Genomic DNA, 144,179 nt, shown 5'->3' with positions numbered 1-144,179 from the left:
TTTCATCTCACATACTAAAAAGGCATAGAAAATGCAAAGCAGTTGCACATGTCTTAAAGAGCAAGTTAAATGATTACCACAGGCTGAGATCTTTTAATATCTGTTGAGCTGAGTGTCAAAGACTACACACATTTATGCATTTAACACAGCTTTAAATAGTATGCATAAATGCATGTTGCTGAACTGTGACGGGAAAATCAGGCAAGTATTTTTACTTATAAAAATATCCTACTTCTGTTTTGTTGTTCCATTGTGAAACAATGCCATATTCAGAATCCCAGGATGCAGACCATGAACACCTTCCTATTGCATCTGTCCCTGTGGATCAGCCTCTCCAAGTGGAACTCAGGTTTTTTTCTGGCTTCAGAGCTGCATTTTGACGATGTGGCTTTCTTATTTTCTTATGCCATCAAAACCTGTGAAAAGGGAATGAATCATGTTTCGATTTCTGCAAGAAGCTGGAGATTATTTCCTGTTATATTATGAGAAATGCTCATTTTCATATATAATGCAGTTCTCTGAATCTATAGACAAAAAAACAGGCTACAGAAACCAGTATAATTTTAAATCAACTGACAAAAAAAAAAAAAAAAAAGAAAAAAAGAAACTTCTCTTATTAAGCTAATCTCATAAAATAATAGCTTGTTATGAGAAGTTGACATTAGTAGCAGAGCTGTGTGTGTCTAGAATGAGTATTTACCTGAAATACTCTTCAGTAAAAGGAAAGAACAATTAAAATATGTTAATAGCTGTTTCTAGAACAGCTCTTCTATGTCATCTTTATACTGCCATCTTCTTTCACAGATTCACTGCAAATCTTGAAGGAAAGAAGCCAGATAATCAAGAAACAGGTTAGAATTTTGAAGAAAGATATTTTTTTGCTAATGACTTGAAAATCCATACAATTGAGATGGAAAACCCGGGTCAGGTCCAGTGCGGCCTTTCAGACACTGTCAAACTACATTGCTGAGTCAGTCCTATGTTGAACTGCAAGTCAAGGGGGATCTTCTTACAGTGACACTGACACTGACATTCTCATTACTCTGTCAGAAAAGGAGACATCAGCTTATGACAGCATAGCTATTGCATCATTCCAGGTGTCCCTAACTTGACTGGAGCAAGACAGGATACTTCTAGAGCTACACTTATAAAGGTGATGCTTTTGTGTAGGTTTTTGCACAGCAGGATCCTCTTCAAATCTTAGACATCAAAGACACCACTATTCTGATGATGATTGTGTATATGTTGCTTTTTGCCCTGAAAAAGCTTGCTAGATTGTCACTAAAAGGCAGAGGAGTAACAAATGGAAAAAAAGATAAAGAAATTTCCACCTTTATTTGTTTTAATACCCCTCCTACAGACAGTTCTCTGTAGGCTTCCCAGTCGTAGTTCTGCTAACAAGCACATAGATAAAGGTGATGTATAATTAGTGTCACTGGCATTTTAGTTAAATTTTAGCTGAAAATAGTCATACCAAAAAAGGATTTAGCTGAAAACTAAATCATACCTATTTTTTCATTGTTCACAGTACTGCAGAATTTGAATTGAACTTTGAAAATCAAAGCTGTTACAAAAAACTTTAGACTTTTTTTTAAAAAACATTGATTTACAGGTACACGCAGATGAAAATTCTTTATAATCAGTTTGCCACATTTTGAAATCCTGTTCTCTATCAAAATTAGAGTAAAAGATGACATACTTTTTAAAAAATTTACGCACTGGGTCCTTAAAAATGTTTTGTAGTTTGTACAAAACAGCTTCATATTCTCAAGTTCGTGTGATGTTCACAAAGTTCTTGAAGTTCATTTTATATTGTTCAGTCGTGTCCCTTAAATAAAAATCGTTAATGAAGTGTTAGGCAAGTGTACATCCAAATGACGATTCTGCTACAGAGCTATTTTAGAAACTTTTCATTATTAAAGCACCATTGATAAAAAGTAACTGTCCTGCAATATCTCAAATCTGTTGATGTCTGTTATAAATTTCCCCTTTTTGCACTGGAACGAAAGATGCAGCGTTGCACTTAAGGAACTGAATTCCGTAGCAGGGCAACATGATTTGCCAATTCACTTGATCTATAAAACTTAATCTACACACATGGATCGTATTACAGGCATTTCAAAGGTGGATGATAAAATGTAGTCTAGTGAATAAGGAACATGGATTCAGCCATATTCAGATGAACCTTTTCTAAACATGTACCAAATCTCAATAACTGTACTAAATGGTCTCAGCTAGATAGAAAATGACACATATTTAGACAATACCAACTCTGCTGAAGTTTAGTTTCACAGAAAGTTTTAGTCTTACAGAAAGATCTCTGCTTTAGTGGGAAAAAAAAAAAAAAAAAAAAGATTGTGAAATGGAATGAAACATTAGCATTTAGACACAGCCAAAGCAGCAGCCTGGGATTACAATCCAATTTAAGTTAATGGCAGCTTCATACAAAATACACTGGCAAATAAAGTCTCACTTGTAGTTACTCACTAGTATGATGAAAGATCAGTGAAATTCACGTTATAATAAGATTTTCTGGAAAAAAAAAAGAAAAGATATTCTCAATGAGAAGAACAGCTAAGGAAAACAAAAAAAACAGGACAATTGCAGTGACGAAAGTCAATAGCAACTCAGAATTAAAATTAAGAAATATAAAAATATGAACTATTGCTTTACGACCAGCACTGAAATGATTTAAGGAAGGAACATATTAAGAAAACTTCAGCTTCTGGTAAACTATCCTGGATCACCTGCAGAGCATTTACAATACACAAAAGCTGTGAACCTGCTGAACTAAGGTCAGTTATTTGTTAAGAGGGGGACTGTTTTGAGAATTGTGAGGCAGATGAATTGATTTGGGATCATAATATCTTGATCTTTATTTCCCACCCATCTTGCCCTTCACAATGAAGCTGTTACCTTTTCACAAAGAATGCAGAGAGCTTTAGAATGGCAATGAACATCAAGCTGACGTATCTCTCAGTAGCTGAGTTTCCAAATGTGGACAGGCAACTTATATGCACACGCACTAATCAAGTCTCCCTCTTTCCGCAGGAGGCTGCTTAGTGAAATAAATGGTAGTAGGATTCATGCAGTGTTACTTAGGGAATAGGGAACAGATGGAGAAGATTGAATTCCCAGGGCCTGTGGCTGCTAGGGGATTTCCCCACGCCACTTAGGTCTTTGAAATAAGACAAGAAAGTTTTCTAAACCACAGAAGACAAAATTTTACTCCCTAGTAACTTTTCCATTTATTTAAAAGACTCTTCCAGCAGAGAAAATACTTCTCTGCAGCAGATATAATAACTGCCCCAGATCTATGGAGTGATCCCATGGGGTACACTGCGGTTGTCCTGCCAGTTCCCTTGTTAGCTAAACCACAAAATGATGGGATACTAGCCATGAGAGAGCATATTGTTGTGCTGTTTGGCACTTACGTGTGGAGAATATTAACTGGTATCTTTATTGATTAATTGCATCTTTTAATGACAGGAGGGAAAGGGTTAGGATATGGATTCCTGCTGAATGGGACAGGTTAGTGAAACACGGGACTTATAAATCACCCAGTCTGCAGGGGCTTCAGCAGCTGAGTGACTGTACAGAGATGTAGCACAGCCAAAGCTAATTGCACTGTTGTTAGTCATGTAAACAGCAACAGATAGAGGATGCTTCTTTAGAGAAAACAAATGTACTTTGTCTATGGTAAATGCAGTCATTATAGATAGATGTTGACCACTGGATTGAAGTATCTCATTTGATGAACCCTAGAAGGACATGGTAAAATAACTTAGAGGTTATCAGCGTGAAGAACACAGAGAAGAGTGGCTGTCATGAAGGTGAGGGGGTGATGCCTATGGAAACAGCAGTCCATTCTGACTAGCTTTCTACCATGCAGGGTTATTGTGTGTTTCACTGTGAATGGCTGCAAATCCAAACAATGAGGGTTTTACCAGGGGAGAGCTAGCAGAAGCCAACAGGTATTTTATGTTTAGAATCATGCACCTTACTTTCCTTCTCTCCTCTGTCTTTTAATTTCCAGTGGATCACTAGGAGAACAAGCAAAGATAATGTTCAACTTATGATTTAAGTCACAGCAGAAGAAAAGGTGACTAAAGTAGTGTAGGGGGCATTTTGACTTAGAGAGTAGTTAGATTCTCTTTTGTTGACTCAGCTTAAAAGAGTCAGAAATGTTTGTATTTATTTTAGGAAAACATCAAAGCATCCTCCCAGTTCTGACCATAACTTCTGGGTATGACAGTGATTACTGCAATAACAGTTCTTTTTTGATCCAGCTGAGCCAATAACGCTAAATTTACTTCTTGAAGTAGCACTTCAGTTTCCATGAACTTCCTGCTTTATGCAGGCCAGGCATAGAGTAGAATGCAATTTCATCTCTGAATCTGAAATCTGCAGTTTAAATTATAAGATTTAGTTTTTCTCAGGTTTCAAGTCCAAGAACAGATCTGAAAGGCTGTGGGATTTAATTGCATTATAAATATCGCTGCAGGAGAAGAAGTGTGTCCAATATTAAAATTGAATCTCTACTCTGCCTCTTCACCAGCACCATCTCACTCTGTCTGCTTCAGTCTTTCGGATAATGGCCTGCTTTGCTGGAGATGGGTGGATACTAACTGTGTCAAACCAAAGGTATGAGAGTCAGAGCCCCTTCCTGAGGAAGTAAATCCAGGCAGTCCCTTCAGTATCAGCCAGCAAAATCTCACTGTGCACTCTGAGATTTTCTCAGATCCAGACAGGACTGTCGCCAAGCAGAAAACAGGGCTTCATCACTTTCCTGGCATGTTCCTTGGCTAGCACATGTGGTGGTTTACAATAAAACCAGTGCAAATCCCAGTTTGTGGTATATCATTCTCCTGTTGCAGATGGGAATAGAGGCATATTCCAGGGATTCCGAGGTCCTGCACACATGCTCTTCATCCTGTGCTGTGACTGCCTCTCTCCCTCCCAGGACTAAGTAGCAGAGGTCAGGGAATGAAAGGTGGTTCACTTTGAGTAAATACAGGCAAACATAGACAGGCAAACATTTTGTGAAAGGAGACATACAGCATTTAACCTCATGGTTTTCTCCATTCAGAGAGAATATTTATAGTATTTTTCCTCCTCCAGCACAGCCTGGCATGCAGCATCTGCAGGGGCTGCCCAGTAGGATGAGAGAGGAGGAGTGCAGGAATTAAGAAGATGACAAGAGGTGGGAGCCATTCAGTTTTTATTACACGCTAGCTTGTTGCAGAGGAAAATTAAGGTGCACCAGAAGGCAGCCCAGGAAAACAGAGGAGTATCAGTTATCTCTTCTTTGTGCATATAAGGAGGGAGAGACAAGACAAACTATGCTATTCTTAGGTCCAGTTTCTTCCTTGTGTAATTCCTGGAGCAATGCAGTTATGTGCTTGCCTAATAGTTCAGCCTAGATCCAGCTAAGCAGTCATTAGCTTTCTTGGGAAATTCTCTATCAGTAAGATACAAAAAGTGGGTAAAATTATTCAGACATTAGTACCAAGAAACGGAGAGATGCATAGAGAGAGGTAAAAGATATTTACACACACACATACTTATATACACGCAGGGGTATGCATGCACACATACATAAAGCTTCATAAAAATTCATAGATGTTGTGTCAGTTTCTGTAGGGGGTAGAATAGGGGAAAAAAAAAAGGTGAGGAATGTATGAATTTAATAAACGCAGACATAATTGCCATGAGTAAACGTTAATGCATAGGAATGAACTTTTTTTACTTTATACATATTAATAGGGTCTCTCTTTCAGAAAGAATGACATCAGACATTGATAAATTTGACAGAAGTGAAAGGAAAAAATGGTTGTACTATTAGGAACACTCCTGCGGTGGTGTTGAACGGTGCCTTTGATACATCAGCCTTCAGTCTCCAAGCACATTCGTATTAACTCACGTGTACACCCAGAATTCAAATGAGCTGCCTCTTTAGATGCTGACTTTTAGCAGCAGTCCCACCAGACATGCTGGAATCAAACTCACTGTTTCAGAGTGTGGTATAGTATAATTTTCTCAGTACAGTTTGTGCCAACTGACTCTCTCAGAAGATTAGAGAAAGAGGCAGTGTGTAGCAGATCATTAAAGAGCCACACAAGGCTGAAGCTTGAAAAAAATGTTCAATGAACAACCTGCTCCAAGTGCAGATATTCTCGTACACTATGAGATTGGTGCAAGGCTGTATATTTAATATTGCTGGAAACAGGATAGCAAATTGCCTGAAATGAATTGACTTAAAGGGAAACAAGAGCTAATCATTGATGTCTGAATACCTCAGTGATGTTTGAAAGCTGGAGCATCACCACAACACAGATGCTCTTTATAACCCTTCAAGAAACCACTGTGAAAACAATGCTGCACACCTGCAATGTGTGTGTATTCGGAAACATCATGCCACTGTTGAAATTATCCATTATGAATCTTCCAATACAACCAGCACACCCAGAAGCATCACATGATTTTGGATTCACAGCAAGTCTGGAACTAAATAAAAGGATGAAGTCATGCATCTTATCCTTATCAGCCTCTCACTTTTGAAAAGTAGACATGGGGAAGCAGGGCTTTTAAGATGCAAGTTAATGCTACTGACTTTCTGAGCAGATTCAAACAAAGTAAACAAAAAGCCACGAGAGAGAATGATCTGGAAAGCAAAAAAGAAGGAAGCAATGGAAAATGAATGCATTCAGAGAAGAAATGGAGATGGATAAATATGTGTGAGTTAACAAGCATGAATAAAGGAAATGAAGAAAATAAAAAAAATGATAGAATTAAAGGTGATAAGAAATTGTTAAATAATTTGGGGCCATGGAGGAATATGTGCTGGATACTTAAGTCCATTAGAAAAAATCTTTTGAGATCTCATTTTATAGAGAACTGAGACATTCAATAAGATTTCTACAATAATGTCTTCTTTCAACTGACAATACTAAAAGTAAAATTCTTTAACAAATTAAATCAAATTTTCAATAATCTTCTTCCACTCCTTTTGTTCACCACCTTGCAATCACTCTCACTGTAGTCACACGGCAACAGAAATGGATATCCACCTTCCCTTGCATCACAGAAAGAAAATGTAATGTTTTTCTAATTAGCTTTTTATTTGGTTTCCTACCAAAAGTTAAAAATATTTGTGAATGATTTTCTTTTTAGAAATGTCAAAATTTCCTTTTAGTAAGCAAGCATAGGTAACCATCCATATTTTTATTTATTTTTTTTCAGATGCCAATCACAAAACTGCTGGCAATTTAATTTTCATGTGTAAGAAACATTAGGTCTTATGTGCAAAAGCAAGCATTTCAGTACACTAAAGACAAACAATTTTTACCAAATTTACTGTGTATTTTAATCTCTCAATGCCTACTATCACAGCAGGCCTTGTAGTTAAAGACAATTAAAAGATAACACTCTTGTTAACTGTGGATGTATTGCATCTATCCTCAGACTACCTAGAATAACTAAAACAAGCTGGCAGAAGGTTTGAGCAGACTATTTGCTCCTGCTAGCTGAAAGAAGCAACACAACCTTATCTTAACATAAGCAAAATAAAGAAAGGGTTCTCCTGTTTCAGAGCAGAGGCCACAAATAATAGAGTAGCCACTGTACTGATCACTCTTTTCTTCTTCATAATCACATAGCCCAATTTTCCTCCTCACACAGTTTGAAGCATCCCATTCTCAAGATGGGATCTGAGTTCTCTCTTATCCCATGTTTTCAGCGTCATTCATGTCAGTGTTTTAAACAAGCAGCTCTGTTTAAAAAGCAAATTGCTTCTGACTGATGACAGAGACACTCAGGCACTTCACTGTTGGATATACTCAAAAATCACATATAAACAAAAGAATAATACTATTGCAAGACTGCTGCTTCTACAAAGCAATGTTCTTGCTGTTAAGGACGGAGGTGTTACGTCGAACTGGCAGTAACCACTTATTCTGAGATGGTAAAAATCTGCAAATACAAATGTGCCCGAGCATTTTAATTATTCATGAATGTTTATTTTCTTCTTCCCATAGACACTCATTCTTTGTATGTTTTCAGTGGCAAAGAGCCAAGAAATTAATTTTATCTTAAATAATTCATTGCTAATCAGCTCTAATCTATTTGGGAAAGCACCTATAGCTCAAACAGAAATGTTCATACTGGTTTGGGTTCACTGTCAGTAATCACCCATCTCCGAATGTAAACTAGAGTCTTGCTACTAAGATAAGCTCCTCCATGGGACTCACCTGAGGGTTCCCTCCCTGCAATTGCATGGTTTTGCACAAATAACCAGCACATGCATGTACATTTTGAGATCTGGACATTTCAAAGAGTGGAAAATGAACTTTGGTGCTACTTGAGCTATACTCACTATTCGTATCTGCCAGAACAGCAATTACTTACAACTTCAAAGCTCATAGTGGGCCTGTTTTGGGCCTGCTGTGACCTACTTAACTGAAAATAAATTGTGAAATCTTTATAAGAGAGGCACACACTATGCCAAGTTTGCTTCCAATTTATGGTGCTTGAATTTCCATTGGGCAGATATTCCTCATCCCAAAGTTTTATACAAGCAATGATTGGAAGAAGATTCATATACTATAAAGATTATTTCTCTGGAAAATCATAGAATCATAGCGTACCCCAAGTTGGAAAGGACCCACAAGGATAATTGTGTCCAACTTGCAGCTTCATACAAGCACCACTCAAAATTGAAACTCCATGTATGAGAGCAATGTCCAGGTGCCCCTTGAACTCCATCAATTTGGGGCTGTAGCCTGCCCTGGGCAGCCTGTTCCATGCCCACTGCCTCTGGTGAAGAACCATTTCCAAACTCTCAGCTGCTCCTCCCCTGACAGAGCTCCATGTGGTTCCCTCAGGTCCTGTTGCAGTCACCAGAGAGCAGAGCTCAATGCTGCCCTTCCACTTCCATTGTGAAGAGATGCAGGTTGCCATGGGCCACCCCCCTCAGTTCCTCTGCTCTGAGCTGAGCAAACCAAAAGACCTCAGCTGCTCATCATGTCTTGCACACCACCTTCTTAGTCCATACTGCAGGAATAGAGTGCAGGCAAACAGTTCTAAACTTGGTGAAAATGAACAATGCATGCTTTCCAGACCCTAGGAAGGTCATTTGAGAATGAATATTGATTTTACTTCATGCAGAATAAGGTTTACGTTATTGCTGCAAAATTCCTCCTCTACAATTTTCCTGTAGGCTTTCAGCCATATGTTTCTGTGTAATACAGCAAATTAAATTCCTTTGCAAGGCTGTGCTCAGCTCTCTCCTGAGCAGACGCATTTCGGCAAGCAGATCCAAGGCACGTGCGGGCTGCAGGCACTCTTTTGTCCTGTTCCTTATCCGAGGGCTTCATTTGGAGTCTTCTGGAGGTTGCTGAGGCATGTCTTAGCTCAGCATGACAGACCAGTAGGGCGGTTATTCAAATGAGCTTTTATTCCAGTCTCGTCTGGAATGGCCAAGTGTCAGTATTTTCCCCCTTTTATACTTTAGCCGTTAAAAATAAGACAGCATGACCCTCAAGAAACCTGTCTGTAAAAGAAAGGTCTACATTAAAGCCAAGTAGGAAAAACTATTTTCCTGACAAACAGTTATTATTTGGAAATGCATCTCTCTCTCAGGGAACCAGCTTTGTGCCAGAAAACAATCCCATACAAACAGCAGCATTAGGAGCATTTTAAGGTTGAAATTTAAGCACTAAAAAGACAGAGTGCACCTCAGGAAAAGCTAGATTAGCTACCTTATCTCTGCCTGCAAGCATACATGCAATATTACAGCCCTTAATTAAACAGACCTGTTTTGTCTCTGACAGAATATATCAGATGGTCTTCTAGATTTTGCGTGTTTAGCATATATTAACAATTTGTCTCTTCTCTCTACGTCCATCATTTAATTAGCATAAAAGCCTGCTAGCCCTCTGTTCATTTGCTCTTCTTTATAGTATCCTCTTATCTCAAAGGTACTTATTTTAATAATTTCATCAGTACAGATGCACGATGCATTCTGCAAGACATTTTTCCCTTTAGAGACAGATGTACTCCTTAGTAACAATTCATTATTTATTACCTCACAAGCTGTTGTATTTTTTTTTCAGACAAATAAACTCACACTTCCATTACCAGTATCTTTTAATGATACTGTTTCAGATTGCTGTATCATTGGAGTGTAATAAAAATTTCTTCACACTCTTCTATTATTTTCAGAGATCTGAAGGCTCTGTTCTTCATTTTCCAAGCAGCTGCCCTCAAAACACATCTCAGGAAAATCTGTGTACCATTTATCCAATAAGACATTTTAAAATAAAAAGAAAAATATTTCTCTTACATCAAAATGTCTCTCTAATGAGCAAAACATCCTGCAGAGGTTTTCACTAGTTAGCTGAGAGCATGTCCTAGAACACAGCAAGAGAGAGAAACCTGGATGCCAAATGATAAAGGGGGTAGGGAATTTTCAGAAAGGATTTTAGAGCACAGCACAAATAAGTGTCATATGCAGACTTTCAAAGTCGTTGTACTGGGCAAACTTGAAATCTCTTTCAAGACAATAATCTTAAGACTGAGAAGAAATGGTATTTGAAGAAAGTGTTAGAGGAATAATCTAGTGTCTAGTGCCTGGGCTCCCTGGGCTGTGCATCACCTATCCCACTATCTTAAATGTGGATCTTCAAAGATTTCTAGGGGGGAAAAAAAAAAAGAAAAAGGGAAAAAAAGAAAAAAAAAAAAAAAAGAAAAAAAATGGGACTGAAAAGTAGAGGATATGTAGAGTGACTTTTCTCTGGAAGTTAGAGGTAGGGAAACCCAGGACTTAATGTAGCAAAGAACTTAAGTCTTTGAGGAGTTCCTGAAATCTGACCGTATTATACCAAGGCCTGTATCTTGTGAATTTTTCAATGACAAATCTTTCCAGTCCCATCCACCTTTGTTATTGGAGAGTATGTGCGAAGATAAGCCAAATGGAAGTGGGGTGTGATAATGATAAAAATGAAATCAAATAATGGCAAAGCAAAGTGTAACATTTCAGGTGTGAAGCAAGAATCAAAATATACCTGTATTCCTCTCTTTGCTACCATAACACAACCTATGAAATTCCACAAATTACAGCATGTCCCATAGTAAAAAATAAAAGTCTAAACATTGTAAAGGATCACTTAGAATACTGCTGAATCTCAACTTTCCATTTTCTCTCTTTTTTTTCAAATATATTTCTATTTTTTTGTTTTTGTTGTTGAGTGAGGACATGATTTCAGTGATATTTTGAGAAGAATAAAATGCAGATTAAAAAATTAAGTTCTTTAAACACCTATTTGAGTTTGTATGCTTTATTTAATTAGGAATACTGAGTACTAAGCTCTCATTATACCAGAATTCATACTGAGAGAGAAGAGTTATCCTGAGGGAACCACAGGAGAAGGGGTTATTCATGCTTATTAAAATATTAAAAATAGTAAAATATTAATTTTCTATAATTAATTATCTATTTTTTTCTACAAGAGGGACTAATGATTGACCCTATGGAACTAGAAACTGAGAATATATTATTATGCAACTGATTTTATTTTCTTGTTACTACTATCTTATCCTCTATACCTTCTTCTCTAATTACTTATCCAGCATTGTATTTCAAAGAAGTGACTTGTCATTCTTTCTTATCCTTTCACAAAAGAATGAAGAGATTTAAGAGGAAAAATTGAGATACTGTGTTTCTTACTTATCGATATCAAAAATTCATCCTAATAAGGATTACTCCTACTCTGATTCCACAGCTCTTCCTGATTCCATGAAACTATACTCAAGTTGCTTATATTTCTAAATTCGATCTCCATTAGTACTAAAATCCTTCTGAAGTTTCTAGAAAGATTTACATTTTTTATTGTCAGATAAATCCTTTATTATCTTTTTCTGAAAGTTAATTCTTCTTTTAAAAGCAATAAATACTTACTTTCAACAAACAAAGCAAAAGCAATGAAATGAAAAGAAAGGTGCCCCATGAAAAGAGAAATCTGAAGACTGAATTCACTGCTAAATTTGTTGTATGTATAAAAATTTTCAGAGTCAATATCAAATAGAAACAGGTAGCAAATTACAAATTTCACATGCAGATTTAAGTTAGAAAAGATAATATATCTAGTATTAAATCTCTTCTGTATACCCATACTGGATGGATAAGTAGCAGAAGAGATGTGACATTGCTGTGGCTGCTTAAGACAGAATAGGAAGAAGTAATTGGACAGCAAGATGGAACCAGAGAATAGACTCTCCAATAATGTTGGCAATAATGGTGGAAATGGTAACTGAAACTTGGAATGTTTTGGATTTTGTTTTCCAGGAGCTGTAAAGTGCTGAAAGTTTATTTGCTTATTTGTTTGCTGGTTTTATTTTTAATAGTAAATCCTTTGGAGTTTTACATCTCACATTATGTTGCTCAAGAGATCAGATATTGTTCAAGAACATCATATCTGATAGTACTTCTCATTACACCTGCTTCTGAAGAAGGGTGTGTGGGTTGGGGCTGCATAGAGAAAGACATTAGTAAGATAAGAGGGGTAGGAAGAAGGAATAAGAGATTTTTCTCCTATGTAATGTGCAAACATACTATAAGGAAAGAGTGGAAATGGAATTTCAAGAGATCTAAAGAAATGTAACTTTTTAAATAATTGGTTTGTGTCAAACACAAATTTCACTGTTTTTAAATGTAGCTAAACTCCTATATCATCCAGATTACATACTGCAAAATAGTGCTGGTTTCATTCCTGATCCTCCCAAGCAGTGTACTCTAACTTTAAAGATGAAGTTTCATCTTTATTCTATTTGGATGTCTCTCTTTTTATCGCTGCTGTATCTTGTGAACTCCATCTCCATGCCATCTGTCAGCGAGATAGGCCTGGGAAATACAGAACCACTGGTACTTACGACGTTTGAAATTCCTGGATATATCACTAGAGAACATGCTATGGGGAACAACTTTGCAGTGACAAGGAAATAAAATCAATTTTATAATAGGTCTCCTCAAATTCTAATTTCCATAGGTCAGTCCTCAGTCTTTCCCTTAGAAAACCTCACCCCAGAGGGAAGTAAAGGGAAAAATTGGCCAAGGTCCCCCTTGGAGAACATTTGACTTCTTCCTCTGAGGTAAGGAAATTTGCTCCCTATGCTCCACAGAGCGTCGGTGAGGGGATTAGTCTCCAACTCCATTAAATTTTTCCCAGAGCCACAGGGGACTGTGCAATCTCTAACTCTTCTCTAAATGATAGTTTGCTCAAAAGGCCTCCTGCTACACTTGAAATATAGGACAGGTGTTACAACATTAGCTACAGACCCATGCAGAGAACCCAGAGACAAAACCGAGGGATAGTGCCACAGAGACCACAAATTTTCTTACTTCATAACCAGTACAGAAAGATTTTCTCTCAGATCAAGATAGTATGAAAATATATATATTTCTAACAGTAAGCATTAAAATTTCAGAGGAGTGCTGAAACCATCCTGTATTTCAAGATGGAAAACATACACTGAAAAAATTTGTGCTGCACACAATGAAACACAAAAGTAATATGTATCTTTTTCTCATATAACATCTCACCAAGCTACTGTGTCTTTAGGAATGTTATCTACAAAAAAAAAAGTCTTTATCCTGTCAGAAGGCTTGACTGCCACAGGAGCTTGCTGCATGTGATATCTTCTTGATATTTCTCTTTCAGAGTAAGCCCTTTTTCCTTATTTCACCCTACTAAAGTGTGTGTATTTGTACAGCTCAAATTAAGGGGTGGTAGCTGCTGTTGCTGTATTTATTGATATATGGAGCAGATCACTCAACACAGTGACAACCTGAAAACTCAATTCTTCCAGAGACTGTTTTTCAGATCTGATATTTACAATTTCTCCTCATTTACCACTTCGCAAAATTCAAGGTAATTGGATGTGCTCATCTGTCCTTATATGTGTGCAGCTATCTGGAATTCCATAGTGGCTATCAGAAATTCAAGCACAAACATTTCATTGTACTGGGTTTTGTGTTGAAGTTCCCAGTATGAATCTTTTCCTTCGTATCTGCAAGGAAGGAAATGTTCCATATCAGTATCATTCATCAAAATAGTTATTTCACGCAGGTAAAATGGTGGGCCTGAATCTTATTACCATGGTAGCTCCTTTAAGCCTCTGTGGTGAAATAAAAGGGCATCAAACCATGTATGAATAATTGCCATGTTCTTTGAGATCTGTCTGTTCTGCTCTTGCAAATGAAGCATCAGCAGAAATGATTATCAGGTCAGATACCTCTAAGGGTCAAATCCTAAGCAGATGTGGATTGGTATCACCCTACAAGAAAAAGAAAAATCATCACATATGCCACTTTCTGATCTGGCTTTAGGAAGCATTTATCTTACCATGCTCACCTGAATTTATGAAGAATTTGCACATAAAAACTAAAAGGAATTCTGGAGTCAGGTATAAGTTCCAATTTTACATGAACAGTTAGATAAAATAAAATGATAGCAATAAAATCTAGGGCCAAGGAATCTCCTAAGTAGTTTGTCTTAAAGAAAACATGAAAATATATACCACTGGAAAAGGATGATATCTTGAGATAATATCAAAGCTATCACATTCTGTTGCCAGTAAAAAAAAATAATAATTCTATTTACAGTTAGAAAGATAAACTGGACAAAAGAAAAATGGATGGTAATCCACAATCTAAAATTTAATAGTTTGCATTCTCCAGTTAAATAAAATGAGCAACAGTACAATCTGTGAGGAAAGCTTTCCTATTGTGACTATTATATAAACATCTATCGGTATTCGTTATGATTATAAAATCACATTTCAGGTGCTCAAATCTCTCAGCTCTGGAAGAGATCTTCCAGGAGTTGAGACACCCCTCTATGGTACAAAACTGCAGCACAGCTTCTTGCAGTTTCCTGAGATACTGCACCTGCAATATATTCATTCTAATTGCTCCAGATTCACGCATTCAGATGACGAAAGAAGCTGAATGGCAGTTTGCCTTTTCGTGCAAAGGAAATATAATTGTTTTATAATATACTGTAAGTTTTAAACCTGCAAGTTAAGTATTCATTTAATTATTTAGAGAGAGGTTGCAATTCTATTTTCCTCTTGTAATAGATGTAGTCTGTCACTGAGCCATACTGAGAGAAGCATGAGGGAAGATCTCTGACTTGGGAATTCTTCATTTCTTCACATCTCTCCCTTTCTCTTATTACAAATGCAGTATTGTATATAAAGTCTCCCCTCATCCGCTTACCACACAGATATTTTTAGAAATGGATTATTTGAGCCAGATATGCTGCAGAGTAAATGCAGAAAGAGGATGGAAAATAACGATTCCTGTGTTTCCTCTACAGGCAATTGAATTCCACACAACTATTACAAACCTTATAAATCATGTCTTTTCCTAGTTAGGAGATTTTATTTCAGATCCCATTAGCAGAATGGCAGAAAAAAAATGATTCTGCAGTAAGATCAAAGGTATTCTGATTTTCTGATGAGAGAGCTACTTACCTCTGCAAAAAATGGGTCCAGTAAGATGCATCAGTAAAAGCTACCAAAAATCTTCCTTGGCTGAAAACACTGAAGCTTATGTGTTATAAAATTGAAGAAATAATTAGAACTCTTAGCTCTGGAGGTGTGTGCGATCACCTGATTAAATCAGCAGTTGCAATTTGATTCATTAAATTTGTCTAAAAGAACTGCATTAAAAATCATCTGAAGTCATGAACCATGCCTAAAATTTTCAAAAGATATTAAGTAATTCAAGATTTCAACTTCATTTTTCACTTTCTAGATCATAATTAAGCTTCACAGAATGAAGTAATGTAACGTCTCTCTCATAGTCTTAGACCTCCCTTGTACAAGTTTTCCATAGGCAGACACCAAGGTGAGGAGTCAACAAAAGCTGCTAAGATTGAACTAGCATAAAGTAGATTTCAGCAGAAGTGAACAGTGCTTATGTGTGTCCAGGGAGGCATAGTCTCTGTACACTTACAGCCATTAAGCACCTTAACAGCATCAGTCACTTGAGTGATACAGATCCCTTTTAAAAGAATAGTAGTAGACCAGAGGTAAGAGCCTTGGACTTATTTCATCCCTGACAGCATAGGAGATGGGGTCAAATTGCTGTTTCTGACTGACACATATCTGGAGCCTGAGCCCAGCTCCCAGTTCCCTGTGGAGTGGGTAGATCCTCTTTGTAGAAATAATACAATATGCAGAGGACTGGAGCCAGAGAGACTGGCTTTAGTCATAGCTATGAGGAAATATATATAAGATGGGACTTTATGTTCATATCTGATTGATATTGCTGCTTCAGAACACAGAACCTGTGTCTTCTACTTCTCGCTCCCAACTATCATACATTTTATGTTTTGACCATGCCAGTAAGATCAGACCCACTGCAAAGAGGGTCTCATTTTGAATCCTTCAAGGCTTTAGAGACAGGCCACAGCAGTCCTTGAGGTAGATCTTGATATTTTGGTGAAACTGAACTGCAAGATCTTAAGCATATGCAGAGGTTAGCATGCTAAACTAATAGTCAGGGGGTAAATGACAGCTGAGGAGTAATTATGCCAATGGTACCTGAATGCTGGGACAAGGTGATATGTACATTGTGCAGCGGATTATGGCAGAAAAGCTCCAAGCTGACTTTCAGAGTACATCCACAGAGTTCAGCACAGCACCACGCAGAGACACTTGCATGGGTCTCAAAGAGAGTCTAGCCTTTTTGGTATGGCAGAACATGCATTATTAAATTCAATCCCTGTTTCTCAGCAGAGCTAATTAGTTCAGGTGCAGCTCGACACTGCTATAATTATTCTCCATCTGCTTCCAAAGCCAGCTAGTTTGGGTGCTGAGAGCTTGGAAATTTCTCTGCAGTACCCCCTCTTGGGGGGGAGCATGATACTATTATGTCTTTAGGCGTGAAGAGACGGATTGACGCTTTGGTCCCTTTGATGCTGTGAGCCTTTGCAGTCTGAATCCTGCTGAGTTAAATCCTCTCAAGGGACAGATTTTTAAAGACGTTTAAATAGCTCAAGCCACAGGTATGATCCCAGTGTGATTTTTTTTTGACGAATGCTTCGTAAGCAGTAAATGTTTTTTGGATGGTAAATGGCTCCATGCAGCAACAATGTAGTTAGCACTCTGCATCGGACACCCAACCAGGGTGGTCTGTGGCAGACAGCAGCCAACAGAGTCACAGCTCCTGCTGAAGCTTTGATGTGCTCAAGTTGGCTTTGCTGGCCTGCAATTCAGCATGCAAGTGCCGCGACTCATTTGGCTGCATACAAAAAGTCAAGTCTGTCTTTTTTCTCAAAAAACAGATACTGAAGATGCAGATGAACATTAATTTACTATGCTGTGCTTGCTCCCTTTCAAAAGAAGCTTTGATCTGAACACTATCACAGTTGCAATGAGCGGAGTACCTTTCCTTTGTGTCAATTGTATTGAATCAGGCCCAGAATCTGTGGCGTGGAGCAATTAGTATGAAATAGATTAGGCAACAACTTCCTTTATTCAGTCGTACAAGTTATTTCAAGATGAACTGATTACCCACATTTGTTTTGTACAGGCAACTGAACCATCAATACCAGCAACACTCACATTAATCAGCACAGAATGATTTCCTTGCTCTCGAAGGTATTTTGCTTCATATCACTTTACAAAGGCTGTCAGGGACTGTCTGCAGCTCAGAATCACCTCCAGTCCAATACAGCCTTTTACAGCTTACAGTACATTTTTCCAAACACCGGGGTCATCCATATGCATTTGCCCTACAAGCTTTCCAGCAGCATTCTGAAATGGGAGCATTTTCATTGACCACACAAACCCCATGGCGTGTTCTCATCCTGTCTGCTGTGTGTAACTGCACATCATTTCAGCAGCATGTATGTGCTTACAGAGACAGCATATGTGAGAGTCCAAACATCTACCCTCTGTTTCCCCACCAGGCTGCAGCAGTCTGTACAGCAACAGTGGGTCTCTATATACAGCTTATGGGACTAAAGGGCTACAGTGCAATAGCCAAAGTTTATTAAAGTACTCATAGAGACAGTGTGCTCTACCCTCATATGTTTTGTACAAAGGTCACACCTGCATGCAGCAGATTTGGTGTATCATGTCAGATGATAACCAAAATGTCTGCTAAACCCAATCTGAGTCCAGTTTGTGCCTCAGCTCACCAGCTGTCCCTGCTGTTACTCTCCTACTCTATCTGCACAGCCTCGCAGCCCCAGCTTGAATCTCCCAGGGAGCTCACACTTTGCTATGTATGCAGCACAAGCGGCAGCAGACTGCTGTGAGAAAAATCAGACTGAGAGGCAGTAATTAACAATTGAGAGGTGGTGAAGAGCAGGTATAAGTGAGCATTTTTTGTCCATTTCAGTGCAAGGTTAGCAGTTTAACTCAAAGCATCTCCTGCAGTGGTTTAGGCTGTTAGTGCCTGACTTTGTACTGAAAAGAAGAGGGAGGACTCACAGGCAGTCACAGCAGAGAGGCATTTTGAGAAGCTATCTCCACTCAGTTACCTAATCTAGGCTGAGAAGTATGCCTGAGTGACTCAAGGCTGTGCACTGTACATTCGAGCAGGTAAGTTAAAACCACTGACAATTAAAAATAACCTCCCTGGGTTTGCTGTGGGATGGCAGAGGAGACATCATACAGTTACTGAAGCTGAGCTCAAAGGTAGCAACTACCAGCTGAAAGATGGGGCACTGACCTTGGGTTAATCTGGAGACAATAACACGGGGTCAGGGAGCTCTTATGCTGAAGCCCAGAGTTCAGCTATGGGATAAAAAAAGCTTTTTTAGACATGACCATAGCCCATTCAGGAAGCTGTGCTGAGTGTCACAGACTGTGGCTCCCATGAGTAACTGAAGGGCCAAAGGCATATACAGTTGGTAAAAAAGAAATTTTCCAGACCTCACCTTTTTAACTTTTCTTTGCCTTTTTCTCTTAGTACTTTTTTTTCTTTTTTTATCATTTTGTAACCTCTTGTCTGTGGAAAGAAACAGATTGAAAATCCAGTGTTTGTTATAGCTCTAAATTTCAAATTTTCTTTTAATTCTTCTTCTCCGGTTCTCAATATATTACAGCTGACATTTTTAATATTAATTGTCATCTGTTTTGCTTCCTAGTTTATTTTTTTCTGGAAAACAAATGCTTTTCTGACCTACTCCAGTCTTGTTTTAATGCTTAGCCAAATATCTTCAGGCAATGAGGAAAAACAAACAGCTGAACATCTGCTGAAAAGGTTGCAAGGTTGAATAAGCTCTAATACCTTCTAATGAGCTTCTAGATATGTATTGTATAAGGGGCAACGAACAGATCCCTATCCTAAAGTCTTACTCAAATGAATATTCTGACCAGTCACTTAATTTAGTTATAGATAGGACTATGTTCACATGCAGAATATACTTTCAGCTACTTCTAAAATATATCATACAGTGGCGTGTTTCTTTCTTCCAACAACCAAAGTTAACTGAGTTCAACACATGGATTAGTTTTATACATTGTTGGTGCAATCCACATTAAGTACACAACACTGGAACTAGTCCCTGACCACAGCTGAAATTCTCCATCTTTTTGGTACACCACTTGGCTGCCACATAGATCCAAAGGAGCAAACTGAAAGGCATGCTACCAAAGCCTTCTGGAGACGTAGCTCAGCACTCTTCATGTGACTGCTAAAAGGGCAGGATCAGAGGTGACTCAAGGAGAGATACAGGTGCAGAAAGATGCATCACTACCATTCTTCCACCCATTGGCCGAAGCAGCAGCACAGAAATTGCTGCAGAATAGCCCTTTCTCTTTCCCTTGAACTCTAATTTCTCTTCTTTGAGTTGCCATTAGTTCAGACGCATGTATCTACCTGCCATTCTCAGTGCTTCTATAAGTAAATACAACAGAAAAGTCAATAGAGTTTCATTCACTTGCAATAGAAGTAAATTTAGCCATAAATGGATAATGAAAAACGAAATGTTCCCTACATGCTTGTTCTCGTAGCTGTCCTTCATCTGAAGATTTCAATCCCACTTAGAGAATCAATGTATCAATAGAAGTAAACTATTTTCAATGCAAGTGAAAATGTGAGCAGGTTCATATTGTATGATTATTAATTTCCAAAGTTAGCCACAGTCTTTGAACTTTGTATATCTCCAAAGGAAACTGAAGAACTTGGATAATGATAAAAAATGTCATATTAAAGCGCTTCTCTCCATCCCTCTGCATGTGCAGAAGCAGCTTGGCATATTTGTAGGGCAAGAAAAAATATGCTGTTGACTGAAAGAGATGATGCTTCACTGCTTCTTACTTCTCAGATAGCCCTAAGCTCATTCTGCCACCTTGTGTGATCAACATATATTACAGCACAATTTTTAGGTGCTTATTTCCTATTCCATTCCATTATGTATCAACTCTTACATAGTACTGCTCAAAGCCCAGAATCTATTAAACTATGTGGGCACAGCAACTCATCTCTGGTATTTTAATATGGACTGACAAAATAAACTAAATTTAGCATTTCATTCATACTTTCCCTCCCAAAAAGACACTTAGTTTTAATAATTAGAGCCGTAAAGAAATCTCACCAATTATATGAAAGAATGCACATTTCTATTAGCTTAACTGTTATATTGTGATTCTCTTGAATGTATAACTTAGTTGAAATGATTTGCTAGATAAACCTGGGAATAATTTTAGCCTGTATTATCCATTTAAACAATCTGTTGAAAAAAGCAGTTTTTCTAAATGTGAGCTGGGTAAGCAGCCATTCTTTGCCTGTTTCTGCTTTATAGAAATAGTTTCTTTATGCTTACTCTGACTGGAAAGCTGAGACTGCTGCAAAATATTTAATGTAAAACTCCTGCAGAAAGGAAGTGCAAAGGAAGACTTTTAGGAAGTTTCTCCACCGTTTTCTCAGTGCTATTCATTTCTGCTGCTATGTTCAGTCATGGCTATATATATATATACACAAAAATCAAAATCCTTTAACAAGACTCCTGGTGAAATCCAGTTGGATAAAAATGCTTAGTGTTTTGATTAGCTGAGTGAACTGGACTATGTTGTTCTGGAAACAGGATAAGCACTCCTGAAGTTCATTTACTAAAATCTTCAGAAGCTTTAGGTCAGACTATCATCATAGGCTCAGCAAGGGATTCATATATCCAGAAATGAGTGCTGGTACAATGCAAAAATCAATAACACTACATGAAGTTGTTACCTCTGAATGTCAAGTCCATTCGGTGTACCAGCAAATGCCCCCACACCCTGTAGGTACTCAAAACACATAAATGAGACACCAGCTGTGTGCAGAAAGACTCCCAATATTGAGGCGCATCTCACTCTGTTCACAGAGAGGAGCTCAGAACATGCAGCCTTTAAACGCCTGTAAGCTTATGTGCAGTGATCTGCTGGTAAGTGAAGGTGACAGAATGTAGGATGCAGAGAAAACAATTATCAAAAGCTCCTTCTAAATCCCACAGATGCAGATGCTGACATCTATTACTGCTTTATGTTCTACAGATACGGAACAAACTTCTTATCTAAGAAATGAACTATGGCTCAGCCTTAATCAACCAAAACTGTAGTGCCCATAAGATCTATGCTAAAAACACAATACACACAGTCAAAGAAAAACTTGTTCCTGTATCCTAGTTTTAATATCTTTCACACAAGGAAACAATTAAAACTAAAAACTCATGCTTGCTCTTTATCTTCATGGAACAAAACTCATCTTACACTGTCTCATCATCACATTCAATTGTGGTTGTAATCAGAAAACTGTTTATGTTAACAATACATCATTTGACTCAACATACACTCTGCAAATAATCAAGCCACAGGGCTGATATCCCCAGCCCTTCCATGAGAAGAAATACTTGTGGCAGAAAGATTCACACCGATTTTAAGTAGAACCAGGCAGAATGTATCTACTAGATACAAATTTTAAAAAAAGCAGTTTGTGGATCTGAGAATGTGTTGATAAGCTTGAAATGTGGTAAATAATTCCATCAATCTCTCCCCCCAGAAGATTAATAATATCAATTTTGAAAAATCTCTTTTCTTTCCTGACTTATTCTATACAAAACTCCAGCCTTTCTCTTAGAAGTTTGTCTGTATTAAATAAATGAATAAATAAATAAATAAAACTTTAAAAGCAAAACTGAAATGTTTGCCTCTATGTTTCATGTTGATCCAGAGAGAAAAAAAAAAAAAAATTATATTAAAGTATTTTTTCCAATCACCTTCTGATTGAAAAAGAAAACCTTCAAAACACTATACACACAGTTCTAATTTCAAAGGACTTGGGCTCAAGTTGCAAAAGCACAAAGCAGACCTAAAGTGTGCATAATTATCCTGGCATAACAACGCAAATGGCAAAGGGACATGGAAAGTTTGAATCCCTCTACAGGCTCTTGCAGAGCCTTTGGCAAGTCATTTCATTTCTTTATATCTCAATTTCCCTATCTATTAAGTCATGGTAATAATACCTACCTTCCCTGAAGAGGTGACAGTAATTAAGTCAATGTTTTGCATAGCACTTTCAAGATGCAAATCTCTACATTAAAGTTCTAAGTACTATTATTATTATCATCATTATCACTGATTATCATTAAGCTAAAGCTACTGTTTAATTCTGTATGTTCTTTTCTCCTTCTGAGATATATATTCAACTGCCATTGTAAGCTAATTATACCATCTACTCTTAAGTATAGGAGTACAAAAGCATACCTTCTGCTGCCTTTGCAGTCTGTTTCCTCTTTCAAATACTCTTTGTGTAAAGGAAAGTATATTCTTAACTAATGCCTTAAGGAAGTTCACACAGTATTGCCAAATTAGCTCATTGCAATTAGTATCTCAAGTTTCTCTGCAATCCTAGGAAAACAGCAGTAGCCATGAACACAGCTAATAATGATGACTTTGTAAAACAAAACTGCAGGCTAATATTGAAAGGGTCGTCAAAGAGCAAAAGGCTGCTTTTCAAATGACCTTTAAATCCTCTGCGACTCCTCTGTAGGATAAGAGGTAACATGAGTGACAAAAAGGCTCTCCCAGCACACCACAGTTTGCCAGGTCAAAGAAACATTTGTAATGAATAAATAAATAGATAATTCATCCCACAGCTGCTTCAGCGTCTTTTCTGATATGAACACAGGTTTGAAGATGTCTGTGAAACTGGATGGATTTCAGGGCTCTGTAAAAAAGAAGGAGAACTGAGCTCAGAGAAGCCAGAGCTTCTCATTATGCAGAGCAGAAAGAATCAGAAACTTGCCCACAGGGCTTCAGAAGCAATGTGTATCCACGAACCATAAGGCATTAAATTGATGATGTCAAAACCAGTGTTTCCTAAAATCAGTCTGACTCGGTTTCTTCTGGTTTTGCTCGCAAGAATGCGCATCCGTGTGATACAGCTCTGCCATCCTGTCTACCCGCTGATGCAGTCAGCTGCGAAGCTTGATGTGTGTGAGCTTCCAGCTGTCTGGGCACAAAAATGGCCAACATTCGGTGTGTTCAAAGCCTACCGGCAACAAAAATAGACACGCTAACACGGAAACATAGGGAAGAGTTGGTATGTCTCATCTCGGAATGCAGCCACAGGGAAAACCAGTGCTTTGATTGAGATTGTTTGTTAGTTATGGCAATGTGTTACCCTAACTATATAATTTTTTAATGAATATTGAAATTTGACAGCTGTCAGCCTTGAAAAAAAGCACTTCAAGATTAAACATTTCATAACATGGCATTTTAAATTTGTGTAATCTTTCTGTCTAATTGTACTGATGTGAGATTATTTCTAAAATTAAATAATTATAAGTGAATGGATATCCTGAAAGTCAAATCAAATATTATTTTTTACAGGAAAGGAAGCTGAAATCCAGGAGCTAAATCTGCAGCTGATCTTATGTTGTGGGGTGGGACACATAACAGCCCATGGTTTTACTTCTGACACAGTACAGATTAAGCAACGATTTGAAGAGCTCTGAGCCACCAACACCCCTCTGTGATGGATAATTTCTGTGCTGCAGACAAGGCTTTTTGCTGTAGTCCTGCTCCCACCCATACCAAAGGGTAATTAGATGCTGCTGCAAGGCTCATCAAGATCCACGAAGTCAGGTAACCCAAGCTGGTAATCTAGACACAGCCTGAGTGAGTTTCACCTACAACATAGGGGATGGAGGAAAGGCTTTTCTCTCCTCAAAACACCTTTCTTTCAATTAATGTGGCTCTCTATTTTTTCCCAGTGGGAGGATATTCTATTGCTCAGTCATCATGAGCAATAGAGGTTAATGACATTTTTCCAAAGAAGGAGCAGGGATAAATTACTTCCCTAGTGTAAAGAAGGGGTTGATAAATGAATGAGAAGGATTAAATGACATTAATACTTGAAATAATTGAAGAAAAGTATAAAATATATGCATATGTACTCATTTATCCTTCTTTTTTTTTTTTTCTTTCTGTAGGTCTTTTAGGAAAAGCTGCCCTGAGGTAGAGTGAATTTGGTCGCTGGCATAGATGACTTCATGTAATAGAAAGAAAAAAAAAAAGCCAGAAAAAGAAAATAATGGACTGCAAGAAGGGAATTCTTCATATAAATAGCACCTGCATAGACATCCACTGCTATTAGTCACTATACCTCAAGCGGACAAGGTTTATTTTAAGTCAGTGTGGCATGTATTGAATTACTACGCAAGGCATTTATTCTTCCTGTTGTATCATAGCTTTCCCAAAATGGCCTATTTCTACATAAGAAATCCAAAGAATTACTTAGAAATGTAATTTTTGTCAGATGTCTTTAAGCTGCCTCTGCCCCTATGCCCAGTATTTATAAAATTAAGTTTAAGCACTACTACACAATATAAAAGATAACAAAAGGGGGTTGGATTAGAGTGTGCAATAACATCTCAGATAGAATCATTTCTTAAAACTGAGAAGGCTGAATATTGCCATCTGGAAAGGCGTGCATTTGTGGACAGTAATTCAGTGAATCTACTGACAAACTAAAATGTAAAACATTGTAGAATATCACATGCCTTATAATATAACAATATAAAAAATATTTATCAATGCCCTTAAAAAGAATGCAGGTACAATTTCAGCTTTTAGACAAAACACATTTGTAACTTCTTACTTTATTCCTTCACTGTTTTTCTTTTAAGTAATATTTGAGTAGGCTCAAAAATGGCCAGAATACCAAGTCTAACCTCTGCCAAATCAGCAAAACCCCTGAACATTTGTATCTCATTCATTCTGCTCCTCACAGCTTCAGACTGATAGTTTTGGAAATTAAATTGACCCATTTATTCATCATTGTAGTAAGGCTTAAACCTCAGCATCATGATTGCCATTGTGTCAGTGCTGCCACTGACCTAAGTCTTCAGTTTCATAGATTGCCCCAGCAACACTCGATAATAAGTGGCAAAACATCATTGCTTCCTTTGGTACTCATTATAAAAACATTAATTGGGGTGAAAGGTAAACCACTTCATATGCTAAGTCATGGCTCTTCTCTAAGGGTGGACAAGGATTATTGCAAGAATAAGTGTGTCATGGTGATTTGTTGCCACAAAATTTCCTGAAAGTTTGAATAAATGGTCTACTAGGGGATGGCTGAACAAGGGAAAGCATTCACTTGATTTAAATTATCCAGGTTTGGTCTAGAAGGTCACCATCACAATAAAACCATAGCAGAGAAAAGAGATGAGCTCTGAAAGAATGTCGGTATAATCCAGACAAACCAACTATTCCCATTGTTCTGATTTGAATAGTTTTAATTTATTTGTTTTAGGGAATCGCTCCATGCATCACACACCAAATCTAGTTAAAGCTCAATTCTTTTGCTTCTCTATTTCTAGCATTCCTCTCTTTCAAGCAGTCCTTTCATAACAAAAAGGAAAAAAGCCCACGATTTTCTGTTTGACGCCAGTGGTAGGCAAGCATTAAACTCACAGCCAGACAACTGTTTCACTCTGCCTCAAGTGTTGTCACCCTGTCTCTTTAAGCTCTGTTTTATCAGTTGCATAGAAGTTTTTTTATCCATTTCAAAGGACATATTAGTCTCTCATTAACAGTAAAGCAAATTAGGCATGCACAGTAAGGAGAGAAATAAAAAGAGATCCTCACTATCTAAGCAAAGAAACAGGATTCCCCTGGCAAATGTGTATTCACAAAGAAATATCACTGCAGGTAGCAAATAAGCTCCCTTCACTAAGTCAGATATCATTTCCCAAGTTACCCTCAAACTGGGCACCGTCTTGGAGACATTTCAGAAAGAAAAGGGGATTCTGCTTAGGCTGGGTTTATCTTGAAATTTTGGGCTTTCATGTTTATGGAACAATAGTGTTTGAAAAACAAAAAATTAAATTAAACACCAAGCCTCATAAGGAGGTATCCTGGGGGCCAGTTACTGGCAGGGCTGAAGAGAGTTCTGCTGCCAAATGGAAAATGTAAGCTGGCAAGTGGACCTGAAATCTTAGATTTTGAACTTGGCAGATCTGAAAAGTCTTGGCATTTGGTTACGGAATTTGGAATGCAAAGATTGCAAACAAGTTTTTTCCCCTGAAGACTATAAAAAAGCACCTTTACTATGTATAAAGCAAACTTTTGTCTGCTCTTCTAAACAGGACTGGTGTGTTGTGCACAGTATGAAGTAGCCCTTAGAAATGCGTTGAATTTGCTAAGAAACCCTATCTTCATTTGTCTTGCTTTATGTGGGCCCCCTGCGACTTTCTGACCCTCCAGTAAATTATAGCATCATTCAAAAAGGTCAAACAGTCAGGGAAATGAAAAATGGATTAAAAAAAAGAGCTGGGGCAGAGGGAGAATTATCATTGTAAGCTTTAATAGGTATTTCACATGCTGCACACTTTAATGGCAGCAAACTTGTAAAAGTTCAGCCTCCGCTTTTATTAGCATTAGGGGATACTGCTAATTCTAAATCTGATCTTTAATGACAGTAATCAGAACAGTTACTGAAGTTTTTCTGCAAAGTTGTATGAACTAATTCAATTATTTTAAATCACACATATTTAAAATATTATAAAAACACCTCCCTAGTGTTTTCTTACACTCCTAATAGCATGTAAGTTGTGTGATGTTGCTTCCATCTCCCTTTTCAGTTTGATCAGAATCCTCTCTGCATATTTTGGTTCTCTTTTGCTTTTTTTTGTTTGTTTGTTTGTTTGTTTGGAGAGGGGATAAATATTGGCAAAACAAAGTTTTGAAAGTACATATAGGAGCGAGTGTTCAATAACAATATAGATATTCTCATCAGCCTTTACATGCCACATTACTCCTGTAATTTGCTTACAGACTGTGAGCAATATATCTCATCTTGTTCAGTTATAGAGTAGCCAGAGTCTGAAAATACTGAAGAGAACCCCAATTTAGGATTCAAATCCACCTCTCCATCTCTCTGGAGGATTTGTCTTTCAGGAGAGACATCTCCTGCTAGTCCTGAACCAGTATACTGTAACTCAGCCTGCTCACTTCCATCACCCAGGTATCTCCAAGATGATAAAAGGATGCGTCCAAGAAGACTCCTTCACTCACTGGCTCATAGGCACTAATTTTAATATGTGCCTGGCTACTGCATGATTTGTCAGAAAAGACTATTAAGTTCCTGAAAAAAGAACATATTCCTGAAAATGTCTGTATAGCAACCTGCTCCAAAGTCACAATGGATCTGGCAGATCCATTTGGCCAGTGTTCCAATAATCAGAGGGTCATAAAATCATAGAATGGCCTGGATTGAAAAGGGACGTAATGATCATGTAGTTTCAACCCCCCTGCTACTCCACCAGAATCATTAGACCTTTTGGTCTGTTAAAGTTCAGAGTGTATTTCCACAAGAAATAAAATGCAATAAGAAAATAAAAACACCCTTTAATTTCCATTTAGTTGTCAAGCGATGATTTGCCACCACAAAACCAAGAGGAAGTATAATATCCAGACTCATGAGCATCAAGAATGCATGGCTTCTCTGTTTAAATGCCAGTTTCCTATGACCTTCAGCTAACCATGCCCCCTAAAAATCTACACCCTCATGAGCTACCCTGAAAGAAATGTAATGAAAAGGGGGAAAGCAAGGTAAGAATACAAAGCAACTGCAAAGGTCAGTGTTAACTTGCCCAGTTAGTCAGACAGGTTGGAGATACACTAACTCCTTGTTACTATACTTATTACTAGACAACATTGATGCAAAAAGACATACAAAAAATAAATAAATAAATAAATAAAATAAAGGTATCATGAAAGGATAACCAGGTATTATCACATTTTACTTTTTACTCTTTAAAGTATCTAGTGCTGAATACACCCTGAAGCCAGTATTTAGAAATGGAAGGTCTTGATAAAAAACGTAGCTTCTCTCTGCTTCACAGTATACAAGGTTTCATACATTGCCAACATGACTATCAGTGATGGCAGCAGACCTTTGAATCTGTCTGTGCCCTGCAGAACAGACGTGTCTGTATTCAAAGGCACTTATACTCAACAGACATTCACTCCAGACTTGCATGCATAAGTTCAGACACAGAAGCCATGAAAAACTGTAAACCACACTTTACAAATTCACACAGCAGAAACAGTTTAGTGGATTTGGCCATTGTTTAAGGTTCTCTGAAAACAGATGGAAACATGATGTCTTCTCACAAGTTACATTCTCACATTACTGCCACAGATGGTGCACTCACCTCTTCGAAAAGCAGACCTTTTTTTCTTACATAAGTAATAACAGAATACAAAATATTTTGTATTATCACTGACATAACTGATGTCAAACAACTACTGCTAAGACATTCCAACATTCTATAGTTGTTTTGCTGTCTGTTCCAAGAATATACTTTGCTTCTTCAGTTAAACCTCCTCCATTCAAAACCAGCAACATACAGGGACCAAAGTATAGACAAATTCATTTTGTGCCCAAAGTGCACAAAACACATTGAAATATCAAAACAGCTATTTACTTATATTTTCTTTCCAGTAAATTCCATATACCCATTATACAATGGCATTTTTAGAATCACTCCTTAATATAGCTAATTCAGAAGGAAGGTGAATACTTTTTATTTCAGATGTTTTGGTAACATACTGCACTGTTACATGTGGGAATGTTTTGTATTGTTTTTCTTATTCTTTTTTTTTCTCCACTAAATATCGAGGGGATTATATTTCAGCCTACTGAGGGTTTGTTTCCCAAATGGATGTAATTAATAAATCAAGAACCAATGGGAGAAAACTTGCTTCTCTAAACAGGCGTCTGCATTACAGCATTCACACTGATATGTATTGTTTGTTCTTTTATTGTTGTTGTATCTCTTCACCTTTTAAGCAGTGACTTCACTGTTATTTTCAGCTCATAAATATTAGAAGAAAATTCATCTCCATTCACACACACACAAAATTTGAAAACCATCAAGAGGAAGAATACAATCTTTGTACTCATAATTTACACCTAATATTTACTATATTGCTAGGGAAATATATACTAATGCTAATTCCAAACGGAAATTAACCACCTTATATTTATAGTAAATAAAAAAATAAATGAAAGTTAATGCAATCAGTTAGTTGTGCTGGTTGATGCAGAAGTCCAGTGCTGGTAAGGACTTCTGGGCCTTAGGTAAACTGCAGACTACTTATTATCATCCATGTTTTCCATATCTCATTTCTTCTAATGCAGGAGTTTGACTACATTTTTTGCAGGTAGAACTTTGCTTTGATCTCCTCAGAGTCCTCCAAGAGCTCCAGGTAGTGCTTGAGTCGCTCTTGTATCTGAGTGCTACCGCAAACAGAAATATTTGGTTTACCTCAGAAAGTAAGCTGGGTGCAAGATCCTATAGTGGGAAACCTGGGCAATTACATCATTTTTCAGTTTTATGGAAGCTTAGGAATTATATGGGAAAGACATTTCAAAGGATTCTACTTATTCTGGCCTTGAAGCTCGTTAAATGTTCATTATTGACAATATTTATGTCGTAATCCAGAAGAAAGAAAAATGCTTTTCGCTTTGAATTACATGGGTGTTTCACCTTTGTTAAATTCCCTTGTACAGAAAATAGATTAAAGAGTTAATCTGGAATTGCATAAACTCTTATGATCTGTTAGATGTGTTAGATATTTAATTACATGATTTTTAGCTAGTTCCTTGAAAGACTTTTTATGGTGTCTTTTTTAATTCTTGAAGGGGGTTATTTTGATTGGATTTCCCTGTAGAAATGGTCCTTTGTTGATTTTTGTAGCCAATGCCATCTTTCATTAGGCCTTTGTTAAACCCCCACTGAAGTTAAAGACTCTCAGTAACATCAGTAAGATTGAGAGCATGTAGGTGTAGAGGATAAAATTTAACACTTGACTAAAAAAATGTGACTCCACTGTGCATATGCCTGTGAAGACAGAAGTTCCTCCAGACTTCTGAGAACCAAAGATGTACGTCAGATACTAGAATAATATAATTAAAATGACACAGTAAGTGAACATATATTTCTAAAAAAATGATTGTACTGTTGCTAGGTAGATAATTCAATAGATACTTTGAATTCCCATGGCTTAAAGGATGTTTTGTACTTCAGATCAAAGATCAATGGAAAAAATCTTCTTGTATTGTAGTCAAGATTAAAAGAAATATATTCTCTTCTACAGGTCCTCCTATACCCCACTCCCATTTGCACAGAAATCTTAATGGGCTTTGTACAGAAAGTTTGGTTGGAAAGTCTGAAATCTTCCTAAATTCCCACCTATTCTAGTGTGCAGGTCTGAGATGACAGAAGGAACAGAAAATCTTTTGTGGCAGAAAGATCTCAGGACGGTCTAAATGGCAGTCTTGATAAAGACTCATTATAGAATGATGCCCTTTACACCACCAGAGGTTAGGGATATATTCAAGAAGCTGAAAAATAAAGGGTATCTATTAGCATGTTTCTCCATGTTTTAACTGATCATAAGAAAGGACTTGTCTAGATCTTAAAAATTTTATCACATGGAATGAGAGAAAGCATTCCTCATTCCTAGAGCTTCAGAAATCTGATGATGACTAATTTTTTAATGTATTATACCATTCTGGACTAAAAAAAAAGAAAGAAAAAACATATTTTGGGTTAGATAGCAAGCCATTTACATAGTTCATTTTTAGTGTACCTTGATATGGATAAAAAATTTATCCATTATATTTTCAGAATAGGTCACTTTGTAAAACGTAGAACAATGTGAAAACAAAATTAATAATAATGAAATTCTACCAAGTCAGGAGAAAAACCATATCCATGGACCTATTCTATGACAAGGCATCTATTCAAAGAATCCTAGAGATATATTTCAATACATCCCAAGTGAGGACTCTTTTCTCATTCTACTGCCATAGGAGACTATAATTTGAGCAGTACCAAGAGTGACAAGACTTTGCAGTATGTGAAAACAGTTTCAGCTACTCATTATGCTAACAAAAGCAGTCAATAATGATACAGGAGTTAATATAGAATAAGATACATTTCTTCAAATGCATCATCATCCTTATAGAAAATACAAAGGAAATACTGCTTAAATGAAGGTGGATGCAAATTCACACTGCTTGTTAGAAGAGATTTATCAGACCATAAGTCACCATACAAGCACTGATGCATTCAGGCAAAAGTGTTCTGCTGAAGAGAAACTTTCTTGTTTATCTTACCCAAGAAATGTTTACCATTTGAGAAAATGAGCAAAAGAGAAGAGAAGATGAACAGGAGGCAAGGAACTACAGGACAAATGAAAATCAGTACCTTAAATCCGAGGAAGAAGTTCCAGCAGTACTGCTGAGCAATAGGCAGAATAGTGAGATAGATAAACTTATCCAAGCAAATACGTGTTTTGTTCTGTATTTTATTCTGGATGTAATATCTGTCTAGTATCACTTGCTATCATAATCAAAATCAGATGATTATCAGTCTTTACTTGAGAAAGGTACTAAAGTGTTCTTAACAGGAAGGAAAATCTTAAGCACTATCCTGAATCAGGATGGAAAATAAAACTATCCTCTTTTCTGTATGTTCAATTAGGTTTTTCACTACACATTTCTGTAAATTTCCTTATCATTATTATGGTGCAGGACTGTATCATATAGTCACTGACAGCTGATCACGAATCCTCCAGTGAAGCTGGAGAATTTACTTAAAATATGCCATATGTCTGGCTTCTTTTAAACATTTCAGGCTCAAAACACATTTTGACAAACTCAAGGCAGAGGTTCAACTCATTCTGGTACAGTGGTGGGCTGAATTTGCAGAAGACAGAAATAACCTAGACGAATTCCAGGACCCCCAGAGGCCTCAGTGTTTGAGATAAACAGCTCAGTTTGGAGAAATAAACAGGGGGCAGAGGGATGGGAGGAAAAGAGAAAACAAGACAGCAAGAAAGACAGAGAAGGAGAACACACAAGAAAAAGGGACAGGGAGAGAGAAAGCTAGAAGATGAGAAAACAAGTGAGAAACAGCGAAAAAAGACAGAAAGTAAGCAAGAAAGAGAGAAAGAAAATGAGAAAGTAAAGGAAAAAGAATGCAAGCAAGCAAGCAAGCAAGAATCCTCTTGGACAAACTTCTACACACATCTAGGAAGATATATTTGTTGTCCTAAATATGTTACAGTCATTTATCATATTTTTCTGCATATCATCTTCTCAGTGCCTGAAGTACGAAAGTTCTTTTATCTGCATTTTATAAGCCAAAAAAGAAGTACAAGAAATAAGTGACCTCAAGTTACACTGAAAATCTGGTCAGTCCAGTAACTCACTCTCTCCAGTCCCAGTTGAATGCTTTAGCCACAACATGCTCTTTCTGCTGCTGGTAGCAAGATTATCAAGTACATCTAACACCCATTGACTACATCTACATTAGCAAATAAAATGAGAGACTGCTCTTTGGCCTCAAGGCCAGCTGACACAGCATGTTTCCAACCTGCACAGCCAAACTCTCTAACCCAAAATAGGGATTTCATGTTCAAGCTGTTTGCTGAGAATGTTAACTCCCAATCTACATACACTCCAGCTCTGCTTGGGAGAGTATTACTAAGCACCAGCCAAAATTCTGACAAAACCTGTGCTAACAATGTAACAGCATGCATGATTGCAAACCAGAGTCCAAAGCTATTCCCCGATCCTCTAAGCTCAACCAGTACAGATGTAGCTTTGTTTTTCAAATATCTGTTGTTTGAAAGCTTTGTCTTCTGAGAACATATCATTTGAAAGTGCCTTGCCAAAAATGCTGAGATTGCAAGCATTTCTTCTATTCTCCAAATTTTCATATAACTTAGGCTTTTCAGCATTGTCTTGATATACACCAAAGCTTTATCCAGCAGCAATGCTGGGAAAAAGAGATGCATTTTGAAGTTTCTTGTCTAAGTGCAACTTCAGGAGTAGGATAGTATCATACAGCTCTGTTCTGTTCTTTTCCATCTGCAGCTGAAAAGTTTGGAGCCACAAAAAAATCAATGTCTTGTTTGGTGATTTCTTTTTGCATGGGTGTGTGTGTGTGTATGTGTGCTGGAGGGAGAATATTCATTTGCTCTCTTGTTTGAAATGCATTATTTAGTTATTATTTACCTACTAGACCAAGACAATGATGTTGCATGGCATTAGTGTTCTGAAGTGTTATCGATTACCAATACAAAATGAAAATATATAATTGATGAAAACATCAGGATCCTATGGGGACTTACAGTTTGAAAGGTTAAAAAGGAAATGTTGATCTCTTGAAACAAATTGATCTACATGCAGCCAAGCTGAGCTGAGTCTCTAAGCAAGCTGGGAGAGACAAGACAGAGCAGCTTGTTTGTTTTTCATCTGTAATAAAAAATACAACTGCTGTAATTTGAAAAGAGCAAGTGTCACATTTGTGTAAAGTCTTCTGTTTGTTCTTCAGTTCATTGCTGGCAATACAGTTCTCTGTTTTGCAAATAAACTGTCTCATCTCAGTTCCTCACTCTCAGGACTGCTAGGGCTAAGGCAAGCCTGAAAGCTGTATTCTGGTCCTGCTGGGAGGAAAGTGCTGTGTTTTGCTGCTGGGTATGCCCTATTACCACATGGAAAGCTGTTAATAAACCTCACAGAGAGAGCTGCATGCCTTTCAGTTCACCTAGAAGAATGCCTTGCTACAAATAGGGTTTCTTCAGGGAAGATTTTTTGGGGAAAATCAGGAGATATCTTCTTCTCTTTCAAGGAGATTGACAGCTGGTACCTGGTACTGCCCATTTCCATGGGGAGATCCATATTCAGAATGTGACCAACCTTTCCCACCAGAGTCCACCGATTGGCTCAGAAGACAGGCGCTCAGAACACTCAAGGCTAGACTGAAATCATCCATCCTTTTTCTACTGTCTCCAGAAGGAATAACTTCCCCCTTTACTCTGCTCAGACTGTGATGCTAGCTGACTTGCATAGGACGAAGAGGAAATTTTGCTGACTTCTCATCCACAGCAAAGAACCACACATGAATCAAAGAATCATTAAGGTTGAAAAGACTTCTAAGATTGCCTAGTCAAACCATGAGTCCATCACCACCATGCCCAGTAACCATGATCCTCAGTGCCGCATCTACATGTTTCTCAAACGTCTTCAGGGACATTGACTCCATCACCTCCCTGGGCACCCTGTTCCAATGCATTACCACTCCTTCTGAGAAGAATTTTTTCTTAATATTCAACCTGAACCTCTCTGGCGCAATTTAAGGCCATTACCTCCCATTCTATCACTAGTCACTTTGAGGAAGCCTTGTTAGAACGTCCTTTCAGGTAGTTGTAGAAAGTTGTAAAGATACTCCTCCAGACTAAACAATCCCTATTCTCTCTGTTGCTCCCTATGAGACATGTGCTCCAGGCCCTACACCAACCTCATTGCCCTTCTTCAGATATATTCCAGGGCCTCTATATCTTTCTTGTAGTACGAGGCCAAAAACAGAGTACTAGAGGTGTGGCCTCATCAGTGTTGTGTCACCTCCCTGATCCTGCTGGCTGCACTGTTTGATACAAATCAGGATGCCACTGTCCTTGGCAACTTGGGTACACTGCTGGCTCATGTTCACTCAGTTGTTAACTAAAATCCCCAGACTTTTTTCTTCCACACACCCTTCCAGCTACTCTGCTCCAAGCCTGCAATTTTGCATGGAGTTGCAGTGATCAAGTGCAGGACTCTGCACTTGATCTTACAGAAGTTCATATAATTAGACACAGCCTACCAATCCTGTCTATCCATATCCCTCTGTAGAGCCTTCCTACCCTCAGGCAGATCATCACTTCCTCCCAACTTGATGTCAGCTGAAAATTTTCAGGGGGTACACTCAATCCCCTCATCCAAATCATCAAGAAAGATATTAAAAAAATTTGGCCCCAATACAGGTTGCCAGATTCCCCAAGAGAATGCTGTGGAACACGGTGTCAAAACTGAAGTCCAGATAGACTACATCAACAGCTTTTCACTCATCTACCAGGTGGGTCACCCAGTCATACGAGGAGATCATGACAGTCAAGTGGGACTTGCCTTTCATGATTTCAATCTGGATAGACCTGATCCCCTTGTTGTCCCACACTTGCTACATGATCACATTCAAGATGATCTGTTCTGTAACCTTCTCTGTCACTGAGTTCACTCTGACAGGCCTGTAGTTCCCTGGATCTTCCTTTTGACTCTTCTTGTAGATGGGTGTCACAATGGCAAGTCTCCAGTTATCTGATGTTCAGTTGACCAGGGCTGCCAATAAATGATGAAAAGTGGTTTGGCAAGAACTTCTGCCAGCTCCTTCAGCACTCTCAGGTAGATATCCCCTGGTCCCAAGGACTTGTGAAAGTCCAGGTGGTGTAGCAAGTATCTAGCTCTCCTCCTAAACTCTGGGGATTTATTCTGCTCTCCATCTCTGTCTTCCTGCTTAGGGTATTGAGTACCCTAAGCATTTTTAGAAAAGGCCACAATTACCATCTGTCATTGAATTTATGAAAAAAATTGTATTTTTGCACAGATAAATGTCCTTTTCTGTATTTTTTCTTTTACAAAAGAACATAAGAATTGCTGTGGCAGCTGAGGCAAAATGTCTGTATAGCCTAAAATGTGCTCTGATATGACTGTTAAAGAATATGTATACAATATATGAGAATAAACAGGAGGCAGCGATTTCCTATAGCCTCTGCAGTCTGAGCCAGAAGGATTTCTTGAACTCAAGGTCATTTTTTTGTGTTCCATAATCCAGAATGGATTTTTCATCCAGAAATTTATCTACTATATATTTTAAATCCGTCTAACATCCTCAGTCCCCTTGGAAATGAGTCCTGCAGTTTAATTGTATGTTTGGAAAAAAAGGTAATTCCTCTGCTAGGTTTAAGTCCACTGTCAATAATATGAGATGATGGTCTCCAGCACTTACATGGTGATAAACCATCAGTAATTGTTACCCATTCACAACTGTATTGATTGCTTTCACATCCCTATTCAGTCATCTCTCATTTAGACTGAAGAATGCCAGTGTATCCAACCTCTCAGTGTACAGAAACCATTACATATCTTTGCTCATTCCTATTGCCCTTCTTTGGCTTTGCTATAGGTCTTTTGAGATGGCTTGATCTGAATTGAATACAATATCAGAAAGGAGATCAATGTAGATTTTTGCAGGAGCATAATCATGAGATACACTGATGTTTCATATGGATGGAACCAGCATCCCAAAATCTCTGTAATCAATTTATGCTACCAGAACAACTGTAAACTAACAGAGCAACATCATCCCCATTTGCAGAGCAAAAGTGAAAGCCTAGGAACAAAATGCACTAGTCAATAATTTAACAACTAATTTCACCAGCAACATATTTGCTTAAACAGAAACAGTTAAATGTCTAAGCATATTTGTAAATTTACCCTTGAGGGACAAATTTGCCCCAGGTCACAGAGGTAGCCTATGGCAAATGAGAGAATTGAAAGCAGATCTCCCAAATCCCTCATTAACTCCATAATCTCTCTTTCTCTCGCCCTGTGTCTCACTATTGCTGTTTAACATCTTCATCCATAAGAGTTATCTGTCTGTTACTGAAATGTTTCTAAGTAGAATATAACAACATTTTCACTTTTTTTGAAAAGGGAAAGTTATGTAATGAAGAGTTCTTCAACATTCCTAATCTGAGGTTTGGTTTTTGGTAATATATAAGCTACAAGCTGCCTGCATATTAATTTCAGCACATTCCTCACTCCCATGGAAAAAGGAGAAAAAAAGACATCACGTTTATTAACTTTAACAGTGGCTACTCTTGCCAACTGAAAGCGCTTACATTTCCCGTTCTTATAGCTGCCACTGCTGCAGAATTTTGAAACAAAACTGAAATACGATAAAAGAGCAAAGAGCATAAAGGCTACAAAGTTACTGCTTTAAAGTTTAGCAGTGTATTTAAAAGCTGTAAGGTTTGAAAATGGGGTATTAAATTATACCACAGGCATCTACTTGAGCAGAGTTCAACTTGCACAAAGTCTCCTTTCCATTGACAACAACAATCCAGAGTCAGGTTTTTTCAATCATGCTAGGAATTCACTGTTCAATTTATCAGGTTTGCTTTTGGCCTGAAAGAGGGCATATAAATTAAAAGCATACCCCAATAAGATACAAGCTTTGATGTCTAATAGGGGTTCTGTGAATTCATTATTTTAATATTTTAGATTTATAATCAGAAGGCTAGCAACTTTGCTCCAGTCTCCATAATACATTTTTCATGGTTCCTTTTCCAGCTCCCTCTGACAAATGTTTTCCTCAGGTTACATTCATTAATACTGGGGATCTTTGCAAGCCCTGGGGCACTGAGATCAGGGATGATTTGAAACATCAACTTTCCTAGATATTAAAAATATAGTTCAAAAGAAGTTGAAGGAACGTTGCATCACTTGAAATATTTATCTTTAATCATGTATCAGCATAAATCTGCTCAAAAGCAGCTTTGAACGATGGCACAGCATACAGCATTTACCAATGTACAACTGATTTTATCTAAACAAAAAAAAAGTAAGAACTAAGTTAGGAGAAACTGCATTGAATGTTCAAGAGTTCAGTATTATGAAGGAAGTTATGTTGCCATTTACAGATGGTTCATTCTCTATTATCTTTCAAGTATGCCCAAGCAATAAATCCACGTTTTGTCTTGGAAAAAAAAGAAAGGGATTAAAAAATAAACAAAGAAATAAATAAACACAAAACAAAACGAAAACAACAGATTTGCTCTAATCCTAAAATACTTGTCCTCATTTTGTTTAGTCAGCCTACATATGTAGGACATATTAACCAGCACTGTCCACTTGCTTTTCCCTTCCCTTGATATGAAACAGTCAGAAACCTAGTTCAACTGAGTAGTTCAACTGAGTTTGTATTTGCTTTGCATTGCTGGAGCAATACAGATCAGTGGAACAATGCTTACAGTTCAAAACATGATCATTAGATACCAGGGGCTCTGACAATAACTAAGAAAGTATCAAAATTCCACATTAGCAATTTGATGTTAAATCCATCAAGTTCTCAAATGTGCCTAGGCCAGCAGTTGCAGGATAGTGATATTTTCAGTTTCTGTGTAGAATTTGGGAAGGATCTTATTCAGAAAAGACAGAGTTGCAGGATCAATCTTCAATTCAATCCTTGCTGGAGTACTTGTTTCACAAATAGTTTTTTTACTTCACTTTTTCTTTTAGAGAATTTTTTCTTGTGTTATTCTAGTACTTATAAATACACCAAATAGTGGGTGTGAGCACAGTGTGGTGGTGGGTGATGCGTTTCAGCAGTGGCAACAGTGACCTGAAAGACGAGTCACATTTCAGACAGCCATGCAGATTTTTATGAACACAGACTGCAGGCTCTTGTTCACTGCTGGCAAAAATCATGATGACTATGTTGAGAAACAGTGTTTTGTAGATGAGAATTTGCTCTATCAAATACTGAGCCCTTTGTCTCTATTGTAGCTCCTACAGAAATAAATAGGAGGCATTATTTTTGGGGTGACCTACGTATGTTTTTAATATAACTACCTCCTTTTGGAGGGATTGTAATACCATATCTTTCTTCCTTGAATTACTGAAAGCAGTAAATGTATTAAGCTAACAGCCCTGCCTGTTACCTAGAACTCTATTGTGGTGCAGTGCACAAACAAATCGTGCTCAAGAGGTGCTAGTATACTATCTGATTCTAGTAAACTAACAGGAATTGGTTCTGAATTTTTAGCAAAAAAAAAAAAATGCATCTAAGTAGAATATATTTAATACTGTAGGTACCTAGAGGAAAGAATGCCAAAGAAAAGTCCACGTTCTTTTCTCTAGGTAGCTTATTTGTAATTTTTGGAAACTACACTCCGAAGTCTGGCAGCACAGGCTGATGAGGAAAGAAGGACAATTCTAAGGGTATAAAATGTACTTTAAAAATAAAATAGACTAGACAAATGGGCAAAACTATGCTCAGGGAGACATACTCAAGATAGCTAATATAAAAAATATATATATATATATTTTCATCGGTTGGAGTTGACAGGAGTTGAAATCTGTCTTTTTTTTTAAATGGAGAATCTGATTAAGCAACAGAAGTTTTAAAGTGTATTAAACAAAAGGACAATACAGCACACAGGGCTATGTCATACTAAAAAAACTGTGAAGAAACTCATTGTGAAATTGCTGAATAACCAACATCTGTAAGCTCCCTTCTGTTACTGCAAGCTCTATTACTTTCCAGCAGAGTTAGAAAAGACAAATATCAAACCAAGCTTTGTAAGGGGCTGCAGAGGCAATTCTGGAAATTACAGACTAATGAGGTTGATTCACACACCAGAAAATTCATTTGCCTGCTAATTAGCATAAAATATAATACAACTAGAACAGGGGGCATATGAATAACTGTAAGATACTGGGGCAGAATTAGCATCATTTTTATAATCTCAAGAAACAAAGATTTAAAAGATGTGGTGAGAAAAGAGTGTTTCAAATAGGTACAATGTAGCATGTGCTCAAAAATAAAACACACGTTTTAAATTAGATCCTTCAGCTATGGTTCTGAAGTGTTGGCACAATTAAGGTGGCACAAGATAAGAGGAAAGACTTTTCAGGGATTAATAAGGGTTTAGAAACAAGAAACAATAGGTTATAGCAAATGATTCATTCTGAAAGGTAGGGAATTTTCCAGCAGAAGTACTTCGAAATCACTGCTGGGACCAATGTTGTTCAATATACTAGTGAATGATCTGGAAACGTAAAAGAATAGTGAAGTTGGACCAAGTATGAAATTGGCCTCATTAACTTTCCATGGTAAATTAGAGAAAAGAAAACTTAGACAGGAAGTATAAGCCCTTGAAGCAGATGGCAAGCAGCCCGTATGTGATGAAAACAGAAAAGCTGAGGAATAAAAACAAGAGATAACATTGAACATGGCTGAAAATATTATTAAGGGGTCATCTAGCCCATCCCCTACCTCAAAGCTGGGTCATTTGTAAGATCTTACATTGTCTTTGACAGATGTTGTGTGAAAATCTTTAATGATGTAGCTCCTACACCAGTAGTAAAATACATTGTTTGAGTGATTCGGTCTCCTTACTGTTAGAAAATTTTATATCTAAGCCTTACCTTTCTTGCTGAAGTTCATGCCTATTCCCACACAATGAATTTATGGTCATAATCCATTGCAGAAGGCTTTCACATCTTCAGAGCCTGTTGCTACAGTCCCACTCGTTCCTTTCTTATTATCTCACTTCTAGGAAAATCATTTTTATCCCTTTCCACATTAGCCTGTTTCTGTTTGTTTAGTTGAAAGAAGCACTTCTATTATTTACCTTTATCATGAAACAGGATACTCTAGAACTGTCATAGTTCTCCAGTATGTTCTTACCAACGCTGAGTAAAACAAAAAACTGTCACATGACCTGCAAACTTCTTTTTGCTTGTACTGCCTATGATTAAGTTTGTCCTTGTGTAACAATAAGGCATTGTTGATTCATGCTCAGGTTGTTATCATTATATTCACAGACTCTTTCCTGAAGGACTATTTCTTAATCGTTTGTTCTCCCTTCCATATTTGTGTAGGTGATTATCTTCACCAAACTGAATATCACTACTGATATTTAGCTTTTTATTGGGAATCATTTAACTGAGATCATTTTAAATTCCCACTCTGTCCTCCAGAGGATTTGCAGCTCCTCCTGGCTTCACATCAACACCAAATTCAGGATATTAGTAAAGGTTCAAGTAAAACCTGACCTGAAAGACCCCTAACAAACCTGGCAAGGACTATATGTTTCTACTTAGACAGTAATCACAGAGTTACTCTCTGGATTTATCTATCTAGCGATTTCACTTCCTCTCTTCTGACTTTTCATGAAGACCAGGTTTATCTGAGGGAGAGATGTGTTTCCTGCTAAACTCCATGTGGATTGTTATCACAAAAAAACACCATTTCTTTTTTTCATACTGCTAAGTCCTTTTGGTTGCTAAGCGTCTCGCTTTTATCTTCAAGGTAAGCATAGCACAGCTTGTTACATAAGCTGTTCCAGAATTTTCGTGGAATTTAAATAAAGTCCTGTCATATGAGCCATTTTCTAGTTTTTCATTACTTCCTTGCTGTGATAACCAGTGTTATGCTTATCTTCCATATCTCAAGAATAACTTCTAGCATTTTCAAACTCTTTAAATATCCCACAGTTATGTTTTTCACCCCCACCACATCTGAATACACCTAGCTTTTCTAAGAACTCTGTAACTCGTTCTTTCCTATTGTATTCTTGAATCTTACTTCCTTTTGCACCTGGCATTAATTATGCTATACATTCTCTCTAAGAGGCCTTTTCCTCAAGGACTAATACTGAAAGGACATTACATCCCGTTCTGTTTTATCATCTTCTTCTCACAGTAATTCTACTGCACGGGAAAGAAAGAAACATGTTTACTAGGTATTGCTCATACCAATTACATATATTTAGAATGCTTTCTTATTTCTCCTAATGTCTTTTGCCAGATGACTTCTATTGCTATCCTTCACCTTTTCGAATTTGTCCCTACATTCTTAGTGTGTTCTTCAATATCCAATCTAATTCACAGATTTGGTGTGTATATCCACACATTAGAGCTTAACAGTGATCTCACTATTTTGCAAAGATGATTTTGGATAACTTGCTGTTACTCTTTATCATTGCTGATTTTTCTGCCTGTGTCATTAGTACTATCTCAATGAATATACTTCCTTGCATTTAAGATAACTTTTCATAAAGATCTGTATTATTGTTATTCTCCTTCCTCCTCTTTGCAAGTAAATACTACTATTTTCATGGTGACTCTCATCCAAGTGAAAGTCCGCTTTCCAATTTTCAAACAGTTCTCAGCTGCTCATTATTTCTTCTGTTGTTCTCTCCATTTTCTGAATCTATATTTTGTAATGAGTGAAATAATTGGTGGGATACAAATCACTGAAATTTAAATCTAATAGATAGAAGTTATAGTTAGGAGTCAAATCTGATACATGGGCCTATTTAACAGAGTAGCAAGCATGACTTCTGTGTAAATCATGGCCAAGAAATTCGTAGGAGTTATCTGAAAGAGACTATAAAGTATACAGAAGAGTGTTATCCAAATAGTAGTAGTGCTTTTTGTTGTTGATTGGTTGGTTGGTTTCCTGGTTAGTTGTCTTTTAGTGTGCGTGTGTATTTACATTGCTCACCACCTCAAACTTTTGAAGAAAACTGTCGTGAGATAAAAAGGAGCATTCTCTCAACAATCTTAAGGCTTAATTACTAGTTAAAAGATATAACATTAACAGCTTTCATATGGCCAGCTTTCACATTTCAGAAGGCTTATAAATTAGAATCTTCTAAGCTAAAACTTGAATGAGGTAACTGAGTTTTCTGATTATTCAAAATTACACTTCACTCACAAACTGTCTGTGAAGAGCTGCAGGAGATATCATGCTACTAAGTGAAAAGACAATGGCATATCAAATGAAATCTGTCAGTAAAGAAAAGAACCAGAGAGGAAAATAACCACACCATATATACATTACAAAGGTTTTTAAATTTGACAATATCCCTTACATAGAGATCTTGGAGTCATCCCCAAAATAAAATAATCTTCATGCTCAGCATCAGATTAAAAAGAAATAGGAACTTAGGAGACTAACAGATAAGAAAAAATGAGGAAAACTAGAAGCATCATTGGATAAGTTTGTTATATGGTGTAACATACAATTTATCTCATCAAAAGAAAAAGATAACAGCAATTATTCATAATTTCCGATAAACCAGTATCTAGGGACACTGTACTTAATTATTAGGAATCAAATTTAAAGCATCTGAAAACTAAAATCTGCTTATCTATTCCATAAATACGTCATGAAATAAATTCCACTGTTCATAAAATAAATCTCTTTCAAATGCAAACAGATGCAACAATACTAAAACAGCAATTGGCTCAAAAAATCTTTAAAGCATCGAGTGTCACCTGATGGGAATTCACACAGAATGTTTCTCATAGTCTTTCCCAAAGCATCCAACATTAGCCATTCTTAGAGACAGAGTAGAAGGCTAGGTGGATGTTGGTCTCTTGCAGTGAAGATGCATTTGAGTAATTGAAAATATATGCTATTAGCCTGTTCCTAAGTTCAGTAGTGTTGGTTGGCATATAGCACATTTTGCTTTACAGACAAAAAATGAGAGTCTGCTCATGATTTTTTTTTCATTTATCATGCATCACAACTGAAGTTTTCATAAAAATTAAGCTCTTGCTCCAGAAAAGGAAAATAAAAAGAAAAAAAAAGAAGAAAAAAAAAGGATATTCAAACAGAAGATGAATACAAAATCATTCATTTGGGTGCAAAGGAATGGGTGAAAACTTAAAAGAGTGCATAAGACAAGATATGGGTAAACATCCCAAAAAGACTGACAAAGAGAGAAGTCAAGGCCATTGCATGCACAGTTGTCCTGGTCAAAAAAAAAATTCAGATTGCAGCATAAGAAAGGCAAGAACAGATGATGAAGCCTATGGGATGGGGACTAGAGGAGGACAAGAAAGGTGAGAGGATGCATGTGATGGAGTGAGAGTCATGGCTGAGTGGCAAGGGAGCCGTTATAACTAGTACTATATGCACATAATAAAATAAATCTATTGCTGGCTTACTAGGTTTATACAAATTTTACAGAAACATGTGGCTCCCAGTGGATGAAAAAGTGCTACATTGCCATCTAGAGAAGAAAAACGGAAAATATAGGAACATGTTCGATGAACGCTGTTGCTTTGGAATGCTCTATACATATATATGTGTGTGTGTGTGTGTGTATAAAGAATTACAACAGAGAAGTATTCAGAACTTCTTCAACCAGGAAATCCTCAGGAGAGGTAAGGACACTTTTTGTCAAACCCTCACACGAAGGGAAGTCCCCTGTCAGTGCAATGTAGGACCGCCTACATTGCACTGTAGGTGCAAATGTAGGACCAAACTGTAGTTTGGGCACCATGTGGCCTGGAGATGAGACTCAAACAACGAAGGTTACAGAGAAAAATAGCTACAGAAAGATTTGAAAACACCAAACCACTGTCTTGCCTGGGATCCTATTTCTAAAAAGTTGAGATGTTTCAAAGAAAGTCCAAAGAAACTTTGCAAAGAAAAGCTGTCCTCTGACAGTTGTTTTTGTTTTGCTTATTTTATTTTTAAACTAGCCCACATAAATCAATATTTGATTCTTACAAAACAGAATAAAAGTTTATTCATTTCTAATTGCATTTTCATGCTCCTGACATAACCACACATCTTTTCTCTGCAGCAGCATAAGTTAATAAAAGCTCATCATGCATAAAAAACAAAGACAGGCATACTTTCCTCACTAAGACAATCACAGGATAAGATCTTAAAGAAATGGATAAAGAAAACATTTCAGAATATACATTACAGATCCAGAAATTTTACAAATTAAATGAATTCTCAAATTGTAAATTTAAAAGGATTTATAAAACTAGAACAGTGTGCTGAATACTCCAATAGCCAAATTGTACCCAAATTGCACTGCTACTGGCTGATACATTATAGCAGTGGTAGAAATGCAGCTGTTGGAATGAAGAGTTTTCCTCCTCAGCTTACCTGTTCAAGGGATCTCAGATCAGCAAAGCACATGCTTACCACTAAGGTCAAAGCAACACAGTGGCATGGAAGCAGTGCTGCTCCTTAGAGCCTTCTTGCACCCACACCACCACTCCCAGCTCTGCACCCACTGCCAGTGTTGAATCCACTTTACCCCCAACACCACCACAAATATTTATCCCACATAGTCTCACAGATACCAGCCACTTCACAAAGACCCAGTGTGCCTACAGAACATAAATGAAAGTGCACTGGGGCAGCAACTAGTTTCCCCTGCCATTAAATAAAAAATACCTCCAAGTTTTTAGAATGACTATATCCACCAGATTCCAGGCAATAGTTCAATTTACAGTCTGACAGGGCACCCAGTAGCTTCTAACAGTTATGTCTTCCCTGCACAGCCTCCAAAAATGTGGTAAGTCACAACTGCCAGAAATGTTTGCTTAGGACTGAGCAAGAGCAAAATTGAATTACCTCTTGTTATTAGAGAAATTTTTCCCAGAGGAAGGTGTTGAAACTGCTGAAGCAAGAAAGTGAGAGAGCGTTTTATGGCTCACTGCATTATGAATGGTCTATGAATGCACAGACAAAGTAGTCTCCAAAGCTAAAAGGCTCCAGCTATGGGCTCCATGTTTGATTAAAAGATTATAAATGGTCAGACACATATTTCTGCTCTGTTCTCCTGCAGTTTATGACTCCTCTCCATTTTATGGTACTCAGTGGCAAAACTTCCCTAGTCTAGGCATGCACCGAGACTCCAATTATTTACATTAGCTGATTCAAGCTGACATATTTGAAAATGATTTTATCCATTTTTTCTGCTAGATATTTTGTCTTTCTTGCTTATACTCCTTAATTTCTCTTTTCTCCTATTCCTGGTCTTATAACTAAAGGCTTTTTTCACCATACAGTGCTTCTACACTCATTTTCTGTCATTCATTACACATTGTCTCCATTGTCTCCCAGTACCTCTAGGGTGTAGTAAGAAGAATTGAGAATATAGAAACTTACCCTATATATTACCTCATATGTCTGCCTTAGACCTTAGCTATTGAACTTCTCCTCATTTTAGTGGAGCATACTTTTCCCAACTGAAATTATTTAATCATGAAAGTTTAATAGTAGGTGTGCACCCACAATGTATCAAAGTGCAAATTCAAGAATGTTGGCAGACACAGAAAATGTAATCAAGACACATCATAGTATCTCAATAAATCTGAGAAGAAAATGATCTATGGTGTGAGAATAAGTAAGATAATCTTGCCTTATTTTTATATCTTTCTGCCTCAATTTTTTATCCTTCATCTTTCTGTTCCAAGTTTTATTTTTGCTCAAACTTTCATATGTAGCCCTTTTTTAGGCTCTATCCTCACACAGGATGCCTCAATTTTGAGAGAGAAATTATGCTTCAATCAATACATTACTTAATAATTAAAAATTCTCTCTTATACTTCCTCATTTCTGGACATACAGGAAGAAAAACATCCATTACATGGATGAGAAAAGACACTGAAAGTCTTTCTGACTGAAAACTCTCAGGTTTCTTGTCAAGATCTCAGGGGATTTCCACTCTTTTTTAGTCCATTCCAATTACTCCTAAGCATCTTTCCCTGCAGTTGCTTAAGTTACTAAATATTCAGATGCCTTTTAACTCTCTCAAGTGGATTTTACTACCAGTTCTAGCAGATACAAAGCAAGGCCTTCTGCACCAAAGAGATGCCTCTTCATACTTGCCTTTGAAAATGAAGTCCACAGGGAGATTCTGCTATCCCGATTTTATACCTCCAGAAGATTTCCCTACAGTAGTAGAGGAATAGCCAGCAGGTATCCTCTATAGGCACAACCTAATGGAACAACTTAAAGGAAACTTAGCTTGTTGAGATTCAATATTTAATGGGCTGAAATACAAAGAACACATAAAAATCTTACAAAACCTAAAGGAATTTCTGTGCAGCTATGAGAGCAACAGGTAAAAGCCGACTGAGACAAACTATGAAAGCATATTCTGTGATTGCAATTTTCTGTGACAAATGCTGATAAAAATACTTCTTCAGATCAATTTTGCATTAACAGACATCTCCTGGTCCGTGAGGGACACCTGCAGCTCTCCTTCCTCAGCCACCTCTTACAATTTGATGATAATATCAGAGAGCAAGTGTTTTGAAACGGATTTGGAAAGCACTGGAAGGCTAATTAAACCAATTTGCTCTCCAAAACAATGATTAAAATACTAGCTTTTATTATCCATAAGGGCAATGTAGGAACAAAGGCATCAACCTGTAATGCACAGACATATTACAGTAAGAAAAAAGTTACAAGTGGTATCTAATAAACAAATAATATCAAAAGTCTGGTGATGGTGGGAAAATGCACATACCAGACTTTGTGACTTGCTGACCCTTTCCCAAGTATGTCTGTTTGGAACCACTAAGGTTTGGGAACAGCCAAAAATCCAGCATCTGAAAGTATTTCCTCTTGATCTCCTGCTCAAACTCTGGTATTGGAGAACTGAATTAGTAAAACAGTTTACCTCCTTCAAAACGTACATGTGCTTTTCTGCCAAAGAGATCTCCTAGTTGTTGTGAAGATTGCTTCTTGCTTACCTGCGAGTTTTAAGCTTCTGGAGGCTAATTAGAGAGTATCTTGTAAGCATGGCTGCTACAGAAAGCACATCTGCTACCATTGTCTTATTATCTCAGCCAGAGCTCAGCTTCAGAAATCATCTTTTCAGGAAAACATAACAAAAACCCTCTGTTTATATCCATATCACTAAATCTATATGAATGTTCTCTAAAACCTTAGTAGACCTCATTACAATCTTTTATCAGTCTGAACATTCTTAACATAGAGCTCTGAATATTATCATCTCTCTGCAATAATTCCTCTGCACATTCTTTCATTGCTTTCTGCAGAATTTGTTTAGACCTTTTCTTTTTTTTCCCCAAAATTGCAGGGAATATGGCTCACTGGAAACTTAGATTGCCAAGTTAAGCACTACCTTGTATTTTTATGGTTTGCATTCATGAAAGGAGAATGAGATTTATGTCTCTGACCTTGAAATATTCTGAACCAATTATTTACTTAATATTTATGTTAAATTATCTATGATTGCAGCTCTGACTATGAAAGCGACCAGAAAAAATTCTGCAGGTGGCCTGTAAAGCTAATTTTGAAGTTAGCTGTACTAAGCTCATGCAGTGGTCTTACAGAATATTAATATAGTGCCATAAACTACAGTACCCTCAGGGTGTTCACCTGCCACGGAATTTAATTTACTTCATATCTCATCTAACAGACTGAATCTCATCTATTAGGTAAATATAATGTGAATACATTTCCTTGTTTCTCTAAGGAGTTTATTGGTAAAACCTGGTGAGGCATTCCCACAGAATCTTCCACTGCTGTAATTAGCCGCAAATTGAGCTAATGTGCCTTTTTCTCTATAAAGCAATACAAAATACAGAGCCTAGATACAAAATAGCACTGTGCTCAGAGTCAAAGCAGCAGCTGCATTGCTCATGCGACACGTTTGTATTTATTCTTTGCATTACAAAAAGGAAAAGCTGCAGCATCCTCTGGGGATCTCGGTAAGAGACTTGTGTCACACAGGAAAAGCCCTTCCCAGGAACAGCACTATGCTCTGCCTTTGCAAGCCTAAGTGGCACATTCTTCTGTCTAAGTAGATAGACCTCAGCTTTGTAGGATTAGGTGAACATTTAAGTTGGCTGAAAACAAATCTGGCATTATCTGCAGCCAGGACCTTGGCACAGCTTCAACTCTAGGAGTGGCAAAGGGTCTGAACATGCTTTCTTTGTCCCTGTGCGTTTCTCTCAGTGTCTAACGTCCAGTTGAGGCAGCATGGGGCAGGTGGCATTTGTTCCCAGTGTACCCAAAGCATACTGAATTACAGCTTCCTTTGCAGGCTCAAAGGCAGCACCCAGCAAAGGCATTTTCTAGGGAAAGATGCCAGGGCTATATGGAGAGGGGAGAAGCACACTTTCCAATTAACTCTACATCTACTAAAATTGTCCTGGTAAGAGGAAGACCATAGCATCTTTTGCATCCTATTTTTTTTTTAACCTGGACTGTTCCGTACATGACATAATATGGCACACTTACGTAAATCTTTAAGCTATCCTCCTCTGCATATATCCACAACAGTTAGAACTGTTCAGCAGTTAAAGACACTTCTGCAGTCTAGCTCCCTTGTACTGCTCTCCTTTGGGATGAAAAAATTTGTAGACTGACTTACTTTTTCAAAAATCACAAGAGAATAGACCTTTACAGATATCCCAGAACAAGTCAACTTATCTGTGGCATGTACTTCTGTACATGAAGTGTAGTCAACACAACTCCCAGGGTAGGTCCTCCGGCAATGCTAGTGGGGCAGGGACTTTAGGCACCTGACATGATAAGTGCTTGCATTCTGTGTATACCATTTATGATTCAACTTAGTCATTATGTCAGACAAAGGAAAAGGATAGGCAGAATGCATAAAAGCAGAAAAATACATCACAAAAATGGCTTTAGAAAGAGAGAATGAGAAAAAGATAGAACCCATGGGCAACTTAAAAAATAAAAAGTAGATGCTAGAGTTCACTGAATCAAATATGACATTATAGTGGAGGGGAAATTGAATTCATCTGTACTCGATAAGGGTGGCTTCATTATTCACTTGTGTCTTTGCTTAGTTGTGACACTCATGACTGATGAGACCATCCCCATCTTATGAAGATAAATTCAATATCCATAGTATCATTCTAATATATTCTCTACATATAGAGAATGTATTTAATGGATGGTGTTGGGACAGAACTTTTATCTTCTCTAGCTCATAAAAGAAAGGAGCAAAATTTACCAGGGCTGACATTTTGTGTGACTTTATGTAGACCTCTCTTCACAACTGATATGTTGATGTTCAGGGTGTCAGTACTGAAACATCAGAGAGAGTAACACAGAGGCTGCCCTTGGTGTCCAAGATCTGAATCCAGAATTGTACTGGAAAAAAAAAAAAAAAACAGATCTGACCATCATATCCGAATCTTGATTAGATAGTTTTCTGTGCACGAGCACACCACCATAATATAACCAGTAAGAAGAAATATCAATGAAATGTGCTGATACTCATCTAGCATTACCCCTAGCTGTAACTTTTCTCCTCTATTTCCATTCCTGTACAGTTTTCCAAATCAGTGAAACATTTCTCCTTGATGAGGTCTCAGACTCACCTCTCCACCCCCCTTCAGCAGCATAGTATGTTCATGCACATCACTAGGAGTCTGATTTAAAAATGAGGGAAAACTTGGATGCTGCTCAACAGAAGCAAATCAAGCAGAGGTGTGATTAATAAGTATGTAGGAGGAGATCAAAGGTAGCTGTCATCAATTTAATTTACTATGCACCTCAAATTTGTCACAACTCCATACAATGTGTTCACATGAGAACATTTACTTTTCATGTGACATATTTTTCCTGATACATCCAGAGGGAGTAGAGAGAGCACAAGCCAACAAAACTTCCTAAAGTGCATTTGCATTCATGTTACTGCTGAAGAGAACACATATCCACTGCTACACACAATTTTGAAGCGAGGGTACAGCAGCCGCAGTGAATTTCCATTGAGAAACTTCCATCCAGATTGGGACAAAGGTCCATTAATTCATTATCTGCACAAGACATGCACAATTCATTATCTTCACAAGAAAAGTGAGAGATTTTATTGACAGATAAAATAAACTTTTGAAATAAAATACGGAATAAGTTACACACAGAGAATTTTATCTTTAATTTCATTATTTGTTATTTCATACAACTTATGTAACTTCTCGAGTGCAACCCTCACAGCGTCACTGGTCAACACCAAGATTGCTTGTCTTGTCAGTGTCTTCATTGCAGCCACTTTGAGTTTTGTAATGCAACCATTAAAAAATGCTTCAGGCTGAAACTTGGCACTTAAATGTAAGAGGAAGACAAAGTGAGAATAGTTACTTTAATTTCTAAAAAATTATTACATCTTTCCTCTGTTCTGAAGTGGTGAGCATGATAACTTGCTTTGATTATCATATGCATAAATTATTAATAGAATTTTCTTCTTGTTTTGTCTCAAATTGTAATTATACAATACAGGCGTTTTCTGTCATCATTTACATAACAGAGGATTATTCTATTACTTGTACGACAACACCCCTCCATCAGATGATCAGTGATAAATAAGTGCTATGCAAATTAATACCAGTTGCATATCCAAATGAAATACACAAATTTAAAACTAGGTCTCAAGTGCACAGAAGACAATAAGGAAAAATGGGGAAAAAATCGCAACAAACAAAAAAGCAAATCACAAAACAAAACTAATGTTTTTTTTTCATAGTTCACAGAGTTGAGAAAAGCATACTCATAGCCTACTTATCTGTTTTGATGTACAAAGAGCTCTTTTTATGATCCTCCCAACTACCTTTTATTGCTGTATGTTCTGATTCACTGACATCAATACGTAAAATATTCTCAGATTCCAGGAGCAATATAGAAAAGCCATTTTTATGAATAATCTTGAATACTGTTGTTCGAGAAATTGTATATGTACATGTATGTATTTATAAGCCAAGATTAGATTCACTGGAAAGCAGAACTTAAAGAGCTATGTTCTCTCTTACTTCAGTAGAGACAGGCTAATTTACACCAGTTAAAGAGCTACCCCAGTAATTCACTGTGACATTTCTTCTTGGTTTTAATAAAGCCTTGCATGCATATATTTTCTTCTCTTTTCAATATAGAATTTAATTGATATAAGGTATGAAATATCATCAGGCAAACTCATTTTGAATGGAAGTATCATTTTCCAAGTGATCAAACTGCCCATCTACTTCTCTCTCCATAAAGTCTCTATTCAGACATTTAATATTGATGGTATACATTTTATTAAAGATTTTCAAGATACCATGGAATTCTGTAACCTTATACATAAAAAGTTTAACAGTAGATTGTAATAAATAGTAAGAAACAAAATGAACAGTTTTTTCTTTCTCCCTATGTACTGAGTTAAAATCTTTTCCTACTGCATAGAATGAATTTTCTGCCACAGTTGAGATTAAAAAAACATTGGAATTAAAACCTGAGTACATTCTGAATATAAAATATGGTTAATATATAATTAAACAACAACAAAAAAAGTTTTTTCTTACTAGTGGCATTTTGATCAGATTCTTTTGTATCTTCTCACCAAAAAATTGTCCACTCAATAGCACAGGAAACACTACCTTTGCCTCTCCACAGACTGCAACTCAACCTCAATAGCACTCTGCACACGTCCGTTCCCCAGGTGCTCCATTGGTAACACAATTGTGTAATTATGACATGACCATGTTCTATGAAATGGATACTAGTTCATTAATTAGAAGATGAACGTAATTGATTATTTCAATAGCAAGGCTAAACACAGGAGTAATCCCACAGACAATCTGTAAGGGTAGATCTGTGCAAGACGTGCCCTTGACTTTGTTTCTTGTCTCAGGGGGTCTCTTTAAATGAGCACAACCTAACAAGATAGTAATTACAGGCTACTATTAGTGATAGTTAAGTCATTCACAACCTGTTTCCCTGTTCCAGAACTGTTGTATGTTCCAGGGAATACATTTGCCATTTACAAATGTCAGACAGACACTCAGACGGACAATTGGCATGTGGAGACCCTTGGCCATTCTCTTCTGATGATGCTCTGGGCAGATAATGTTCAGATTCAATCTCACCTTTGTTGTTGATATGTGACAGAGGCTCAGTAAGTGTGTGCTATCATTTCTCCCCTGGTTTGACAACAGAAATCTTTTGAACAAGGAAAGACTGAGCAGCAAGAGTGAAATATCCCTGTTCATGTCACCCTTGTTATCTTTCTGACTGAGCACACAGCTTAACAGGAAGACATTTTGTGGATGGAAATCCCCTACAGAGCTTGCTAACACAGATCTACAAATCAAGCCCTCACATTTTGGCATTCAGATTCTAAGCACATGTTCTCAAATGTCACTCTGTGTTCACTGATGAACTCCTAATTATGATCACCAAAGGTCCAATTACAGCGACAACTTAAATCAATACATTCATGCTTCTAAAAAATGCAATATTTTTAGTGGAACCATCAAGACGGTGTTGCCAAACCTGAGTAACCACGTTCTTCTTTCCCTCTCACCTTGTCACAGGCTGATTTAAGGGTTATTGCTTCTGGCTTGATTCAAACATTGTACTCAGTCCAGCTCGTGGGTGACGACATATGAGTGTACTAGAGGAGGGGGAAAACCAAGAAGCTTTTCCATACCTCACTACATTCCTAGTAATCATTTACCCTTGGCAGTCATCAGTTCTTGGCAGCCCTCCATATTCCCTGAGCACAGAAACGGGTCCAGTCTTGTGCTGGCTGCAAGGTCACTAACACACCTACGGAGGGCAAGGGCAATGACAGAGTCACTTGTCACTATTCACCTGGTATGAAACATCCAGCTCCCACATGGGATATAGTATGTGCCACGTCTTTTCAAATTATGATGCTTCCTTTCATGACTTTTGAATAGCAAATGAGTCAGAGTTCATCCAGAAACTCCTCGAAACAACTGGGGTTTGAAGTTACCTGGTAAGCCCTGGGCTGATGTAAATCAGTATGAGGGCACTGATCTTCATAAAGATATGCTGATGGACACGTACTGAGGATACTCTGTAACCTTGCCTGAAATGATTAAATCAATCCAGATTGTCTGATACGGACACTGCAGACAATAACAATATTAGTCTCAATAAAATGATACTAGGGGTAGAAGTCCTTTTCAGCTTCTTTATTTGATTAAAGCAATTCTGGCTCAATGTCTCCTGCATATTATCCCATGATGTAACAGAATAAGGAGATTGAAACAGAAAACTGCTTCTAAGTAAGGGAATACTTCACTAGGGCTTTTGTTCTTATTTAGCACAGTTTAACAATCCATTCCATTCACTGATCATGTATGCCTGAGAAACCTGAATGTGCCTGCTTTGCCTGGTTGTGGCTGTACTCCATGGCCCATCATGTTTGGAAGCAACCATATTTGTAATGGATAAGAATTCAAAATGATAAAAGAAATCATTTAAGTCGAGCTCTTCCTCAGATATACACATTAACTCCGAGATGTTTGAAAGTGTGAAATAATCTTCATGGTTTTTTTAATTGCGTGAAGAAGAAAAATACTTGACTGCTCACTGCTCGACTCTAAAAGCCATAGTTGTTTTTCTTTTCATTTTCTTTTATTTTTTAATGAATTGTATTCTTTTTTCTTTTTTTTTTTTCCTACAAAAAAAAAGTTATAACAGTTGTGGAAAAAAAACTTCCCCAGTATTATATATAATCCTATTGAATTAGACTAAATATTTATTAAATAAACGGGCAACACAGATGAGTATTAAGAATTGAAAATTAAACATTATGAATTAAGTCCCTTCTGCAAGTGAAGCCAGAAAGAGGACAGCCGGATCACATACACCTAAAGGAAACAGTGATTTTATCTACTGATGAAATGAATGCAGATGTTTAAGAATATGGTCTTCACTAAGCTGCTCCTTCAGTACACAATGAAATCTAACTGAAAAAGCAGATGAGGCCAAAGAGATAATTCTTCTCCTTTTAAGAAAACCTTCAGTTAAACACATCGCGAAGACAAAGAGCAACTTGCAGTTATTATTTCTTTAATTACTACATCTACTACATTTCTAGTTTTCTAAAATCTCTTGCAAATCCATTCAGCAAAGCTGACTGTAAGATTTGTCATATGTTATGGGTGATAGATGTAATCCTATAATTTCCAGTGCAATAATGAGAGGTTTAATTTTCCATTTCTTCCCTCTGTGAAATGGCGTCTGGCTTTGAATTCTCATTTGTGTCTGCATGAGCACACAGACCTAATCTGCATCATTGTGAAGTCAATACCTGCTCCTACTTCTCTTTCACTGTTAAAAAGCAAAGCCTGACCTGTAATTCAAAGACATGAAAAAAAGTTTATCCCATCGGGGTCTCTCTCTTCTTTAATTCCCTCTGATATAGAAGGAGCTGTTAAGATTTGCATCGGTTTGTAAAAGTTTGCCTTCCTTTCTCCTTCAAAATTTCCCATTAAAGGTTAACAGTCATATTAAGTTCTGTAAGCCTACACATTTTCAAACTCACTCCAATGCCATGCATTTTTCTGAGGAACAGAGAATCCCTACTGAACCTGAGACTAATTCACAAGGGACTTAGCACAGAGAGAAGTCAGAGTGTTTCTTTCCACACCCAGGGGCTGCTGGGACATGAGAACTGGATAATTTCCACCACCAAGTGAGAGGAGGGGGAGGCAAGGCAAACAGCCAGGAAAAAAATCTTTGTTCTCCTTACACAGAGAAGATAGTATGGAGGGTTACTATTCTCTTGTCTCACTATGCAACACTTTTGTTTCCCAGATACCCAGGAGGAGAGCTTTCTTTCTTAGTGAGAGTGCAGAGGTAGGTTGGGGAGCACTGACAACAGAGAGCAACAGATTATTGTTCAAGTATTTCCTGTCCAGAACAAGCTGGAAGCCTCAAAAGTTAAATATAAAACACATTTACTCATCTCTCATTTTATTCTGCTGAGAAATGATTGTTAGTGTTCCATAACAAGGTAAAGCACAACAGCTATCCTTAGTGCTTGGAGACTCTTTGAGAGTATCAGCCAAGTGGAGCTCTTCAAATGATTGTGCATGAATACAGCTGCAAGACTGTGTATTAGGCTGGTGGAAAGAAGAGACTGAAACAAATATATATTTCTCATCAGAAATTGTGGTATAATGTGGGGAAGAGGATTTTTAAATTATCACTTTCCAGTAGTAATGTCTTTTTTCCATGAAACGTTTTAACGTGTTTTGTGGGACAAAAATAACATCAAGACCTTACTAATGTGAAGACAAATAAAGAGAAAGTTCAATCAGAGGCTGAAGCTTTTTGCAGGAAAAACATATCAGCCGTCCTAGAAGTGCTTTGCTTTTGTTCTGTTCAGCATTCAATATGACTCTCGTAAGTTGTCACAAAACTTCACAAGAACAATACTTTAGGAGCCAAAACCCCCATTCTTCCAAAGCAACCTGCTTCCTCTGAACTGCTTTCCAGTACCACAAGCCCCTGAACTGTACCATGTTGCAATACAGGCAGCACTGATGGCAGCGAGAATAAGGTATGAATTATTTGTGCTTCAGAAGGTGAGAACTCTGTAGTATCTCAATAAACTAATGTAGAAATAAATTTAAAAATGCAAAACTACTGCTTTTTGCATCATTTGTTCCAGGTTGAGACCTGTTGATTTATTTAGACAAACTGAGACATTATAAGTAATTTTGGAGCAACATGAAATTAGTATTTTCATGTTTTTAAGGGAAAAAGCAGAATTTTCCAAGAGACACATTTTAATAAGCTATACTGTTTTAATCGTTTTTTTCCATCTGTACCTTTTACTTCATTATAAATCAGGATTACTCACAACACACAATTGGCAAATCAAATTATGGGCCATTCAAGTGACATCTTACAGTGAGACTAAAAAATGGTTCTCAGTGAGCTCTTTAACATGGCCTAAAATTGTACTCCTGGATGCCATAGGATGGCACTTCACATAAGGTCCCTGTGTTCAAGAGGTGTCTGGATGACGTGCTGCATGATATGGTTTAGTGCTTGTGGTGGCATTGGTGATGAGGAGACGGTTGGACTAGATGATCTTGTAGGTCGTTTCCAACCTTGTGATTCTATGATTCTACATTCTACTCTTCCACCATGATGCAGGAGAGTGTGGAGCTGACCTTTCAATTTAAACTCTCTACTGTGTGCCCTTCCTTATAGAAAATCTCCAGTGTCTGCAAACCATGAATTACACAGGATGGATTTTCAAGGAAGTTTTTGTCTGTATCTGAAGGAAAAGAAAAAGCCAATTGCAATAATAAAAACTAAAACTTCATTTCTAATTCTCAATTTCCTAGATATGTAAGATTTTTGAGTAGATTTCATTACTCCAAGGTAGAGGACGTACATTCATGCCATTTTCTGTATGAAATTTCTTTTGATTTGTTAAAACCACAGAAGCCACAAAGAACTTTTTTTAATTCTTGTTTTTCTTTTCAAATAATAAATGGCTCTTTCAATCTTGTAGCTCTTCCTGAGCTAGTTTTTTGATATGCTTGATTAAAATCAAGTAAAGTAAAGCAAAGCACAGTTCTCCTGACCAGTAATAGACTCTTATTTATTCTGGAATTACCCCATGCATTATTAAAACCATGCTACTATAATAATTTTAAAATGACACAGACCCACGGTTGTAATTATGTTTATCTTTATGTAATATCTTGTTATCAGTACAACCTCCTGCCCTGCCGTGAAGTTGCAACTGTGCCTGCTCCCTGAAAATGTAACAAGCACCACTGAGGAAGATATGCACTGACAAAGTTATTCATTCACACTCCAGTCTCCACCTCCCTTGGTGTTTTCCATTATTTCTGAAACACTTTGTTTGCTATTAGGATTACTCAATTTATTTGTTCAGATTGGGAAGTCTCTTCTTGATGGGCTGCTGTGCTCAGTAAACAGTTTCCAACAACAAGCAAGGATTTAGATAATCACTGTGTAATCAGTAGGCAACAGCACATCGGATCTCATCCCCTCAAGTCCAGGTGGCTGTCTGACAAATCACAACACTTATCAAACTAAAAGTTAGATGATCAGCTGCAACAGAATCATCCTGCCTGCTTTGTAAGGAGCAGAGGCAAATTCAACAGTAAATAGCATAGGACTTGATTTTACATAGGTTCTGCTGCATAGTACAGAACGTGAAAGTCCTAAAACAGGGCTAGGAGCAACCTGATCAGAGTACAGAGCAATCCTGGCTGGCTGTTTCCCCTTCTGCTTTGTGCCTAAAAGGGAATGCTAGACTAATCAAGCAATAACCCAACACCATTTGCCCCTAGTTAAACACCTTTCCAACAGCTGCAGCTAGTATCATTTGGATTTGGCAGGTACATACTTGCTTGATACAAATACATCTGTGTGTAAAATAGAAGGTCCTAATTAAATTTTAACAAGAGGCTATAACTGCTTCAAAAGTAGGCAAAATAGTCATACTAGGAAGATAACTCAGAAATCTAAAATAATCTCCTTTTATGGTATTAAATCAGCTTCCAACTTCTTTTTTATAGGCTCACTTACTTTCCACCATCTAATATATGATCTTAAGTACTCGTATTTTTGAACCCCTAAAATACAACCAAGAATTTACTTTTGAGTTTAGGCAAATACCAATCAATTTTAATAAAAGACAAGAATGTTAATGTGAGTCTGGACATCCCATAGTAATTCTATCACCACTTTTTCTCTTGACTTCTGAAGTCCAGAGCCTCTGAAAAAGCAGAAATGATAACAAAAGTGTCCTCTAAGAAAATCTGTGAGCAAAACACCCATTTACTCAGCTGCAAGGTGCTGTGCACACTGGTCAGCAAACGGATCAGAGCAGTACAGAAGATGCATGTTCCTTACATGTGATTTGCCAGATTCTTTAATATTGGCATTGAATCACTAGGGAAGAGGTAAAGAACAGGTAGAAGGAAAATATGTTAGATGAGATAAAGAAAGGCTTGATTATTGAAAAAGAAAAAAAATGGGTACTTAAAATGATCACTCTAGAGTATAGAAAGTGATTTTTAAATTACTTATCTGATTAATGGGAGCTACTCTTTCAAGCAGAAACAAATTCACATAAATAATATGTAAATTAAACATTTTCTTGTCACTGAAGCTGCTTTCAATTGTTGTGATTGTTTTTTTCCCTGGAAAGGAGACAGCATATTACATTGATTTCAGTCTCTAGAATGCATTTGGTAATTATGTAGTTCTAATTGTCAGACACTTTTATTTCCATTAATTTCAAGACCAGTCATTGACATAAGTTAGAACGAAAATCCAATCTCAAATCTGAAAAAGAATCAGATGCCAACTACAGTCATGTTCAGCAAGGTACTAAAACATAAGCTGAGATATATGCTTCAGCCCACTCATACTCAATAGAGCATGCAATCTTACCTCTGACAAAACTTAAACAAGTGTACCTTAGTACAAGGAGCTACACCTTTATTCCAATGGCTTTTGAAGGCAAGCATTATGCCTTGCAGATACAGGCAAGAAGAAAGAGTCAAGGACCTCAGCTTATTAACATTTCAAGAATTTATTGCTCAGCTGCTGTTTGTTTTCTCTGACAACCAAATGCTATGCAGGGCACATTTGCCAGCTGCAGTCTGATTAGGCATCACCTTTTCCATAACACTGCTGGGCCAGTCGAGCTGTGGCATACAGAGAGTTTAACCTTTTGTAGATCTCATAATAAACAAATCCAAGTTTCAGGAGAAAATCCGTGATAGAGAGAGCCTTACTACAGCTTGTAAATCAAAGCACTCAGATAAGACGTGAGAGCCAGACCTCTCAGAGCTGATCATGCTGACAGTTGAGCTTTAAATTCTTGCTTTATAAATCACTTCCTTACCAACCAGCTGCAAAATCAGGATTTGAAAGCCAAAGGGGGAAAAAAGAGGTGAAGTTTTATTTTGGATTTATTGGTATGATTTGTAAATCTGTTGTAGGACTTACAGATCTGATTTAAGATTTGTTAATCCCGTTAAGGATATGGAAATTTTTTTCTCTGACTTACCACATACTGAAATACTTTAGTAAAAAACAAACTAAAAATCACTGTTTAAACGGACAGTGCATAAATCAAGAGTTTGCAGTTAAGATTTGCTGGCAGGCTCCATAAATTGCACAGCGCGTTTATAAGTCAGTTTCTTACAAGAGCAGATTTATAAATCCAACTTGCAGATTGTCAGGCAACTACTAGTGGCTCAATTCTAATCTGAGAAACAACAGATGTGCTAGGCTCTGCTCTCAAATACCTCATCCCATCACTGTGCTGCCTGCAGTTCCTACAGCCATCCCCTTGTGCAGTGCCAGCAGAGGAGGGAAGCACTCTGCCTTGCTAGTGCATCACCCTGTAGCCAAAAAAGAGAGTAGGATAGAAAGGTTTTGGAGAAGAAAAAACACGAGGGTGGTGTGGGTTGTGGTGAGCCCTGTTGTGCAGCCAGAGTTAAATCTCCCTTTTGCAATTCTAGTTGGTCACCAGAGAGGACAAATTGACATCCTAATTCCCAGATTGCTAGGCCTTGGGCACAGTAAAAATTAAACATTTGAGGCAGTCGAAAAGAGCCCAGCAGGAGCAAGATAGTGCAAACTAAGGGGTTTTTTTGCATTCCCAGAGATGTCTGCCTGCCTATCTCAGATTACAATGAAGAACTTCTGGGAGTAAACCCTGGCCCCATCAGCGTTGGCAGCAAATATCCCACTGATTTCACAAGGATAGGATTTCACCCTATAAAAAGGGTGCTGGCCACATTTGCAGGAATGCCCATGCTGTCCTGGCCACAGCAAGCAGCTGTAAAGCCCTGTCTGTCTCTCCAAGGAACTGCAGCAGGCACATCATCCAGCAAGTAGAGCAGGGATCCTGAAATAGGGGCTGCACAGCATCCCATTGCTCCTAGACACTGCCTGTAGCCATGGCTGCTCCCCCCCGCCCTTCTTGTGAAGCAAGAGAAGAAAGCAGCATCCCTCAGCAATTATAAAATTATTCACACATGCACAGGAGCTAATATACATCCTCACAGGCAGATTTATGATAGCCATCAAGGCTTATCTGAAAACCGGGGGTCATAAAGGTGACATAATAGCACTATTTAATATCACTATATTTTTCTGCTAGAATTATTGAGTTTTGCATAGTGAAAACTGTATATAATAAGAAATTGCAAGTCCTAGATCTTACGCAGGAGATAGCTACACACACTGATGCCCTATGCATTTTTCTCAGTGTCAAGGTTCTTTACCTTTACGGTATTTGAAGGAAGAGGAAAGAATGGTCTAGAATGTTTTATATTCTACTATATTTGAAATTTGGTTCTAAACCTCAATCTGCTACTTCCTATTCTCTTTACTGCAATGATCTTTTATTTTGAGCCGTTTATTTCTTGTGTTTCTTAAGAAATAAAATAATAAGGATTCTAGCAAACATAAATTATATAATTACTTCTTTCATCCTTGCTGATATTTTAGTGCCGAGGATTTGATCACTGTAAAACCCAGTAAATACTTATAAATATATATGAGCTAAATTTTCAGGGTTATGTTAAACATGCAGGATAAACTGCATATTCAGCTGAATCTAAATACTATTACAAGAGTAACTGAAGCAAACAGTGCAATTAGAAATTGGAAAAATTGCTTCCATAGCTTTGCACATAACTGAACACTCAATTCTACATCCAAAATATAATCATAACTGGTAGATGGGGTTGAGGGAAAATGGTTAATATTCTATAACGTGGTAAATCAGCCCCTTACAGACTATCCATTTAACACTCATGAAAGTCAATTATCCTGAAAACAGATTTCCTTTCTTTTTCATTATTTGTTCCAAAAGATATAACCTCATTGACTTCTTATGAACATGTGTCTGACAGAGGCACAGAGACTTGCAAATGTTCGACCTTTTTCCTCATATGTACCTGAAATAAAATAAAGACGAACATGCAAACATGTTTTCAAGGAGAAAAAGACTGTAAGAGGCCACTGGAAGCGAGTCCTTACATCACTGGCAAAGAATTGTCTCTGTAGTTGGAGAAATGCTGTAAATAATTGCTTTAACAAAGAGACACTACAGTTAAGTAGGAGTACTGCGGGTGATAAATGAAAGAGATTTCTCCTGAGGCAGCTCAGCTAATCTACTGCCATGGTGGAACTTGCTGCTCTTTCCCCTGGTACCTTCTCTGGTCTTTTTGAGGAAACACAAGAACAATTCAACTATTTATATAAAATGCGAATTTGGTTTAAATTCAGTGAGACTGTTGCTAGATTGGAAAAGGCACTTCACAGTGTGCCCATCAGTCCCTATCTTCTGATCATCAGCATCAGAAAACATTGTGGAGCACACATCACATCTACTTTCTTGGGTTTTCTCTGAATGGAGAGGCAAAGAATGGATGACAATGCCCCCTGAAGCAGAGTGAGTATGTGAGATACAACTGGACCTGAGAACTATGAAACTACCTGAGACTCCAGGCAGTGTAATAGTAGGGCTAGGGACCAGAATGCAAGCAAATCACTGATTCTTCCTTGGGGACATAAAGGAACAATTGCAAAGATCACTTCACAAAATTGAGGTAATAAAGTGGTTTTCTCCATCTGCAGTATGAAAAGAGTATTGGAAAATCATAACATCTGTAACATGAGGAGAGGAGTTAGAAGCACCTTATTGTGGCTATAATTGTATAACTTCATGGAGTGATGAATTTCAGCTGTACAGAAGACCAAAAATCTAGTAGTGAGAATATGTTATTTAAAGTTTAAAATTAAACAATTCAAGTTTAAATTTGAACTGAACATCTTCTAAAAGTTTAAGTATCAAGAGTGCTGTCTGATCTACTTTGCTTCAGAAAGAGAAAAGGTTAAGGAAGAGTAGAAAGGACAAAGAAGGAAAGAAAAGACAAACTGCCTAATTTGCCAGTTGAGGGCAGAGATGCAAACCACAAGCCTGTATCCTTCTTTTTATTATATTGTGACAATATTAGATATAGCAAGGAAAACAACTGTATAATGAGTTGAATAATTTCTAAAAGTGTCCTGCCTAAGCTTTTGCATCTTATCAGTCCATTCATTTCTTATTTCAGAACAATGAACTACAGTTTTTGTAAAAATGTCCGCTCACTCAGGAGCAGTATCTACAAAAAAAATAATATCCTTTTGGCTTGAACATGTTTATACATTCATTCTTCTTTGAGTTCAATAAAATTCAAAATAAAAAGGAGAAACACTGTAAAACTCATTTTTACATGCCTTCATCAGTAGTGGTAACAGTAAATACTTTTATTGAAGATTTCCAAGATTATGAAAAGAGGTATAAAGTCTCCTAGTAAAATTTTGATCAGAAATTTCCCTTTTACTGAAAAATTTCAAAGCTGAAAATTGTAGTTTTCATTTACCCTATTGTATTTTTCCGAAGTTCAGCTCAATAAGAATTATCAGCTGCTGCAAATCCACAAAAACAAAGGAAAGAACTAGAATTGGCTTCAACATTTGTCTCTGGTGAAGTTCTGAACCTGTTAGTGGCATTGCTATAAGCTCATTTCATGTGTGCTGTTTGCCGTTTAGAGAGCGAACTCATCATGCTAATCATCTGATACATTTGCTTAAAATCCTCTTCCCTGTAACTGCCTGAAGAAATAAAAAAAGTTCTCCTGAAAGTTTCAGCTTCAAGTACACATTGTAATTAAAGACTTGACCTTCGTCTGGAAAGCACTGGGCTTTACACGCTGAAACCACTTGAAGGCTTCACCTTTTCACATAAAGAGCCTCCCTGGGCTTTTGTGGTAAGGATTCCTCACAAGCTGGTCAAAAGCAAAAGCTCATTGCCAGCCTGCTAACTGATATCCACCTTTTCCTTCAGAGCAACACTTATTCTGCAGCAAAGGAATCCAAAAGGAGTACTTGCTACTGTGCAGAGCACTAAGTCCCATGGAAAAGGCTACAGCCATTCAGATATAGAACTGACTTGTTACTGTACCTCCAGAAATCATGGAGTAGCCAAATACTCCCCTGGATTGCCTCAACTTTATCCTCAACTTTTTCAGGTCAGGAGAGATAGAATATGTGCACATATTTCAAAAAAGAAAAAATGTGGAGCAGGGCAGAGATTTGACACACTGGAAATACAAGCTGCTCTGGTAGATACTGATGCCCTCAAACACAATTATTGGAAAAGCAATCTGCAGTGTCCTCAAGTGGGATGCAGTCTTACTTTTACCTTGCACTGTCTATAGACTATTCCAAGAGCCCTTCTTCTCATTCTTGTCTCTGTTCTGACTCAGATACTGGGAAGACACCAAGATCAAGGTGACAGACCATGTGAGGTCTGAACTGCAAATACTTTTCCTCCAGTCTTAATAAGATCCCCACCAAATGAAGAGTTGTTTCATTTGTGCCACAGTATGGAGGTGACTCAAGTAAACCTAGCACACGTCATCAGAAACAAAGATGATAGTGCAGGACTAGTCTGGCCAGCTCCTGAAGAACAGTAATTATCTCAACAGAAAAGGACAGGTAATCTTGGAGTTTGATGTGGCAGTAAGACATCCAAATGTGCCTTCATAGCATCACCACTGGTCTGGAATAGCCTACTTCCACATAAGTTCTGATTTATCAGAAATGTCTCCCTTTCTCACAGTCTTGTTACTATCTCTTCTTGCAAGTACTTGAGTCTCATCCATTTGAAGGCTAAGCTCTCATCTCCTCTGTGGTTTACTGGCTATATGAAGCATCTTTTGAATGATATTCTTCAGAAGAAGACTGAAGAGGAAAAATTGAGATAGAGATTAAAAATACAGACAGTTGTTGCCTAATTTTACAGGTGTTTTTGGACAAAATCACAGAGTCTGCTGTGTTGTGTTTGTACCTTGGGGATGATCAGCATCACTCATATAAGGTGGGCACAAGACAGAAAAGGAGTCATCTCATGGTGAGAAAGTGTTGAGATTGTCAGTGTATTCTTAACCCTGGATAAACACTGCTTAACCCTCAGCCTTCCTCAAAGCACAGTTCTTCAGGGTTCATTGTACTGGATTTGTTCAGTTATTTATTCTGCTTAGTATTTCCCGTTGGGCTTCTCTGCAGTGATATTTACCAGCCAAGGAGGACCACTGACTTTTCTTCTGCTAAAGATATTTCTAATGTTCTATATAATTGGTGTCCCATTGGCTACACAAGGCCTGACAGTGCATTGCAAGGCAGAACTCAGAAGCCAAGGTATCATCAACCAAGCCCAAGGAGTCTTTGCCTGAAGCACAGATACAAGTAGAATGAGACATAGCCCAAGAAAGTGAAGACTGAATTTTTATATGGCTATCAAAGCTTTTACTATATATTCCGTATCCTATTTTAAAATAAATGTTCTGTCTCAAAAAAAAAATTGAGTGTATCATCTAATTCAACTGCTACCCATATACAATAATGTTATCCCAATGCTGGTGCCTAGAAAGTTCTTCAAAGCAAGTAGGGGAAAGCAGACGTATCCACACTTATACCACTGGGCAAGGGACATTCTAAGCAGTTAAATATAAGTTTCCCTTGCTCTTCCCAAGAAGCCAGAGAAGAAACTTCTGATGAAGCATGACCAAATTTCAAAGACTTCATGGATTACCTTATCAATTGAGCCTATCTAGTCAATGATGCGAATGCTTTCATTGCTTGAAAGTCATAACTATTAAATTACTTCTCAGAGAAAAGATTGAATCTTGACATGTTTAAGATTTAGCACTTAACTTTTAGAATTTTTTGTTGTGTTCAGGTGAGTTAAAAGCACAGAAGTAATTGTGATAGAACTATTTCTCAGGTCTTCACAATTTCACTGAGACTATCTGAGCCCCAGTAGGTGATATGGCTTTCCTTTTAAAAGTAAAAGTTGAAAAGATTTACAAGTTTCACTTTACTAAAATTGGGGAGAAAAAAAGCTTTAACCATTAGAGAAATTAAAATGATAAATGGATCAATCTTTTCTAGCAAACAGTAGTAATTAGGTTATACCTCATTTCTTTATTAGAGAAATACTTTGGTGTTTAATCATCATTACATAATCATTTGTCTTCTCTGATCTCTATAGACAATGCAGACTTGGGCAGCGTACTTTCAAACGGTTCCACACAAGAGGAACCCCACAATCAACTGTCTGAATCAACCAAAGGATTCTGCCTTTATAAAGTATTTTTGTGGTACAATCTGTGTTCATTTGATAACAAGAGTAGAGAAATGCATATAAAACTTCCAGAGGGATACAAAGGGAAAAGTTACAGAAATGAAACATCTCTAAAATCACAGAATCACAGAATTGTAGGGGTTGGAAGGGACCTCCAGAGATCATCAAGTCACAGAATGAAAGTCTGGAATATCTAGTAAAACACAAGGTGAAGCACAGCATGTGGCATAATGTCATTTTGGAGAACATCCAGTCATCTACCATTGTGTGAGGGCAGATGTACTGTCCACCAGATGTACAATGTGTTTGCTTTAGCACAGATGAGTACTCAAATGTTCCTTTATTGAAATAAGCCTCTGAAATCCAAAAAGAATGGGAAAGATAATGAATGAATTCTAAGAGGAATAAACAATATCAGGTTCTCTGAGACTATCATTTCGCACCATGACAGAGATTTCCTTAAGCCTCTTTTTCACTTAAAGGAAGTAGAAACATTCCTATTGGCTAGTAAGAAGTAAATCAGCAGCCACAGATGAAGTCAGCAGTGATAAAGTCATAAGGCAAATTTTTCTTTTCCAAGTCTTCAAAAATCGTTTTATGTCGTAATGATCACCGCAAGGAGATGGTGACTGTCAAAGTTTCCTTAATGAGACCAGATCACTTCAAACTTCAGCACATGACAGCTAAAACCTCTTTATCAACCACAAGCTCACCTTCTCTTCAGGAGTGCTGGACTTTGCTACTTTTCATAACAGAAAAGAAAAGCAAGTAAAAAGTGTTGTTTCCAAAAATCGAAAGATATCTTTGTTAGAATAAAAGCAGCTTCATGCTGGAGAAGTGGAAGAATGACTTCTTCTTGGGCATTGTAGAGTTTCTAAAACAAGTTTTCTTCCAAAACACAGAGAGAAATACCCAAGGTTAACTCAAAGGTTTGGCAACCATACAAAACAAAATTTTAGAAGTGAAAATGTTTTATCTGGGCTTTTTCATAACCTCCAAGGGTCCCCACTGAGAAATAGACAAAAGAAACACAATGCAAGTGGTTTCAGCAGAACGTGAATGCAACCTCCAAAACCCCTACTCTTCTTTAACACACTCACCTTTTCTGACAAAGCTGATGGAAGCTGATGGATGCAAAACATGCAGCTCATCCCCTAAGCCTCCTCTTTCACACATGGATAAATCTTTAAACCCATCTTAGATGCTCTCCCTCAAGGTCTGTAAACCCCTAATGTCCCCAGCATCAGCACTGTAGGGGAAGATCTACCTCAGGAAAATAAGCATCAAAACTCATTACTTGGGCTAAGTTCTGAATAAACTTCGTAATTTCTAGCTCACTGCAGCCTTTTTCAGGTGTCTGAAAAGGGGGCTTAGGGAAATTTCTTCATGGTGTGAAATTATAGTCTCAATGAACCAAAGAATATGGTGAATCTTATGTGAGAATAGGACCTCATCACACTAAGGTAAGACAGGAAGCAGTGTGTGGCTGCCAAAAGCAATTGTTCTCCTTCATCCTTCCTGCACACACAGTCTTACTTCCTCAATTTCAGCAACCCTCGTGGTGCCGTATGACTTCTTTTTGCTCTTGTTTCTCACATGTGTGTATATGTGTGTGTGTGTGTGCTTTTGTTAAGTTTTGATAGTGTAACAGGCAGAACTAAGGAACAAGATGAGATGGAGTGGGAAAGAAAGAGCAGCATACCCCCTTTTGCAGCACAGTTGCCTTGTCAAATATCACCCTTAGATGACACATTCTTTCAACTTCATTAGTCCACAGGTTCCATTTCACGAAGTGTCAGATGACTATTCATTAGTCAAAAACAAAAAAAAAAAAAAAAAAAAAGAAATAAAATGAAGGTCCCACAATTTCTGTAGAAAAGAATCACCAGAAAAGATTGGCTATACTAAATACGAAGTTGTCAACAGTGGCTGAAAAGGATAATATAATATAAAGGAATGAAACTTCAAAAGTCCTCCTTCTGCAGGATGATTTTTCACAAAGTTACTGGTTTACTGTTCCCTTCACTGCTGGCTGCATAAACACAAGCCTTTTGAACTCATCCTGTTCAATGAACAATCAAGTTAAGGGAAGAAGGCAAACAGCCTTCACAGCAAAGCACTGACATCATTTATCACACACAACCATATCATTATCCACGGGAAGTATTACTCCATGTCTATGCTATTTGGATAAGGAGGATGTGTCTTGTAATACCATTTCTGACAGAAAATGTCCATACCAGCAGAATCTATTTCTCATGTACTGAATGGAAAAAACTAAACCAAAAATACACAGAACTCAATGGAAAATCAGGTACTTGTATGGACCAATATATCTTGCCCTAAATTAAGTGTTGAAACCTAGTTTTGTCTTAAAACTATCTATTTCTCTCCGTTAGGCTGAAGTGAAATTGTACTTACTAACTCAAGTACAGTGGTTTATTACACAGATATCTTGATCACATAAGGAACAATTGCTGTCCAGGCTTATGGCATTACTATGTTGCAAACATGGCATGACTCAATCAATTCTGACTCAGTCTACTCTGTGAGCAGATTTTCTTCTTCATTTCTTATCTCTAGATTTCCTAGTATTTCTCACCTGTATCCTTCAGTGTCTCCTTCATCACAGCTCCATCCAATACATACAGTCTTCTCTCACTTCTCTTCTAGGGATACCTCCTTTACTATCCTCCTTCATCATCCTTTATTACTGGGTTTCGATGTATTAAGGCATACTTGGAACATTTTAGTGGGCCAGGGGGCAAGGAGATGTGTGAGACAGAAGTGCTGCAGAGCCTTCTTAACTAAAAATCATAAAACTGTGATTGTTGGGACTGGACTCAGTGACAAAGGCAGTACCTTCTGTATTAAGTCTTCCACTTCAAGCAAAAATTTTTTTTTGCATGTTAGTTTAGTCCTTTCTTTTTTCCAGGCTAACATGTCGTTAGAGCACTGCAACATTATAAAAATCAACAAAATGTGTTCTTAGTTTCACCTAGGATGCTGTCTTTAAAAACAAAGATTTGAGGAGAGCTGGCTGCTATTCAAGGATGCCTTCCTGAGAGCACAAGAACTCTCTGTCCCTCTGAATAAGAAAGCGGGCAGAGGAGGTAGGAAGCCAGCATGGCTCGGTAAGGAATTGCTGGGCATTCTGAGGGCAAAGAAAGGTGCGTACGAGCTCTGGAAACAAGGCCATGTCACCTGGGAAGAATACACGGAGGCTGTCCGGACTTGCAGACATGGAATCAGGAAAGGTGCAGGCGGAACTGAACTTAGTGAGGGACACAAAAAACAGTAGGAAGACTTTCTACAGGTACATTGTCCAGAAGAGACAGGCCAAAGCGAGTGTACCTCCTGGCTTCAACGGACAAAGAGAAGGCTGAGGTACTGAACGAGTTCTTTGCCTCGGTCTTCACTGGTGGCCAGGATTCCAGTACCTCCCACATCCCTGAGCCTTGAATCCTTATACCTCTAGGTGGGACTGGGGCAGTAAATCCCCCCACACTGTGAGGACAGAGCAGGTCTGAGACCGCCTCATGAGACTGAATGTGTACAAGTCTATGGGGCTGGATGGTATGCATTCCACAGTTCTGAAGGACATGCCTGAGGTGGTAGCTGAAATGCTCTCCATCACATTTGAAGAGTTGTGGCTGTCAGTTGAGGTCCTGGAAGACTGGAGTAAGGGTCATGTCACTCCCATTTACAAGAAAGGGAGCAAGGAGGACCCTGAGAACTACAGGCTGGTGAGACTCACCTCTGTGCCTGGGAAGATCATGGAACAGATCATCCTGGATGACATGCTCGATCACATGAGGAATGAGCATGTGATCTGAGACAGCCAGCACAGCTTCAACAGGGGAAGGTCATGCTTAACCAATCTGGTGGCCTTCTATGGTGGAGTGACAGCATTGGTCGACAAGAGGAAGGTGACTGATGTCATTTAGCTGGACTTGAGCAAGGCCTTTGACATGGTCCCCCACCACATCCTTATCTCCAAACTGGAGGGATGTGGATCTGATGGGTGGACCACTCGATGGATAAGAAACTGGTTGAAAGGCCGCAGACAGAGGGTGGTTATCAATGGCTCTATGTCCAGGTGGAGACCAACAACGAGTGACGTCCCCCAGGGGTCTGTCTTGGGACTGGTGCTCTTTAACATCTTTATCAATGATACCAATGATGGAATCAAGTGCATCCTCAGCAAGTTTGCTGACGACACCAAGCTGAGTGGGGTGGCTGACACAGTGGAAGGAAGTAAGGGGTGCCATTTAGAGGGACTTCAACAGGCTGGGGAAGGTGGGCCCAGGTGAATCTGATGAGATTCAACAAGGCAAAGTGCAGAGTTTTGCATTTGGGCCGGAGGAACCCCAGGCATCCATGCAGAGTGGAAGGAGCAGTCCTAGAAAGCAGCCCTGCGGAGAAGGACCTGGGGGTCTTGATAAATGAAAAACTTAACATGAGCCAGCAATGTGCCGTTGCAGCTCGGAATGCAAATGGTATCCTGGGCTCCATCAGAAGAGGGGTGGCCAGCAGGGACAGGGAGGTGATTATCTCCCTGTATTCTGCTCTTGTGAGGCCCCATCTGGAGTACTGTGTCCAGATCTGGAGCCCCCAGTACAAGAAAGTCAGAGAGCTGTTGGAGAGGGTCCGGAGGAGAGCCACAAAGATGATCAGGGGACTGGAACACCTCCCCTGTGAAGACAGGCTGAGGGAGCTGGGCTTGTTCAGCCTGGAGAAAAGAAGGCTGTGGAGTGACCTCATTGCAGCCTTTCAATACCTAAAGGGAGCCTAAAGACAGAGGAGAACCAACTCTTTGACAAGGGTGATGACAGCAGGACAAGAAGAGATGGTTTTAAGCTGAGGTAGCTGAGATTTAGGTTGGATGTCAGGGGGAAATTCTTTGTAGAGAGAGTGGTGAGGTGCTGGAACAGGCTGCTCAGAGAGGTTGTGGATGCCCCATCCCTAGAGGTGTACAAGGCCAGATTGGATGGGACACTGGGCAGCCTGGTCTAGTATTGAATGTGGAGGTTGTTGGCTCTGCATGTGGCAGGGGCGTTGGAGATTCGTGATCCTTGAGGACCCTTCCAACCCTGGTCATTCTGTGATTCTGTACAGAGACAAGGCCATTTGCAGCAAAGGTCTCAAGAAGACGGGAGGGGGCAGAAGCGGGACAGTTGTCTTAAACTGGCCAAAGGAATATTCCAGTCCATATGACATCATGCGGAAGGAGTTTTGAAGTAGGCGAGAGCTCATCTCTCTCTTTTCCACAATGTGGGCTAGCTGGGTGTCTGTCAGGGTGTAGTGAGCAATTGTGTGTGCATCGCTTGTTACATACATTCAAATATATATATATATATATATATATAGTCATAATTATTATCCTTTTCATTTTCTCTGTCTTAATAAACAGTTTTATGTCGACTCACTGGGATGAGGGAAAGACTGACTGTATGTCAGCCAACTGCCAGGTTAAACCACAACATACGTATTTACACCTAGGATCCTCAGATTGCCTCATAAGCTTTAAAAGTAACAAATGGCATTTAACCAAATATAATGGCTGAATTTTGAATGCTCAGTACTGTGCAAATAGAGTTTTCTTATGATAGTTTATTCATCTATGGCTACTTCTTTGTCATTTGCTATTATCACAACATTAATATTCCAGAACATAAACTAAGTGGACCTGCCCAATATAGACATTAGCCCACATTTTTAAATACGTTATATGTAGAACGAGTGGAAGAAATAGAAAGGAAAGTATATTTGTTTTTGTATTTAATAGATTGATTTTCACTGTAATAGTTCCCTGACACCCATTCATTTTATAATTGCTTTAATTTATATCAGCACGTAGTCAGGAAACACTCTTCCTGAAGGAGACCTACATCAGAGCCTTCCACCTTCACAATGCAGTGACATCTGATTCATTTATAGGGCATCACTGGAGCACAGTCACTCTGAGAAAGCACAGTCACAGCTTTCAGAAGCATGTTCTATTGACCATATCTAAGATTATGTTAATATATTAAGTGATGTTTATAAAAGCCAAGGCTGTGATAAAATGCCTATTTCCTCTACACTGTTCAGCAATATTAAATAGTGGAATCAATTGTTTTGTATGCTGAAGAGCCTATAATGTCTTCTGAAGAAGAACATGTCAGCAAGCTAGTTATAGTTCCTATTAAATATTTGTTGATATGGACTGCTGACTTGGGTCATTATACACTTAAATTGAGTTATTGTCATTGTTCTTTAATGAAATACAGAGCTTTTTGACCCTGGCACTGTAGAATACATTTTAAAGAATTTGCTCTCCCAATTGATTTATAAAATAGTTTGTTTGCAGTACAGTACTAAGCTGTTGGTTGTTTCAGAGTGATTTAGATGATCTGTCTTAAGAGTTTGTGCTCATTTCGAAAGACAAATAACAGAGTCTTGTGGGAACCTGCTTCCAATAATCTTTGAAATTTATTGAGTGACAATGAAAGACCTAGAAACATTACAGCTCTCTTCTTTCTCATAATCTAAGAAAATTTAATTCCAAAGGAAGTATGTTTAAGAAGGTATGCTTTTCTAATTCCTGTTAATTATTTGTTCAGATTGAGAAAAAAAAAAAAGAGAGAATGAAAAAAAAACCAATATTCCTGCTTGGCCTGATTTCTTCATTCCAACAGTATTAGTCTTATAATGTCAGGGTTTTTTTCTTCTTTTAAAACTAGTTATGCTAACAGTTCTAAATTTGAACAAAGAATGTGAACAATAGAGAGATCAGGTGACAGTAAAAATGAACTACTTCTCTCCAAGAAGCTTTTCTCAAACAAGGTATACTGCCGGGAGAAAGTCATAAACATTCAATTTCACCATTGTCTTCAATGCAGTCAGAATTTAACTCCACACATTTTCCAGAGTTTTTTCCCTCTTAAATGCATATAATGGCAGTTCAAGACAGGATGAAAGTGTCTAGGCTTGTACTATTCTATTTAAATTCTTTTAATTCCCCATGCCTAGTCTCTGAATAACTGCTGCAATTTCAGATCAATTCCATGGTGAGTAGTAAAGAATCTGAAATCAGCAGATGAAGGAGTATCTGACTGGAAAAATCTCATTCCTAGCAGTCTCAGACAACTACATGTAAGTAATACAAGCCTATATTAAATATTTTCTCAGCTTTTGATTTGCTGGACTAAAAAAAGCAAATTTTCTTTGTTTATGCTTACACCCCCAGCCATCTTCTTAGCCTTTCTCTGCACCTCTTCTGGTGTCAGTTATCATTCTCAAAGGCTGATTTACAATAATGGTGAAGGTATTTCTCATCCAGTCACCTTTACTCTCTTCCTTCCTTAGCTGTCACTTCCTAGAATTGCATTTTCTTCCTTTAGAATTACATCATTTTGGTTATTTGTATCATTTTCTAATCAAGGAAAAAAAAAAAAAAAAAAAAAAAGCTCTTTTATTTTGTCTGCTATACTGGTAAGATCCTACTTTTATGAGACATTTCTACACTTGTATTTCTTTTAAATGCCATCCCGTTTCTATTATCTCAGTTCTCAAAGTCACCCAGTTCTTGCCAGTGTCATATTATGATCCTGTTCTGAATTAACAGTGCTTCCCCGACTCATTCATTAACAAAAAGAATGTAAGAGTTGCATTCAGATTCCTTCTCCAGAAGAACACTCTCCCTCAAATAACCTCCCTCAAGCCTATATCACAAATATGGCTTCCTCCCTTTCTAATCAGTTATTTTCCTATTTGATATTTTATTATTATTTTTTATCATCCTTATTCTCAAGTTTAATGAATGGGAACTTCGTACACTATGATACAGTCATTCTAAATCAGATATCCCATATTCAGTCATTCTAAATCAGGTATCCTCTATTCCTTTTGCTAGGAAGTAATTCTTATACTAAACAGATTATGTAAAGGTAGGAATATAAATTTCTGTATTGATAGAATTTTGACACATTTTATCTGGTTTCTGATGATCTTCAATGTCTTTAACTATTGTCTCTTTTAAAACATGTTCTGAATTTTATGCCATATTCAGCTAACAGACATAGGCTGCTCAGGCTACTTTTCCCCATAAACAGACACTACATTCACTGCATAATGATTTCAAAACAAAGAAAGTCATTAAAAATTTTGTTACTGGCTCTGTGATTCTGTGGGTTGGTCTTTCCACAATAGCAGCAGAATATTAAGCTGATATGTCTGAGAAGACAAAGAACTGTTTTTGTTCATTTTCTTCTTGAGAAGACTAGGGGCAGGAATCTTACTGATGTCCTCAGTTACCTAGTGGGAGAGTAGCTCAAAGGTGTTGCTGGATCTCCCTCCTTGGAAATACTCAAAAACCCAATTGCACAAGGCATCCTGCTCCAGTTAGTTGTTCATTAAGGTTTGGATGTGCTGACCTCTAAGAAATCCCTTTCAATGTACATAATACTATAAACCCCTTACATTGAACATTAACACTTGTACATTTCCAACATTTCCTCCACTCTTTTTCCTTGGGATGAAATTCTAAACTCATTTTCCTTTTTTTTTCTTAATTCTGAGTTTTCTCCATAGACAAGAGTATGGCTTGTATCTTATTATGCAATTCTCCTGACCAACACTCCTTCATTTAAGGCTTTTCTCCCATCCAGACTGAGAACCTGGTTTTGCCCTTTCATTCAGGCTGAAAAGCTACAGTAACCTCCTATTCAAAGTCATTTTCTATTATACTCTATTCTTGAATGAATTTTCTTCATGCAAATTCAAGCTTAAAATAGCATCAGTGTTAGTTGATTCACTGACTATTTGGAAAAAATAAGGCAGACCACTCTTAACAGACTTGTGCTGGATTTCTTCACAGCTCTTGTTCTCTATTTTTTCCTGGAGAAGTTAATACTTAGTTAAACAAATTTCCAGTGGTACTTAGGTTTCTAAAATCAATACTGAATACATAGATATCACCACACTTGTGGTACACTGCCAATATTATGCTTTCTATCATTTTTCTCCAAAACAGTTTTAACTCAGGGATCCTTTTATTCACTGCCTTTGGAGATTTTCTTTGTTTTGTACTTGCTTTTTTTTTTTTTTCCATTTACAGTTTATTAGATGGATAAACACTGAGTGAAAGTAATTTTTTTCATTCTTATCCAATCATTTAAACCTTTGCAGTCATGGTCATTGTTCTATACTAGATGATATACTACTTCATTCTGTATAGTTCTAATACCCATTTCTTTGGCTCACACTCCCTGTACAGCTGTTTTTGTTACTCCACTATGTCCAACACCAACCCAAAGCTTAAGTACTAGCTGTTCTATTTCATTTTATTTTCTTTATTTATTTTCTTTATTTTCTCACTACTTAATACCAATTCATCCATATAATGAACTTGTAATAAATTATTGTAATAACAATGTTCTTGTATACGGATTAGTCAAGTTTCTCAGTAAAATTCTGTCATTTTATACTTTCAAAATTCTTTCTATCATTTTTGTAGATACGAATCTAAGTAGCTCAGTTGATCAGCCGAATTTCAACTACGAAGAAAAGTACAAGGACTGCTCCAAAACTAATACCTCCTATTCTATGATGTTGGCCCACAACATCGGAGGTAGATGATGGTGCTATGGCAGTAGAGGTCGAATCTTCTCATCAATATTCCATTACATTTTGTTGCCATTTGACAAATGGTAGCAGAGGGGCAGTGTGACAAATTTGTTGTCTGACAAGGATGTATAGCTAAAGCAAATGTACAGCACTGAATTACTCCATGTGGGGAAAAAAAATTGAACCCCTTGACATTCACTGATGTTTATTGAACATTTATGGAGACCAAACAGTGGTTGTGAGCACAGAGAGGTGATGGTTGTGCATTTCAGCAGAGGCAACTGCAACAGTGTGTCATCTCCGCTGGTGCAGATTTTGATAAGAGCAATTAAAATGTGTAGCTAATGATGGTGACTATGTAGCAAAATAGAGTTTCATAACTGAGAATTTGCTCTATCAGATAGCATTATTGTTCTCTTTGCAGTTTCCATGGGAATAAAGAAGAGGTATTATTTTTGGAGAACCTAGCATTTTTCTGTGAATGTCATCATGGAATTGAACTTAAAATAACTTTCCAAATCACACGTCTTTGATTCTTGATTTGATATTTGTTACTTTGTCATTCTTTGAGTTCCTTCCAAGGAATAGAAATTTTTCACTGATTGTCACCTGCTTTTCTTATTTTATCACTGTTTTGATCCGGATCTACCCCTTGATCAAAAATGGTGAGCAGGTACTTGATTCTGCCCTAATGCTATCTGGAGCCAGTTGAGTACAATATGGAGAGCTTAAGCCAAATTTTTGGAAGAACCCGAAATCTAAGCATTGATTGTGTTTGAAAACTACCCAGAAAGAGAATAATTTAGGATACTAAATATAATTTCAAAAATTTGTCTCTTATTATAGTGTCTAGAGAGAAGCTGGTTTATTTTGAAAATCTGCTTTTTTATGGTGATTGCTGAACACTGTAAAACTTGAAAATCCTCATATAATCACTAGCATTTGTCTATATTGACAAAAATAAACCTCTCTAATATGCTCATTTCTCTATGGCTTTATATCTTTCCAGCAAGCAAACTCTTCAGTAAAGTCTCACATTATTTAGCATTGCAGATTCTGAGACATTCTCATCCTGTTCATGCAATTAACAGACATAGTAAGTGGGTACATCTGTAGTCTTAAAAAAACTTCTGGATTCCCATGAATGTTTTTGAAGTGTAAATAGCAAAATCATTTGCAAGAGTCAACAAATCATAACCAGCTTTACATTCATAAAAATATATATAAGAACGAAAAAGTTCTTCACACTGACTTATTAATTAGCTTCAGTCTATCAGTATTCATTGCCAGTGACATCTCCACCAAGGGATCCACTCAAATCAAACAGCCTTCTATCAAACACTTCTGCAGAACCCCTAGTGTTAGCAGCCAATGTATGCAGGTTTCTCTAGACCAGAGACAGAGTGAAAATGACATGGAAGTTCTTCACCAAGAATGAGTTTCACGAGAGTGCTGAGATTGACTAAAAGCTTCTTACAACTAAAAATATGGTTTTCTTTCTCATTTTCCTCACTCCCAGCTGTGTGTATTTAGCACTTCCTTTGTGATTGCTCCAACAATTTGATTACTCAGTTCATCTCATTCAGCAAGCAAAAAAGTGAGATAATTTTCTGCTCGTTGAATAAGCCAAAATGTCTCATCAAGAGGTCAGATTAACTCAGAGCAAACTTCAGCAGAAGAAAACACACAAGAACATAAAGTGCAATGGGAAATGGGCACAGGATCTAGTGGCGCTGACAGATTAGTGCAACCATCTTCTGAAGCCCATACTTCTTGCCAACCATATCCCAACATTAAAAATCAGATTAACAAAAGAAGCATCTTCAGATCTGATCCACTTCATTCCAAAAACACCACAGTGCTAAGCTCAGATACGTCAAGAATATGATTGTCTGACCTCAACCAAAACTCTTTTGTCTAATCAGTAATGGATGTACTTTTAATTCTTAAATGTCTCACTTTCAGACATGATAGTCAGATACAGGCACTAACAATAACTTTATTTTAACTGAAAGTGATGTTGTACAATGTCTGTGAAGAATCTGAAAGATACCATCACAAAAGATCCTTAGCTTCAAAGATCAGTAAACATATTTGAAATGGCTGCCTGAAACAGTCTTACCTATGTATAGATTTCACCCGTTACAAAAATACAGGAGAAACAGAGATATTTGTAAATTAACATCCTCTTTGAAATGCGTTACCCTCACAAAGAGGAAATCTTACTTTAGTGAGTTGCTTGAAGAAACAGGATTACCAGAACACATCCTTTAATCCTTACTGCAACATCTGATACACAAAACAGAGAAGCTGGTCCCTGTTTTATCTGTTTATCCACAGCTTACTGTCTGCTGTGTTTAATGCTCTGTTTATTAAGAAGCCAGAAGGGAAAGTTGTCAGTGGGATTTGTGTGAGGTGGTGCTTGCTGGGTTGAACAAAGCTCTCTGGCAGGAATAGGAGACTGTCCCTAGAACATTCAGCTGGAATAGCCTAGACTTCAGGGATTCGGCGACAGAGAACCCAAGGAGTAGAAGGCAGGCACACAAAGGGGGCAGACCAAAGGCCAGGCTTTTCATACAGAGCTTTCTGTGACAAGGGAAGGCACGAGTGAGAACAGAGCTGGAGGAAAGGACCTGTCCTTCAAGGAGCAATGATTAAAAGGAAAAAATATTTTGGAAGCTTTTCACTTTCGTTCTTCTGTAACAGCTTTGAATGATCTCTGTTTCGAGGGTGACGTGTTTGAGGCTATGTTGCAGTAAACCGAAGCTTGTACATGCTCATGCCCTTTTGCGCTCGGTAGAGGAGACAGGTTCAGGCAGCTCCACCTCAGTTCTTTGCCTTGCTGCTTTCTGCCATATGAAGACCAGCAGGCTGTGTCTTACACTAACCATGCGCACCATGCCTGGGTTGAATCCTGACAGTCCGTCCTTCCATTTGCTTTTCAGTCTTTGCAGTGTCGTACCACGACGGCGTGTGTTCAGCTTTCTTCAGCACAGGAACCTTCAGGACCAACCTTGCCCACATAATCTGGAAGCAGCTCTAGCTTTTCCCTTCTTTCCGCAGGCAAAATGCAGGAACTTCTGCACCAGATAGTCAGATATGTCGCTCCAATCCGTGAGAAAGGTACAGCATTTACTTCTTCATTAAAAACTGTGGGTTTTTTTATTAATAAACAATGCTAAAATATTGATTTACTTCAAAGATTCTAACAGGGACATTCTAAAACAAATTAAAAATAATGTCAGAATTGTAAAATCTTTTCCATGAAGAAGTTTTCTGTTCACTTCAGAGCAAAATATGACACATTGAAGAGGAAAGTAATATTGATCTTGGAGAAAGACAAATGTCCCATTCAGCAAAAATCTGCTGTAGCTATATGCTTTTTACAAAGAATTTTATTCATTGAGCTACTCTGGAATCTGTTATAGCTAATAATTAAAAATCTAAAATCTTATTTTCATTCTGTAATAAATATAACCAACAATCAAGATAGATGAGATAAAACTAGAAATGCTTGTTAGATGATTTAAGTTGGAGAAGTTGCTACATCAATACTCTAAATGTCATGCATCATTACAGAAGAAACTCCATAATTAATATGTTTTCATACAAACTACCTCATTTCCCCTGAGACCACCAACCAAACTCCTTTAAAAATTGATTAGTTACAGCTCTTAGCCAAGTACTACTTTAGATAGGAGCAGTACACTTAATAGCTGAATTTAAAATTATAGCAATTTTTTGTTTAATTGCTGACTAAAATGCCATATTTACTTGCTATCATATACATCTCAGTGCCAGAACTGGCCACTAAGTGTTTCTGGACAAGATGAGAAAAATTAATATATTCTTCATTAAATAAATCACTTAGCATTCAGAACATCTACATTGTTGTCATGGATAATAAATGGGGCTTGTATACATTTCACTGTATTAACCAGTACAATACCTTGGTGGAACTGAACTTACGTTGTACATTGAGACCCACAGCTACCTAACTGTGAGGTAGGAGATTTCCAGAAAAATGTATGAGGTCTGGAGGGAAGAACTTTGTTCTCTCAAGGACAAATTCACCTTCTTAAAGTGTTAACACAAGGGAAAAATACTGGAACTGAGGAATTTTAACAGAAAAGGTTTAATCACAGGTCAAGCGCTATTAAGGGTTAGCAATACAGCTGTTCCACTAATGTTAAAATATAGGTCTTGAGCTCTGACTGTGTTTATTAAGGAAAAAGACCAAAATTACTTGTAGCAGAATATGGTTCACCTCTTGAGGCATTATGGCTGACTGAACATGAGGGAATTGTGTATTATCCCTGCAGGAGGCTGCTTTTTGACTCACACAATAAGAACATAACTGCTTATACTCATCAGTTGCACTGTGAACAAGGACAAAAATATGAGGGCTACTCCAAAAGTAATGCTTCCTCTTTTAATATATTGTCCCACTACCTCAGAGGCAGATGCTGGCGACATGGCAGCAAAGGCTGAATTTTCCTATCAATATTGTTGCATTTTGTTACCATGTGACAGACACCAGCAGAGGGGCAGTGTGAAAAAAATGGCATCTGACATGCAAGCGTGGATGAAGCAAAGGTGTGGTACTGAATTCCTCCTTGTAGAAAAAATTGCACCCCTTGACATTCACTGATGCTTCTTGAACATTTATGGAGATCAAACAGTGGATGTGAGCACAGTGAGGCAGCGGGTGGTGCATTTCAGGGGTAGTGACAGCAGCGTGAAAGACAACTCATATTCTGAATGGCGATACACAACTGTCACACCATGAAATGAAGAATGTCTTGATCAACTCATCTGTGCAAATCAGCGGATTACAACCAAGGAACTTTGTAAGGAGCTGAATGTCAGTTTGAATGCATTGGAAACAGTAGTGGCAACATAGGAATATTGCAATTTTTTTGCCAGGTGAGTCTCATGAATGCTCATACAGGAGCAGAAAGAACAATGTATGCACATTTTTCAGGAACTATTGAGTCAATACAAGGCTGAAGGTGACAGTTTCCTTGACTGTATCATTACAAGTAAAAAGATGTTGTGTCACAGCTATGAGCTGGAATCAGAATGGTAGTGCATGGACCACAGACTTTTCCTTGCATCGAGAGAAGCTGTACTGTGGTCACCTGCAGAGGATAATTTCTCCTAGTTATCTTATATTCCTCTGTTTGGACAAAATGAGTCCTAAAAGTAATTTTGATTACTGTTTTTCTGTCTGTTGACAACAGATTAAGCATAAATACCAAGCAAATATGGCTTATCTGTGTTTTAGATAACATTAAAAGAACCCCCATCCTGTTGTTTTTGCATTATTCCAAAGGGCTTTGCAAAAGACCATGCTGTTTGCATATCCATATTCTCCAGCTTTAAAATATAGTGCTAAAAATTATAGGAATCTACTTCACTGCCAAAATGCAATGTAGACAAGGTACAAACAGTTGGTGATAATGGGAATATGTTGTCATGGTGGTTGGCCAAGTTAACAAGTATGGACAGTATACTATCAGCACACATTAATTAGTGAGAAAAGGAGTCAAAACTGAAGTGATAAAATCAAATAACAGACATACTCAAAGCTTCATTAAACTCAGCTTCTCACATTAGTTTACTTACAGATGATATCTCTGGGAAAGTCACTAGCATCACAAAGGAGCAAAGTGGCTCGGGTCTTCAAGTCAGCTAAGAGAAGAATGGATTATTGAAGGAGAGATTATCAAAAGAGGGTTGGATTTAGAAGAGCATGCACAGAGAAGCAACATGATTAAGAGTCTGAAGAAAAGAATGAAGTATGAAAATATTTTTATAGGGACATAAAATAATACTTGTAAAGCTTCTTTTTTTTTTTTTTTTTTTTTAAATCAAGTGTTTCTATCCACAAGCAGCAGCTCCTGTGCTGTATGAAGCTGTAATGCAGCCATTCCTGATGCAAAGCTTTCATAATGCCTCAAAAGATATGACAGTTGGCAATGGTAATTCACTAATTGAAATTCTGGGGATAACATCAGCTATAGTAAACTGTAAAAGCAGAACTTATCTCTTGCAACCATTTATCCAATCAGAGAATCTTTTATTCTGGTTTGTCTTGAAGAATCAGATACAAATTGTCAACACCAATGTGAAAGCTGAGCAACATTTTTACATCCATTACTTGAATGCTGCAGTCGTAGAACAAAAGTAATGCATCATAAATACTGTGTCCTGCAGCACATGGGCTCAAACCATTATCACCAAATCTTATCTTTGTCCTATAAACAGTACAAGGAAGGTGCTGGCTTGATCTCCAAACACAGAGACTGATGTCCTAGTCCAGGGCTTGTTCCATTCACCACATACTTTTCTGTTTCTGGCTGAACAACAGTTAGGAACGTTAACTTCTCACCTGAGCATCAAAAGGAGGAAGAGGCAAAAAGAGCCTGGAAAATCAAGATACTGCCTCACCTCTTCTTCTCATGTGAAAATGTTTCCTCTGTTCCTTTTTCTCATTTCTTTCTTTTGCAGGTCTTGGAGAGCAGTACAAAACACAATACTAGAATTACAGCAGCATACATGTATGCACGTACACACACACACAAATGCACAAGGGGTAGAGCTGAATAATTAAAAGCAAGTCCAAAACATAAGAAATACACTTCAAAATATTTACATTTGGGTTCAGTTTCGAGTTATGAGGCCCTGACTCACAATTTTTGAACCTTTAATACTGGCAACACAGCTCTTTGTGCTGAAATTGTAGCACTCTTAATTAGATTGGGAGATTGCTTCAAGATTCTTGAGACACCTTCAGTAACAAATATAGACACCCTCATGGCACTCATATACATTTATGGAAACAGTGATTTAAATAACTACTATAAACAGAACAAGGGGGTCTGGTGACATCATCAAGAAGAATTATTTTTGACAGCACCAGACAAAATTATTTTTAAAGAGAGTTGTATTTCTACTGCATCATAATGCACTGATATGCTTTAAAATTACAATTGAGAAGAAAAATCTTCATTTACTCATTACCTATGACATACTTTCTGAGTAGGAAATTTTAAGAAAGTTTTTCTAAATCAGGAGTAATTCTGCACACCCTTTTTGCACCAGTAGGAAGCTTCTTAATGCAACCCCAGCATTGTAGGTTTTGATTCACTTGCTAAATGCAGCAAGCTATCACTTCTCACGGGGAGATTTTAAGTACATTCCTGCTTGCTCTTGATGTTTTCCACTTCTTTCTTTTGTTGCTGTTGTTGTTGTTGTTGTTTTGGTTTGGTTTTTGTTAACCAGATCTAATTTAGTTTTAAAAGGCATGAAACAAAAATTGCACTGCCTTGCCAAATCATCTCCTACCAAATTACTGAATTACAGAAGGCAGTCCCTATTTCAGTAGACCTTGGTGTTTTGTTTGACCTCCAGCAGGTGTCCAATTAAGTCGGAACAATTTATGTGATATTCCTTTTCCACTGATAGTTCTAGAATTAAACTGATGAGATCTCTAGAGAAGAATCATCAGTGTTGCACCTTTCGTCTTTAATTACACTGGTTGAAGATGAATGAACGTACCAGGAGGATCCCAGCTGGGAAGTAGCACACTTATTAGATAGTTGATAATTTAATATACACTCTGAATTCTGATTATTTCCCTTAAACATCTTAAGAGCTTTCAACATATCTTATGACAAAAAATCTTGTAACTATTCAGCTGGACACCGACTGTATTATTTTCCTTTTTAAAAAAAATTGCACAGATATAGCCAAAGAGCTGTGACAGGCATTAGAGAAAAAAGACTTTTCAACAAGGTGAGTGAAGAGGTTCTGGTTGGTGTATTCAATCTGTGCTTTCCAACAAATGCATATAAATAATGTAGGAGAGCATGTACAGGAAAAGATCTACAGAAGAAACTCGCTGAGTCCCACCATAAAGACCCTGTTACATCACTATGGCTCTAGCTCCTACTTATTCATTTCATTTCTAAGAAAGTTTCATTGGAAATTCTAAGGAATTCACATTCAGGGGATGTCACAAAAAATGGCCTTTCTAGATAGAGCCTGTAATGTAGACAATGTTATGCCTCAGTAACTAGAGGTCTACATGAGAGATTCTTGTCCAGATTCTTTACAGTCTGAGAGTATAGTTGAGAGAAATAGTAATGGATATAATTTATTGCATCTTCAGAAAGACCTAAAAGAGGATAGATAATACTTTGGAAGTACCATCTTCAGGAATCAGCACAGATATTGTTGCATTATTTCGGTACCACATACAAAATATTTAGACCTTGTCTAACACCAGTGGATGTTAAGTAATAGTACTAGATATTCTTCAGGTGTCTTAAGCAAGATAGGAATATGCTGACCTGTTTTATGCAAGTAAACTCACCAACATATGAAGGATGCATTTTTTCATTTCTCTAGGGCTTCCTCTGGAAGGGAGAAGCTAAATATTGTAGCCTCGTACCTATGCTCCTTCTTCCCAGATTCCAGAAGAACTACTGAAGAAATCATATCCTCTGCATCGGGAACTAAAATTCAGCTTTTCTGTTCATACACTTATTTCATAGGTAGATGTCACAATGAACAGAGATTCTTGATATGCTTGTATGGGAAGCTTGACTAATCCTTCAGATGGCCATGCTATTATCCTCTAATTTCATGTTATTGATTTTCTTTTTCTCAATTGTCCAGAAATGAACTGAGTGACTCACAAAAACAGACAGACTGTTCAATGACTAGATATATAGAATTGTCATGGCACAAGACAAAGACTCAAGTTCAGCCCTTGAAAACTGGAAAGAAAGTTGTGGGTGACAGCACTAAGGTTTCACAACTTTTTTCATTGGCTGCATAACCCTATAAGCACTGAGTTCAACCATAATGTTATTTTACTTCTGTAGTACACAGATTATCAACCTTTGTACAGAGAACAGCAGTGTGTTAGTAAAGAGAACAGCCCAATATTTCAGAAAACAAGAACTCTCTACATCTATAAATCAGAGAATATCACAACATTGCAGGGAATGTTGTGTTTGCTTCAGTCAAGTTGTAAAGAACTTCTGCTTCAAACTGTACATTGTTTAGTGTTCATTGTAATCAGTGATAATAATCATTGTTACTTTGAGAAGCATAAAATAAGACCCCGCAGAAAAGCACAGCAAGTTTTACAGAAGCATGCACACAGAGACACATGTACCTTACCTCCTTTTTTGATTCTTCTATACATACATAATCCATTCTCCTATTTCATCTTCACTCTGTTATCAATTAGAAATGTTTTACAGCTCAAGTACAAGATCAGTCAACCAAGAGACTTGGTAAATATGTTATTTATACAGTTATTTGTTAAAATGAGCTTCATTGCATTACAGAATGTTAAGACAAATTGTTGTGCCCTTTAGATTCATTATAGATGACAAAATACTAGATAAATCTTAAACAGGTGTTCACCTTTCATCACACAGGAACATAAATGGTTAGATCTTATCAACAGGGGAGTCTTTTTAATCTTCTTTCTTTATTAAGCACGGGGGAAAAAAAGATTGCTTATTTTTCCTTCCTTTGTCTTTAAAAAGTCCTGTAGTCATAGGGGAGAGGAGACTGGGGTTGCTAAAGCACATCCCATTTCATATAAGGCTCAAATCAATCTCTACTGAAGGAAAGCCTAACTAGCTTTACCAATTCTGGCCTGCCAGGTACTATCTCACAGAGAGCCATTAGTAAAGTGTCAAAGGCTGTTTTTTACAACAGTACTTTATTGTTCACGAGCAAGGAGTGCATTAGCTTATCATCTGGTCTTGTAACTTCTTGCTTCACTGTGTTGCTACAGACAAAAAAAAAAAAAAGATAGGACATAAATGTCATCTTCTGTGTCATTAACACAAAATCTATTAGAATTTTATTAGAAAATAACTACTAAGACAGTACAGCTACATTTACTCCCTTACACTGTGCTAAATTGCTTGTGAAAATGATATATTATGATTCTTACACAGCAACCATTGAAAAACATGGAAGACAAGCCCACATACTGTGTACATTAAAGTGATAATGTTAAATAGGAAATGAAGCAATGCACATCTCCCTAAATCTCCAAGCAGGTTCTACAGATACTGATAAATAAATTGTTTCCACCTGCAACTAAGAAAATTATTCTAATATGTTCCTTGATGTTCCTTGTTGATATAACCAAGTCAGTTCTTCACCTTTTTTTTAAAAAGGGACATGTTTTTAGTGTATAATCACCAATAAAAAGAACGTGCTGCTTTATTTCTCTGCTTGGGGCAGTCAGGTCCCTCATTATTAAAAGTCAGAAAAGTCTGCAGAGATAAAATACATTTCTGAGCCAAGAATTTAGAGGCTGTGAAATGTTATTAACGTATCTGCAAAAGAGGAAAAGTCTCAGTTCACGAGGGTTTTCAGAATGTTCATACTGGAAAGGAAAAGTTAGGAGGGATTCAATTTATCCCTGTGTAACTGGTCAGAGCAAGGTTAAATAAAAAGGTAAGTTATGAATGGACTTTGGGCTATCTCCTTAGGGTCAGCTGTACCCTGAACGCAGCACACACACAATCTGCAGGGGAAGGATCCAAAAAGCCAAAAAATATGCATCAGCAAGTAGCAGGCTGAAGCCCCTCTAGGGAGCTCTTCACCCAAATGTAAACTTGGCAACACCTTATAAGATGAAAAAAAAACAAAGTTTTGCCCTTCAGGATGTCTGTCACAAGCCTGAAGATTCAACTCTGCAGATATCCATAGAGGACAATGGGCAAGAGGACCAGAGCAGTTCAAGGCATGGCTAGCAGGTCTCCCTCCTGTACCTTGAAATTACTCTCTTCTCTCAGCAGGACCCAGTTAGCCTCCGTAAAGAGCCCATTTCTAATTCCCCTGCTCCCATGGCAGCTGATGGTGATGATAGTCCTTGAAGCTTTCAATGTGCATGAAGGAGCACAGGGAGAAATTAAAGCTCTTTAGGCTGGAACTGCAACTGCAGAATATAATCAAATCATCCAACTCTGACAGTTTTTTTCCAGCCTTCAGAGACTCAAGCGAGTGCAGCAGGATGCAGATTTCAGAAATGAAAATGTCTGCAGGTGGGAGCTAAGCCGGCACATTTTCAACCCTGTCCTGGCTGGGACAAATTTCTTTTAGTTTTTGTCCCACTTTGGGCCAGTAATAGGTTGTGATTAGGTTCAGCACTCCTTTAAGCATTTAATATTGCAAGATACTGTATTTAAAAACAGGAACTGAACAGGACAAAGACAAAAATTTGGAGTCCTTTTTTTTTGTTCCTCCAGCAGCACAGAAATCCTTCTTATTGCAGCATAGAACCATAGGAACAGTCCTTGTACTCCTCACCTCTGTCTTGAGAGGATGGAAAGAAACTTCTATATTGGGCAGGTGCTGCTGTGTTATGGAAGCTGAACAGAAGAGAAAGGAAAAAAGTAAGCCTATTGTATACTCACATCCTAGATGTGAGTATAGATGGAAAGAAGAAATGGAAAGAAGCTCATACACACTTACACAGTGATGCACCTCACAGTGGCTTCAAGAACGCAAAAGACAAAGAAAGAGCTCTGCTTTAAAAGCAATGCATTGATCTCTATGACAGGAGAAACAAGACTGAAAAAAGTATCACTAACAGAGCAGAAAAAACACCAGAATTTACAAGGACACACTTGCATACGATAAGCAACAAAGCCTGGTATCATGATGCAGATGAGGGCTTCTTTTGTGCACACTGAGTAAAGGCCAGGGCTAAAGGGAGCATTAGGGGCAGAAAAGACTCTATGTGATGTTAATCGTGGAATCATGTGATCTTATATATATGAGAACAACCCAACCTAAGAAACAGACAGCCCCATGCTGAATAGCTCCTCAGTCAAGATGTCACTTTACAATCAACTTAGTATTCTGAGGTGATAAATTTTTGCTAGTTCAATCCAAAAAAAATGTATACCTTTTATTTCAGAGTGATAGCTCAGTATCTGCTCACATCCCAGGAAAAGAAAGGGCTTTGAACCAGTTATCTGCTCAGAATTAGTGCCTGGTAAAGCTATCTGATTTTGAAAGCATGGGAGAACAAAACACGTGACAAATGTTCCATACTTATAAATCATACCTGATTTTCTTTGTCCAGAGCCAAATATAAATAAATAAATAAATGCATGGAGCTTTAAAAAAGTTCTTGTATTCCTGTCATTGTCAGAAATACTGTTTGTGAGCACCCTTCATCAGAGAGTAGCTCTTCAAAGGACATTTCATCTCTGCATACACACACTTCATATTCTGCTGCCAAAGCAATGTCAGGTTGGGTCATATGCCTTCAAGGCAACTTTAACTTGGGCGCCTTTCTTCAAAAGACATTAAAAATGATTTACATTTTTCTTCCCTAAATCAGCATTTTTGGTATCATTTGTGTAAGCGCCAAGTTCCCCTCATTTTTCACCTCTATCACGGCCTGTCTTTCTCTTCCCCTGTGTGCTCCTGAATACTGTTTGTGTGCCAAGAAGCCTGTATTGATGAATGCAAAGATTGTTCTGTTCAGGAAAGGAAACTATACTGTACAGCCTTCTATGTAACCTACACTAAAATTCCATCTAGAAGTGGATTAAATCTTTCATGCATAGGAGTCATGTTTTCTGTATGAGATACTTTACCAGTGGCAGCACATACCCCAGATTTGGACTTCAGCCATCTTTTTCTCATTATATCTCTTAAATCCTATTATGCAGTTTAAGACAGGATGACACAAAATGGCACACTGTGATATCTATCCTGCCAACAGACAGCTAGAACTTCACTCTTCTTGGATTTTCTGAGTTTGAACACTCAGGTACTGTAGTGATTATTTCAAAATTTCTACTTTAAAGCTGATGGATTAAATTTTACCACCCTTGTGACTCTTCCATCAAAGTAAATTATTAAACAATTTAGCTAGCTTGATTGAGGGCTATTGGTTTGTTTTTGAGATGTTTTTTTTCAAAAAATGTATTTAATTTACCATGCATTAAAGTGTGCAGTAGAAATAACAGTACAATTTCAGAAGAAATTATGCAGGGAACAGGCAAGAACTGCACATTATTCATATCTCACAGAACTTGATAATAAGTTATTATTCCATACTCTCAGAGGGACTGACTGAGCCATGAGAAGTGATTGCTGAGATATTCCAATGTTTCTGTGGGCACAATGATGTGAGTGTTTCAAATATGGCTCAGTAAACCATCTTTGCTTATGTCACTGTCAAGCACACAACATGAGGGCACTGAAGTCCTTTCAGACATTAATGACTCACACTCTTTAAATATGTCACATGCCCGGACAAATCTGCCTTTCCATAGAAGGCACCAAATACCATTAGATGAGGCAGATGTTCCTAGCCAGTCTAAGAATGACTGCAAAATGACCCTCATCTATTTTGGAGTTAGCAAATCATCTAAGGCCAATGAGACCTGGGGCAAGAGATTCAAAGAAGTCATTATATAATGATCAGCTTTCTAATCCAAACAAGGCAAAAAATGCAGGAGGATCTAGGCTGACCTAGTGGAAAGATGAACTGCTGAGAGCTGGGGCAGGTTACTGCCCCACCACCTCTGAATGGAGAGAACATGATGATCATGATAGCCATCAACCAGCTAGAAACTAGCAGACAAGATAATGAATCAGGTCCATCCAGTAAGACCCTTTGCAAACAGTAGCAGACAGGAGCAAGGACCAAACTGTGGAGATGGGTCTGAGGTCTATCCAGAAAGTCCCATCAGGAAGCCAAGACAGAAGGAATCAAAGCTATCCCAGCATGTCTCAGGCAGAACTGAAGACCTGTGCTGAAATGGGCTTTTCATGCACAGGTGCAGGAGCAGTGGCAGAACAGAAGCCTTTGGGTGCCTTCAGTGCCCTTCCCCTTTAGAAGGACAGTAAATACCGAGTTTAGTCATTCTGCTTCTAGGATATTTTCTTAGTGTACGTAGACCAAAACACAAGTAGTCACAAACATCTGGAGTACCTTCAGTCAGTCACATACCAGCAATCACATAAAATCACATATCAGATATCAACCACAGTTTCAAGAAAGTGATTAACACAAAGAATAAGTTCACTCACTGTTTGCGGTTTTGTTGCAACAAAATCCTAGAACCACAAAACTCAACAGTACAGTATTTTACTGAAGATAACTTGTAACTCACTAAGAAACTATGCCAGTGCCTTAATCACCTGAACACTGCTAATGTCAAAATTAAAGAGTGATATATAGAGGCTGTTTTATTCTCAAGTATTTTTTTCAGTAACATCAGGAGCTTTACATATGAAGTATGTTCTGAAACAAGATTATTAATGAGTTAAGCTATCTGAAAAAAAAAATATATATATATCTATTAGAAATGTGGACTATGTCAAGCCCCTTACTGTAATCATGGATGAAATAACTTCTATAGCTAGGAGAGCAATTGTATCAGATCACTGCACAGAAAACACTATCCTTATGGAGTGTTCAAGTGCTAAGAACCACTCAACGTACAGCCCCTTTTCTGCTTGGGTGCCATCACTGAGTGCTTTATATTGTGCTGTCAAGACTTCCACATTCAAAGCCTAAAAATAAGATGATAGTGTCTGCTCCACACCAGGGAAGTGTCTAAATGTGTCTTTCAATCCCTATGTTTAGGCATATTGATTTTCAGAATGTATTATTCACCTATCTTACCAAATGCTAAACACAAATAGCTCTATGCCATCAATAGAGAGCAACGTGTTTTGATATGTCATAAATCCTGCTGTCTGTGAAAGTTTTATTTTATCATAATCCCTTACCAGTTGTGGTGTATATGATAGCAGCTTCAGACAAAGGCAAAATGAGCAATTGCCTTGTGCAATCGACCTCTGAAGAGTGCAGATTTCCCATGAGTTCACAGCCAAGGGCTGATGCTGCCACCAGGACAGTGCTGCTCAGGGTAGGCAACCCCATTGCAGTGATTGTTGCCTCAGGCCTGAGTCTCCACCTGGTTCCTCACCATGCTGTCTCCATGCCCTCTGCAGAAGCAGCTACTCTTCTCAGGCGAGAGGACAAATCCTATTTTTGAGAAATCTGCAGTGGGTTCCTGGAGCAGCAGACAAAAACCACAGCACTGAACTTGGTGGAAATTTAGTGATACAAAAGCAGTCTTCAGTGAAACCTTGTTGCATGGAGCTGTAGCCTCAGCAATATCTGACTTAGCAAATTTCTTTACAAGACAAGTCAGCTCAAAAATGGCAAAACTGCTCTTTCTGCACTGTTTACCTGAAAGAGAGTAGGGAATAAATGAAGCATACACATGCATGTGCACAACTTTTGTATATTGGGAAAGTTACTTGTCCTTCACTTTCTCATTTATTAAGCTCTTATTATGACAGGCTCTTGCACACATGCTTGGACAGTTTTTAGAGGTATCATCAATCTAAGTGCAGTTGAGCTGCTCTCTCACTCTCCAGTTCAGACTGTATCTGAACAGTTTCTTTTAATAAATGTGTGATACGGCTGTGTGTTATCAACCTACTGTAACATTTAATAGATATTTATATATTATATAGAGGATTTAGTCTGGCAAGGTGTGAAGAAGACTCAGCTCTTCTTGAAGTCACAGAGTGCAGAAAGGTTGAGACTTTTGTCCTCCTGGGTACTGTGTTACTTGTGCAACCTGGTGTAGGGAACCTGTGTTGGCAGGGGGGTTGGTCTCGATGATCTCTAGAGGTCCCTTCCAACCCCTACAATTTTGTGAATTCTGTGATTCTGTGAATCCAGATCTTCTTTTTGGACATTAAAAAGTCAAGCAGTTTTCTGAAGAAATACGTGTGCTGTACTGTTGGTTTGTTTTGCCAATTCCCTCTTCCTAGTGGTCAGCAAAATTTGCTTTTTCTTTTAAACGCCAAACTTATCTCAATAACAAAACCTGCCTCTAAAGAACTTGCTGCATTTTCTCAGGTTGCTCTGAATAAAAGTAGCACTGCTTGGCATATAAACACCCATACAGAAAATAAAAATGTTGATGTTCCTTCCCAGACACAAAGTCGGAAAAACTTTGTGAGCTCAAAATTAACAAAGTACATAAGAACAATAGCACAGCCTCCTAAAATTTACTGGCCTATTAAACTGAAATATGGAGTTACAATTAAGATTAATGGGAGCCAACTAGAATGAATTTCAATCAGTTTTATTTTGAAAGTATGTGGGCTCCTTTTCATCATTTATGTGAAATAATCAAATCTAATCTCATTATTGTTGTTTCTTCCCTATCACATCAAATATAAAGTATGCACAAAGAAAAGAACAATGTGTTCACAAGCACAGTGTACTCTTTTTGACTTCTCACAAAAGTACACACTAAAGAAAATACTCCTCTATGCAAATATTTGAATAAAAAGTATCATAGAACATAAAACATAAATTAGTCTCTATTATGTTATTAAAAATTATTAGGCCACTTCTTTAATATGGAATTTAAAGAGTAATGCTCAAATTCACAACATATAATGAAGAAAGGGGGGAAAGGGAAAACAAAGAGGATTGTAAGAAAGTATTGTTTTAATTTCTGTTTACAGAACAGGAAGGTGACATAGCTGAAACACACATAATTTTGTTCACTAAGCCAACCCAATTTGTGAAACCTGCTTACACATATGCACCTGAGTTGGGGCAATCCCAGACATGAATAGAGGCTGTCAAAGAGTGGATAGAGAGCAGCCCTGAGAAGAAGGATTTAAGGATACTGGTGGCTGAAAATTTCAACATGAGCTTAGCTGCATCAAAAGAGGAGTGGCCAGTAGGACAGGGGAGGTGAGTGTCCTGCTCTGCCTTGCTCTCATGAGATCTCACCTGGATATCTGCACAGTGTTCAGCTCTCTGTCCCCCAGCATGTAGACCTGTTGGAACAGACCTAGAGGATAGCTGCAAAAATAATCAGAGGGCTGCAACATCTCTCCAATAAAATAAAAAAAAAAAAGACTGAGACTTCAACCCAGAGAAGGCTCCAAGGAGACCGTATAGCAGTTTGCCAGTACTTAAGGACAGCCTACAACAAAGATGGAAAAAAAAACCTCTTTATCATGGAGTAGAGAGGTAGAGAACAAGGAGTAATGGTTTTAAAATAAAAGAGAGTAGACTTACATTAGATATATGAAAATATTCACTGTGAAGGTGGTGAGGCATAGAGGCAGGTTGCCCAGAAATGTTGTGGATTTCTCATTTTTGAGAGTATTCAAGGTCAGGTTGAATGGAGCCCCAGGCAACCCAGACTAGAGGAAGGTATCCCTGCCACAGTAGGGGTTTGGAACCAAGCGATCTGTAAGAACACTTCTTCCAACTCAAAATTTCTATGATTCTATATTTATACTCTACCTGGTGTTCAGTTACATCTTGACATCAAGTAGTGCTGTTGGATAATTCATTAAAGATTATAAAAGATGTTACCAAAATTCTATACAAGAGATGATGTTCCTTTCTCCAGCTGTCAGTTTAATAAAAATAATAAAAGGTTTTAATCAATTCAATCGGCTACTCAATGTTTCCTTCAACAAGAGGCATCCTGCACATGACAGGTTCATGGGAGAAAAGATGACAAAGTCCCTGCGTGGGGAGAGAACAGGATCCCTGTAATAGGACACATCTTCCTAAAAGCAACCCTTCCCTAGACCATGAAGTGGGAGTCTAGCAGCAAGTGGAAGTTCTCCAGTTCTGAGTGAGATGAGGTAAGAAGAAGAAATAGGGGTAGTATAGCTGTAGAAAGCAGGGGGAAAAAAAAAACAACAAAAACAGATGGAGCCAGTAGGCTCTAGGGCTGTTGATATTGGTGTATAATTGCAACTGGCAATCATTTTGAACCTCTGCTGCTTTTTTTAATTATTCAGTTTTGATTGCAACTACAAGCCAAAATCAACACTCCTAATAATGGAGCTCAGAGTCTTCTGGTGAAATAGAAAAACTCCAAAGTATTTGGAACCTGACCTTACAACCCTGAAATTTAACAGGAAAACTTATTAACAAGAAAACCTTTGGGGTCACAGATTGGGTGCTAATGTATTCATAGCCTCCAACCATAAGAATAATAAGGTTACAGTGAGAACAGTTGGGGTTTTGAGAAATACAGTGAGCAAAAGCCAGTGTTTACCAAAGCGGCAACCAGTTCCAAAAACCATCCCACTATGCAGCCTAGCTTAAAGCAACTGTGTGTCACAAAATGAAACAAGGCCTGAGTCTTTCTAGAAGAGTGAATGTCTTTGAAAAATATAAGGCTAAATTCTAACTCACTGATAACTGTCTCTCATATAAAATATAACTTGACAGTTTTGTTTTTCATTTATAAGTACTGGAGGATCAATTTGTGGTACCTTCTAGGTACCACAGAGTCTCACAGAGTAAAGAAAGTACAGTTTGAGCTTGCAAATGGTTATAAGAACATATCTGAGCACTCAAGTAGATACCAAGTTAATTTTTTTTTTTCTGCTGAATAATATGTTTCACTTCACAGTCACTCTGTAGGGATGAGCTTCATCTTAAAAAGAAAACAAAAATCAACAAAGCAAAAAATTAAAAAAAAAAAGTAAAATAGAACTGGAAGTGACCTCTATTGTACCTTTAATTTTTCTCCCCACTGAGTTTCTCCCAAGTCATATGTGACACAGTTTTTGCTCAAGTATCCCGTAACATTCCACAGCTTGTGCTATGGTTTTCCTGTCTTTGCTCTCATAACATTATTCCTATCTTTCAGCAGAAAGTCTTGTATGTTCCTATTAAATCCTGTTATCTCTTGTTCTACCAACTGAACATGAAGAGAACAGTTTCCTCTCCCCCCTAAGTTGTACAAGTCTGTTATATTTCCCTCCAATATTCTCCTTTCTCTGTTTAACATTCCCCATTTTCTCAAGCCTTTCCACTTCAGACATGTTTTCTACTCCTCCTTGTTCTGTTTTCAGTAATGTCTCCAGCTGAACCACATCTTTCTCAGAAGTTAGTTCCCAAAACTGGATGTAATACTCCCAGTGAGCCTTTAACTCAAAACTTAGAAGATAATTTCACATTATCTACAAACAATACACTTATGTAACTATCCTATTATCTCATAGCAAAATCCCATTTTTTAATCTAGTTCAATTTGTGATTCACTTAGACCCAAAATTCCTGTATAAGCTTCATACCATAAATATCCTCTTACTGTACTGTGTTGCGCTGTCTTACACTGCATCTTTAACTGTTCAAACTCATTCTAAAGTCTAATTCTGTCTTACAGTGTGCTCCTTAAATGATGGCATCACCCAAAAATTCATGAAAATATTGAAAAGTGTAACACCTGGCCAACTGGTAGTGAGGTTTTGGTATCTATTTTCTAAATACATTTTTCCAAATATTTTCACTCTAGTCTTATGCTAGTTAAATCTATAGAAGAAACCTTAGCTAGTTCACAAAATGTGATAAGAGATAGTATCAACAATTATCAGGAGAAAACACTATGTCATTTCCTGTTTCTTTACTGTCCATGAAGGCAGGTATTTAGTTACAGAAAGAAATTAGGTGATTGACTTAATTTGTTCTTAGCAAATCTATGATTGTTGCTAACTTCTTCCTTTGTTATATTCCATGTGTCTATCATTGCTTTGTTATATTCCATGTGTCTATCATATGTCTAGAGTGGACACTCTAGTTCAAACATCAAAGGTTTCTTTGATTTTGGTTTTAAAGAACCACTCTACAACTCTTAGTTCCTCATGCCATTCCTTTTCAAAGGCAGACTTCTGTTTTCTCCTTACCACTCTTCTGGAAGCCTGCCCATGCTACAAGAATTATCACTGATATTTATAATATTTCTTCTTCCAAGCTTCACGTAACAGTGATTTTCCTAAGTCTTCAAACCTGTTTTCACAGAATCACCAGGGTTGGAAGGGACCTCAAGGATCATGCAGTTCCAACCCCCCTGCCTAGCAGGGCCACCAAACATACACATTCAGAACAGGTTGCCCAGGACCCCGTCCAACCTGGCCTTGAACACGTCCAAGGACGGGGCATCCACAACCTCCCTGGGCAGGTTTTCTCCCTGAAAGACATCCTATATCTAAGTACTCTCTAGTTGGCATACCTCTTTTTTCCTTACTGCTTCTAAGGTTAACTTTGTTAAATTTAAGAGCACAGATGACCATTCTAGTGAAGACACCAAAATCAATCAAACAAACAAACATAGTATGTCAAGCTTCTCAACCTCATCTTTTGGCAGCTTGTTAGTTATTAATTTAATAGTGAATCCAGTTTTGTCTTTGGTCTTTCTCTTGCTTCTGACAGAGTTACAGAATGCCTTCTTGCTAATCTTTATGTCTCCTGTTACTTTAATGTGGTGATTATTGAGAATGTGATTACTAACAGCATTAATTCTAATAGCTGCTATAAAACATACAAGGTATGTTTTAGCACCATCGAGTGCAACTCTGGTCAGCTGGAATGATTAGATGCACAGGGGTGTGCCTTGCAACAACCACCAATGTTTAGTGGTGCACAAGGGATGGCAGTAAGCTGGTTGCTGTATATGTTCACAAGATGAATGAGAATTGGCATCATGTTATGTGCCAAGAGGAAGCACCGTCAGACAGATCAGAAGAGCAGTCAACACTCTGATGTATGCTGCAACATAGTCTCTCTCTTTCTCCTCCAGTCAGACATACAGGAGTTCAAATTTAAGGCTGAAAAGCGTAAAATTCTGCATTCAGTGGGATTACTGCACCTTGTGAGACATGCCACCCTGTTGTAACTACCTGCAGCTGCCCTTGCTGTGCTGGAGCTGAATGAGAGCACTGTTAGCCCACTTCTGCCCTAAGCTCCAGGCAGACTGAGAGATGGACTGACTGGCTCCATTTCTCTCAGTTCTCTTGTCAGTTTCTCTGTCTGTAAGCAAAGGAAAATCTCCCTCCTTCATGCTTCTCCCTTTCTCCAAGCAATGCAATTGGAGCTGACTTATAGCAACTAACTCTTTGCTCTGATTGCATAATAATGAAAGGATGGGAAACAAAGAATAGCAACTTTTGAGATTAATCCCCCTTCTGTTCTCAGCTGTCAGACTTAGTTATTCTTTCCTTTTTTCAGCTAAATCAGGTCATTATACTACGAATCTTTACTCTGAATGAAAGATTAAACTCAGGTATTTTATTTTCATCAGGGCATAATATTCAGCACAGAATAATTGGCTATAGTTTCATCTGGATATTTGTATAGGGTCTCCTATCAAATTCCACTAAACCCTTACTGACCCCATCCTTTTTGTTGAATTCCTTAGGTTCTTACTGTAGAAGAGTCCTGGCAAACAGGCTTTTGCACTCAATTATACCTATCTCCACATCTGAGATGTCATGTTTTCACGAAGCCTCTTTAAACAATCAAGAGAATTAAAAGGTCTTCAGGGCTGCTTTGTAATAAAAATAGTAATAGCAAAGAAAAAATCCATAACCCAAGTGTTTGTCCTTGACATAGTCATTATTTTCTCCACAATGAGAAAAGAAAGAGGAAGAAAAAAAAAAAAAAAGAAGCAGGAAATAAGAAAAGGCTTTCAGACCATGTTTAACTGCTTTAAAGCCACCAATAAAAGTAACACAGTTAAACCAGAAGACTAAGAAGGCATAAGGTCATCAAAACCAAGGTTCACAGAGCCAGTATATTTGGATAAATGTCATTTCCACTTTGTCAGTACAAAGACTGCTGTATTGTAAATAGAGAGCAGAGCTCACATTGCTATAAAATTAAAAACAAAAAATACTCACAGACTGTTGTGGTTTTGTTATGAGAACCAGACTGATTTCTTAAACGTGAGTAGGCTCTCCTGTATGAGTACTGGATCTACCTTGATATTTCTTGCTTTACTTATGTAAACTTACTTAAAAACAAAACAAAACAAACAAACAAAAAAATCATATTGCACAGGATACATATTCTCTCAATAAAAAAAAAAAATTCACTTTATGCCACTCTTGCTCTACCAGATCTCTACCTGACAGTATTTTGGGACTTTAATTTAAACAGAGGGAAAAAAAGCATAGAGTGTCACAGTCCAATAAGAGCCTTTGTTAAAGCATAGAAGGTTGCAAAAATTCAGAACATTTCCAAGCTTACTGTTGCTGATCTTGCCATGTTTGGTTTTTTTTTTTCTCTTCAAAAATATGAATTTATATTTAAAAACCCATTCCAAAAATCTTTTTTTTTTTTTTTTTTTGGAGGTAATGGTAGTATGAAATGTAATGAAACTGGCTGTTATTTAGAGTCATTGAAAATTTATACCTAAAAATGTTTAGAAAACAATTTGGATTGTTGTTCCCATGAGAACCAGATTTTCATGACAGAAAGTTCATGGAACGAGTTTGACATCCTTTAGAGTCTGCTGTGTTGATCAGGTTATTTATTGCTTATTGCTAAGAGTTTACACTGCAGGCCTCTTTCTCTTTCCTTATTTCCAGAGCAAGGGATCTGTTGTAGTATCTGGTCACAACTCTACTTCTTAAAGGGAAGATTTAGACCATCTTTGGAAAGTAGGCATCCAAAATGGCTGCCATATGCATTCCTATTTTCCAGAAAGAGGTTCCAAAGAAACTAGAAACTGGACAAAACATCTATATAAATGAACCCAAAGAAGTAAGATCAGCTACCACTGATCTCCCTGTCAGAAACTATCTAGATTTCCTTCATGCTATTTGCAAATAAAACAACATTCTCTTCTTATGGATATTTTCCACATAGATCCATTAAGGAATTCATAACTTGCTTCTTCCACTCTCCTATTTTTCAGCTTTCTCGTATTCCACTAAAAACTATACGCTATGAATATTTATAATGTCCTGACAAATGGGTTAATTTTTTTTCTCTCTTTTTCTCTTTAGATTTCTCTCTTTTCACTCTTCTTCTCTTTAGATTAGCCCTGCAAATGTTGTAAGATTAAGATCTGAGCTGAATCTTTGCTATTCAAGGTGTATTTGATTCTAGCCCTTAGACTTCAAAATACTTATTTTTCCTCCCTGCTCACCCTGAGGGTTTCAGCACCTCTTTCTAGTGGAGGGATCTCAGCAGCTCTGGGTCATCAGCAGCTTGACCCAGTGGTTAGACACAACATCTGGATATGCAGTGGTAGCTGCTGAGGAATGGAAAATACGAGTAAAAATGTAGGTGAAATTAAACATGGTTCTCAATATTTATTAAATAACGTATTTCAAAAGAAATGTAAATGAAAATAGAGGTGATTTCAAGGGACATGTCAATCTGGTTTGAAAACTGAGATTTTTTCCAGTATGTTATAACAAAAGGGGAAAATCTTTTCAGAAAGACAGAGGGAAAATAAATGATTTTTTTTGCTTTTATCTTCTCAGCTGTAATTTGTGCAAATGCATCTACCTGTGAAAGTATCATGGAACCAGCATCAAATTTTCCACAGCACAGGATTTCAGAGTGTGATGAACACCCCAGATCATAGTGTTTAATACTGTATAGGAAGGAAGCAGTGCAAACAATAATGATAATAATAGCAAAAATAGCAAGTGTATAAACGTATCCTGTTTTCTATAAAATCCATGACCAAGTAGATATAAGGGGATGGACAATGTGGATTGCTTCTTGATATAGGCAGGCCACTGACTTTGGGCAGGACAGCCCTGATGAGAATTGTCAGAAATACTGCTTGGATCAGCAGCTGTGCTGACAAGTTTGAAAGGTAGAAGGCAAGCAATGTCCTCTGAAAGTGGAAATCTACAGTTTTTTTCTTCAGGCAGCTTATGCCTTCTCTGATTGATATCATTGAGTGTTTTTTCCACTTTTCTCCTTCAGTTGAGCACTGAGTATCCCCTTGCTTGTGCCACAGCTGAGAAACAAAATACTCCATCATGAGTAACACGAAAAGGAAACAGAAAAAGTACCATGCCCAAATAATAGGAACAGCTGAGCATTACTCAGTGTTCTGTTGGGCAGGGGCTAGAGATGCAACCATGGCACCTCAAAGTCACTGTACAGGTAGCAACAAGGGATGCCTTTCGTGTAGACCACCAGTGAGGATGATCCTAAGAAGTCAAATCACAGTTTAATTCCAATGTAATAATTGGTTTCATCACCAGTCACTGTATGTGCCATGGAAATCATCTCAGCAATCAGCTCCTCTGGAGCCAGGACTCTGAGAAATTTCACAACCCGTTTTCCTAGAGAAATTACCATTTTCATTACTTTCCAAAGCTAGATTGTATTTACTTGGAAATCTTACAGAAAAAAAAAATCCCTTGGTAAGGAAATAAAGGCAAATGAAAAATATTGGCAAATATGACTCAGAAATTACTTGATTGTCTAGAATTCCTTCGCATTCACTCTCTAACAAGGCATGAAAGGAGGGCCTCTTAACATCTGTCTCTTAGCATCTATCTAGCTCTACAGACAAAGAATACTCTTTTTCTAGGTGAGGAGGAAAGGAAAGGAAAGGAAAGGAAAGGAAAGGAAAGGAAAGGAAAGGAAAGGAAAGGAAAGGAAAGGAAAGGAAAGGAAAGGAAAGGAAAGGAAAGGAAGGAAAGGAAGGGAAGGAAAGGAAGGAAAGGGAAGGGAAGGGAAGGGAAGGGGAAGGGAAGGGAAGGGAAGGGAAGGGAAGGGAAGGGAAGGGAAGGGAAGGGAAGGGAAGGGAAGGGAAGGGAAGGAAGGGAAGGGAAGGGAAGGGAAGGGAAGGGAAGGGAAGGGAAGGGAAGGGAAGGGAAGGAAGGGAAGGGAAGGGAAGGGAAGGGAAGGGAAGGGAAGGGAAGGGGAAGGGAAGGGAAGGGAAGGGAAGGGAAGGGAAGGAAAGGGGAAGGAAAGGAAAGGGGAAGGGGAAGGAAAGGAAAGGGGAAGGGGAAGGGGAAGGCAAGGCAAGGCAAGGCAAGGCAAGGCAAGGCAGGCAAGGCAAGGCAAGGCAAGGCAAGGCAAGGCAAGGCAAGGCAAGGCAAGGCAAGGCAAGGCAAGGCAAGGCAAGGCAAGGCAAGGCAAGGCAAGGAAAGGAAAGGCAAGGAAAGGAAAGGCAAGGAAAGGAAAGGAAAGGAAAGGAAAGGAAAGGAAAGGAAAGGAAAGGAAAGGAAAGGAAAGGAAAGGAAAGGAAAGGAAAGGAAAGGAAAGGAAAGGAAAGGAAAGGAAAGGAAAGGAAAGGAAAGGAAAGGAAAGGAAAGGAAAGGAAAGGAAAGGAAAGGAAAGGAAAGGAAAGGAAAGGAAAGGAAAGGAAAGGAAAGGAAAGGAAAGGAAAGGAAAGGAAAGGAAAGGAAAGGAAGAAAGGAAAGGAAAGGAAAGGAAAGGAAAGGAAAGGAAAGGAAAGGAAAGGAAAGGAAAGGAAAGGAAAAAGAATGGAGAGTTTTTTTCTGACTTGCTGCAGCTTTGCTGGAATACAGAGAGGATTAAGAGAGGGTGGTCACCTGGAAGCATCATCACAGCGCAGTGAGTCACACCAAACCCTGCCCCGTTACATGATCTACATATAACTTGACTTCCACTGAAGTAAATACTTGTATGCAGGACATGTTGTGGAGATTGGTTCATAAAGTGTTACTTTGCAGTACATGGTGTGACCAAAACTAAGTGCACATTTGGTCCAAATTAATCTGCTTTGATCACATTATATGCAGCTCCTTGCTACACATAGATTGATAATATCAGAATGTTTACACAGCTCATTAGCTCATGCAAAATTAATTTGATGGATTAGGTCAACTCTGATTTGACTCTTGTCCTGACAACATGGGTCTCTGAACTATGCACCTCTTGGTGAATGGATCAGATATAGCCTATCTACCTACCTTTATGTTTCTAGATGTCAATATTTTCAATATTTTCAAAAATCCACAGGTATCAGGCTTCTTGATAAGTACCAATCACCAAAATAACTGAGAGCCAGTTTAGAGTCAGTGATGCTCTTTGTAGAGGTAGATTATAACCCTTCTTGCCATGGCTGTTATGGCCGTTGCCAGGATTGCTGCTGAAAAGGTCCTGTGGCTTGTCAAAACAAATAACTACTCTTAGCTAATTTAAATATACAAGATAAGATATGATAAGGTAGTTCTGAGTTTCTTAAAATACAAGTAGTATATCACCATCACAAAAAATCATAAACTTTCAAAGAGGCTTGAGGTAGCAGCACATTACCCACTGCAATTGACTCCTGTATCACAAGCCTCTTTTCCTAAGTGAAGTAGGCAGCTAGAAGGTTCATTAGATGAAAGACTGTGATTCTTTATTTATTCCTGAAATCTGTTTTGCCTCCTGTATCATCCTGCCTCTGAAGTCCAAAAGTGCTCACAAAAGGCAATCAGTACTCAGCTCTTTCACTGACAAGTGTAAGAATGAATCTAAGAAAAGAAAAGAGAAGAAAAGAAAAAGAAAAGAAAAGAAAAGAAAAGAAAAGAAAAGAAAAGAAAAGAAAAGAAAAGAAAAGAAAAGAAAAGAAAAGAAAAGAAAAGAAAAGAAAAGAAAAGAAAAGAAAAGAAAAGAAAAGAAAAGAAAAGAAAAGAAAAGAAAAGAAAAGAAAAGAAAAGAGGGGAGAAACACTTAAATTGAAAGAAATAGTAAATGATTTATGTGTTTATTTGTTTGTTTATTTATTTATTTTTACTAAATAAGTTTTTCTTCTCTTGATTTAATCTGAAGTCAAAAAAGAGATAATAAATTTGATCTTACATATCTACTAAGAAGGATTCATTCCTTGATATCTCAAAAAAAAAAAAAAAAAAAAAAAAAAAAAAACCCTTCAAATGAAATTAAGCACAACTTTCAGTGTAAAAGTTTCAATAGTGTTGAGATATCTGGAAATAAAAATGTTAAGAAAATATTTTTAACAATCTTGCTGCTGACCCTCAGTATATCATCCATAAAATTAGGATACCAGCATTTCCTCATTTCATGGGAACCTTGTAATGAATAAGAGCTTAAAATTTGGAATTGCACATATTATGTGTCGATAAGTGCTTGTGTCTTTGTCTAGAGACATTAAGTGCCTAAAAATGTGCAAATTTATGCTGCCTAATAGCCTGTGCTGTCTATAAGCCATACAACCTGAAAAGTAACCTTGGGTTGGCACGAGGTCAGATTGGTCTGCTCTAATCCTATAGACATACCTACAGATAGTTCTGACACAAGTTTTGACACAAATGAAGTTTTGAATGTACCCTGGAGAGAAGTGGATTGAAGTGTGACTTTATGGGATTTGTGAGCCTAATAGACTTCTTGCCTTTGAATATCTCAAGAAGTAAACACTAACTTGCTATCAAAAATGCTGAATCAAATCAAAACACTACTGAAAACTTCATAAATGTCAGTGGGGAAAACCTTCTTCATCTGTTTGTTGTTGATGATTACAAGATAACCTTTATTTATAGTGCCCCAGGGTCTTATACAATAGGATGTAGTGACACTGATGAGGAGGATTATTTATTGTTTATACAGTTGCTTAAAAATGTAAGACAATGCATAAATACTCTGGAAAACTTCATCACACAAAAAAACCCTCTCAATTTTGCATCAAAATCCTTCATGCATCAAAGTTCTTCTCAGCTTATTCCTCTTATTACTGTCTTTGCAGTGCCTCACGGTATCCGGTATTTCAGAGTAGCAGTGAATGTAAGAACATCACAGTTTCTACATGGTGTTCATATAGTAAAAATAATCCACAAAGCACACTGATAATAAACTTCACACTACTAGAAGATAAAAACACTAAGGAGCATGGGTTTATTTAACACAATTTCATAAAAAATGTATGCTAAAGTGACAAAATTGAATGGTATATATTGCGTAAGCAACAATAATTTGATTATTTTAAGCATGTTAAAGCACAGCATACAATTAAAAGGTTGTTAATGAGCTCAGGAATTTCTTAAGTATTAAAAAACATAGATGTGTCCATGATCTCGAGAATATATGTCAAAAACCACTTATTTGTCAGAGAGAAAAAAAACAGTGCAAAACTTCCAATGATTGTGTTCAGCTCCTATGCTTCTCTGTTCTTGTCACTGGCACGCCAATATATCAATTAAAAGACAGTTTCTGCAACTTCCAGCTCTTGTAAAGTAGCCCTTTGTTCTACATTAAGATCAGCAACAAAACTGATTTAGTGAAGAGATAAAGATAGGAATTAGTCGCGTGGCCTACAACATAGCAATTCACACCAGTAACTGTTCACATCAGTAGGACCTGCAGTCTGCCCCACTTTGTCCTTTTTGTTACTGCTCTGCACATTATGCTTCTAGAAAAACAGTTTTTTGATAAAAAAAGTTTTTTGATTTATTTCTAATGAATATTAATTTTTATATACTTGAAGCCTGTTGTGCCAAATACAACTGCAGTCATGCTCTGTCACGCTGATTTGTTCTCTATGCATAATTACCACCTCCATCTTCCAGGGTGTAACTTTTCCCAGAGGAAATGTGTAGTCTAAGCTGAACTACAATGATTCAATAACCTCTGATCAATAAAGCAGAAGAACATCTCCAGAGGTTGATTTAAAACACCAGGGTGAAATAAATCTTTCTAAGGAGGCCTCCGTTCCTGGCTGCTCAGAGCAGGCACTTGACTTCTGGCAAGTAATATAAGTAAAACCTAGGACCAGCACCACTGGGCTTGAACTAAGCTACAACAGACATGTACTTAGCCCATAACCTATTAACAGAAGGCTATTTCAGAAACAAAAGTTTGGGAAGCTGAAATACTGTCTTTCTGAATCCAATCATTTCAGTTTTTTTAAAAAGAGGAGAGAGTAAGAAGAGAAATAACTTGAGGGACATGTAGGAAGAGGAAAAAAAAGGGCCTTACGTTTTTACTGCAGTTGGCAAAATCAATTCTTCATGATTTATCTCCTCAAAATTTTTTTCTATTCCCAAAAAGAATTTCCATGAAACTCCTCTGGGCAATTTCATCTTCGGTGTATTAGGACAAATCCAGTTATGCTGATCTATTACTTCTGTCTGAGTGCTTAGTATTCTTTTATTTAATAACATAAGGGAGTAGGAAAATGTTTAAGCAATGAGACATGACATTCTATACCATGGTGTAGTGTTGATTAATGTGTATCCAGACTGGATGGGGAATAAGACAAACACCTATAGCATATGGGGTGAGTGCATTAATCAATATTAACATGTATTAACAGGTACAAAGAGAAAGTACTGAAGAAGACCTTTTTTGATGTCAGTCCTGCTGTGATAGCAAAGGGGGTCTGAATCTGGTTCGCATGAGGAGTCAGCCTGACCTCTGAGTCTCTGACTTAGAAAAAAAACATGGATTTGATGAACTCTGTGCCACAGGATGCTGCAGAATCTAAAAGCCTACATGGATTCAAGGAGGGGCTGAACAACTTCACACAGCAGAAACATACTCAGAGCGTACATTCAAAGAAAACATCTCCATATGAAGAAGTCTCTGAGCTGCAAATGGTTAGACACAGGGCCAGTATCCAGGAAATATATCATGTGTCATGTATCTTGCACTCTCTTCCTGTGTTCTTGACTAGACATATCCTTTTGACCACCATCAGGGACAGGAGAGCTAGTTCTCCATGTAGTATGACTCCTTTCGCAGAATAACAGAATTGTAGGGGTTGGAAAGGACCTCCAGAGGTTATCAAGTTCAATTCCCCTGCCAAAGCAGTTTCCCACAGTAGGCTGCACAAGTAGTTGTCCAGAGGAGTCGTGAATGTTTCCAGAGAAGAAGACTCCACATCCTTCCTGGGCAGCCTGTTCTATTGCTCTTAGGTCCCATTAAATCCAAGTAAGATGTTCACCATTGATTCGGCTCTTAGAGTGGAATAGCATATGCCAACAGATACATATTTGCTTTGAATGGCTGAACAGTACTAAGACTTAGTTTTAGGTAATGTTTCACTGTAAATGCCAGCAGGAACCCAGCAGCACCATTGCTCCAGATGCAGGAGAGGGGCAGGATCTTCCCTGAGTATGAGGCAGCAGTCAGCTCTCTGTTGAAACAGTCTCAGAAACAGTCTACTCTGCCTGTCAGAGACTTTATAAAGCAACTGCCATGTTAGGGAAAGCGAAGAAGCAACAATAATACATTGCCTATTGGAGCAAACTAATGCTCCCCACAGCAGTCTCATTATGACTGATAAACACTGACTGATTTACTCAAGATACTGAAATAAATACTTTTTTTTGTTCATCACTTCCCCTCCAGCCTCTCTACTACCTCCAGTCCCAGAACAGGAACCAGAGTGATTCAATAGCCCAACATCCAAACAGTGCTTTCAGCTGCCTGCTTTAAAATTAAGCTTCTCTAATGATTCTAATTTAGTGTACTGATACAAACAATGAAAACAAGGTTTTTGCTTTGGCTTTTCTGATTCACGCAGTGCTGTGCTTTAAAATATTTTTGAGAGGTTGAAGTTGTTTTCAAATTATTGTTTCAACTGACAAGTAAATAAATGGATTTGAATACTGATCATTTCTCAGTATTTTTTTCTTTTGAATTTAAAGAAAGGACTGTTTTAAAGGTAATTGCCTACAGGGGAAGAACTCCAAAAATTGGTCATATCAATAAAGTATCTTAGGTATGTCTCATCTTCATTTTAGGCAATGAGTGAGCATCTGCAACTTACATACACTATTAGGATCCAACCCTGTGAGGATCAATAAAGACCACAAGACTTTACTCCTCACTCCAGTCCAAAGCCTTAACTACAGACAAGACAGCCTGCAATTTGAGCAAAGAGCGAGAGTGCCTGAAGGTGCTGAATTAATGCACCATGAAAGCATAACGCTGCTGTGTTGTGATGGAGCTAAAATCAGGTTTCTTTAGTATTGTTGACAGCATTCAGCTTCTAGTGTATTTCTGATTTTGGGTATGTAGGCTACCCAGCAATTTTGTCACATCTTGAAAATAGAGCGGAGGAAAAATCCACTTAGGCTCTTACAGCCACAGGTCATATTTGCTGTTCTCTAACAGACTGTCATGTCACGAGTGGAGCCTGCTTATTCAGTTCCACAACACTGAACTTTTCACTTGCGTCACTAAAACACTCAGAAAGGAACTGAAAAACAGAATGAACTCACCAATTCCTAAGAAATTTTTTCTTAATTTTGTTATTAATATAAAATAACATCAATAAAGTCAAATTGGAAAGAATATATATAATTTGAAAGGAAAAGTAAATTCAAAATTAGAGCTGAAACAATGTACTCAGTAAATTCATTACCACTGATCCCACTGACTTTGGATGAGAAAACTGACATAGACAACAAATAAAAGCCATCACGCAGGCAGCTGCTATTCAAGCAGACACCTGCTCAGATATACCTTTGTGGGTAACATCTAGTTGTCATTCCATATGTGTGACATTTCCAAGGCCAGCTTTATCTCCTTGTATCTCTGTGAAGCTATGAAAATTGAGATTTCTGACTAAGGCCATGCTGACACCTGGCTCTGCTCCTTACTTGTTCCTCTGAGCCTCTCCGTGGACAGAAAGAGGCAAGGTAAGGGTGAAGATATCTGCTCAATATTTTGAGTACAGGTGCTCTGTTCCCTAGAGCAAGTTTGTAAGACCTGATCAGAGCTAGTCATCAAGGCAAAGTGATGTAGGCAGCTGTCTTGTGCAGCAGGCTGCAGGGGTTGAAATGAGCCATTGCTCCCACTGCAGCTGGAAACGCAGAGGGCAGCAGCTGCTTCTGGGTGGGAGAATGAGGGCCTCATGCAAGAAACAACTACTGTTCTTCCTCTCAAAAATGGTAAGTCAAGCTCTCCAATACTCTCCAAAGTTCTTCCCCTAATTTCTGTCTTGCTTTTTCTCCTTGATAAGAAATCTTAGATGAAAATAGACAGACTATCCCTCTGTAACTGCTAAAGATTGTTGGTTTCCCAGTGAGTGATATACCTTAAGCCAGCTATAATCACCTGCAAAGCCAGACCAGGCCATTTACTCTAATAAACAAAACCATTCATCATGTCACTTCCCTGTTATTCAGTCAAGTTTGAATCCCAGAATTGTACAAATACGAGTGTTGGTTGGAAGGGACTTCTAGGGCTTATCTTGCCTAAGACCCTACTTAAAGCAGGATTATCACTAGAAGCAGATCAGCTTTCCCCAGTCATGTCTTTTAAACATCCAATATTAGAGGTTACAGAATAACTTGCCCCAGTGCTACAGCAGAAACTTCTTCCTAATGACCAGCCTGAACAGTTTGTGGTTGTTGCCCGTTGCTATATCATCTGCCGTTACTATAAAGAGGCACAGTTCTGCTGTCCCTGTAACTACCCCTCAAGCTGTTCTAGGTAAAGCCTCATTCAAACAGACCAGGGAAGAATAACTTCCCTCATTTCACAGGCCATGCTCCTCCTTATGTATCCAGCATATGTGTGCCTCGCTTGCGATGAGAATGCCCTGTTGGTGCATGTTCTGGTTGTTGGCATCCATCTAACCCTTTTGAGCAGAGTTGCCACTCATGCAGTCAGTTCCCAGGATTAGTGGTGCATGAGTTTATTTTAAGCAGAAGACTAGGGCGAGCTAGAAAAAAATAAAACAGGAATATATCCACAGGAATTCAGAAATAAGCTGCTCAGTTCCTGTGATTCTTCTAGTTCCTCTGCTTGGCATTCACACCGCTCACACTAGTTTTTATCCCATGTTACTGATAAAATTGTCTGTTGGAATTGCCAGCACAAGAGTATCCATGTATGCTTTTAAGAACTGTAAAATCGTGACTTTTTAAAGTGTAATTACAGAATCACAGAATTACAGAATTGCAGAGCTTGGGAAGGACCTCATGAGATCATCGAGTCCAAACTCCTGCTAAAGTATGTTTCCTGCAATGGGTCACACAGGTACGCATCCAGGCGGGCCTTGAATATCTCCATAGAAGGAGATTCCACAACCTCTATGGATAATTGCTATTGTCTAGGACAATCTCAATTGGCTTCATCAATATTTACACACACAACTGTGCACTTGGGTAAAAGCATGTGTGGGTCAGTGAAAGGAGTCCCCAGTATATTTTATCTGCTATGGTCACACTAGCAAGTATTGGCCTAATACAAGTGGATTTGTTAAGTGAAATAGTCAGTGTGGAGGACTCAATCTACTTCATGTAAGAATTTTGAGGCATTTTATTTCCAACTAGCTCTAGGATGTTCGTGTGGATTGAGCACCAACAAACAGTTAGAGCAAATTAGGTACAAGATGTTATCACCCAGTTCAGCTTGCTTTCCTGCACTCCAAGTGGTGCATAAGTTCTGAGCTCTATAATGTGAACAATGAGCTCTACAATGAACAAAATATTGTAGCCTGATTAAGATTTGAACTAAGTTGGTAACACACGTGTACCTGTAGGATTTCATCTTTGTGCATTTCCTGACCTTACTTCTTGTATCATAATAACATGAGGCTCTGAGAACATACCTATCCCTATGATTACAGATGAATTTCAGATGTAGAATAGAATATAATTGAGTAGAACAGAATAGTTCAGCTGGGAATGGAAATTAAGAGATCATCCAGTCCAACTGCCTGACCTTATCCGGACTAACCAAAAGCTGATGTTACTAAGAGCATTATCCAAAAGCCCCTTGAACTCTGACAGGCATATGACATCAAATACCTCTAGGAAGCTTATTCTAGGAAGTGTTTGACCACCCTTGCAGTAAAGGAAATTTTTGTAATGTTCATTCTGAACTTCCAGTGACACAACTTTGGGACATTACCACATCTTCTGTCATTAGTTACCAGACAGAAGAGACTGTCACCTCAAGCATCTCAGATATTCAGTATCATTTTTCTTCACTTCCTACTGTCTGTTCAAGAATCATTATTCTTTCCTTCTGTTCCTCATGTCCTTCATCGTCTCCTTTTTATGGCATATACCAGTGCAAGCCTATATCCTTCCTGAAATGTTTGAAGATTTCTCAGTTTATTTACAACCAGTAGCACCTTAATACTTTCTGCTGAGGTACATTAATACTTTCTACTGTGCAAAATGAGCTCTTAGCTATTCCTTGGACATTAATTTAGTTGATTTTGATAGCCAGAACTCTCTGACACTGTTAAAGTTAATGACCTGATACTTTACAAGACAAGAGACATTTCAAATCAAACTGATTGTATTAATAGTTTTATTGAGCAACGTTAACAGAAGTGTGTTGTTCAAAAATGTCCTCAAGCAAAGCCTTTATTAGCACATTAATTGTGACAGAATGTCCAAATCCATTAAGTAAGAGACATTTTTTATTTCTACAATTTACGATTAGAGATAGCCTAAAATTCTAGGATAGAAGCTGATAACCATATGGTTCTGCTTGAAAGCTCTTTCTCCCATTAAAATGAATGGATAACTACTGCACGCAGATCACCCCATTTATTGAATGATTCTCTGTGCTTCCAGCTGCATGTGCAAGAGAGGAGGAATCCACCTGGTGGAAAGGGGATGAATGAATTTACTCCTAAATCATAAAATCATAGAATCATAGAATCACAAGGTTGGAAAGACCTATCAGATCATCTAGTCCAACTTTCTCCTCATCACCAATGCCACCACAAGCACTAAACCATATCACGCAGCACGTCATCCAGATGCCTCTTGAACACTGAAGTATGGAAGGACCTGGAAGTTTATTTGATGCTAGTAAGATGGGATGGAATTCAGCATCTTGAAAAAATGAGATTTTTCTAGGCAATAATAAATCAACAATATTTCAGTCTGTGTGATGGATGCTAAAGAGAATCTGGTGATGAAAGCAATAGGTGAGCTGGTAAGAGTGGAGCAGCACTCTCTCAGGTGAGTTCATCAGGTTATTTTCATATATCAAGTGATTCCAAGGGCTGCACTGAAATCACTGTTTCCTGTTTCATTATGTTGATGTACAAGAACAGAAGTGAATGTTGGTGGTATGGCATAGAGGTAGAACCTTCCCACCAATATTCCATTCCATTTTGTTGTCATGTGACAGATAGCAGCGGAGGAGCAGTCTGATACAATGGCATCTGACATGGAAATGTCTATGAAGCAAAAGTGTGTCATGAATTACTCCATATGGAAGGAATGGCATCCATTGGCATTCACTGACAGTTGCTGAATGATTCTGGAAACCAAACAGTTGATGTGAACACAGTGAGGTGATGACTGGTGCATTTCAGCAGTGGTGAAAGCATCAGTGGATCATCTCTGCTGCTGGTGAAGATTTTGATGAGTGTGGCATGTAAGCTCTTGTTCATTGCTGGTGAAATTGCATTGTGGGGTGCATAGGTGGTAAAATGTTGAAAAATAGTGCTCTGTAGCTGAGAATTTACTCTATATAATAGAGTTACTAAGCTCTTTGTATCTGTTGACATTTTCATGGAAATAAATAGGAGGCATTACTTTCAGAGACCTGTGTAGACATGAAGTATAATGTAGCTCAAAAGAAGTTATATTTGAAGAGTCAAAATAGACTAGATGAACAGAGTTAAAGCTGCTGATAAACCATTCAGACTTTACTTACTTTACTTTACGTCCACTGGACATAAAGACTAACTGAAGTCAACTTTAATTCAGCCAGAGGAATGCCGCACTGACCCTCACATATACACTCAAAGGAGTAGTGTCCTAAAGAGATCACAGGCCCAATTCAACAGAGCATTCTTAAAGCAATGGTCATGACATTCAGGTCAAACTAAAGCAAAATACAATTATATTATTGCAGAACTTGCACGTTTGGTATTTTCTCCAGGTAGATTGACAAAGGATCTTTCCAACAAAGACATACTTTTGGTCTCTCTAAGATAGCATATCTATATGCATATCTGTGCATATCTATACAAGCAAATATGATCAATGACACATATCTTGGGGCGATAAGATTGTCTGACACTGTTTAATGTGCTTTTATGAGAAAAAGATTCTTCTGCTACATTACTTTGAGCAGCCTAAATGCTGCAACCAGGAAAAATCACAGTTCAATTAAATCCTCCATCTCCATACTTCTTCAGCATTGAGAGTATCTGCCTAACATCTCACATTCAAAGAAAACTGTTACCTTAAATAACAGGGGTCATATATGACATAATGTAATACTAGCTTGGGCCTGCAATGCACTGTGTTCAGACCACCATTGAAAGAAATCTCCCTTGGCTGCTCTGGCTGCTTCTCTCTATAGATGGCTCCAAGCAGTAGGCAACTTAATTGCACATCACTCCCTCACTGTTAGACACCAGAGTAACCACGAGGCTAACACTAGGAAAATATACTAAGCTGTCAGAGTTGGATTCCAAGGGGATGTTCTGGATAAGCTTTGGATCTTGTAGCAGTGGTCAAAACTATGGCTTGCAATGGTTTGAGGTTGCACCCTGCATTCTTTCATAGTATTTCCAACTAAAAGTGCAAGGTGGTCTGTGAGGAGGAGGGCCATGAAGATGATGAGGGGACTGGAGCACCTCCCCTATCAGGATAGGCTGAAGGAGTAGGGCTTGTTCAGCCTGGAGAAAAGAAAGCTGTGTGGTGACCTCACTGCAGCCTTTCAATACCTAAAGGGAGCCTACAAACAGGAGGGGAATCAACTCTTTGAAAGGGTAGAGAAAAGCAGGACGAGGGGAAATGGTTTTAAGTTGAGGGAGGGAAGATTTAGGTTGGATGTCAGGGGGAAGTTCTTTACAGAGACAGTGGTGAGGTGCTAGAACAGGCTGCTCAGAAAGGTTGTGGATGTCCCGTCCCTGGAAGTGTTCAATGCCAAATTGGATGGGGCCCTGGGCAGCCTGGTCTAGTATTAAATGTGGAGGTTGGTGTCCCTGCATGTGGCAGGGGCGTTGGAGATTCATGATCCTTGAGGTCCCTTCCAACCCTGGCCATTCTGTGATTCTGTGATTCTGTGAGAGATGATCAAGTGTACCATAATCTATCGAAGCAGTAGGCTTGGGAGCCATTGCCTTAGAAGATTAATATCCTATCATATTGTCTAAGCAGCCCCTAGTCACATGAAATTTTGGCACCCTGCTAGATCAACAAATAGAAAAGACAATAAACTGTCATCCCAACAAACGTCTATATGGTAAATTCTTCTGCCATTTCTTCTATCCTCTGCTCTTTCTCTCCAGGTACAAATGATTTTCTGTACCTACAATTTTCAAGAGATAGCCTTTGAAACTTTATATGAAGCAACAAAGTTTGACAACAATACAGCAAAGTCTGCAGCTGAAAAGGAAGCGGTGGCAATCAGGGGAGAACTGCAGACAATTGTTCCAAAGCCTCACTTGCTGAATTGTAAGCCTGTGCTTGTGTACTAAAAATCTATCTCAGATAATTGACATTTATTTGATTGAAACAGCAGGGTGCCCTCCATCAGAATGGGAGGAGACCATATGGAATAACAGTATGAGTGGAGATAATGTTTGTCTGCTGAGTGTGTCAATGTGTTTAGAGATTATTCATAGGACTCTAGGGATTCCGGTATGGTAATGTTTCAGCTAAATTAGAATCAGATTAATTGCTCTAATCTAATGGAAAGACAATGTTTATCAAATTATTGCTCCTTCACCACATGATATTGCAGTGTCATTACTCTTTGAGTTTAAAAAAAATCAAAAGGCTCTTTGTATCACATCTGCTCAAGAGCTCTGTAACAGTGCTGATTTCTGCACAGGAGAGTTAATACAGTTTAAAATTCTATGAAATAACTAATGAATTGGAGTAAAAACTTTACAGAAGATAAACCCTCCATATTGTGGGTAGGCCTTAAACTGTAATAATTAGAATGACTTTGCCTTGGATTGGATTTCCTGGTTTTCAGAGGAAGCACTTTGTTTGTCTTTACCTTTTGATACCTGTTTTAGATCTTATTGTAGTAGAATTTTTTTTTCATAGTTTTTTTTTTTTTTTTCATAGTATTTAACTGCACTAAAACTGAATAACATAGTAACTAATATTTATCTCATTTACTTTCATCTTCCTTCTTTCCATCAAAGAATTGCAATGAAATTACCAGAAGTTAAATACACTGGAAAAACTCCTAAAATCTTTCAGATATACTTTGTATTATTTAACTGCTAGAATATAGATCATTCGTTAAATGCCATTTCTGAGAAGAAACTGAGCTCTTTGGCTCCTTCAGAATACAATGGAAATTGCAACTCCTCTAGCACTCTGCTGCAAGCACTGAGCAACTCAGAGAGTCAGACACTCCTTGAATGCTACTGTGGCTTGAGTGGTACAAAAATGTGTTCCAAGCATCTCTTTAAAAAGCTGACCCTTCTTTTTATCCCTTTAGTAATAATTTAGAATATTATCACCCTATGCTCTACATGCTGAAGCATAATGTTAAAATATTGGTTCTTTTAAAACAGTACATAGAAAGCAGAATCCACAGAATAAGAAGCACGACCTTTTCTCCAAAGTACTAGTAAACCAACCAGGAATATTCCTCCAAACTAATTTGCCACTGTGTCCCACTAACGTGATGTTACTGAAGAACCCTGGACTTCATAGGACATTGTATATCAAACTGGAACAAGAGAAGACAGTCAGGCTCCTTGTCTCTGTGTAATTTATAATGGTGACACTGTCTTTGTGAGGCATTCTGGCTGCATGCTTAAGAGAGCACTGAACAAATATTTTCTGGGCTTCTATAGTAACTAATAGTTTCTCGTGCCTTAAAAGGGTCATATATTCTCCCAAGACATATTTCACTGAAATTCTATTTAAGAAAACTAAATACCTTTGTTAGTGGAATGGTCATAATGCATATTAAAACATGTAGTTTACAAAAGTGGGCCAAACATAACCATGAGAGGGATTCAATGCTGTGCAGAAAGCAGTGATTACACTTTTCTGATCCCAGCTAGCTCTCTTTCTCAGCACAGCCAGGCACAGAGATATCATGTTTTTAAGGCCCAGCTCTGCAGTGGCATGGAATTTCTTGTTCAAGTATTTTAAGATTGAGTGTTTCTGTGATCCATTCCCCATCCATTTTCCTCAGACAATTGAGTTTTATTGCAATAATGGAAAGACCCTCTCTCAAAGCAGTTCTACTTGTGGGGCAACAAAAATTCATCGCAATGCTTCTACCTAAGGCTCTGAGTTATAAGCTTTATTTTATAAAATACAAATGCAAGTTAAACTGCCATAAGCAATTCAAACTGGGCTCCGTGTTTGTGTGCTATGAAGCCATGATGTCAAAACCATGATGTCAAAACCATAGCCACTTGATCTTTTCTGAGTTTCATTACAAAGCTGCTGTTAAACCCTTTTGGCTACCCAGCTTCTTGTTTATCTGACTGAAAGTAACAAGAATATCTGCCCTCTTTCCTGGAGTTTTCCCTACTGCTTTTGAAGTGAGTAAGCTTCCAGCAACAGCCCTGGTCGATGGTGGAGAGACTCTTAGTCTGTCATCAGTCAGTGCTTGGATTTGACTTCATGTCTTTTGTTCTAAGAGTTTCAGCAACAGATTCCCCGTTGTTTTCTGTGCCACAGGAGCTGTGAACTGCCAGCCCAGTCACTCCCTGCTGGGCTCCTGAGGTCTGTTTGGCACAAATATCCACATCCATCTTGGTGGGTGTGGGAAGAAACTTCTCACAGATATATATATAACTGGAAGATTATGTGACTTTTTGAGACTCGCTAAACATCCCACATCAAGAAAACACTGCTCAGGAAAAGTATACTGGTTTAGTGCTGATCCATAAGCTTTGAAATACAGATAGCTTATCTAAATGCTTAATTTAAATAACTTACTCATGGTTTTTAAACTACCCACTGCCATTATTTGGAAGCGATTTAAAGTAGATGTAGTCCCACACAGGAGAGATGGTAACATGCTTTTGGAGAGCCTTTGTTGATAAAATTTACAGTTTTATCTGTTTTGAAGTAAAAAAATGTTGCTCACAGAGGACACTCCATGTGGCAATGAATTAGAAGATTTGCAAACTAGCAGCAGGGGACAGCGTTTCTGAAGGCAAGTCCTTTACTCAATCTGCAGGGTACTTCAAAATTGCTATTATTACTATCTATTAAAAATCACTGTGTTAAAAATGCATAGAATGTTCTGCAAAAAGATTAATGTTATGGTTTATTCCTTACTCCAAAGAATTTAAAATACAGTTCTGCCTCAAGGGACCTTGTTGCCATGCTCATGTAAGCTTGAAGGACCCAACAATGTCAACAAAAGTTGCACTGCATGATAAAGAGCACAACTGGGCACTGATTAGGCAGAGCAAGCAAAGAAAAACAAGAAAAACAAGATAGCCAGGTCTGAGAATATTGGCCCTGATTCCTCGTACAGTCTGGTTTAATTTCACTGCATGAAACTCTGTTGTCATTCAGAGTCAATGGAAGTTTTATCATCTGTTTAAATTCAACTTCAACTGACTTCAAGGAAGCATCCCCAGTTCAGTTGTACATGAGACTGGAACACAGCTGTGCTTCAAGTCATCATAAATTGGGCCTCTACATAGACAGCACGGCAAAATATATCTCAGCTTTTCTTCAGATTCTTTATCAAGGCAGTATAGCTCCAAATGCAGTTTACTTTTGTAAATGTTTGCATTCAAGTCTAGACATGGACACGTGTGTATGCATGTATTTGAGAGAAAGTACGAGTAAATTTTGGATAATATAATTGCTTGCTTTTTTAATTTTGGCAGAATGGTTGTCTGGCACCTAAGCTCTGTTCAAACTGGTACGCAGCAAGAAAGGAAACTGAAAACTTTCTAACTCTTTGGTCTACATACTCAAGTAATGGGATAAGAGGAAAATTCCCAGATAATCAATTTTCATGCATGTCTAAGAAAATCATAAAGATTTGTTTTCTCGTCTATGAAAAGAGGTTATTTTACCTTAAAAAATAAGTACCGCTACTTCAGGCTGTTCAGTGTCTCTCCGTGGCTTTTTCTGCACTAGTAATAATATAGTGCCAGGACCATTCTTGGTCAATTGAGTCAGCAGTTTAAAAGCACCATGGAGCAGGAACATACCTCTTAAACTCATCTCATTTGTTTTAAATATTGTAAGAGATGAACAAAAACAAAATTATGATAATTGCAGGTAGTACCCATGGGAGTTTACATCCCATGACATGAATTTGAATTTTGTCCAGCTTGAGTCTGCATTATCTATTTTTGGGTCCCAAGGACGCACCAAACCAATGTCCTTTTCTCTAATCATAGTAGATACATCACAGTTTGAAGGACCAGAAAGTTTGAAGGAAAGAAGTGCCAGCAGCATCTTTAGACCCAGGAGAAGCTAAAGTGGAATAAGGAGTGGAATAATAATGAATGGAAGTTACAGCACTCCTCAGCATCCCTTATAGTGTCTCTTTACATAATTCTACCTCTGGAATGTCTGGAGTGACTGATAAGTGGCCTTGCTGCATGGAGGTAACTCTTCAAAGAAAGCTCTGCAAGGAAAGGCTCACTCCTAGCACTCTGCCAGAGCTACAGCTGGGTCAGAGGATGGTTACATTATTTATTGATGGTCCTGGGTCTTATGTCAAATGCCACTCAGTGAGTTTTACTGTAGTATAGTTTTTCATTATTCTTTTATTATGAGTATTTCAGAAATGTATCAGCAGAGCAGAAGTTTGTACTGGAGTGATTTGGTAAATGTGTCTCAGATTCAGTACTCAGTTACAACATCTGCAGAGCCAGAACAGACTGTCGCATAAACAGGTACATATGTATGTATGTGTAGGTATGTATTTTAGATATGTTTTCAACTACATAGAATCTTTCTGGTCTCTAATGTAAATGCACAATATATTAAGGGCGCAGCTTATAAACATGATGTAGTAGGTAATAGAGTAATGTTGCAACACCATGTCAACTTTCCGCTGTTCAATAATTCAATTTTTATCTAATTATCTCAAATTACAACATAATTTCTGAGCCAACAACATTGTTGTAACTGATTTTCTGCTTTAGCTGTACAAACACTAAAATCCACCTGAAACTGGCAAGCTTCCGAGTAACTGAAAAACAGTGAGTAACTGAAAAAAAAAAAACCCAGTTTGTGGTAAACACAAAGCTCCCAGGTTCTTCACCTGGAGCAAATTATTACAGCTGCTAATAAAACCTATTTAAACAGATTTTGTAACATGAGAAAAAGCTCAAATAGGTTGAGGTTCTTCAGCTTCATCTCATGGGAATAGCCCAGTGAATGCAGTAGAATGAAATTAGCTGATGGAATTATTCGTTGTAGGACTCGTTCTTGAAATGGTATGAACATACAAATGTTTTTCACAGTTGCAGGCTTTGAAAGGCACCCACGTGCTTTGCATCTGAGTCTCAAAAAAGAAGAAGAAGGAAAAAAAAGAAGGAAAAAAGAGTCCACAACACTTCTTCAATTGATTTGCTCTTTGTCACTGTCATAGATATATTTTCCCTATTTTGACAGCTAGTTGTAATTCTATTAGCAGCCCATTGACTATCTTGTGAGATCAATCTGTGTTGGGCTAGCCAGGTCTTCTTAAACTAGCTGATTTATTGCTTCTGTCTGCTAAAAATAAAAAATAAAATAAAAAAGGATGAAAACAAAGAATGAAAAAGAAAAAGGTCTTCTTTCTCTACAGTGAACAAAGTACCTAAACAGTGTCTGAAAATGAATAATCTTTAGCCTCTCTGCTGGTCGTCTCGGAGGCAGATGAGATGTAACCTCTCACCAGCAGTTTTGCTGAGACTCCTGCTGATGCTGGCATGTATAAATGATTGTCAATTTCCCGTATTAATTTACCTGGCTGTCTCATGTATAAACCAGAAGATCTCATTCACCCTAAATGTCCTCAGCATCAATCTATCGTGTTTACCTAATGTTGTTATTTTGCACTGGGCTACACAACCGCTTGAAACTTGAGAATTTGAAGAATATTCAGTGCCTATTCACTCATGCAGACAGAAAATGGGGGCACACAGGTGAATTTGCAATTATTGCCTTCCAAGCTTGTGTCAGAGGAACAGGTTATCATCATACTCTTCTTACTCAGTGACATCCGAAGTAGTTTAGTGGTTTAGCCAGTTTTAAAATGATGTCCTGGAATTTTAACTGGTATCTGCCCTGGTCGCCTTAGTTCTTTCTTCTTTACTTCAGGTCAGGAAAATAAATTACTTTGCTACTGGCCAAAAAGCAGGTTTATGTTGCTGCAGGTGGCTTAATGAAGCTTTCTTATTATCTATAAATATGTATTTGTGACTGTGGGCACAAAGAGATAAGGAATATTTTCGTATACTCAGTTATCTTGTTCAAAAGTCACTTCCCACTTGCCTTTTCTAATAGCCTGTAGTCAACATAGGTATTTACAAAGGAAAAACTACATTTAAAAAGTGTAGTATCTCTCCTTTTTATATAATAGTGGGGGTCATTTATTTTTTTCTAAGTATATCCAGTTGGTTAACCAAATTCACTATTCCAGAAAGGCTTACGAAAGTAAGTATGGAGAGACTGTATTGTAGGTGGTCTTCAAGAAGTAAACTGACCTACTCAAAAATGTTGCCACATTGAGATATTTTCTTTTCAATCTCCTTTTCTTCTTACTTAATTCAAACTTGGATCTTAAAGGGCACCTTAGTGCCTTAAGTTAAAAAGGGGAGTAGAAAAATAACCCAACAGTTCTGCAACTGTCAAAAAGGACGAATATGCTAAAAGAAAGAATGCAAGCATGTACACAAGTAGAGAAGAGGAAAAAACTCAATAATAACTACTTTAAAATTAAGTTGAATAGTACTGCTGGAGGTAAATATTAAGTTTGATACAGTCTGCTCAGTGGAAGCAAATAATATCAATTCCAAGTGAAACTGAGATTAGTAGATAAAGAGTTGTCTCCAGGAGAAAACATATCCATAAGATTGAGGTTCTACTTGGTCTTTTCAAATACAAAAACCTAAAGAAAAATACACTAGGCCACAGCTGAAGTCAGCATCTATTAGGAAGAGACTGGTAGCAAGACTTAGAATCAAAATGGAAAAAAATTCTCAGGTTAAACTGCAGCACAACAACTCAGATAAGAGTGCTAGAGATACATTTTGATAAAAGAAGGCAGGACCAAATCCTTACATTTTCAGTAAAAAGGCATAGCTTAGAAAGAGGCAGTGGGCAAATATATGGGTAGACTTTTCAGTGAAGCTTTCTGACAGGACCAAACCACCATCCTCAGCTCCACAAATGGGCTGCCCTTCATGTTTCCCCCAAGACTTTGAACCTTCCAATGGAAAAGAAACTGCAAAGAGGCAATGAGATTTAGACCAAATAACCTCTCATGTTCCTGATCTATTTCCATCACAAGTTTTTCTCTGTAGGTGTGAAGCAGCCTAAAATTTTGTCAAAACACAGATAGATATTTATAGATCAGAGGCATCATATGTTCCTGCAAACAAACAAGCAAAGAAAAAACTTCAATTTTCAGCAGAAAATAAGTACTGCTTTCAGGCTCACTATGCAGAAATGGAAGAGGATCCTGGATAATTCAGGGTCACAGAACGTGAACAATTTCTAGCCCCACTAAAAAATCCAAATCATTATACTTGAGGTCTGCTAAATTATTATCACAGGTATCTCCAAACTGAGGCAGAGCTTTGGAGCTTTTGTATTAGACAGCAAAAAAAAAGATCAATATTTTCCAGAAATAGAGTCTTCAAACCCCTACTTATTTTAAAACAAATTGTTCGTCTTCTCCCTTCATTTTTTGTTGTTGTTTGGGATTCTTGTATTGTTTTGTTGTTGTTGTTGTTGGATGCGAGAGCAGTTTTGTTACAACACATGATAGGTGTCAGAGAACAGTTGGGTGTTCTGGATAGAACCACATTGGATTATTCATTCTTATAGGAGCAGATGTCATTTTGAGAATTTAAGAAATCAACGCTACTTGCAGAAGAAGCCTTTTGTCATTCTGATAAATGACAATCATACATGAAACTCCACAGAAAAGAAGGACTTGCCAGCCCTGGCATTTGCCCAGACACAGCATTTGACACCGACTTCAGCTGAGTATAAATATAGAATAGTGCCTAATGGATGTTGGCTTCTAACAGCACAGAGACCTTGAGTTGAATTCAATTATAGAAAAAACAGGTTCTAAGAGAGATTGTGTTACTGTTGGAAGGTCTCCACGCGGTACAGGAAAAGATCTCTGCAAAAGGAAATCACTAAGTATGGCAGAATCCTGTCTCTGAGGAAGCACTATGAGCAGTGCTTCAGGCATCTCACGCTGTAAGGGGAGATAGTTCTGTATCTTCAGGCCAAGACAAGAGCAAAGTACAGAAAACAGTTATGCCGTTTGTCAGAAAAATTTGTTCATCTTTCCTCATCTTTTCCCAAAGGGTGGGACTATGAAGGAAACTTTGGTTTCTTCTTGTCTTTAAGATGCATCCAAGATGTGTAACTGCAGGAATGTAGTGAAGAAAACATGAATGTCAAAATAGCATCAGGGCTTGCCTGTATTAGGAATGGAAGGAAACTAATGCATTGAGTTTACAGAATTAAAAGACACAGTGGCTTCAAAATAAGTAAAACTGCATGTGACAATATCAGCAAACACCCTCAACATCTGAAGTGCACCTCTCATGAGATATTCATGACATATATATATGTAGACTACTTACTGTAATAGAGAAATGTAAAGATCAAGCTTACCTAACTTGGGTACCTGACTTCTACCTACATTTAAGGCATCAGGAGTTTCTCTCATATTTAGCCTCCACAGCACTGATGTGGACATCTGAGTTTGTCAGTGGAGTCCAGTAAACTACTTGCTTGGTCAGATAAACTCCTTTGACAGTATGGCTAGATCTGCACTGGCGACAGCAGGAAACTAGGCACAAACTCACCAGTGCTTATCAGGTGCAAAATCAGGTAAAAGGAATGAAGAAGATCCCTTTGAAAAAAATACCTAAGCTCACTGTGTAGAGGAGACATGTCTCCCTGATGGATTTTAGGCTTTAAAAGTCCTCAAGAAAAAGTCATGTTAGGATTGCTAAGGAAACAATGCCGAAAGTGATTAACGTGAAACTATAATCACAGTGCACTTGATTTGTTTTGCAACACAGAACAAATCTTTAAACTAGAACTGCAGTGAAACTCATCCAGCTTTTGAACAGAATACAGTCTGTTTGCCTTCACTGAACTGAATCTTCAGCATGCAATAGCTAATTAAAGACTCCAAAAGTCTGTAAATACTTTGAGGAATGTTGATATACCAGCCTAAGCTCTTCACATGGCTAGCTGGATAAGTCTTGTCTCATTTGCTTCAGTGATGCTGAGAATGACTGTGGTGATTTCATCATCTTCAGCTCCTAGTAAAGCAGCTCACCCAAGAGAAAAGTTGTATAAGGAGAATCTTTCTGTTGCATGAAAAAACTACTTCTGATTTAAGTAAATAAATGCATAAATAAAAATGGGTAAATGAAATCTTGTGTGTGTGCTTACAATACTAAGATATCTGGGAAGAATATTTCTTAAAATGCTTTTGTTTAGGACAAACAGTAAAACAGAAGATCAAATGCAGAGCTGATGTACAGCATGGAAATAACATGAAGAATTCAACTTTGATAGATTCAAACTACTTATACCACTTTTACATGGTTAAAAATAGGCCATTCTGGCCCCAAATGCTTAAATGATGGACAATTGGATGCTTAGGATCTGATTCCTTAACTATCACATTAGATTTATATGATGAGGAATATTTTTCTACCTCGTTTCCTAACAAACAGTGCCACTGACAGCAAAGATGTAGGTACCAGTAATTTTTAAAATAACAGCAGAAATCTAAATATGGTATCAGCTTTTATTATTTTCAAATCTTTCTAATGCCAAATGAACCCAAAGGTCATAAACACTATATAATGTATAAAGCAATGGTACATAATTAAGATGGATACAAAATACTGTATGCAGAAAGGAAATATTTTCTTTTTAATTATATTATTACCTTCCTTTATGTTACTAAATTGCTACACAATTTCATATATAATTGATTTTCCAAGAAAAACATTACCAAAGTGATTCTGTAGTTCAAAACAGCATGAACTTAATAACATACAAACAATTTTTATCTCACAACCTATAGTGCTACATGGGATTTAGTGTGCTGAAAAAAAATATTCCTTCATATTCACAGTAATTTTGAATGTAACAAAAACTCAATAACTTTTCTCTCTGTACTTGTTAAGAAGAATACTAACTATCCCTCCTGTGAGGATATATTTTGTAGGTGCTTTTGCAGATTATGAAAATAGTTGTGAGGAAGTATTTGGATAAAGGAAGGCAAAGCTCCAGGTAGCAATAGGTTTCATACCGAGTTGATAAATGCAATTAGGGATCAGAAGGATGAACAATTACTTCAGGGGAGTTTTGATACCAGAATGCAATATCAGATGATTAGAAAACTGGGAAAATATCATCTTCTTCCTATTGCAGAAGAACCCAGCAGCCTCAGCACAAGTGAAAAAAACATTGTGCTAGGGCAATGGATATTGCATGCCCTGAAGTGTTCACAGGCTCAGTAATCAAATTTGAGAAAGAAATACCTCAGTGATCTTGAGAAACTATAAAGCTACATTACCCCAGCACAGTGCAAAGAAGCACTGTGAAGAGTTAAAATGAAGGAGAACTTACACGGTCTCTTCTTGGTCCAGAGTCCTTGAGGTGGGTGAAAAACAGTTCCCCTAAGAAGAGTGGACCCATGCAGAGCCTGCACCAGAGTTCTGTTGAAGAGGTGGAAGCATTTCACAACCATTTTTAATGAAGGGACTGTGAGTTTACCAATGTTAATATCTCACCAAATCCATTATGACACTACAATGAGGTCTGTGCTAATTGACAGGATTTCTCATGTAATTGACCCTGAAAGAACAACACTGCCAAAGTGTTCCATTGCTGTTAGATGCTGAGCACCTCAGTGAGTTGCTGACTTCACCGAGCTCCTACAGACTACAGAGGATGTGCAGCCTTGTCCAGACAGAGAGACGTAGCATGACTCCTTGCAGTTCTTCTGAGATGAAGCTCTAGTTGAGAAAATACTAATCTGAACTTAGTAACTTAACCTCTGATTTTGTCTCTTTGAACTTGGAGGAAAAAGTAACAGGATAACAAAAAGTGCTGATAAGCTGAGCAGTTCTAACTCAGTTATCGTTGCCATTATGTGGCTAATAGCCTCTCCTGAACAGACTTGATTTTTGTATCTGTTTGCATTAGAATCAATTTGTGGTACAAGATTGGTATTATTTATTGAATGCTACACCCAGCTGCAAAGTTAAAAGTATGACAAGCATCTTTGAATCTAATTACAATACCGTGAGACAAAGACTTGTATAGGTGCTATAAATTAAGTTTAGAAAATATCACTGGTGTGGTGAATGATGAAATGGAGGTTACCAGTTCCATGAAGTTGCTTCAGTCATTTCAAAAGGATTAGACTGCTGCTGTTTTGAGCTGAATTGACCAGATATTTAGGTCTTGCTTATTTTGTACAAGCAAACATTCACAATAAAGTCAACTTAACCTAACCATGTGAGGTAGAATAAATTTGATAAAGATAATTGCTTTTTTTTTTTCTATTTTGTCTGCTCAAGTCACTACAGTTTCTCTCTTCTCTTCTAATTGATAGCTCTGGCCTATGTCCTTTTCTACCTTTTGATTTTTCCCCTAGCTGCTAATAGCACACACCATTTTATAGAGCTCCAGTCTATTAACCAAGTGCCTGACCTTGTGGGTTGCTGAACACCTGCTGGAATACATTCAGTGCCCATAATTCTCATTGATTTCATTGGAGAGAAAGACCTTGCTCTCTCCCAGGTCATCTGGGCTGACAAAAAAAAAAAAAAAAAAAAAAAAAAGCCTCACTAGAGATAGCCCTTGATGAACATTTTTGAATCCAGAAAGTCAGACCAGCATCAGAAATAGCCACTTCCAGAGCTTCCATCATTGAAATGATGTCAGACCATTGCCTGCATAGTCAACAAATCAAATTAGGAGCATAACTACTCTTCATTTCTTACACAGTCAGTGTAGGGATATGTTATATATTCCCCACTGGATATCACCAGTGATTGATCCAGCCTAGAGTCATACTTCTGAGTTGCAAAATAAGAGACAGTACTAAGGGAGAGCACACAAGTGAGGCTGCTTCTTACAGCCTCCTTTGCTGTTCACAGTACCCATAGCTGTGGCTTTAGGCATGTTACAAGGTATATTGTTCCCTCTAACACTGTGTTCTAGTTCCTGCAGTATGGGATTTGGCGAATGCATTCTACCATTAACTGATTGAGAAACTTGTTGACTTTGTAAACCTCAGTCACATATATATTCCTTCTTATCCTTCTCTTCTCCAGCTGAAATGTCCCACACCTGTTAACCTCATCAGGCAGCTGCCCCATTTATAATTTCCTCTACTCACTCTTCTCTGTGTTTTCTTTTGTCTTCTTTTCTAGTTCCTCCACATCTTTTTTGAAACACAAGGCCAGAACTGCTCAGAGTGGTCAAAGATGAGGCACACCAAATGGGGCCTTCTGCCTTACTCTGAATGAAAGGAGTAAGAGATCCTCTGAAAGAGGATCTGAGCTACAGAGCTTCATGTTCGGTACACCAGCAACCACGGGAGTAGTCACTCCTGCAGCAACTGTGTACATAAAAACAATTCAGCCCAAACTCTTTTCAGGAAGTAGCCCCCTTCATACATGAGTAACCTGGTTTATTTTACTATGTTTTAAGGTGAAATGAATACTTCTGCAACTTCCTATTGACTAAAAAAACTAAGCACAGGTAATGCAACCATAGACATTTAAGCTTCTGCTGTATAGAGCTGTCCAGAAGACTCCCTGTTATATGTCTTTGATTTCCAGTCTGGTTTCTTGCAGCCTTTCAAAGGGATACATGGAGAATTGATCTAAAGAAGAATTCTGGTGCATTAAACAGTGAATTGAGATTTGTTTTTACTCGGGTAGTGGTTTGAAAAGAAAAGGAGGTTTTCTCCTTTTCTCAGGTTTTCCAGAAATGTGTGATTCAGGTTGGCCTTGGTGAAAAAGGGGGCTCTTTGGCAAAAGCTCTTTGTCAAAAAGGAGCATTCTGAGCTTCAGATTTGCACAATTATGTGAATGGAAAGATAAACTAATGATAAAGGAGTATTAGGATATGCTGTACTGATGACTGGTACTAAGAAAGGATGAAGTGTGACAGACAGAGAAATACCATTTTCTTTTGCTTGGCTATTTCCTGCAAAGCATGTTTTCAATTTCTGGAATATGAGTACTTATGAGTGTACATTTGGCATTACTCAAGAAAAACATTAAGATTGTTCAATTCAAAAAGAGAAAACTGAGTAAGTATATGAAGAGATAAAATACTACTTCTGTGTTCCAGTTCAGTCATGTTTTGTGTATCCTCTAAGCTTTCCCAGTGAGTGATCTACAAAAAAAGATTTCATGTCTGATTTAGTAGGCATCTTTCCTTAGTATTAGCAGATATTCCTGTGAAGGAACGCAATATAGTCAACTGCGAAACAGAGCTAATCACATTCTCTAACTGTGGAGAGATATCTCTTCATAATATTTACTTACTGGTATATTTATTTTTAAAACTACTATTAAGTTCCCCTAATTCACTGAAAGTGATAATATACTTTCACTGACACCACAGAAACATACAATCATGGACTATAAAAGTTTAAAAGCCTAGAAACTGCAGAGATCAAAGGTGAAAGCTAAGAAGTATATATTAGGAATAACAACAGATGGCCCCAGAATGAAAACAAATGAACTCACTCCTAGAACTTTGCTGCCATTCGTTAAACCATTTGCACTGGGAGTTTGGACTTTATTACTTAAGTGAGCCTTTTCAGAGAAATAAAGTAACATTTTCACTACAGAGCCACCATTTGTACTTAGACAGATTGTATCAAACTCTAAGTGTCACAAATATTTGGAAATGTATATAATTATTGAAATTTAAGATGAATTAACCAGCGAATATTTACTCTCATATAGTTTGCTAAGTACAAATCTGGAGAACAGCATTCACTAGCAGTAATATAGCACACGTATGAACACTGAATCACAAATGGAGTACTGAGACTTGCCATCTCTGTGTAGTGCTCCTGATTACCAGGTTCTGTCCAGCTTGCTGCATCCTTCCCAGGATATGTGAAATATGAAATGAAGAATGAAGAACAGTATGCTATACACCAACTGCTATCCCTTATGTTCTTTTCTCTTTCTGTTTGTAACTGAAGAAGGAAAACCTAAGATCTACATAAACAGTACAGCTGAAAACACACAGCGTTTACTTTGCTGTTCTTTTGTTTTACTTTCTTTTACCCTAACACCAGAAAGTGTTAATTTGGAACGTTGCATTACTCGAGAGTTGAAGTATAAAGAACTGTATGAAAATGTGCACTACTACAAAAGCCGCTAGTATCCAAGCTGTACATTTTCCATTTCTTTTCAATTCTTTATATTCCCTTTCAGACTGTTTAACCAGACCTGTGGTCCTCCCCATTTTATCCTCATTCTCACCAGAAAGAAGGACTCTAGTCTCCAACTGAACAAGAACAAGCCATACAAATAATCCCCAGTTTAAAACTCAGATGCAAAATGTTTAGACTACTGCAAACAAAAGCTTAGCTTTACTTGTCCTGAGCCTTTGTTCAGTAGTATGTTTTCTAATTTCCAATGTTAGTGTATGCAAAATATTTAATCACGAGATTGGTATGAGTGTAGTATTTATAAAACCTTCTAAAAAATAATTCTATCTGGAGCATCACATGCTTTGTGACTCCTTAGGTCAAGCCCATAGTATGCATTCTCCATTCTTCCCCTACCTTCATCCTGTATGCTCATCTCCCAACCATCTTTATTCAAATGCCTTTCTGAAAATTCATGCATTGCCCCCACCATTGTTCTTCCATGTTATATATATGACATACATATATTTATAACTGAGAAATAAATATTTCAGTGAGGCAGCTCTTTATTTTGGAAGGATGAGCAAAACTGCCATGGACACAATAATTATTTTGTAAAAATAGAAGTGATTGCTATCAACCTGTTCTTCAGTTTGTAAACAGAGAAGTGGATGAAGTTGCTAAATCTGCTAATCCAATCTAGGTATTGATATTTTTTCTTCTCTTATTTTTTCTTTCTATTTTCACCTCTCAATTTTAACCTGGAATCGATTGGATTTTTTGACTGGCAATCGAGAATATTCCCTAAAATGCTCTGAGCTACTACGCAGAAGTTTCTTGTTAGAAATAAAGGGAAGAAACGTCAAGCTGAGTAAAGAAGCTTATTTTGTTCAGACAAGAAACAAATTGTACTTCTACCTCCTATAACCAAAGCATTTTTAAGAGCAGGATAGAGGTTGCTTAAATCAATAACCATTAAGAAGCACAAAGCTGCTAAAAAGAATACATCTTCAGAGAAACAAATGGCCAGACTTGAAGTAGAAATTCTATTTATGCGGAGGGATCCTGATTAGACAATCCTAACAGCCCTTCTTGGCATTGCACTTAGGGAAACTATGAAACATGAGAACAAATTAAATAAATGTTGTTTATCCTTGCAAAAGGTCTTAAAGGATGCTTCTCTAGTGACATAAAACTTCACTCATTCATTTAGTGCAATGAATTCATTTTTATTAGATGAAGATTTTCATAGTGTCAAAACCAATTTTTGATTACTTAAATTCCAAGCCCTTCCCTTCTTTCCAAAAAGTACAGAAGACAATAAACACAAGAGCTGCACTAACAATAGCAGTGTCAAGAGTTTGGGACAAAAGAGACATAGGGGCAGGAAGGGTGAGCAGTTCCTCTCAGATAGGGGAGGCTTAGTAATAGTTAGAGTAGCCTTGAGAGCCTGGAGGCTGTCTCAGAGGCAAATAAAAGCCACATTCAACTCAGAAAACCTGAAGAATCTGAGGCAATAATTTGATTCTATGGACACAGTGGGAGTTTGGTCATTCACCAAGGTGAGATTTATACACTCAAATACTGAGTAACTGCTTTAATACCCAGAAGAAAAATGTTAAAAATACGAAACTGGATCCTGCCTTAGGTCAAAACTAAAGGATATTTACAAAGATGTGGAAATACATAGTTTTGAACAACTGGAAATCTCACCCTCTGTCCTCTAATAGCTGAATTCTCAAGATCTTTGGGAAAAATAAATTTGTTTCTCCACAAAAGACGAAGGGAACATCTGCTGCTGTCCCTCCATGGTTAGCTAATGCTCCCTTTCCTGCTTGATTGGTGTGCTCTAGAACTGCTCCAAGAAAAACAACTATGATGTCTCACAGCTTGGCCTATAGAAGAAGGCAATATATAAACGGCCAGCATGGTAGCTGTACCATTCTTTCATTCTCTTTTCCACTCTGTGGAGGTTACTGCACACCTGAGCCCAGTGCTAAGGAAATACTTGCATGCCTGCACCAGAAAAGCCATTTTCCTTCCGGCAGTCAGTCCTCAGAGGGTTTACTAATACTCTGTGCTGCTACTGTAACATTTCAGTTGATTAATGTTTACCAGGAAACTCCTTCTGTGCTGTGCTTCTGCATAGCTGAACAAATACCAGATGACTTATGTATATGTACACAAAGATAGGTCTGGTTTTATTAGGTGCCTTTACATCTGAGGGTTAAGACCAGTATGGCATATGCCTTGCATTTCTTCTTAAATTCCATAAAAGATATCTAAATAGAAGTAATCCCACATGCAACATTATGACACAGGAGATGTTGCTGTGCTCAGGGCCTAAATTACATCACTTCTTTTCACTGTTAATACTACAAAGCCTTTAGAATTAGAAATACCCCCCATTTTTTCTGTTTCTTTCTTTTTTTCCTTTTTTTCTTTTTTCTTTTTTTTTTTTTTTTTCTTTTTTTCTTTTTAAGCACTGGTTTACTTGCAAACCAAAAAAAAAAAAACCCATGTATTAGCCATTTGGAAAGGAGGGCTGCAAAGTTCTGTATCGTAGCCATAAATTGCAATCCACAGCAAAATTAAGTGATGTCCTTTCACATAGGAGCACTGTGATGTGAATGCATTCATCAAAAATAGAGGTTGCTTCGAGATGTTGCAGAGATGATTTTTAGTGTAAAATTGGCTATTGGAATTTCATTAAGCTTAAAATTAACACAACTTATTTCCAAACAGTATTAATCATAATTACTCGAGTTCAACTTCTGATTACACTGGGAGTATACATTCATCTCACATTTGCAGCCTAAACAGAAATTTATCATACCCACCACAGCTTGTTGTCAAATGACAAAGATATTACTGAAACAAAATAAAAAGTAAGTTACAACTTGCATTGATAAAAACAATATTGCAGTCAACATTTCAACTCAGGCTAAAAAGCCTGACTGACTACATAAAGATATCTTAACAGAGAGGAAAGCAGAGGCATCAGAAGACAAATAGCATCTAATCCCTCTGTGGAGCAGCTTCAATAAGCTTCACTAGAGTTACACCCCAGCCAGGATTAGCCCACCAACTTTGAATTAAAATATGAAACATGCTCTGATGATGTGATTGTAATTTTTTCATTATTTTAATCCTTGATGAGAGAAAGAAATTGTGCAGACTCCAAGAGCAGAATAATAATTGTTACATTTATACTTCTCCAATTATGGCTTATGGGAACTGTGTCTCAGCCATCTCTTCACTCTCATGAAGTTATTGTAAAAAAGCTTTTGAATGAAATGAATGTTTTCAATAGTGCAAGCAATGTAATGACATACTTTCGCAAAGGAGGTACTTTCAGTTCACTTTCATTCCTATCTGAGGTTACAGAACATCAGCCTTCTATTTGTTCAGATAGTTTAATTCTCCTCACTTACTTTCTTGAAGAAAACACAGATTGGTATTTTCTATTTCCACTCCTCCCTTATAGTATTATTTGAAAGGCAACATACTTTAGAAAGAATAAAATGTTAAATATGGAAGAAAAACAAATTCTCATGGATATTCTACTCAGGGTGAACTACTCTCATGCGGTGAAGGCTGAGTTAAAATATTTTCTTTGCATCTGAATGTTGACTGGCACAGCAGACCCTGAGCCTAGCTATCGTGTGCCAGCTGACCACTTGGTCTGGACAACAGGAGGGTTTCAAAGTACATTTGTTTTAAATTCGATGTTCACTGCTTTGGAAAAAACAAAATATTAGCAGTTAAATTTTATCAAGAAATGCTTCTGTCTCTCCTCTGATTTTATAGGCTACTGTGCATGGAACTTTTATACTCAACCATAGGTCAGCTAAAAACAGAAATCGAAACATACAGCTGGCCAAGATGGCATAACTGATTCAAAAACTTCAAGGTATGATATGATATATGATAACATGATTATGTGATATGATATATGATCATTTAGCCTGATGTTTTTCCCCACAGATGTATAAGAAGTGATTCCTGCATCAAATCTATAACATCTCTGTGAGCTACAGCTCATCCCTGAGAAAAACAACCACTATTGATTTGAAGAGATCAGGCAATTGAATAGCTATCATATTCCAAGGTAAATTCATTTGTGGACAATTATTTTGAGGATATTTTTGTATCCTCAATACTAGAAATACTCATCTTATTTGTCCAGCTTATTTTCTGTCTATTGGATACCATTACAATTTTTCGACTACATGGAAGACCTGTCTCTACAAATATCTTCCTTAGTTAAGTGTAATCAGTTCAATTCTTAATCTCCTCCTGGAAAATCTAAAATACATCCAGGTTTTTGCACCTCTAAATCTTCATTGTATTTAGGGACTTGAAATTATCCCTGATCAATATTTATGAAAGGTTTGTGACAGTGGTAGTAACATTTCCTTATTTTTTCAGTATTCTTTTTGAAAGTTTTCATAACTGATACATCACTATTCCAGTAAGTATTTCCTCATCACTGAGCAATGGAGAATACTGTTTTCCTTTTCATATTCGGTATTCATTGCAAACACCTAAAGATGGTGTTTGTCCTCTATCCATAGCGCTTCCTAGGGAGTTCTGCCTTCAATGGCTAGCATATCATGAATGTCACTCTGCATTTTAGATACATGACTTTTCGTACTATAATCATCCTTGCTTCATTAGCTTTACTCCTAGAAAGCAAAACTACGTGCATTGCTCTGATTAAATGAAAAAAAAAGTCTGAAAGAAAGATGCCTAACTCAGAATATCAAGTCCTAACCAGTGTCAATGAATACAGTTCCGCTTGCCAACCCATGGCATCACACCACCTAGCGCTATTTGGCCTAATGCATTCAGCAAGGTATTTTACAGACTTTCATATAGCTATTCCTTGCAGAACCTATTACATCCTCTTTCAGCAGGTAGGGCAGAATGAGGGGCAAGAGTTTAAAAGTTTCCTCCAAACACATCTGGAAAGTAGGCAGATCAACTTCATGTCACCACCTACAAGGCTTAACCCACCAGCTTGAAGGTTTAGCAGAGTGTCATTAAGCAAGATAAAGGAGATGCCTTTTACAGACTAAAACAAATTTACTTCTGCCTAAAGCTTCAACAAACTGTAACAGACAAAAAAAAATCGGCTAACTTATAGCATACTTATCTTTATTTTTATGCAGCCCCATGTGACACAATAAGCCTTTTCTTTCTTTATCCCAGTGGTTACTTTCAGTTCTGACAAAATCACATTTTTGTAACATGTACTTTTCTAACCTGATAAGCTTTTCAGCTCAAGAAATCCTTCTGGTTAATAAGGGTCATCAGCAGGGACTAAAGAGGGACAAAGAGGGATTTTAATGTGAAATCAGAGACACCAGTGAGAAGCAAGACACTTGAGAATTTTGCCAATGTTCAAGGCCATAGAAAATAATGGACCTACATTTAAAAATTATAGGCCTGTTAAAGCACAGAGATACTGCACTAGATGTGTTAAAATAACCAATTAAACATGCAGTTTTACTCCTGCAAAAATAGAGAGCATTTCTGTGGAAGAAAAAAATACCACTGAGAAGAACGCAGCACAACTGCTAGAAATCAAAATAAATAAATAGATTTAATTGGAAAAGGAATACTTCAGACCACAGTGCAAAGTTCTGTGGGTAAAGTGAATCAGCTAGCCAGTCTTTTAATAAGCCCATATTGTACTGGATTCAATTTAGCTTTCTGTGAACATAGACATAACCTGTTAATAATTTAACACACCTCTGGCAAAGCAGGAACACTGTAAATAAAATGTAAACAAATAAAACAAAAAGAGTGCTCTGTATTTGCAATTAGATAGCAAATTAATGGGAAAAGATTGTTGTCACAACACATAGTCTGAAAGTGCTAAACACACAGACATCAAGAGACCCAGAATTAAGACTCCAAGAGACAGATTTATTTTACTATATTCCATATTGTATTCTACATGTGGCATGTTTGGGGGTTTGTTGAGATTTTTTGTATGTTTTGTTGTTGTTGTTGTTGTTTGTTGTTTGTTTGTCTTTTATGTTAAGTATGTGCTTTCAGTCCTGCGCAGTGATACTGCTTTGGGAATTTCACTTCATGAAATTCTTTGCTGTGTCTCACTGTAGTTCTCCATCTACATCACATTTTTTCTGTAAACAGGCAGAAGCAGTGCTTATGTGACAGATGTTCTGAACACATCATCAAAGAACATGAATGCATTTTTACATAAGAGCTTCTGTAGCATGTCCAGGGAAAATATATATATATATATATATATATATGTATGTATAAAATGTATTTATCTAAATGAATAACTAGCAATAGCTGATAATTACTTCAGAGGTAGAAAATCACATTGCAGCAGTTAATCCACTGCAGGGTTTTGCAGGTTTTACTTGCTAAGTATTCTGAGTGTCAAGTTAGGTGAATGTGAGGGAAGCCACTGTGAGGCAGTCAGTCCACACAGGCACAGTTACCAACTGCAGCCACTCACTGTTCTCTTCAATGTTTCTCTCTCAGTGGGTTCCTATGGCTGTCCCAGGCCACAGTGCTGGCAATCTCAGTGTGGACGAAGCAACTAAGAAGTCTGAGTTTTGAAAATTGAGGGCCCAAATGACTTCTAATGACTCAGGCAGCCAGCTTCTTCTGTCTCAGCTGGCTGTGGCTCCTGAGGCTTCTCAGGGGGACTCTGAGTTACTCTCTCCTGACACAGTAAGGGGATCCATCCCTGTGTGCACTGGTCTACCAAGCCCAGCCACTGGGTGACGCTTAGCTTTTCAGGCTGATGACCTACTGAGGCTCTTCCTCCACACCAAGTGAACATTCAGTGTGCAGCCAGTGCAAACATCTTCTTCATCAGGAGCTCCCCTAATATTCCTCTTCCATCCCACTTTTCTCAGGTGAGGAGTGGCTAATAGACCCAGGAAGATGGCAACCATACTTCCATTTTTTCCACTTCTACAGCATTGTCCATTTACAACTCCCTGTTGAACAGCTCGAGAGGCTGTTCCAGCCCTGTGAAAGGCAATCTGAGAAATGCAGAGGTCTTCTATGGGGCAATTTCTTTATGTGTCAAGCTCTCACTACCTTCCTTCCATAAATCTTTCCAGTTTCCTTCCCACACAGATGCAGCACATACCTGATGTGAGACATGGGGAATGGGGAGTGCTGCTCTCCCATTCAGCCATTAATCCTCTAGGGAAAGCAAAGCTTCTTGAAGTTTATTTCATATTCTTCCCTGTTACACTTGGAGAAAAGCAAAGATTTGATTACTAAACAGAGCCCCACAGTCTACAACCATGTAATTGCATGTTATGCCAGCAGCTTCTGTAACTGAACTCCTTCATGTCAGCTCACATGGCAAATAAACCCTTAGCTGAGGAATCAGTATAAAAGCAGAAGGAAGACAGGGAGCTGCTTCATCCTGACATGTCCACGTCTAAATCACAACACAGAGCTGTGAAGTCTTCATTTATACCAGGACTGAGATGCTGCGGGAAGATGAAGGAGCCGGATCTGAAGACTGTGCAGGAAAGGCAGGATTTGCCCACAGTGTTGTGAGCCATGGTAGACATTTGGGCTGAGCCTTGTTACAGGGTTGAAGATTTAGTGTTCCCTGCATAAGCTCCCACAGCTGCAGTGAAGGCACTGCAATATGCCTGTTCTTGTTATTTTCCTTATACTATACATCCCTTCCCATTAGACATGAGAGGATCCCATTTTCAGTGTAGAATGCTTGAGTGAGAACAAGGGCAGAAAGATAAGAGAATTGTGCAAAACCTCATCCTTCTGTTTTTTACTGCCCTTGTCATCTATCAAAAGACTGACTGATTCTCTTGTTTTTGCTTTTTTTTCCTTTTTCCACCAGCATATTTGTAAATGTTATTTACTTATTGTCACTAACTTCTTTGGGCTGTCTACTTTAATTTTGTATCACAAATTGTGATCGGCAGCGTTTTGTTGCCACTACTTTCTTCATTAATTTGTATCTTACTGTTTCAGCAACAATAAATTGTCTTCAACCCTACCACAGTTTGTGTTCCATTCTGGACTAAAATCTCACAGGAATATTTACAGTACTCTGATGCAAGCAGAGCTGGGAAGGATCTGTGGACATTGCTTTAACAGTCCCTTCCAAATAGAGGAAAAAATTATGTTTGAATCAGCTCTTCCATATTTCTCTTTACATCACTGAGCATCACCACCAACCAGCTCATTACTAAACATACTTGCGTTTTACTAGTGTTTAGAGTCTCCTAAAAATAACCTTTTACCCTTCTGAGCAAAACTTTTTCTGAGTCTTGAGAAGATCAGCAACCACTTCTTGAGCCAATTTTACATACAGAACTTCTGCCATCAAAATTATTATTTTAGTCATGCAAATGGCTTTGACACGTTTCTCTAGAGTCAACATGTCAGTGTTTTCTACGCCACTGAATTTGCTACTTTTTATCATCTGTGAATACTGTAATGGAATTAGAGGCTTGATTCTTTCCCTGTCTATGTAATACCTCATTTTTGACAGTCATCATTCTCAATTCTCTTAATTTGGACCATCACACTATCTCTAACCAGAATATAAACCTGAATTTGATTGCCTTTTTAATAAAAATTATAGAAATAATCTTCCCTTTCCACACTTCATTTTCTCCATCTCGCCATAAATAAAATTTGTAAAAGCAACTGTTTGTCCAGTTCTCATGCAGTAATGCTAATAAAAGCAATACAAAGCATATTTTTTTTTTTCCACATGAAAAATGTTTGTGTACATAGAGTAGTTACTTAACTACATTTAGGGACATTTAATCATGACTGATACTAGCATGATACGGAAGCTGTATTCTATGAAGGGAAGTTCTTCAGACACATTTGGCCAGGGGGAACCCTGGAAGGCACATGATGTTTCAGCACTTCTGTGTTGCCATTCTTTTTCACCAGAATTAATTGAAACTTCTGTCTCTACAGTACAATATATTACATTAAAATATGAAACAGATATAACTGAGGGGAACGGGAGGGAGGAAGAAAGGCCAGGAACTTGTGATATTAACCAGGATGAATTAACTTGTTTTCAAATGTTCAAATGTATTTAATTCCTGTATGTTTCAGTTACTATGTTTTGACACATCTTCCACATTTGTAAACTTATTAGTTGGGGTGCAGGAGCTAAGAAACACAAATAAGATCAAATAAATATATGGGATGTTCTGAAAGTAATGCCTCCTATTTTATTATGTTGCCATACAACATCAGAGGTGGATGTTAGTGGTACAGCAGTAGATACAGAACCTTCCCACCAATATCCATTAAGTTTTGTTGCCATATAACAGATGCAGCGGAGGAGCAGTCTGACACAACGGCATCTGACATGGAAATGTGTATGAAGTAAAGGTGTGCCATGAATTACTCTATATGGAAGAAATGGTATCCATTGGCATTCACTGACATTTGCTGAATGATTCAAAAAAATGGAGCCCATTGACATTCATCCATGCTTGCTGAACATTTATGCAGACCAACCTGTGGATGTGAGCACAGTGAAGCAGTGGGTGGTACATTTCAGCAGTGGTGAAAGCGACAGTGGATCATCTGTGCTGGTGAAGATTTTGATGAGTGTGGTGTGCAGACTTGTGTTCATTGCTAGTAAAAATGCATTGTGGGGTGCATATGTGGTGAAATGTTGAAAAATAGTGCTCTGTAGCTGAGAATTTGCTCTATCAAACTTTGTTATTGTGCTTTTTGTATCTGTTGTCATTTCCATGGAAATAAACAGGAGGCATTACTCTCAGAGAGAGCAAAGTATGTCTGATATTCATTTCAATATCCCTTAAAAAAGAGTCTGCCTGTCAGTGTGTCAGCTTTGCATGTCATCACTGCTAGCCCCTGAGTGCAAGGATTCATGGCATTATCACAGCTTCCTTCTCTAGACCTAAATGCTAGCTTCAACACCATTTGTTTTTGTATTATTATATAGTAGGAAAATTGAATGACTCACACTGCCCACACACACTGGCTTATGCATTTGCACACAGCAGTCAGAGCCAAGGGTTGTCTAAATGATACATACAGTGGCGCTTTGAAAATTCATGTTCCAATGAGATCCCCCTCTCATTTCTAAATTATTGCTCTTGCTACTTACAAATGCATATGAGGCATTCACACTAGAAAATAAGCTCTCTTGTTATACCCGGGCTGATTGTTCAAGGGAGGACTTTTTTTCCTCACCACATCATCAATTTAAAGAGAAATATATCCCTCTTGGTAGGATTTGTTGCTCTAGAAGTATACAGTGAAAACATCATAAAAAGGCTATTAATGACTATTGCTTAATTCTTAGGGGTTTTAGAGTAATTTCTGTAAAATGCTATTACATTTTTAATGAACTTGTTCAGCTTTTTAATAGATTTTGAGGCTAGAAGGGACTACTGAATCATCTGATCTGACCTTCTGTATTGCTCATAAAATAACATCCAGTTAGCCCTGCATCAAACCCACTGCATTTGTCTGAGTAGTTTATTTCTCTGTTTCAGTTCATTCATTCTAAGGGATCCCTAGATAGAATTGCCATTTAAAAGATATGGATGGAAATCACAATCAAATTGGAAAGGAGGGAATCCTGTCCCTCCTCTCCCAAAAAAGAAAAAGAAAATGGGGGTGGGGAGAGTGGAGGGGAAGTTGATAACAAATAAAATTCCTGTAAAGTACATCAAAACAAGGGAATATGAAAATATTGATTACTGATATTTCTCTTTATAATAATGAATAAATCCATAAATAGTCATCTGTTATCCCTTAAGCCTAAACAAGCTGTTCCCTGGCATGAATATGTCACTAATTTTGAGACTTTCAAGTCTCAGTACCTCTTGTATGTCTAAGGTATCTTTGGTACAAGACAAATCACACTCTTAGTTTTATTCCCTAATTTTTCAGAGAAGATGATTAGATCTGTTCCAAACCTGTTTGAGCAGATGATTCTCAGTCACACTGTCTTGATATACAGCTTTCAAAAGAAACAAAAAATCAAAAGATCACTATGTAACATTTGTATGCTTCACAGAAAGCCTGTAGGATCTTCAATATAGTGAGTATATGACCTCCATTATACTCAGAGATAAGCTGCAAATATTACCCTGTGAATGGGGCTGACAAGTACAGCCATCCTGCCTGGAAGAGAAAGTCATTATGAAGAACAGTCTAAAACAGTTGCCTCTTTCATGGTTAGAAGCACCTAACAAGTAGTAACAAGAAATCACTTGTCTATCAACTGACTTCTTAAAAACATAGTCCTGCAAGAAACATTTTTCTCTTACAGCCTTGTCAGCATCTGCATGCAGCCATGAAATGGGGAGCTCAGATGGTAGGGACAGATGACAAGAATCCAGGGATGACATACAGTGCTGCATAGCCTTGATTATGCCCCCAGCTTTGCTCAAATAACAGCTGTGCATGAGCAATGGACTAAGACCATGGACTGAATCCCCAAACTAGTAAAGCATAGGATGTATAATAATAATAATAATAATAATAATAATATGTATAATGCACAGTATAAAATATCCCATAGGCGGCAACTTCTTCGCTACAGTTTCTACTGTTAAGGGAAAATCTAGGGAGAAAGAGAGAGCAAATACACTAAATGAGCCAAAAGTGATATTTGAAAAATCACTGGAAAATCTAGAACTTGAGAAACACAGAGGTTATGTTGGAGGCTGTGGAGCACACTTTAGAAAGTGTATAGTCACTGTGTAATAACCTTTCTTTGACACTGCCAGCCTACAGTATTTAATTTAGGTTTGGATTTCTCATTCACACTGAGCTCCCAAGGAGCCGTAACCATCAATAATGCTTTCTTTTATTTCTGATTGGTTAAAAGATACTATTCTAAGCAAGTCCATCTTAGTTATATATGCTTTCATTGACTCCCATCTGTATTGTAACAGTGCATTTTATTTGAACATGAAGCAATCAGACCTTCAGAGAAACCTACTAGCCGATTACAGAAAACAAATCATATTACTTTCCCCACTGATTCCACAAAGTATCGAATCAGCTCAAGATTGCAGTGTTTATATCCAAAGAACCTCAGAAAGCTCTCCTGCAATGAAGCCTTACACAGTAAGAAGAAAATAACTGCCTTGGGATCCAGTCTGTGGAATCCAACCCTGCAGGTCATCCCATCTTCTCCTCAAAGGTGAAATTATGCTTTATGTAAAAATGAAAAGCATTCTACAAACACCAGAGCACACAGCCACTGATTTGTCTTCTCCAGGGTTGAAATGGGAGATTAAACCCCTAGGGACAAATGCTAGTCAGACCAGTAAATGTATCACACCCAAATATTCTGGTTTGATGGGAATATAAGCAACAAAACAACTCCTACTGTAGATACATTATAGATGTTACCATCTCTGATTACAATTTTTATGTTCAGATGGATAATAGAAATTACATTAATAATTCTCTGGCTTTTGCTACTCATTATTCAGCTACTCTTTTCCTGACATTTATTGCAATTGCAACTACTGGACGGACTAGACAAAGTGTATGCAAAATAATCACTTCTCATAGTGAAATATAAACATATAGTGAGACTAACTTTCTTCTATCACAAATCATAATTTTTCAGGCAGACAGATAAAGGACAGCCTTTGCCCAGTTTACCTCCATTCAGGAAGGACTCAGTTCTCCACTTTCTATGCCAGACCACTCCTGAGTTTTTATTACTAACTGAAAGATTATATCTGTAATAATATTATTTTTCTACAAGGTATTGCCCACCAGGAATAACAGATTAAATAGTGTTCTAGCTTAGACAATTGTTAGTGCACACCACATGAATTCTTTCCTGCCAGCTTCAATGATTCTGTCTGAGTGTTTACATAGCCTGTTTCACAAAAACACTTGCTTTCTTTGCAAGCCTTTTAAATACAGGGAACTGAAGCAAAAAGGAAAAAAAAAAAAAAACCCATGATTAAAAATAAACAATCTGCTCAGCATCACACTGATGTGAATATGCAAAAATTTAACTGCCTGTAAGAGACTAGCACTAGTTGTGAACAAGGATTTGGGGAAAATGTCTGAGATTTGCAAGATCCTGTCCCCCAAACCTGATTCCATGCTCTCCTCCAGTTTGTTTACCACCTCTAGGAGATTACTAGCCCAGAAGGTTGGATTTCAAACTGTCTGGTGGCAAGGATCAAGGCAGAGGCTTGTAGAGCACCCTCTGATCAGGAGAACTGTGAAAAGGAGACCTTACATTGCTCGGAGTGCAGCAGACATTAACTCTAGGAGCTGTGGCAGAGGAACAGCGAATGCTGCTGCTGAGATGGCATACATCAATGTCAGTGCTGTCCTTGCTAGCTCAAATGCATTGATTTCAGATGGTGTATTTATTATTAATTATTATTAAATTTATTTATTTAAGTGTGCTTTGCATAGATAGACACATCGTCAGTCACCAAGGACTTAATATCTAAATTAGCTAGGACAAACAAACACAAGATGAAACAACACTGTAGCAAAGAGACTGTGAGGGGATTATTAATGCAGAGAGAAATAGAGAAGTAATTGTTTGAAGTGTGGGGTTATTTAAGTGAGCCTCTAAAGTGAATCCAAGGATTTTAAAAGTAGTCAGTATGATCATTACAGTAGCCTAGACAAACTATTTTAGATGGTACAAAAACAGACAAACAAGCAAACAAAAAAACAGGTTATAACATGAAAATTGACATCCCCTGACTTATCTCAACCTAGGTCTTAAAACTTCTCACAGGTGGGATTCAATTCTAAATAAAAGCTCCTATTTCCTTGCTTTTTTGCAAAATATTCATTCAGTGGGGACAAACTAGTTTTCCTGAAACAAGAAAAGAAGGGATGCAGATGGTGAGGCAAAGCAAGGAAAAGGGAGAAGCCAAGGGAGCAAACAGAGACAGAAAGAGATGGCCCAAATGGGCATTCAGACTGTGAACACTCAAATAAGAAACATGCAGGTTGTTCCTGGGGCATATAGCCTTGCAGGATTTCAGTGAGTTTACCACTGAAATGGCTGGAGGTAGAAAGACAAATGCAAAATTAATAATATATGTTTAGAGTAGCTGAGAAGGATAATAACTGTATCAGCAAAACGCTGCTAGATAAAGAGAGAAGGAATGAGTAGGGCATGAAGGCCAAATGAGATCTAAAATGTCTTTGGCTCTCTAATAAAGAAAGGCTTTTATCTGAGTTCTTTTTCATTTCTTTTGTCCAGATAGAACAGACCAGCAATTTATATCATTTATTAGATAAACCAGCATCCATTCTTTAGTTGGTGACTAGAATATATGTTTGAATTCTTCTTTTAAAAAAAAATAATAATAATGATAATAATAACATAACAATAGAAGTGGAAAGTACACAGACTCCTAAGCTTCAAGAGTCAGCTGCTTCTCTCAAAAAGCATCATGTAGACATACCTGGCAAAAGCAACGGACAGAGAAATTAAAGGAGAATAAGAGATTTTTGAAAGGTCATTTTCTCAGCTCTGTTACCACTTCAGTGCACTCCTAAAATATTTCTTACAGTTATGATCCAGCAATCCCCTTTGATAGCCATCTCAAATCAGCGACTCTTAATTTTCTTTCTGTAATACCAAAGCTGTGCTTTAGTATAGGTTCCCTAAAGCCCAAAATGGCTCATAAAACATGAGGGTTTCTATTTGCTTTACGTCAGAGTCTGCAGATGTTTCAGAGTGCATGCGTGCTGAGTCTGGCCTGTGAAGGGGTGAGTCCAGATTAATAGTTTTCTTAGGCTTCAGAGAAGGGTTATTTAAGAAAGAAACAAAAGCTGGAAGCCACAGGGCATATATTCTCAGTATCTATTTCTCTTCTTTGTGTGATATTCCCCTGCTTTCAGCAGTATGATCCTTAAAGTTGTCTTGTATTGCTTCAATTTAATCTCTAAAGTGCATTTTTATAACAAAGCAATATTGTTACCAGGATCTAGTGTCCTGGGAAACAAGATTCCCAGTTTACGGGCTATACAGGCACTCCCATTTCCTTCTTGTAGCGATGTAGCTCACTTTTCCTCCAGCAAAGATAAGTTGTGGCAACCAGAGCAAATCCTGACATGAAAAAAAATGATGTTAGAGAAATATTTAATCTCTTCTCACCTTCTTTTTACAAGCTCTAAGTCCTGGAAACAAGAACCATATCCATGTTACTAAACATCCCTACCAGCAATTCTATCTATGTACTACTGGCAAACCAGTTCACTGTGATTCCTTTCAGCATATTTCTGCCATCCTGCAGTTTTTAAAGCCTTATTCTTCTTGGTAGATGGACCTCTTTCAAACACATATGAGACATTGCTTCTAGGTCCAGAACACCTTTCCAGGGCACTGCACATATTTTTCTCCCACATAGAATTAATATTTCAAATTGTCTTCATCATGAAAAAAGGAAAATGGAAATCTAAAAGAACCCACAGAAACCCACTTTAATCATGTACATTTGCAGGAAAGCCCCATGATTCAGGGGACTTTTTTTGTAATAAAGCAAAGTAGTAGAGAGAAAGAACAGTAGCAGATGGAGATCAGCCAAAAGCTGAGACGAAGTCTGAAGATGCATGTTTCTGTTAGGCCATTTTCCAGATGGAGTGTACAGGCACTTAATGGACCACAGATTTATGCTTTGAGAAGATTTAGCCATACAGAAATTCTCTACTTATGATATGATGTGCAAAGAAGGTGTTCCAATCTCCAGTGCACACAGAACATTTGAGTTTAAATACCTTGTGTAGCACTTCCTATCTTGCTCCCAAATTACATCTAGCATAATAATATGACTGTAACATGGACAACTGAGACCCAATTGAAATCACAAACTTGTATCCCTCTGCTTTACAACATGAACTTGCCAGGGGAATTTAGGTCTTACTTTAGATCTTCTTTTACCCCCTATCTGTTAGTCCCATGGCTCCCACTTCCTCGAGTAAGTGTTGAAAAGTCATAAGTTCTGAAAACGAGCTGTACCTTGTGTCTCATTTTCACCCCAGCAGTACCAGTTCTATCCTCTGACCTAGAAGTCATGAAAGGAGGTTGTGAAACTCAGAAAACAAGGCCTCCTGGACTGCTTGTGGACTCGTGGCACTCTCTGCCTTGATAAAGGATTATGTGGTGCCATGTGGGTACACACCCTTAATTCATGGCTTCACATGTCTGAAGCATGTTGCAGTCCTTTGATAGCCATGAAGTACAAGAATCTGGAGCAAGACACTATTTGAAAGGACAGATTGAAAGGTAACAGCCACATTCAGCTCACAAATGTTTTGCTTCCAGTCAGGAGGAGTACACAGAAACTGTATAGAAAACTAAACAACTTTTAAACTCTTACCTGGTAAAGCACAGGCCAATGCCAAACCCAGGCAATCTCTGAGTACTCGTCCTGGGCCCTGGCCTTGGGCAATGGCCATGCTGAGCATTTAACAGCATGCACATCCCCACACTAGTGCTCAGGCATCTACCCTAGCCTTATACAATTTTCTAATATAAACTATAAACTACAGTAGTATATCTGTATGGATGTGAGCACTGAAATTATGCAGCTTCTGAAATGTGATGGTGGGTGCACAAATGTTTGTGACAGAAATTACTGAAATTACAGGCTCCACAAGCAGCTGGAAGAGCTCCACGTACTGCTGCAGAGTTCAATCTAAGCAATTAATTATGTTTCATTTCTGTGTTTGATGGTGGCTAGGTCTGCTTCCAGGGGGAAAAAAAAAAAAAAAAAGAAAGTATCCTTCTGAATATTTAACATTTTTAATGTATTCTTTCATTTTTATAATTAATTGTATGTGCTTGTTTTTACTTACATGTAACTACAGGACAAAATAAAAAATAAAATAAAAAAAAAGATGAATTTCTGAACAACATGCAGAAGCTGTTGTTTTGGTTTGAAAAATAAAGGAGACTGAAACAGCTTGATTAGTTTTTAAAAAATAAATAAATTAACAGTGAAAAAAACCAAAGTGGAGCTTTTCTGGCAATCTGAACTTGCAAGAAATTCTAATTCTAATAAGAGAAAAGTTAGGAGAAAAAAGCACACCAAAAAAAAAAAAAAAAAGAGAGAGAGAGAGAGAGAGGGAAGAGCCTTAAGAGCATTCCACTAAGAAATTTGATTGTAACACCAGAACTGTCTCCTTCACAGACAAAAATCTGTCTTCAAAACATTTGCAGAAGTGTTGCAGAAATAAATCAACCCTCACCGAAACAAGACTTCTCTAGTCAGTACCACAGTACCACCTTGTGGGGAAATAAAAAGAGCCTCAGTATTGATTC

General features: G+C 37.8%; 3 long non-coding RNA genes across 4 annotated transcripts in view; 1 reads left to right on the top strand and 2 right to left on the bottom strand.

Annotated features, from left to right (window-relative positions):
• The window catches only part of LOC128081703 (uncharacterized), a 5,071-nt gene extending 4,697 nt beyond the window's left edge, over positions 1–374 (bottom strand). Inside the window, exon 1 of the long non-coding RNA XR_008207382.1 lies at positions 233–374. This is a non-coding gene — a long non-coding RNA (uncharacterized LOC128081703). The remainder of the gene's footprint in view (positions 1–232) is intronic.
• A 77,151-nt stretch (positions 375–77,525) lies between these two features.
• On the bottom strand, positions 77,526–123,182 carry LOC128081748 (uncharacterized). 2 transcript variants are annotated; one of them, XR_008207386.1, is made up of 3 exons: positions 123,082–123,182; positions 84,748–84,803; positions 77,526–82,067 (listed from the first exon to the last, which is right to left on the bottom strand). It is a non-coding gene; the product is annotated as an uncharacterized LOC128081748 (long non-coding RNA). The 2 variants fall into 2 exon arrangements; XR_008207385.1 differs by having other exon boundaries at positions 77,526–84,803.
• Positions 84,797–97,098, top strand: LOC128081757 (uncharacterized). The gene is made up of 2 exons (XR_008207390.1): positions 84,797–95,424; positions 95,595–97,098. It is a non-coding gene; the product is annotated as an uncharacterized LOC128081757 (long non-coding RNA).
• Positions 123,183–144,179: the final 20,997 nt, after the last annotated feature.

This window comes from Tympanuchus pallidicinctus, unplaced genomic scaffold (genome assembly GCF_026119805.1).
Source record: "Tympanuchus pallidicinctus isolate F22 unplaced genomic scaffold, pur_lepc_1.0 scaffold1, whole genome shotgun sequence".
Lineage (NCBI taxonomy): Eukaryota > Metazoa > Chordata > Aves > Galliformes > Phasianidae > Tympanuchus > Tympanuchus pallidicinctus.
The sequence above is the reverse complement of the archived record's forward strand: the minus strand, read 5'-3'. Positions and strand labels throughout refer to the sequence as shown.